At 40.2% G+C, this 144,179-nt stretch overlaps 1 long non-coding RNA gene and 2 pseudogenes across 1 annotated transcript; all 3 read left to right on the top strand.

Moving 5' to 3' along the window:
* Positions 1-70,759: 70,759 nt before the first annotated feature.
* Positions 70,760-82,992, top strand: LOC149126919 (uncharacterized). Its single transcript, XR_016232289.1, has 3 exons — positions 70,760-71,593; positions 74,486-74,581; positions 77,876-82,992. It is a non-coding gene; the product is annotated as an uncharacterized LOC149126919 (long non-coding RNA).
* A 24,946-nt stretch (positions 82,993-107,938) lies between these two features.
* On the top strand, positions 107,939-108,270 carry LOC149126918 (protein preY, mitochondrial pseudogene; annotated as a pseudogene).
* A 90-nt stretch (positions 108,271-108,360) lies between these two features.
* On the top strand, positions 108,361-108,834 carry LOC149126917 (phosphatidylinositol N-acetylglucosaminyltransferase subunit Y-like; annotated as a pseudogene).
* The last annotated feature ends 35,345 nt before the right edge of the window (positions 108,835-144,179 follow it).

Here is a 144,179-nt window from a genome sequence, read left to right as displayed (position 1 = left end):
AGAACAGGTCTTCAAAGAAGGAGGTACCTTTCTCTGAAGGGAGGAGAGACCTTCCACTTTGACTATGACCTTGTCTAAATAAGATAAGAGTTGGTGAACTCAAAAGGCTTCCATAGCCTTGGAAACTCATGACTGGAGCATAGGGAGATTACTGATGCCATAAACAGTAATGTCAATTTGTAAAGTCAACAACAGGAGTCACTGTGCACTTACTCCTCATGTGGGATCTCTGTCCTTAATGCGCTGTACATTGAGATTTAATACTATAACGAGTACTCAAACAGTATTTTTCACTTTGTGTTTCTCTGTGGGTACAAACTGTTGAAATCTTTACCTAATGTATACTAAACTGATCTTCTGTATATATAGAAAATTGAAAATGAATCTTGATATGAATGGAAGGGGAGAGAGAGCGGGAAAGGGGAGGGTTGCAGGTGGGAGGGAAATCATTGGCGGGGGGAGCCAATGTAATCCATAAGCTGTACTTTGGAAATCTATATTCATTAAATAAAAGTTAAAAAAAAGACTTAGTAGTATCTGCCATGAGTTGAATTGTGCACACCGCCACACCCTGACATTCATAAGTTCAATTCCTAACCTTTAGGAGCTCAGAACCTTTGACTGGCAGTTGCACCCTTGCTCTGCAACTCTGTGATGTTCCTTTTTTATTTATTTGCATGCGTTTCATAAATACAACATTAAGAACATAGTAATTCTTCCCATCATACCAGCCTTTTCACCAGCTCTCCTACTCCACTTCCTCTTCTGTTTCTTGTTCCCTGTTCTACTTTTTCACTAAGATATATTTTCATTTAACTTTATATAGAGAAGATTAACTCTATTCTAGGGAAAGAATTCAACACATTATATGAGAAAGAAAAAGGAAAAGAAAAAGACAGGAAGAAAAAAAAAAAACAAACAAACTATTCCTCAACAGTCCAGGCAAGGGCTGTTCAAAGTTATTGCATCTCCAATGTGATTTTGCCCTTTCCCCCCTTCCTCTTTTCCCTTCTCTCCTCCACCTTCTTTCCTTTTAGAAACTTAATTATTTTTAAAGAACCCAAGAATGATACATCTTTTGTGAGGTTTTAGACATAACTCTGAGACATAAGAATATCCTCCACTTAATATACTAGATGAAAGTGATTCTTGAGAACAAGTTTTATTATTAAGTCTCATGATACAACTCTTTGAAGACAGAGGTCCTGCATGGGAAGTTAGTGCACAGTGACTCTTGTTTATTTAACAGTTAATGCTCTTATGTATGATGTCAGTGATTGCCAGAGGCTCTTGACATGAGCTGCCTGGGCCATGGAAGCCTTTTGGATCCACTAACTTGACAAGGGCAAAAGAGAAAAGTGCATCCTTCTTTGGTGGATGCTTATTTCCACTGGAGTCTCATTCACAGAGGTCCGTAATGTAGAATATTTTTGCCATAGCTTTTCATACTGGAAATGCTCCCCTGGGCTTTTCAGCCAGACCAGATGCCTTAAGGGCTGACTTCGAGGTCAGGGTGTTACTTAAAGCAATTGTCATTCTATGAGTCTGCTGTGTGGACTGCTTCCCATGTTGGAGTGTTCACTCCTTTTAATTCTGTCTATTATTATTACCAAACATTTAGTTTTATTAATATGGTCACTTTAACACTTGTTCTTATATATATGGTCACTTTACCACTTAATCCTAACCATTTGATCTATCTTCATAACACTTATGTTGCTATTTTTATCAGCTAACTTAAGGGAATTTGGGACCAGTCCCATGGCAAGTTTTTAAACTGTACCCTTAGAAGTAAGTCCGTGGGAATGTATGCAGGACTATATTGTTTTACAGTTACAAATTTCATGTATTTCACAATTACAACTTTAGGATCTTGGTGATTCTTCTCACCCACACTCCCACCCCCTTCCTCTGCCCATTCTTATTCTCTCTTTTATTAAGAATAAGATCTATTTTCAATTCACTTTATACACATATGCCTTGAATCTTGGGTCCCCCTCTTCCTTCACTTTCTCCCTTTCTCTTTGTAAATCCTCTTCTATTTGCAAATCCTCTATTACTTGCCCTTACAGCACTCATCAAAGTATGTATCAGAGTAGTGCAGTTACATAGCATAGATGTAAGCAGGCAATTTCCATTAAAGTAAGAGCAATGGGCTCCTCCTAATCAGGGAGAGCCTGACTTGCCTTGTGTCTTCAAAAGGGATATTGTGCCCCCACCCCAGCTCCTCCTAGAACCGCGGTTGTGCAGGCCAAGTGCTGGCCCCCAAATTGCTTTGAAAACCGTAAATAATCACACAGCTGGGAATGGGTATTCTTTATCTTTTATTTGTGCATAGTAAGCATTTAGAGATGAAATGAAGCATCCTCCAACTTGCTTTGGTTTCTTCTCTCTCTAATTATCTGGGATCCCCAATTCTTAGCAGGGTATTTGTGAAAAGGGATTGGTCCCTGTCACTTCCTTGTCATTTGGCAGCAGCAGGCTGCATTTGGTCACTTCCCCAGCATGTTTTGTACACTTCTCTAGCCAATGCAGAAGCACTGTCCCCTATTTGCACATCTCTAGGAATGGACCCTAATAGGGCTGCTGCATTAGGTAAATTAAGGGTTAGTTTGCATCATAGTAAATGTGAATAGTGAGCTTGAAATTGTGCAGTGCAGAATGTGCCCAGAGGCACACAATATTCCAGTCCTATATGATTAAGTCACACAAATAATCCCTTTTATCTTGCCATAATCATAGATACAGAATGACTTTGAACCTTCTGAGAGTTAGGGTCATGGAGAGACATTTCCCTGGGTCATTAAAAGAGAAAAAAATTTATGTCTTTCTCATGAGAAAGACCATTCAGAGGGTGATACAGGCTTATGGCTTGATGCTGTGCTCATGACAGAAATGCCTGGCATGTGTGCCAGGGCTTATGCTTGTGTTCTGGATCAAGCCTTGCCTGGAGTACTTGTGCTCAGTCACATTAGCCAATATAGATGCTTAGACAGACAGTTGATTTGAACTTTCTGTTTCAGGCTACAGTGGAGATAAAGGTAAAGGAAAAGGAAGGGGAAGATGTTTCTAGTCTGTAATGCAAAACTAACACAAAAGTGAATCCAAATTTCTTTAGTCCCCCATGGCAACTTGGATTACAGTTTCTCAATGAAATCAGGTCAAATGACAGTTCTCTTTCTCTGTTAACCTATAATACTATTCTGAAGTCTATATATGCAATGGAAATACTGTACATTTGTGAGTGTCCTGCTATGAAAATATATACCACTTTACATATAAAAACTTAAAATATTTCTACCATTGTATGGCTTAATCATAGAACACTTAAATAGAAGTTTGTGATCTAGCCTAGAAATTTAATTTACACTGTATATTTTCATTTCTAACATATTTTGGTTTAATATATCTAGAAATATATTTTTGATGTATCATCTATTTCCCAATTTTTCTTATTAATTCATGGCTAGGAAAACACTACTTTTACAGACAGATAACTGCTTAAATTTGCAAGGAAATGGAAGAGACCTTTAACACAACTCAACATCCTACTACAAATATCAAAAGTTGGATCAACATATGCCCAGAGTTATAAAGATATAATATAATTTTAAAAGTCTTTAGTAACAAAATCCTAAAGGGCCCCCAAATTTTAGTCTTAGCTTTGCTCTATCCCTATACCAGCTGTTTCTACTAAGTACTCAATTATCTGCCGGATGTTTTCAATTCTTTCTGGGACTAAGAAGAGGCCACTGGGACAGTAGCTCAAATGCAACTATCCTTGCCAAATAATGAAACTGGGAAGTAGTTTTGGCTGCTTCATCACTGAAAGCTCTTAAATCCCAGTATGTTTCTCCAGGGTTCTGGGCTCCCCACCTAGCCTCTTTCTTTTGCCTGGTTGTCTTGGGTACTTGGGTTTTGTTCTTGTGTCCTTTCCCAATGTGGAAACTAGCATCTCCCTCTCTCTTGCAAACTTCATTACCTTGTATTCTGTCCTTTATCTTCCTGCACTGACTTGAGATGGATTCCTACAGAGCAAACATCAAGAGCTGTCATCGAATATTCCATGGTTCTGTCATTCTCGCTGAAGACTATCTCTGGTGTTGTTCTTAGATCCTGGAAACTAGAAGGAACGTGATCCTCTCCAGTTTGTATAAGGGTACTTCAACAGGTTTATGGAAAGAGAATTAAAGGATGTTTATTTTGGTAAAAAGGGTTTTTTTTGTTTGCTTGTTTGTTTTTATATGAATTTGTCATAGTATGCATTTCCACTAACTTTTTCAAGACCCTTGTACTTTCTCTGGCTGTGAATTTTAATCCCTGTACCGAGCCTGCTCTTTGTTTTTCCTTTGCCTCACTTTCTAGCTCATTTCCTTCTATATCTTTTTCCACTAGCTCCATTGCCTGAACCTTCTGCATTTGGCACCAAAATAGTTTATTCTAAGCCCTTGCCCCAGGTCTGATGCTGGTGACCAGATGGCAGTTGAGAGATATTAACGACAACATTTATACCCATGAATTGAGAGGCAATACTCTTTACATCATTCCTAAAGTACTCAGTGGTTTTCTCAGTTGGGATAAAATGATATTTTCAAAAATTGTATTGCTTTCTTATTTGGGCAGATTTTAAAATGTGTTTATTAGCTAATGCATTTTTAATACATTTTATCTAAAGAAATATCACTGCCTCTCCAAGTTTTTGCAAATATTTCTTCTTTTTTGTTCTTGTTTTCCTGCATCTTCTTTCTATTTACTCCCCAGCCATCCTATGTACTTAAATTGTATGAAGTTTTATGATTAACTATATTAATGAAACTGACTTTTTATGTTAATTCAAAAAGATGAATGACTAGAGTATTTTAAACTTGTCTCTTAAAAATATATGACTGTATTACAGAGTAGAAAGCTATCATTTTTTTCCTGATGACTAGCAGCATTTCTCTGTTTTTGAAATATCTGACTGGCTGGTGACAGATGTGAGCCTTTGACACAAGCTGGGCCAGACGTTCTTCCCTAAGACTTTTCAAACTAAAGCTGGGAGAGAGAAGCCATGTGATAGGCTTGGATATGTTTTGTCCCCCCAAAATAACTTGTTTCCCAATGTGGTGATGTTAAAAAGTGTGGGGACTTTAGGATATGAAACCTAGTGAGAGATGGTGAGGGCAGTGTCCCTGCAAGGGATTGAGGCGCTTCTTCTGAGATGGTTTTCAAGAAAGGGTTGATCCAAAAGGGTAGGCCTGCTCTTTCTCTGGCTTCTGTCTTACCACATGATCTCTCCTTGCATGGACTCGCACAGCGATGCCATCTACTATGATGTGATACAACCAAGGGGGCCTGGCAGAAACTAGTGCCATGGACTTTCAGCCTCTGAAAATGTGAGTTAATAAAACTCTTTTATTTATTCATTACCCAGCCTCAAGTATTTTTGTTGTAGCAATAGAAAATGGACTAACATACCTCCTCTATTTCGGTTACAACTGCATAACAAAGAATCATGAAATGAAAGTGACTTAAAAGAGTGAGTACTCATGAATCTCACACAGCTGCTGGTCTCCTAGGTGGGTTCAGTGGGGGTTGCTCATGTGCCTTCAGGCTTACAGTGGGCTGATTTCAGCCATAGCAGTTGAGGTATCTCTAGACCACACTGCAGATTTGCACATCTGTTTCAGCTGAGAATATGCAAGGTCACAGAGAACTAGGCTAAGTGGCATATTGTGATTTCTCCACGTATGTCATTGGCCACAGCAAGTCACATGGATAAGCCCAAAAGCAAGGTAGAAGTATATACCACCCACAAAGATCTCTTGGCAAGGGAGTAGCTACTTGGAAAGGTAAAGAATTGGGACCAGTCCTTCAATTTGTCATGGCTCCGCTCCTGCTTGGCCATAGAACTGGTACGAATGAGCTCCTTGTGCAATTGTCTGTCTACAGTAAGAGAAGATGAAGCTAAAATCTGGAGAGAAGCAGAGGGAACAGAGGATGGGAGAAAGTCCTGATAATATTCCAATTTTTATTTTTTTAAGAAATAAATTTTACGTATTTATTTATTTAAAAGGCAGAGAGACACACATAGAGAGAGGGAACTCCCATTCACTGGTTTACCCCATAAATGCCCACAGTTGTCAGAGCTAATCTAGGATGAAGCCAAGAGCTAGGAGTTCAATCCAGGTTTCCTGTGAGGGTGAAAGGGAACCAAGTACTTCAGTCATCACTTCCTGCCTCCCAGGGTCTGCATTAGCAGGAAACTGGAGTTTGGAGCTTGAACCAGGTATTTTTCTCACTTTTAAAAAAATTTATATAAGGTAAAAAAATTTCATTTATTTCATAGATACAGATTTAGGAGCATAGTGATACTTCCCACACTACCTTCCTTCCTGCCCACACTACCACCTTCCCTCTTCATTCCTTTCTTATTCTTTCTTTTAATTTTTAGAATGACATACTTTTGGTTTATTTTATAATCATAAAGTTAATCTTCCATTAAGTAAAAATTCAACAAATTGTAAGAAAAAAAAAAAAACGCTGTTCCTCAACAGTAGAGATAAGGGGTATAAACAATAGTCAGATCTCAAAATGTCAATTTCAGTCATATACATTACATTTTTTTTACTCTATTAGTTACCACAGATCAGGGAAAACATGCTATTTGTCTTTTGGAGTCTGGCTTATTTTACTAAGTATATTGGTTTCTAGTTGCATCCAATTTGTTATAAAAGACTGGATTTCATTCTTTTTTATGGCTGAGTAGAGTTCCATAGTGTATATATACCACATTTTCTTTATCTAGTCATGGTTTATGGACATCTAGGTTGATTCCATATCTTAGCTATTGAGAATTTAGATGCAATAAGCGTGGGAATACAAATAACTCTTTCATATTCTGATTTCATTTCACTTGGGTAAATTCCAAGAAGTGGGATGGCTGGGTCATGTGGTAGATATATTTTCTGATTTATGAGGAATCTCCATAATGTCTTCCATAATGGCTGTACTAGTTTGCATTCCCACTACCAGTGTATTAGGGTACCTTTTCCTCTACATACTCACCATCAATTATTGATTTCTCTTTGTATATGAGAGCCATTTTAACTGGGATGAAGTGAAACATCATTGAGGTTTTGATTTGCATTTCCCTGATGGCTAGTGATCCTGAACACTTCATGTGCCTGTTGGCCATTTAAATGTCATCTTTTGAAAAATGCATGTTCAAGTCCTTTGCCCATTCTTAACTGGATTGATTATTTTGTTGTTGAGTTTCTTGAACTCTTTATCAATTCTGGATATTAATCATTTATCAGTTGTGTAATTTGAAAATTTTTCCTCCCATTCTGTTGGTTGACTCTTCACTTTGTCAAGTGTTTCCTTTGTAGTGCAGAAGTGTCTTAGTTTGATGTAATTCCATTTGTCTATTTTTGCTTTTATGGCTTGTGCTTCTGGGGTCTTTTCCAAGAGGTCTTTGCCTATGCCAGTGTCTTTCAGAGTTTCCCCAGTATTGTCTAGTAATTTGATGGTATGTATCCATAAAGCAATGTTCTTGTGTCAAACTTCTGCATGCACAGATACAATTTTCCCAGCACCATTTGTTGAGTAGACTGTCCTTTCTTGAGGGAGTGATTTTAGCTCCTTTGTTAAAGATTAATTGGTTGTAGATACATGGATTGATTTCTGAGGTTTCTAGTCTGTTCTGTTGGTGTGCAAGTCTATTTTTGTGACAGAACTAGACTGTTTTGATTATAATTGCCCTGCAATATGTCTTAAAATCTGGTATTGTGATGCCTCCAGCTTTATTTTTGTTGTATAGGATTGCTTTAGCTATTTGGAGTCTCTTGTGTTTCCATATAAATTTTAGCATAATCTTTTCTAGATCTGAGAATAATGTCATTGGTATTTTGATTGGAAATGCAGTGATCCTTTAGGTAGTATGGACAATTTAATGATATTGATTCTTCCAATCCATAAACATGGATGATTTTCCCATTTTTTGGTGTCTTCTACTTCTACTTCTTTCTTTAATGTTTTGTAATTTTCATTGTAAAATCTTTCAACTCCTTGCTTAGATATATTCCAAGGTATTTAATGCTTTTGTGGGTATTGTGAATGAAACTGAGTTACAAGTTGTTTCTCAACCATGACATTGTCTGTGTATACAAAGACTATTGATTTTTTTTGTTGATTTTATATCCTGTAATTTTACCAACAATCTTATGATTTCCAATCGTCTCTCTTTTTCTCTCTTTTTTTTGACAGGCAGATTTAGATAGAGAGGGACAGAGAGAAAGGTCTTCCTTCCATTGGTTCACCCCCCAAATGGCCACTACGCCTGGTGTGCTGTGGCTGGCACGCTGTGCCGATCCGAAACCAGGAGCCAGGTGCTTCCTCCTGGTCTCCCATGTGGGTGCAGGGCCTAAGCACTTGGGCCATCCTCCACTGCCTTCCCGGGCCACAGCAGAGAGCTGGACTGGAGCAACCGGGACAGAACCGGCACCCCAACCGGGACTAGAACCTGGAATGCCAGCACCACAGGTAGAAGATTAACCTAGTAAGCCACAGCGCTGGTCTCTCTCTTTTTTAAGATTTATTTATTGTATTTGAAAGGCAGAGTTACAGGGAGGCTGAGAGAGAGAGAGAGAGAGAGCGCTCTTCCATCCATGGTTCACTCCCCAGATGGTCGCAATGGCCAAAGCTGGGCTGATCCGAAGCCAGGAGCCAGGAGCTTCTTGGGCCATCTTCCACTGCTTTCCCGGGCCATAGCAGAGAGCTGAATCAGAAGTGGAGCAACCAGAACTTGAACTGGCACCCATATGGGATGCCGGCACTGTAGGCTGTGGCTTTACCCACTACACCACAGTGCTGACTCTCCAATAGTCTCTTAAGGGAGTCTTTTGGTTCCCCCATATAGAATCATGTCATTTTCAAATATGGATAGTTTGACTTCCTTCTTTTCAATCTGTAACTCTATGATTTTTTTTTTCCTAATGCTCCTGACTAAAACTTCCAGAAATATATTGAATAGCAGTTGTGAAAGTGGGCATCCTTGTCTAGTTCCAGACCTTAGTGGGAATGTTTACAGCTTTTTCCCATTCAATATGATGCTGGATGTGAGTTTGTCATATATTGCCTTGATTGTTCTGATTAATGTTCCTTTTATATCCAATTTGCTTAACGTTTTCATCATGAAAGGATGCTGTACTTTGTCAAATACTTTCTCTGCATCTATTGAGATAATCATATAGTTTTTATTCTTCAATTTGTAAATGTGATGTATCACATTTATTGATTTGCATATATTGGACCATCCCTGCATACCAAGGATAAATCTCACTTGATCCAGGTGAATGATGTTTCTGATTGTTGCATTAAATTGCTAGTAATTTTTTAATAGAGTCATTTATTTATTTGAAAAGAAGAGTTAGAGACAGACAGAGGGAGAGACAGAGAGAAAGGTCTTTCATCCACTGGTTAACTCCCCCAAATGTCTTCCATGCATGGCTGGAGCTGAGCTGAGTGGAAGCTAGGAGCCAGGAGCTTTTTCCGGGTATCTGACGTGGGTGCAGGGGCCCAAGCACTTGGGTCATCTTCCACTGCATCCCCAGGTCATAAACAGACAGCTGGATCAGAAAAGGAGCAGATAGGACACAAACTGGAACCCATATGGTATGTTGGTGCTTGCAGGCAGAGGTTTAGCCTATTAAACCATAACATCATCCCCAGATCGCTAGGATTTTGTTGAGGATTTTTGCATCTATGTTTATCAAGCATATTGGCCTATAATTTTCTTTCTTTGTTGTATCCTTTTCTGGTTTTAGAATTAAGGTGATTCTGGCTTCATAAAAGGAGTTTGGGAGGATTCCCTCTCTTTCAGTTGTTTTGAGTGGTTTGAGAAGAATTGCAGCTTCTTTTTCTTTTAAAGTCTGATGGAGTTCTGCGGTGAAGCCATCCAGTCCTGGGATTTTCTTTTTTGGGAGAATGGGAGAATCATTTTTTTTTTTTTTTTTTTTGGCAGGCAGAGTGGACAGTGAGAGAGAAACAGAGAGAAAGGTCTTCCTTTGCCGTTGGTTCACCCTCCAATGGCCGCTGCAGCTGTTGCGCTGTGGCGGGCACACCGTGCTGATCCGAAGCCAGGAGCCAGGTGCTTCTCCTGGTCTCCCATGTGGGTGCAGGGCCCAAGGACTTGGGCCATCCTCCACTGCACCCCTGAGCCACAGCGGAGAGCTGGACAGGAAGAGGAGCAACTGGGACAGAATCCAGCGCCCGGCACTAGAACCTGGCGTGCCGGTGCTGCAGGCGGAGGATTGGCCTATTGAGCCATAGCACAGGCTATGGAAGAATCTTTATTAGCAATTCAATCTCTGTCTTGGTTATTGGTCTGTTTAGGTTTTCAATGTCTTTATGACTTAATTTTGAAGATTCTGTGTCCAGGAATCTATCCATTTCTTTTAGACTTTCCAATTTGTTGGCATAAAGCTGTTTGTAGTAACTCCTGATGATTCTTTTTATTTCTGTGGTATCCACTGTTATCTTCTTTTTCATCTCTGCATATATTTATTTGGGTTTTCTTCCTCTTTATTTGGTTAGTTGGATCACAGTTCGATCAATTTTGTTTATTTTTTCAACAAACCAGTTCTTCATTTCACTGATATTTTTTGTTATTTTTGTTTTGATTTTTTAATTTATTCTCTAAATTTTAATTATTTCTTTCCTTCTACTAATTTTGGGTTTAGTTTGTTGTTGTTTTCGTAGGTCCATCATTTATTTGATGCCTTTCCAATTTTTTGATGTAGGCACCAGTTGCTATAAACTTTCCTCTTAATACTGTTTTTGCTATATTCAATAAGATTGAAATATTATATTGTCATCTTCATTGTTCCCAAAAATTTTTGATTTCCCTTTTGATTTCTTCTGTGGACCACTGTTTATTGAGGAGCATATTGTTCAGTCTCCATGTGTTTGCATATTTTCTAGATATTCTTGAGTTGTTAATTTCCAGCCTCATTCCATTTTGGTCAGAGAAGATGCATGGTATGATTCAATTTTTTGAGTTTGCTGAGACTTGCTTCTTGGCCTAGCATATGGTCTATTCTAGAGAACATTTCATGTACTGATGAGAAGAATGTGTATTTCTCAACTGTGGGATGATGAAATGCTCTGTTGATATGTTAGATCCATTTGGTCCATAGTGTAGATTAGTTCTGTTGTTTCGTTTTTTGGTTTTCTGTCCAGTTGCTCTAGTAGTGAAATGGATGAAAGTGGATTGTTGAAGTCCCCCATTACTATTGCACTGGAGTCTATGTCTCCCTTTAGTTCCATTAATATTTGTTTTACCTAGGCAGGTACCCTGGCATTGGGTGCATATACATTTATTATAGTCATGCCTTCCTGTTGAATTGATCCATTAATCAACACATCATACCCCTCTTTGTCTCTTGTAATGGTTTTTGTGTTAAAATTTATTTTTTTTATGATATTAGGATGGCTATAGATGCTCATTTTTGCTTTCCATTGGCACAGAGTATCTTTTTCCATCCTTTCACTTTCAGTCTGCTTGTAATTTTGTTGGTGAGATGTGTTTCTTACAGGCAGCAAATCATGGGTCTTCAGCCAGTATGGATCTTTTAATTGGAGATTTTGGCCATTTACATTCAAAATTATTATGGATAACTAAAGATTTGGTCCTACCATTTTTCCATACATATTCCTATTGTTTGCTTTAAATTCCCTTTGTACTTTAACCAGTAGATTTTCTGCTTTCACATTCTTTCATAATTACAACTGTCATTTTCTGTTTCTCTGTGTGGTGCATTCTTAAGAATCATTTGTAAGGCTGGACAAGTGGTGACTAATTCTTTAAATTTCAGTTTGTTTTGGAAGGTCTTTATCTGATCTGGATATGGGATACAGGCATCCCAACCAGTATCTTAACCACTAAGCTAAATTCCCACATTTCCAATTCTTAATAAGGTCTCTGATAATGCTCATATTACCACATTTCATTTGTTTAGTTGATCAGTTTTCTTTATTATGGTGTGGGCTTCTCAGTGTCTCTTGAAACTCCCCTCCCCTTTCTGACACAAATTAGTGTAAATGACATTTCTGTTACTTGCACATATGTGTTACTTGTCACATATGTGTTATTTTCCTGATCAGAGAGCTTGCCTTTATATCAAAAGATGCTTTCTCCATTCCAATGTAACATGCTTTATGTTTAGTTTTGGGAATACAAAAATATTTTCATATTAGCAGTAAACATTAGCCCTTATATTTCACAGGTTATTAGTTTATCACATTAAACTGGATCGCACAATTTTCAAATGAAAACATTGCATAAACATTTTACATAATATGTGTAAATTGGGAAAGGCATATAAAAACACTTAGTACAAAGCTAAATTGTTTATACTGTTAACCTAATAATTTTATTCCTAAGAATTTCCTTCAAAAGGATAACAGAAGGAAATATCCATAAGCAAGAAGTAGCTTAAGCTACTTCATTCATAAGACTAAATAAGGGGAAACATCTAAATTAAGAGATTAATTTAACAAATTATTCCAGTTTATCAGGATGGCATAGTATATAGCCATTATGTTAACTGAGGAAAATTATATAAAATAGTGTGATCTGTTTATGACATAATAAGTGAAATATCAGAATACAAAATAGTACCTACATGGATATCCAAACTATGTATATATGATCACTTCCCATAGACATCCACTCTCTCTATATATAATTCACACAAACACATACAGCTATTTTCTTTTTGTGTATTTTAGAGAATGCTTTATTTTGAATCTACTTGTAATTTTATTGGGGCAGATAGGAGACATTCATCATCTTTGAGTAAAATTACTCTTCAATGAGCCCTTTATATATACAAAGCCAAAATCCTATTCTGTAATCAAGAAGGTTGGGGACAGGCATTCATCTGGTGGTAACGATGCCTGCCTCCCATGTTGGAGTGCTTGGGTTCACACCTCAGCTCTGCTTCCAATTCTAGCTTTCTGCTGAAATAAGTCCTAGGAGATAGGATGTGATGGCTCAAGCAGCTGAGTTGCTGCCATCCACATAGGAGACCTGGATTGAGTTCCTGGCTCCTCTTTGCAGCCTAGTACAGCCTTGGCCCAGCTTTGGCTGTTGGGAAAACTTGAGGAGTGAATCAGCAGATGGGAGCTCTGTCTGTCTCTCCACCTTGAAAAAAAATGAAAAAGAAGCTTGAAGATCACATACTAAACATATCTGAATAAAATGATCAAAGGCTGGATTTTCCGTGGGCAGAATTGCCTGTCTAAAATATGGTGATGATGCTGCCTATGGGTGAGAATATGGTAGGTGAATCCTTCTTTCAGTGAGGAAAAGGGGGGTTGGGGAGTATACTCTGGGGAGGGGAGGCTCATGGTCATAGGTGGTCTGGGGAAGGTCAGGAAGAGGGAAACACTGTGGAGGGGCACAGATGATGGACAAATCTCCAGGTGCAGTGACGATTAATATGCAGTACTGAATATTTCTTTTTCTCACATTATAATTATTCCTGTTAGTTCTTAGTTAGCTAACTTAGTTAACTACCTTAGTTAGTTAGTTAGCCTTCAGTAAATTGTCTTAAATACTTATCCAGGTATTTGCTTATTTTTGGAAATTAAAGCAGGGGTTGCAACTCTCCTTGGATATAAAAAGAGCGTGGCTTGCATGGAGAAGTGATAAGAAAATGAGCAATGATGACCCAAGGAGAAGTCCCTGGTGGCATAGTTCAGGATGAGTTAATTTGTGGATTACATAAGCATCCCATTGGTATGATAGACTCTGTTTCTGCTTGCCATTTTTTTCCCCTCTATCTTTTTTCTATGGAGTAATTTTAGTCTCCTACTCTGCTATACTTAGGGGAGGCCATTTACTTGCTGTGGAAAATGAAAAACATTTCATTTCTGGGCTGAAATATTAAGGACCAGTGCTTTGCTGTTCAGGTCTCTCTCCCTCACTCTTGACCTGAGAAGATGCCAGATAGATGCTGCTCCATCAATCTGGCTCCTAAAGTGAAGATTAGGGATGAAGGTAGGGGTCAAAGCCAAGACCAAATTTCATTTGACATGCTTTGTGGCTTTCATGGTTAACTTTATGTGTCAACTTGATTGGATCCTGGAGTGCACAGGTATTTGGCTGTACTTTATTTTTGGGTGTATGTATCTGTGAGAGTCTTTCTGCATGAGATTAGTATTTTTAGCCAGTGGGTTCAGTAGATTTCTCTGTCCAACTGAATGAGCATCATCTAATCCATTGAAGGCCTGAATAGAACAAAATGTATGGAGAGAGAATTTACCCCTTTTGCCTGAGTATTTGAGCTTCTTCTGCGTCTCCCACGTGGGTGCATTGATCTCTTGCCTTCAGACTGAGACTGGCACTATTAGCTCCCCAAGTCCTCAGGCCTTTGGACTTGGACTTAACTACAATGCCAACATTCCTAGATCTCCAGAGCACAGATGGGACTTCTCAGCCTCCATAACCCAGTCAACCAATTTCTCATAATAAACTTCTATCTCTCTCTTTTATATATAAGATACATATATATAAATATGTATAATTATTTATATATATATATATATATATATATATATATATATATATATATTTCTGTTGGTTCTGTTTCTCCAGAACACCCTTAGGAAAGTAGTAACCCTTTGTGGTTGTAAGCAATAGAGATTTGGGGGTTATTTAATACTGGAGCATAAACTGGCCTGTCCTGATTTATACAATGGAGATTTTTCACAAACCCAAAGGAAGTAGAAAATGGGACACTGAACCTCCCATTGCCATCCATAAGAGGGGTTTTCTGCAGACTGAAGTCTATGAGGCTTCTGGGTTTCTCCTTGACTTACATTTGCAATTGGACTTTTATGTTACTGCCAAGTAATCTGATGACATTCCTCTGAAATATTTTTCTCTCCATATGAATGATATATTTGTTCACTCTCTCACGCTATCACCCAATCTCAACTTTTATCTCTAAAGTTCCCCATAATTTTCCAATGTTAACTATGTATGAGATATTTACCCGGGCTAATTCACTGAGTATGTTGAATGAACTTTGACTTATACACAGTTGTCAAAAAAAAAAAAAAAAAAAAAAAAAAAAAGGCTGGTGCCGCGGCTCACTAGGCTAATCCTCCGCCTGTGGTGCTGGCACCCCGGGTTCTAGTCCCGGTCAGGGTGCTGGTTCTGTCCCAGTTACTCCTCTTCCAGTCCAGCTCTCTGCTGTGGCCCGAGAGTGCAGTGGAGGATGGCCCAAGTGCTTGGGCCCTGCACCCCATGGGAGACCAGGAGAAGCACTTGGCTCCAGGCTTTGGATCAGCACGGCATGCTGGCCGTAGCGGCCATTGGGGGATGAACCAACGGAAAAAGGAAGACCTTTCTCTCTGTCTCTCTCTCACTGTCCACTCTGCCTGTAAGAAAAAAAAAAAGAAAAGAAAAAGAAAAACAGTATTTGAGAAAGTCTGTATCTTAACTGTGCCTCCAATTTTTATCTTAAGAAGCCAACCTGAAAATCATGCTTTTAAATGAAAGAATTTGATTTTAGGCTGTAAATTGAAAAGACATGAAAAACAAAAGCAGGGACGCAGATTAATTAGAAAGGCCTCATTAGTTTCCAATGATGAAGGTGTTGATAGGAATGACCCACTGACAACCAAGGGGTTGCTGCAATGAGATGGGCGCCTGAAGCCTCACTTGACAGGCAGCTTCTGTAAACACTTTATCTCTCACTGTTCGGTCACTTGGTAAATGCAAGTAGAGGAACCAGAGCAATTACCCAGATAATTAAAGAAAAACAAACCTGTATGTGGCAGGTGACTTGAAGAGCCGCCTCTAAATTTTCTAGGCAACCATTTTATTCTTTGCTTCCCCTAGTGTCAGCAGGCATCAGCTCTGGCTCACAAGAGATACTTTAACAATTAAAATGCTCTCAGCTGGTACACTTCACTTCCTAGGAACTCCCTTACTCATCAATCTAGATGCTGAAATAGCTCTGTCAGATATCAGAGCTGTGCTGTTCCTGCTGATTCATGGCAAAATCCCGACACCGTCGTGGAGATGTTAGACTGTGCAATGTTAGAAAGTTCTAGCTGCTCATTTTGGCCTTGTGATTCTTGGTTCTGATGAGCACTGCGCCACTGCACCCTCACGGGTTGGGTGAATCAAATTCCAGTGGTGGTGGAGGCCAGGGAAGAATATTTTCTGTGCCAGTCCTGTATGAGGCAGTAGTTGCAACTTACCTCTAAAAAATTTCTACACGAGGGTACTTAAAACGTTCATGGACAAATGCAGGAATTAAAAGTGTGAATTTATTATTGCAAAGGATTTTTTAAAATCCATAGTGTTTTTAATGATATGTATTTTCCATGTATTAAGCAAAGAAAAACTTTTACAGTAAAATAAACTCTTTTATTTAAAAATGAGAGAGAGAGAAAGAGACACAGAGAGAGAGAGAGAGAAATATGAGTGAACTCCCATGTGCTGGTTCACTTCCCAAGGGGGTGAAGACCAAAACCAGGAGCTCAGAACTCATCCAGGCTTCCCACATGTGTGGCAGGGACCGAATTACTAAACCATCACTGCTACTTCCCAAGGTCTGTATTTGCAGGAAGATTTAGTCAGGAACCACAGCTGAGAGTTGAATTCCATATCTTTTTTTAAGATTTATTTATTTGAAAGGTAGAGTTACAGAGAAAGAGGGAGAGACAGAGAGAAAGAGGAAGATCTTCCATCTATTGGTTCACTCCACAGATGGCTGCAAAATCCAGGAGTGGGCCAGGCCAAGTAGGAGCTAGGAACTCCATCCAGGTCTCCCATGTGGGTGGCTGTGGTCCAAGCATTTATTGCCATCTTTCCTCCCCAGGTGAATTAACAGGGAGCCGGATTAGAAGTGGAGCAGCTGGGACTCAAACTAGTGCTCATATGGGATGCCAGCATTGGAGGTCATGACTCAACCCATTGTACCACGATGCCGACCAGTACATGGGCATCTTAAGTGGTGTCTTAACCCTTAGGCAAATTACCAGACCCTAATCTCATATTTTAATTCTAGTTTCCTCTACTTTTGAAGTACCCTTATAAGGCAGATTCTACTGCCAACACTTTGCATCAAGGCCCACAAAGCTGATGAGTGAGAAAACTAGAGTTCCTACTCAGCTCCATTTAATGTCCATGATTTTCCCACTATTCCTATATATAGGTGCTCCACTACAGATTACCTATACTTTTTCAAAATCTCAATGACTTTTTTCTATCATTAGCTGAATTGGAAGCTGTATATTAAATCAGTGTTTTTCAAACCTAATCTTGCATTAGAATCACTGGTAAGGCTTGTCAGAACAAATGGCTGGCCCCACACCTAGATTATCTCACTTAGTAGGTCTGAGTGCTACTTAAGACTTTTACATTTCTTGGCCGGTGCCATGACTCAATAGGCTAATCCTCCACCTAGCGGCACCGGCACACCGGGTTCTAGTCCTGGTTGGGGCGCCGGATTCTTTCCCGGTTGCCCCTCTTCCAGGCCAGCTCTCTGCTGTGGCCCGGGAAGGCAGTGGAGGATGGCCCAAGTGCTTGGGCCCTGCACCCCATGGGAGACCAGGAGAAGCACCTGGCTCCTGTCTTCGCAGTGCGCCGGCTGCAGTGCGCCAGCCGTGGCGGCCATTGGAGGGTGAACCAACGGCAAAAAGGAAGACCTTTCTCTCTGTCTCTCTCTCTCACTATCCACTCTGTCAAAAAAAAAAAAAAAAGACTTTTACATTTCTAAAAATTTCTCAAATGATGTTGACTCTGGGACCCAAACCTACACAGAGCATTGCTAGTGCATGGGAATGAACTCAGAAAGCTGAATTGAATATAAAATTCAGCCTTGATGGGAGTGAGATCAGTTATCTGCCAAGTAACCAAAGAAAGAATCATTGAGATTGGTAAATCCTGATTAATAATAAAACCAACATATCTAAAGGGAAGATGTTTACCATTTGTGAAAGGTCAGAATAGAAACATTAAATAATGTAGCTAACATCACCACCTATTGGAAAAATTGGGGGACAGCGTTGTAGCACAGTGGTTAAGCTGCCACCTGTGAAGCTAGCATCACATATGGGTGCAAGTTCGAGTCCTGGCTGCTCCACTTTTACGATACAGCTTCCTGCTAATGCTCATGGGAAAGCAGCAGAAGATGACCCAAGTCCTTGGGTCCCTGTGCCCACCTGGGACTCTGATGGAATTCCAGGTTCCTGGCTTCAGCCTGGCTCAGTCCTGGCTGTTGTGGCAATTTAGGCAATGAACCAGGAGCTGAAGACCTTTCCTTTTTGTGTCTCCCTGTCTCTCTGTAACTTTGCCTTTCAAATAAATAAATACTTTTTTTTTTAACTTATTTATTTTTTCCTAAAGAAACCTTTTATTTAAGGAATACAAACTTCATGCATTTCTTAAGTACAACTTTAGGAATAGAAGTGATTCTTCTGCCCATATCTGCCCTCCCACCAATACTTCCACCTCTCCTCCTCCTCTCTCTCCCATTCCCAGTGCCCTTCCCCACTAAGATACGTTTTCAATTAACTTTATACAAAGAAAAACAACTATATATTAAGGAAAGAGTTCAATAATTTGCACACCCACATACACACATGCAAAACTGTTCAACAGTTGAGACAAGGGCTGTTCAAAGTCACTGCATCTCAAAGTTAATTTCACTTTTTTAGAAACTTAATTAATTTTAAGGAATCACCCAAGAATGATACATCTTTTGCAAACACTTAGACATAACTATAACTTATGAGACATAAGAATATCCTCCACTTAATACATTAAAAGAAAGTAAGTCCTTAAGAACAAGTTTTTTTTTTTTTTTTTTTGACAGGCAGTTAGACAGTGAGAGAGAAAGACAGAGACAGGTCTTCCTTTTTCTGTTGGTTCACCCCCTAAGTGTCCGCTAAGGCCGGCACGCTGCGCTGATCCGAAGCCAGGAGCCAGGTGCCTCCTCCTGGTCTCCCATGTGGGTGCAGGGCCCAAGGACTTGGGCCATCCTCCACTGTACTCCCGGGCCACAGCAGAGAGCTGGACTGGAGGAGGAGCAACCGGGACAGAATCCAGCGCCCCAACCAGGACCAGAACTGGGGGTGCCAGCACCACAGGCAGAGGATTAGCCTATTGAGCCGTGGCGCCGGCCTAGAACAAGTTTTGTCATTAATTAAGGAAGCATCTGAAAACAAGCAATGGAGTTGGATACTTAGGCATAACTAAAACTTAGGAGACATAAGAATATCCTCCACTTAATACACTAAAATGAAATAAATCTTTGAGAATAAGTTTTACTGTTAACTCTCATAATACAACACTTTGAGGAAAGAGGTCCTGCATAGGTAGGTATTGCACAGTGACTCCTGTTGTTAATTTAACAATTAACACTCTTATATATGACATCAGTGATCACCCGAGGCTCTTGACATTAGCTGACTAGGCTATGGAAGCCTTTTGAATCCACGAACTCTGTCAGCATTTAGACAAGGCCATCAACAAGGTGGAAGTTCTCTCCTCCCTTCAGAGAAAAGTGCATCCTTCTTTGATGACCACTTCTTTCCACCGGGGTCTCACCCACAGAGATCCTTCATGTAGGACACTTTTTGCCACAGTGTATTGGCTTTCCATGCCTGAAATGCTCTCATGGGCTTTTAAGCTAGACCAGAATGCCTTAGGGCTGATTCTGGAGTCAGAGTGCTACCAAAAGCAATTATCATTCTATAAGTCAGCTGTATGGTCTGCTTCCCATGTTGAAGCATTCACTCCTTTTTAATTCTGTCTATTATTATTATTAGACACGTGAACCTATCTATATGATCACTTTTTTAAAAAAAGATTTTTATTTATTTATTTGACAGGTAGAGTTACAGTGTGAGAGAGAGACAGAGAAAAAGGTCTTCCTTCCATTGGTTCACACCCCAAATGGCTGCTACAGTCAGCACTCGGCGCCGATCCAAAGCCAGGAGCCAGGTGCTTCCTCCTAGTCTCCCACGTGGGTACAGGTGCCCAAGCACCTGGGCCATTCTCCACTGCCCTCCTGGGCCACAGCAGAGAGTTGGACTGGAAAAGGAGCAACTGGGACTAGAACCTGGCACCCATATGGGATACTGGTGCCTCAGGTGGAGGATTAACCAAGTAAGCCATGGTGCTGGCCCCTGTATGATCACTTTAATACTTAAAATGCTATTTTTACCACCCAGCATAAGGGGGTTTGGGGTCCCATAGCAAGTTTTTAAATTGTACCCTTAGAAGTAAGTCTGTTAGGAATGTATGCAGAACTATATAACTTTGCAGTTGCAAATTTCTTATACTTCATAAATACTACTTTAGGAACATGGTGATTCTTCCCACCCTCCCACCCATACTTCCACCTCTCCTCCTTCTTCTCTTCCCACTCTTATTTTTTACTAAGATCTATTTTCAATTAACTTTATACACATATGATTAACTCTGTGTTAAGTAAAGAGTTCAACAAATAATATGAAAAAAAAGAAAACTGTTCCTCAACAGTCAAGAGAAAGGCTGTTCAAGTCGTTGCTTCTTTAAGTTTCAATTTTACTTCTACATATTTCCTTTTAGGTGCTCTATTAACTATCACAGGTCAGTGAGGACAGATGGTATTTGTCACTTTGGGGCTGACTTACTTCACTAAGTATGATGTTTTCCTTTTTTTTTTAACTCATCTATTTTGTTGCAAATGACTGGATTTCATTTTTTTTCACTATATAGTATTCCATGGTGTACACATCCCATAATTTCTTTATCCAGTCTTCTTTTGATGGGCATTTGGGTTGATTCCATGTCTTAGCTATTGCAAATTGAGCTACAATAAACTTGGAGAGTACAGATAACTCTTTAAGATTCTGATTTCATTTTCCTTGGGTAAATTTCCAGGAGTGGGATGGCTAGGTCATGTGGTAGGTCTATATTCTGAGGTATCTCCATATTGTCTTTCACAGTGGCCACACCAGTTTACATAATGACCAACAGTGGATAGGTTACCTTTTTCCCCACATCTTCCCCCAAATTTGTTGTTTTTTCTATATGAACGCTTTTCTAACTGCAGTGAGGTGAAACCTCATCATGGTTTTGATTTGCATTTCTCTAATGGCTAGTGATCTTGAGCATTTTTTCATGTGTCTGTTGGCCATTTGGATTTCCTCTTTTGAAAAATGTCTGTTCAAATCCCTTGCCCATTTCTTCACTGGGTTGTTTATTTTGTTGTTGTTGAGTTTCTTGATCTCTTTATATGTTCTGGTTTTAATCCTTTATCAGTTGTATAGTTTGCAAATAATTTTTCCCATCCTGTCAGTTGCCTCTTCACTTTCCTGAGTGTTTCTATTGCAGTACAGAAGCTTTGCAATTTGATGTATTCCCGTTTGTTAATTTTGGCTTTGATTTCCTGTGCCTCTGGGGTCTTTTCCAAGAACTCTTTGCCTTTGCCAATGTCTTGCAGGGTTTCCCCAATGTTCTCCAATAAATTGATGGTATTGGGTTGTAGATTTAGGTATTTAATCCATTTTGAGTGGATTTTTGTGTGAAGTATAAGGTAGGAATCTTGTTCCATACTTCTGCATATGGAGATCCAGTTTTCCCAGCACCATTTGTTGAAGGCACTAACCTTATGCAAGGGTTGATTTAGGCTCCTTTGTCAAAGACATGTTGGTTATAGATGCTTGGATTGATTTCTTCAAAAAAGAAGGAAGAAGTGATGGAATTGTTAATTTCTATTTTTTTCCTCAAATTTTCTGGACACTAAGCAACTCTGTGAGTGTTGATTTCTTTATTTTGACTTATCTGAAATATTTATTTTGTTTTGATATTTCAGACATCTGAGTTGGTCTAGAGTATAAGTATTTTTTACCACTTTGTTAAATCCCTTTGGATGCCATTCAGATTGACTTCTGCATGATGATGGCCCTGGTGGAGTGTAAAAGAATATCACCCACTATAAAACAATACCTAGTGTTGTTCCTCACACCTGATTTGTGTGTCCCTGGAAACCACTACACTTGCACTAAACTGTCAAACCTGAGGAACACTCTCTAGGACCTGTTACAGTTGTGATTTGTGAAAGGTTTGCCTCAGTTGTGCATCAACCCACTCAAGAAATTAAGTTCTTTAAATGAAAATAATAGAAGATGGCTAACAAATCCATAAGCTATCGAGATGTATATCTTCCTCTCAGTTTCATGAGATGAAATGATTTGAGGGTTTGAATTACAAAGTAGGAATCTTTATACAGTTATTTAGGCACTTACTACTGTCCCCTCTTGTTAGAAACAGGACAGCCAGAATGTCAGATACTCCCCAGTTTCTCGTTGGCTCTTACACCCTCAATGAAGAGCCTCCCAAAGGGCTCTCATTCCTCAGGGCTCTTGGGAAGCCCGTCTGCAAGACTCAGTGGATAGATGTGTGTGTTTGTGAGAAGCCAAGGTGTCTTGGCTTGAACTGTTTGATCTATAAGAGAGGGTATGCTACCGGGGGTACAGAGCACGAAAGAGGCTCTGCAAAAGCCCCAAGAATGCTGTGTATCTCATAACCCTCTCATCACAGTGGATGGCAGCCCTTGTCCTTGTGTCCGCTCTTCCCTATGACCAGCATACTTTCTAAGAACAGGCCCATATTTTGGCTATGTGACCCCACTTAATGCGTCTGGGCCCTTGTTTCCTTTATGAGATAGTTACAAAGATTATGGGCAGAGCTATAGATAGAGCTGAGAGTGATAATTCTCAGCCTTTTCTGAGTGCCTCAGTCAGGTCAGGCTGTTATAACAAAGTACTGTAGATGGAACGTCTTACATCCAACAAAATTTCTCACAGTTCTGGAGGTTGGAAGTTCCAGGTCAGGATGCTGACAGTTCTGGTGAGGACCCTCCTCTGGCTGGACATAGTTGCCTTCTTATTGTGTCCTCATGTAAAAGAGTAGAGAGAGCTGTCTAGGTCTGCTTTTTTTTTTAAATTTATTTAAATTTATTTATTTGAGAGGTAGAGTTACAGACAGTGAGAGGGAGAGACAGAGAGAAAGGTCTTCCGTCCGCTGGTTCACTCCCTAAATGGCCGCAACAGCCGGTGCTGCACCAATCTGAAGCCAAGAACCAGGAGCTTCATCCCGGTCTCCCACATGGGTGCAGGGGCCCAAGGACTTGGGCCATCTTCTAATGGGTCTGCTTTCTAATGGCACTCATCTCAACATGAGAGTTCCAACCTCATTACATAATACCTTCCAATGCCCTCATCTCCAAATACTGTCATGTTGAGGTGTCAGCATACAAATTTTGGGGGCACACAAGCGTTGAGTGAGCCAAAGCAAGTACCTTGTCACTGCCTGATAGTGGGGGTCTGGGCCACACTCTGATTCATGTCACCACCCAAGTGAATAGAGGTGAGGAGGATGGAGAGATTTGACAATGGGGAAGCTCTCCCCTCTTGCTTATTTTGTGATTCAGTCATCACTCTTTCTAAACTTGCTATAATGCGGTACCAAATTTTATTAAATTGTTGGGAAAAGCTGTGAAAGAAAAGTTTCAACCTATTTGCTTAATTTTACTTCTCCTGAAGTCTGAGGAAAGTACATCGTGGAATTTAAATCCTCTGCAGCTGTCACTTTCTAGACTCTCCTGGTTTGTCATTGTGCTTTCGTGACCTCAGGGCCACATCCCCTGCTGCAGAGGGCAGTTCTCCCAATTTCTGCCCGGGAGACATTTGTTCATTTTTTTTTTCTGAGGTGGGAAAATTCTACCTCCTTCCCACAGAGTTTCATACATTTTTAAAATCTATTTGTGAATATTAAAAGATCAGGCAAGTTTAAAATACAGTCAGCTCTTCTTATCCACAGGCTCCACATCAGATTAAAATTATTTTAAACACTGGCTTCTATTCTGAACATGTACAGACATTTTTGTCATCATCACTCCCTAAACAATACAGGGTAATAACTATTTATATAGCATTTGTATTATATTAGGCATTATAAATAATCTGCAGATGATTTAAAAATAGAGGAGGATATGCATAGGTTACATACAAAGCCCATGGCGTTTTATGCAAGAGATTTCAGTATCTGCAGGGGTCCTGGAACCAATTCTCTGAGGATATTGAAGGATGACTCTATCCTCTTCAGTTCCAATATAATTTCTCCTTGAGTGGGAAGAGGGGTGTAATGAGGTGGATCCCTCATTCATAGCCATTTCTTGACTACTCCCTTGTAGGGTGAGATGGACCATGTGTGAATGCTTAGCGATCGTGGACTTTCCAGGCTAGTTCTTTCTTGGGATACATCTAAGATTCTTTCTGAGTCGTTCATGGTAAGGAAAGGGCCTCTTCCCAAGTTTCTGCCCAAGTGTCTAACAGGGGTATCATTTAGCTCAACTTCTTTGAATTACCCTAACTATTGTCACCAGTTACACACCTTGCTGTTGGTGAAGTCTCCCACCCTGGAGATGACCCTCTTTTTTGGGGGTACAATAAGACAGCTGAAGTCCAGTTGTCTTCTGCTGTGTCCAGCATAGCTATGGGGGACTTGGATTCCTGTACACCAAGTAGCAGGAGGGTTGGCTTGCCTACTTCTGGCCTCTCTCTCTACCTCGTAGGTCCTGTCTTCTCAGAGAGGCAGAGGAAATAGGCAAGTCAGCATGTGTGCTCTGTAAGTGGATGTTCCATGGCATCTGGATAGCTTTTCTTGCTGTCAATACCCCAAAGTCTGAGCACTCCCCTTTCTCTTTTGCTTGTGGAAAATATCAAAACTCTTCACTTTCCTCTGATGACTCATGACAAACAATCTCTTCTCTCTTCTCCTTCCTGGTATTATGTTTATATGGGATAGAGGGCACGAGAAACACCTGGGGATGGTTAAAACAATGAAGCTATTTAAGTCCAACCTATTAAAATGTCTTGCAGGAGTCTACAGCTTCTAGCTGTTGGCTGTTCTCTTTAGAATGTAAAGTTCTTGAAGTGTTCTTACCGTTTGTTTTAGGTCTTTCTTATCAGTTATGAGACAACAGAAACAGTACCATCAACATCCTACACTCCATGGCATGTAGGACAAGAGATCCCTATCAGTCACCCTACTCTTTCTTTGAAGAATTAAGCCAAAAGCTTCTAGCATTGAAGTTGTGGAACATCTGTAAAGCAAGCTTGAGCATTCTGCCAAGAGACGGTTTCTCAAGAAAAGCCTGCAGGTTGAACAAAGGCCTGTGGACCTGAGTGTGGACCTGGTCCATGTCACAGATACTATGGTCCTCTAGTGGACATATTTCAAAACTACAGTGGGGAAACAAAAAAGCACAAAAATAGGAGAGAAATTCCCTTATTACAGAACCAGCCATGATATTTTGGTTTATAATGGATTTTTCCTTAAATAGAAGTAACTTGGGAAAAATTCATATCCCACTTTTGTCAGTAAGAGTTTTATGTGCAAAAACTCCATAATTTATTGGATTTCTAACATTAAAAAAGTATATTAAAATTGCCTTTATATTATTTGACCATTTTAGTAAACAATTTACCATACTTGTGTGGCAAATGTGAATTTCTAAAAGCTTTTTCCAGATAGAAAGTGTGAACTCACCATCACAGAAACAGGCTTACCTATTGTGAAACATTCAAGTGGTAAAAACAGGAACGTTAAATATTCCTTCAGTTTTTTTAAATCTTTTTTTTATTTGATAGGTAGAGTCATAGACAGTGAGAGAGAGAGAGAGAGAGAGAGAGAGAGAGAAAGGTCTTCCTTCCGTTGGTTCACTTCCCAAATGGCCGCTACAGCTGGCACTGCGCTGATCCAAAGCCTGGAGCCAGGTGCTTCTCCTGGTCTCCCATGGGGTGCAGGGCCCAAGCACTTGGGCCATCCTCCACTGCCCTCCTGGGCCACAGCAGAGAGCTGGACTGGAAGAGGAGCCACTGGGACTAGAACCAGTGCCCATATGGGATGCCAGCACCTCAGGCAGCGGATTAACCAAGTAAGCCATGGTGCCGGCCCCAGTTTTTTTTTTAAATCTGAAGATGTTATCTGGCAAGGTGCAGGGGCAAATTACTGTAGGAAGTGGTAGAGATAGTGCTTCTGCTCTGCACACCCACCCAGAAACAGCCATGGAGACTCAATGACCATGACCTTTTGATGGGGTCATGGGAGTAATCCTCACATTATCAGGGGGGCTGGCAGATCTCTTACTCAAGTCACAGAGTTAGCATTCTTCTTTTCCCTCTCCATCCTCTTCTCTGCCATGGGTGGTCATGCTGCTCTCTGAGGGGCTCTGACTGCTTCATTGACATAATCCCTTCTGTCTCCTCCAAAATTTATACTGAATTTTATTCCCTAATGCAACTGTATTAAGACATGGGGTCTTCAGGAGATAATTAGGCCTTGAGGGCTCTGCACTCATGGATGGAGTTAGAGCTCTAGTTAAAGGCCTTGATGTGGAGTTCACCCTGGCCATTCCCTCTTGTCCTACTGCCTTCCACCAGGTGGGGATACAGCAAGAGATACCATCCTGTAAGCAAAGAGTTGGGAACCTTACCACATATTGAATCAGCTGATATCTTGAACTTGGAATTCCCAGCTTCCAGAACTGCAAGAAATGCATTTATATTATTCATAGATTACCTGGTCTGTAGTAGTTTTTCTTAACAGCACAAAAGGATGAAAGAACTTTGTGGCAAAATGCCGCATGGATCCTTCCTCCAGTCTACCTAGGCGACTGGTGTGGATCTATGGTTTCACGACTCAGAGCTCCCTGTGGCTCTTCCTTATCAGGAAAAGTGGCCTTCGTCTCTTCAAGGCACCCCTTTTTTGATTCCCTCTTTCAGATTATTGTGCCTTCCCCTAATTTAGCTAAAGTTGATACAAATTAAACAGTGCATGGAAAAATACCACAAAACTATCTCTTAAATAATTTACTTTTGGAAACCACCAGTTAGAGGGTATTTCGCCTCTCTTGGGAGAGTGGGTTCTGTTCAAAATGCATATTTAATAGCCAGTTGTCTTGGACATCATGACAGAATTGGAAACAGACCAACTAGTAAAGCCAAACTATTGCCTATTATCTGAATATCTTCTGGGGCAGTGGTTCCAAACAGGCACACCTTTGGGTCACAATGCAATAGATTAGTTTTATGTGGTTCACAGAGTGATTTTGCAATATGTCTTGCGGTACCTTTAGGTGAAGCATGTGATATCTTGTTCCCACTCTCCTCTCCTGCCTTTGGTTTTAGAATTGGCGGGATTTTTCATTTATGTAATGCTGAATTCCCAAAAATGATCTGCCTGTCTCAGGTCATTTTCCAACCTTTCTTTGTGGACTGACCTCTGTTCAAGATTTCTTAACTCTAATCTGTTTCTTAACACATCCTCACACTTGTTTCCACTTGTATAGGCCCTCATATAAGCGGAATTATATTACGCCTCCCATGGATGCTGGGCCTGTATTTCCATAGATATAGGCACCCTACTCTGAGCCTGAATTATGCTTTCTTTGCAGCTACACATTAAATAATAATCAATCTGTGAATGGGAGAGATGAATATACAAACAATGGCCAGACCATATATATCAACAGAACTCTGACCCACAACCTGCACCAACCTGCTCAGGTAAGCAACTTTATTTCCACTCATCAGTCCAGGAAGCCAGCCTGCTATGAAGTAGACTGATAGGAAGTCAGATTGCTATCTCTGGTGGCAGTCCAGGAAGTCAGTGCTAATTCTGTAATAATTGGTCTCACATGGCTATGGCAGTATTGATAACTAATGGCTTCTATAATTTTTTGTCTTGACTTCCAAATAAGGACCAATCAGAGAATGCCAAATATGCAGTTGCATGCCCAACTTCAAGTTAGCCTGCCTATAGCTTCCACATGTCAATGGCCTTTAATTATGGCATACCTGAAGCCTTCCACTGGATGAAGGTACTGCGCAAAGCTCATAAAAAATAGAATTAAAATTATAAGATTACTTTGGTGCAAACATATTTTTGAAACCCATAAATATTTTTTTCATTAAATACATTTTCTACATCTTATGAAAAAGTTTTTTACACCAAAATGTTTGTACCTTTAATATCATTTTCCTCCCAAATAAGGAACCCTAGTATAGCTTTTCTACTTTCCTGCCTACCTTTTTTTTAAACATATTTTTATTTTTTTTGCAGCCTTTTTTTTTAGCTTTTATTTATTTGACAGGTAGAGTTATAGACAGTGAGAGAGAGACAGAGAGAAAGGTCTTCCTTCCGTTGGTTCACTTCCCAAATGGCTGCTACAGCCAGCCGAAACCAGGAGCCAGGTTCTTCCTCCTAGTCTCCCAAGAGAGGGCAGGGGCCCAGGCACTTGGGCCATCCTCCACTGCCTTCCTGGGCCGCAGCAGAGAACTGGACTGGAAGAGGGGCAACCGGGACTAGAACCCGGCGCCCATATGGGATGCTGGAGCTGCAAGCCGGAGGAATAACCAAGTAAGCCATGGCGCCAGCCCCTTTTCTGCCTACTTTTTTTTTTTTTTTTTTTTTTTTTTGACAGGCAGGCAGAGTGGACAGTGAGAGAGAGAGACAGAGAAAGGTCTTCCTTTGCCGTTGGTTCACCCTCCAATGGCCGCCGCAGCCGGCGCGCTGCGGCCGGCGCACCACGCTGATCCGATGGCAAGAGCCAGGAGCCAGGTGCTTTTCCTGGTCTCCCATGGGGTGCAGGGCCCAAGCACCTGGGCCATCCTCCACTGCACTCCCTGGCCACAGCAGAGAGCTGGCCTGGAAGAGGGGCAGCCGGGACAGAATCCGGCGCCCCGACTGGGACTAGAACCCGGTGTGCCGGCGCCGCTAGGCGGAGGATTAGCCTAGTGAGCCGCGGCGCTGGCCTCTGCCTACCTTTGAATCTCTAGCAAAATGCAAGTGATGGTGGCTGCATCCCTTATTACAACAAGCTTTGAATAAGTAGACCTTGTTTTTCTCCTTGGGTTTGTCTTTGTTTATTTCCACAGAAACAAATTCAAGTCTCACTATGTAGATCACTGTCATAACAATCCAGGCCTTAAGTAAACTGGCAAATACAGCAGAGAATGAAAATTGCCAATCTTTACTATTCTGTAAAAGTTCAAGGAGTGCTCCCTTTAGGATACTTTGAATCTCCTCCATGGGTTACTTTTCCAATTTTTTTCTGTTTCTATAGAAATCAGTAATAAAACAGCCTTCTTTAAAATGCTGAACTTTGTTACTTTCATACAGAAACTTTTGTTGAGGCTTAAGGCAGTTATTTCTGCAAAAGATGGCCTCTGGGTTTATTAATTAAAAAGAATGCAGGGAGTATTTGAAATATTATCATCTGGGTTACTTTTTCCTACATTTATAAATACTCTCCAGTCTCACCATAATTAAGATAATTTGAAAAGAGTTTGAAATATGGTGATAGCTTAAAACTTGAAAATAATTCTTTTTAACATGAATAATTATCCCACTAGTTTTATAACCTAATAAAAATCAAAGTAAAAGAAAAACTCTGGGCATTTTAATTATGTGAAATCATATGTATTCTGGGAAATTAGAAACATTACCCACACATTTCATACTTCAGAATGTTCATTCTGAAAATTTGTTCCTTGGAGATTTTCCAAAGAGAGGACCCCACTGGCCCTTCCCAGTGAATCCAGCAAATAGAAGCCTCTATAGGAGGCATGCCTGTGTTTGGATCCAAATTTAGCAACAGTTTTCTTCATATCTGAACTGAGATGCCAGGTAGAAATCTGCAGTCTTGGAACATGTTTGCTAATTTATCCCTCAAGCAATATAGACTTCTGTCATCCTTTAGACAGAGAGAGGTAGAGAAGAGAATGCCCTAGAAACTCTATTGTATACTCATATATATATATATATATATATATAAATTAAAAAAAATTCATTTGAAAGGCAGACACACTGAGAACGAAAGTGAGAGAGAGAGAGAGAGAGAGAGAAATCTCATTTGCCAGTTCACTTCCAAAATGTCCACAAAAACCAGGGCTGGGCCAGGCTGAAGCCAGGAGCTGTAGACTCAACCCAGGTCTCCCATGTGGGTGGTAGCACCCCAGCCACTCGAGCCATCCTTACTGCCTCCAAGGGTGTGCTTAACAGCAAGCTGGAATTAGGAGTGGAGCTGAGTCTTTAAACAAGACAACCTGGTATGGGATACAGGTGTCTCAAGCAGCATATTAACCACTGTGCCAAACGATGGCCCCCTCTGTTTTATTTTCTCTCTTTTCAGGGATCACATTAGCATTTGCCATAGTTTCACTTACACATGTGGACATTACTCATTGTGATTTAAATATCATAAATCCTTCAGAGAATTCTCCAAATACTATCTTTCACAGCATTTCCATTGGTTGGTGTGTTTTTAAAAAATGGACATGAAAGTGAACCCTTAGAAATTTATTAAATGCAAACCAATTTTATATTAAACTTAATTTGGAAGATGAGAATCCAAAACAATAAGATTTATTTAACACTAATTGTTATTACATGACCTATTCCTTCCTTTAGTATAATTAATTCACATTGACTGTATATCTTTTTTCAACTATTTATCTTTATTTATTTGAAACGCAGAGTGACAGAGAGAGCTGTCTTTAACTACTTGTTCACTTAACAATTGGCAGCCTTGTCTATACTCTTGAGGAACAGTGGTTTTTCAACACTACTTGTTGAATTCTTTATTTGGAGGAGGATAAGCTTGTGATTGTGAAATAAACTGAAAGTATGTCATTGTAAAAATTAAAAGAAAAAAAACAAGAAAGGAAGGAGTGGGGCGGGAAGGAGCATGGGCAGGAGGGAGCATAGGGTGGGCAGTATCACTATGCTCCTAAATCTGTATAAATGACATACATGAAGTTTGTTCATCTAATATAAGTAAAAAATTAAAATAAAAAACAAAACAATCAGCAGCAACATTCAGGTCTGGGCCAGGCTGAAGCCAGAAGCCAGGAACTCAATCTGGGTCTCTCAAGTGGGTGTAGGGGCCCAAGTTCTTAGGTCATCTTTCACTGATTTCCCAGGTGCACTAGCAGGGAACTGGATCAGAAGCTGAGTAGCTGGGTCTCAAACTGGTTCTCATATGGTATGCCAGCATTGTGGGCAGCAGCTTAACCCACTGTACCTAAGTGCCAGCCCCGATGATATATATTTTGGTTTCCTAAATTATTCCCTTTCTCTCTGTGATTGAGAGAATAGATTATACTCATCCCAGTCTAGATTTTTTTGTCTTAATTTTTTTCAACTTTTATTTAATAAATATAAATTTCCAAGGCTGGCGCTGCGGCTCACTAGGCTAATCCTCTGCCTTGCGGCGCCGGCACACCGGGTTCTAGTCCCGGTAGGGGCACCAGATTCTGTCCCGGTTGCCCCTCTTCCAGGCCAGCTCTCTGCTGTGGCCAGGGAGTGCAGTGGAGGATGGCCCAAGTGCTTGGGCCCTGCACCCCATGGGAGACCAGGAGAAGCACCTGGCTCCTGCCATCGGATCAGCGTGGTGCGCCGGCCGCAGCGGGCCAGCCGCAGCGGCCATTGGAGGGTGAACCAACGGCAAAAGGAAGACCTTTCTCTCTGTCTCTCTCTCTCTCTCTCACTGTCCACTCTGCCTGTCCAAAAAAAATATTAATTTCCAAAGTACGACTTTTGAATTATAGCGGCTTTTCCCCCCATAACCTCCCTCCCACCCACAACCATCTCATCTCTCACTTCTTCTCCCATCCCATTCTTCATCAAGATTCATTTTCAAATATCTTTATGTACAGATGATCAACTTAGTGTATATTTTTAAGAATTAAAAAGAGCTGTAGTATTCCCCTACACCTACCTACTCATTAAAGGCACGAATCTTTTCTACTTTTCTCAAGCTTTGCTGTGCACCACAGTCACTTGGAGGAATCACTTCAAGGAGGGGATGCTAGACCCCCTTCCCAGAGTTTCTGATTCTGTAGGTCTGGGATGGGCCCAAGAATTTGCCTATATAATAGCTCCCAGAGGATGCTCAAGTTGAATGTCTCAGGACCACACTTTGAGATCTGCTGCTCTTACCCTGTGTATGCAAGCGAATGGGAATTCCAGTATGTGTCTCTGTGTAGTGGCAGCAGCAGCAGGGGTGCGGTGATATTAGTAGGGGTAGGTTTGACCAGGGCAGAACCTGGGTGTAGAGAAGCTTGCAGGTGTAGATGCTGCAAGAAAGCTGCAGGATGCTTGTGAAAAAGGCACAGAGGTTCTGGAAGTACCCCAGGTCACGAAAGCATGAAGCAGAGAGGAAAGGAGAAAAATTGATGTGTTCCTGACAGCTGGATGCTTTTCCCATTAGAAGTTCTGCAAAACGAAACTCTTAGAGGCTTACAGTGCTCCATAGGGGTTGCTAAATTGCTACATCTCAGCCTCACTTTCAATACTTGGATCTGCACATTGTGCTCAATAGATTATATATTAAAACTCCATGCACTGTTGGCCTAAGCCAGGTAAATATTTGTATATCTCATTGCACATGGATACTATGTACTTATGTTTCCTTGTTCTTCTGCTCTGTCTTAAGAATCCTGAGTGGTTAAACTGCTGGCTATGAAGGAACTAGCTATGAATTTTAATCCCATTATAGTTATTCCCCTGCTTAAAGACTGGGGTGGGTGTGCACTTCAGTAGTGATTGAAGAACGCTGTTTGTTTTTCTGCCAAGCAGTGAAGAAAGCTCTTCACAGGTTGCTGAATGGCTCAAGTTATTATAAATTCTGGAACTGACACTGAAAACAGGCAAATGTCAGTTCAAGAGAATAACAGCACTCATTGATATTTGGATCAGTCTTGTGTAATATAAAATTTCAGGTGATTTAAGCTTCTGAAAGGGCTTTATGAGCCTCTGGTCTCAAGACTCAGATATTAATGGCATCCTGTTTTTTTCATTTCAACTTGATTTTAAATTTTTTTTCAAGGAAATGTTCAGACATATACAGAATTGGAGAGAATAGTACAATAAACTTGAAACTACATTACCCAGTCCCAATAATTATCAATAGCTTACCAATTGTGTTTAATCAATCTCCTATGCCAGGTTACACTAATTTAACCTATAAATATTTCAAAAAGCATCTCCGGCAGATCAAGGTTGCACAATAATATAATATATAAATCAAATGCCATTATCATACCTAATAAAGTCACTATTTTAAAAGCCATCATTCACGTCCATGTTCAAATTTCCTTGTCTCAAACATTTTTTGTATTAGTACCTTTTTTCAAATTAGCATCCAAATATGATCCTTCATTAAATTTGGTTGATATTTCCCTGAAGCCTCTATTCCCACTTATTAGAAAATATTTATTTTGAAAGATAGACAAGAGGGGGAGATAGATGGAGAGAGAGAGAGACAGGGAGAGAGAGAGAGAGAGAGAAACCTTCCGTCTATTGAGTCACTCCCCAAATGCCTGCAAAAGCTTGAGTTGGGCCAGACCAAAGCTGGGATCCAGGATCTCAATTTGAGTCTTCTACTTGTTTGACATGGATCCAAGCACTTGAACCATAATCTGCTGTCTCCCAAGTGCATGAGCAGGGAGCTAGATCAGAAGCAGAAAAGCTAGGACTCAAATTGGCATTCTGATATGGAATATGGGTGTCCCAAGCTGTAGCTTAACCCACTGTGCTGCAACACTCACCCCTCTGTTCCTACTTAACAAATTCTCTTCTCTCTTTTATTTTAAGCCATCTGTTTGTTGAAGAGGTGAGTTGCTTGCTGAATTTCCCACATCCCAGATTTGTTCAATTGTGTTTGTTTGGTATTGTTTAGTTTCTTTTTCTACTACATATTTCTTGTTAAATGTTGTAAGCCTAGAAACTTGACTAAAGTTAGGTTCCCTTTTTATGGGAGGCATAAGTACTTCATAGTCAGTGTTGGGTATTTGCTGTTGTATCACTTCAACAGTGCAGAATGTCCTGTTTTTGGATTGATCCATGGGTTTAGATGTTGTCAGCATGATCCATCCATTGTCACATTTCCCATTAACCAACATCAATGATAATTTTCTATGTCTGTTATTTCACTGGGGCTTGCAAAATGTTTTTTTTCTCTAATTCAATCATGCTTTCTGAACTAGTTGGAATTATTTTACAGGGCATAACTTTCCTTGACATATATCTGGATAACCTGAAGCATATTCTATAAAGGAGAGCCAAGATAAAGGAAAGCCAAGATTCTTTACCTAAATTTATCCAATTTCAGAGTAATGAGACCAGTGGCATTCAAAGGTGACAGATATGGCTTTGTCAAAATCCATTATAAACTTAAATATTTCATGTATTTCTATATTTAATGTGTTAACTTATTAAGAATTTTATGTAATTATATGTATATAGATTTAAGAATTTTAAGTTTGTAATATATGTTACATGTTTCAGTCAGTGGATTTCAGTTGAATCATGCATTATAATGGATACTCAGTTTCTCCACCTCAATTTTTTTTTAAAGATTTGTTTATTTATTTTAGGGGATAGTGACACAGCTGGAGAGACAGAGGGAGAGAGTGAAAGTGTGAGAAAGAGAGACAGATCTTCCATTTGTTGGTTTACTCCCCAAATGGCCACTTTTAATGATCAGGGCTGGGCCAGACCAAAGTCAGGAGCCTGGAACTCTATCCAGTTCTCCCACATGGATAGCAGCAGCCCAAGGGTTTAGGTCATCCTCCATGGTTTTCCAAGGCACATTAGCAGGGAGCTGGATTGGAAGCTGAGCAGCAGGACTTGAACCGGTGGTCTAATATTGGATGCTGCTGTCACAGGCTGCAGCCTAACCTGCTACTCCACCTCAATTTTAATAAGATTGCTCTTTATAACTACTTTGCTACTATTCTAGTTAATTTTTTTAAAACATTATTGTATTTAGGACTAAAAGGTACACTTAATGTGGAAACTTCTGAGAGCAAGGACCCACATAAAGATGAAGATGAAAATCACCTGTATTCTCTCCACTGAAAAATCTCTCTTTTTACAAATGTTATTGAATTCCTTCTATCCTTTTACTCTTGCACACACCATTAAATATTCCATGGTCCCTTATTATAATCACTCCCCAGAAGTACTGTCAGCTCTCCTCATCTTCCTTATGTGTGCCCAGCAGCGCTTTCTCCTCCTCCACTCTGCACCTGCTTTCATGCTAGCAGAAATGATTTCTTTGGACTGTTCCCTTCACTTGGTGATCTAAAGCTTGGATATGCACCCACTGGGACCAAGAAACTTCTCTCCTGCTTTCCAGTGCTACTCCTTATGCTGTCCCCAAAGCTTATACCCCCTTTTAGCATCATGTTGCTGTTGACCTATCCTCATGCTCCAGTGAAACAAAGACCTTCAAAGGATAACTAATGCAAATGTCACAAAACCAACCCTCACCTGTAGCTGTCACCTTCACCTTCTCCCATCTCACAGTGGAGGGCACTTTCTTCCTCCTAGCAAATTCCAGTTCCTCTCCTTCTTCTCGTCATCCAGTGTTCTTTAACCTTTAAAAACACTTCACTTTGTTACTCTCTATCACTCCTCTTATAAACTTACCTCTGTCTTCTGCTTTATCATTTCTGTAAATGCGTTCCAATTTCTCAACCCTATCTTAAAGTACTACCACCAAGAAACACCATTGCTCCCTTGGTTCCATGTCTTCCTGAAGGTAACACCCATTTCTCTATTTCCTTGCACTGCCAAACTTCTCCAAAGTCATTAACTGTATTGTTTCTACTTCTTTAACTCTTCTTCAATTTATTCTAGCATGGCTTCTTCTAAGCACCATTGCATTTACATTTCTTATCTCAAGATCACTGGCAATCCACACAGCCCCATGCAATATATACTTCTCTATCTTCATTTTCACCCATCCAGCATCTGGAGGAATTGGGCCTTCTCTGCTTGAAATATTCTTCTCTTGGCTGTCAGTAGGCTATTGTTCCTTCGATTTCCAAACTCACTGACTTCTCCTATCAGTTTCCTTTTCTGTCTAGCTGTTATTCATTTCATTTCCTTTGGTCTAAGTCCTGAGTCCTTTTCTTTTCTCCTTTTCTCCTTTCTTTTTGAGTGATCCCATCAATTCTCAGCTTTAAAAATATCAATATGGCTCAAGACTCTGGAGTTTATACCTGCAACCCAGGTATACTTGACAGGTCAACCTGGATTACTTAGTCATCCCAAATCAGATGTCCAAGATAGAACTTCTCATTTTTCCTATACAAATCAATCCATCCTCCTTCTGTCCTATCTCAGTAAATAGTACCATTATGCTCCAGGAATCTAAGAGTCAATCCTGATTTTTTCAACAACACTTATATTTTATCTCAGGCATCAGCAACTCTATTTGATTCTACTTCCTAAAATATCTTGACTCTGCATCTAACTTTCTTCTTTCTTCATGGGTAACACCCTGGCCATGGCCCATTCTTCATCTGGCTTACGTCAGTGCCTCTTCGATAGGTTTCTTGATTTCATACTTGCTCTTCTACAATCCATTTTCCACATGTAAGCAAGAGTGATCATCTTCTACTAGAACATAAATTAAACTTTACTTTAAAACCTTTAGTGGCTTTTCATTATACTCTCAATAAATCCAAACTCCTTCAGAACTGGAAGGCTCCACAGATCTTTGTGATCTATCTCCTTCCTCTACAACTTCAGGATGTTCTATTCCTTCACTATATGAGTCACTCTTTGTCAGATACACTCAGGTCTTTTGTGCCTTAAGGTGTTCATACATGCTCTTCCCTCTACTTAAAATACTTGTCTCCTCACTGTTGCCATGTGCGAACTTGTTATCCATTGGAAATTAGCTTAAATATTATCATTATGATGCTTTTTCAGGCCAGTTTAACTAAAGTAAGTCTTTTTCTCATTATGTTCTATTTCATCTCCTTGATGATTATGCTCATAGTCATTTTTACACTTTCTAAATATTTATATACATGTTTGTTTCTGTCTCCCACTTCCACACTGATTGTAATCTTCACAAGAGTAGAAAACATCTTGTCGGCTTTTGAATCCCTGAGGTCAGCTTGGTTTCTGGCACATAGTTGTTACTCAGAAAATATTTACTGTATTAGCAAAAGAATTGTTATGATTGGTTTTCAGTAGGTCATATTATTTATGAAAGCATTTTCTGATTCCTTGCTGATTTACTGTGCCCAGCTAGGCTTTCAAAATACACTATTGAATAAGACAACATATCCTTGTTTATATCTCTCAGAAGGTACGTATGTGATGTAGGCACATATAATATAAGCAATTTTGTACAATATAATTCAAACTTAAATAATATGATTAGTAATATAGAAGAAATATACTATACTTTTAAATGGAATAAAAGGGACACTTGTGGAGGATAGTAATTGTTTTAACTTCTTATTTGACGTTTTGGCTATTTTCAATTTCCAGTGTTCTATACATCCTTATAGATGTGTAACACATTTAATCTATATCTATTTCCTAGAATGCATTTTTAGGAAGGACTTGCTGAGTCAAGAGTCATAGAATAATTTTAATATTTTTGACTTTCATAGCCAAATTGCTTTTTCTACCCATATTGAATGGCAGCTCCTGTTTCAAGTATTTTTGCCATCATTTATATTCTGGTCTTTGAAAATTTGATATTTTATATGAGAAAAATAATCTCATTTTAACTTTAACAGCATTGATTCTTAGTGAAGTAAAAAATTTTCTTAAACCTTTGTTTTCCATTTAGTGTTTAGTTTCTAGGTTCCTTACTTATGTTCTTAACCTATTCTTATATTGAGATATTCATCTTTTTTATTTATAAATTTTTATATGTTATATAAATAATCATTAGCATTTATGGTCAAAATATGTTTTCCCAGATTTCTAAATATTTTTGTTTTATCATCTTTATGTTTTTTATGTTGAAGGATTATGCATTTAATCTTTTTAAAATCAAATTATTTAATTTAAAATTCTTGGAGTATATCATAAGGCTATAAAAATCAATAATTTACTTCTAGCACGATTTCTTCTCATTTTTTTCATGGTTAAAAATTCATTTTGGTATAAAAAGTAAAGTGGAAACATAGGTTTATTTGGATTTCCAAAGAGTTTGCTTTCCAGATCTAACTACTTCCTTCCTGATCTAACTACTACAATTATTTGAAAGCAGAAATGTTTTCTCCATGTTTAGCTTGTCCAAGATCAATAGGCATCCTGAATGTTCTTTATTCATTTACTATCCTCCCATGTCAGGTATGTTGGCATAAATATTACAGATGAGGAACTAAGCATGCAGTGACAACTTCTGGAAAGTGTTCTTAGAGAGGTCAGGACTGTGCATCCTTCTCCTTTTTGCTAAGTAGCATACAGACATGAGATTCTGAGACAAGGATCACACTCTAGAATACTGGTGCAGAAATTTGGACATATCCTGGTCTGTGATGACTCTGTGGAATGACTAAGCCTGACAAGACTGATAAAGAAACAAAGTCATATGTTTAAAAACCACACTTCAATTTATCCTAATTAATTCAGCAAACTGTGTTATAATTTGTATCTTTTACTCTGTTTTGAACCATATTTTCTTTGCATCATTTATCTCATTTTTGGAAATGGTATATCGTCTTCAGGGCCTCCTAGTGATTTCCCTTAAGTTTTAAAGATATGTTCTTTAGCATATTTTCTTTAGTTATCAAGAAAATCCAACTATTTTCCCTCCTCCTAACATGATAAATTTATTACAACTTTGTGCCTGTCCCTTTCCTTTGTAGACTTTTCTAATAAATGTAATTCTTCTTAAATTATGTTGAAATTTTTTACTTTTTTCATTTTCAAACTTGTTTTTTTTATCATTTGTATCAGCTTGTAGTAAGACAATTAGTTAGGCTAACTTCACCATTGAGATGATTTCAGTTCTTGATACAATTTTTCTTTCTCTTTCTTTTTTGTTTCTCTTGCTTCCTTCCCTCCTTCCTATTTCAGATTTATTTATTTATTTGAAAGATGGAGTTACACAGAGAGAGAGGCAGAGACAGAGAGACAGGTCTTCCATCTGCTGGTTCACTTCCCAAATGGCTGCAATGGCCAGGGCTGTGCCAGACCAAAGCCAGGAGCCAGGAGCTTCTTCTGGGTCTCCCTTGTGATTGCAAGGACCCAAGCACTTGGGCCATCTTCCACTACTTTCCCAGGTGTGTTAGCAGAGAGCTGGATAGCAATTGGAACAGTCAGGACTTGAACTGGTGCCATATGGGATGCTGGCACTGCAGGTAGCAGCTTAACCCACTGTGCCATAACATGGGCCCTCATACCATTTACTTTTTAATACAACTGAGATTTGTGATTCTCATTTTCCTTTTCTTTTGCTCTGTGGAGAGACATCTCAGGTTATTTTTTCCAAGAAGAGTGTTATAAGACTTTTTGTAAGAATTTGGATTTAAGAATGTTTTTCTTGGGGCTGGCGCTATGGTGTAGCGGGTTAAGCCACCATTTGCAGCACCAGCATCCCATATGGGTGCCGGTTCAAGTTCAGGCTACTCTACTTCTGATCTAGCTCCCTGCTAATGTGTCTAGGAAAGCAGAAGAGGATGGTCCAAGTACTTGGGCCCCTGTACCCATGTGGGAGTCCTGGAAGAAACTCCTTGCTCCTGGTTTTGGACCAGCTCAGCTCTGACTGTTGCTGTCATTTGGGTAGCGAGTCAATAAATAGATCTCTGTCTCTCTCTCTCTCTCTCTCTGATTCTCTCTCTGTCACTCTGTCTCTGTAACTGCCTTTCAAATAAATAATTAAAAAAATGTTCTTCTTATTGCTTGAAAATTCTTAAGTTCCCAATTTTTCTTCTTAAAACTCTGTAGACTTTTTCTCTCTATGTGAAGTTTAATATATAGAAGTATAAGATCATCTTGACTTTGTTTCTCCATAGTGACCAGGTTTTGTTTAAATTAATGTTTATAAAAGGTTATTTTTGTCTTTGTAGATATAAAAAGTTCCTGAATATTCTATGCATAATTTATGTATTCATCTACTTATTTTATAGATAGTGAGTCCTTTTGCTTACATACTTAGGACTTTTTCAGTTCAGCAACATTTTCTTTTATCATAATTTTGATTACTGTTTTGCTTGTAATTATCTTAGTGCTCCCTTAAGAAAGACATTAAATTATTTAATTGGTTTTCCAAACTCTCCATCAAGATCATCATTTACTCATACTAGCATTTTTGCCTTTTTCTGCTCTTGTAAGAGGCTCTGAAATTTGCCCATTGTAAGAGACATTGAATGTGTCAGCGTGATGTCTGCTTCTTACTTGCTCCTTTTTTCTGCTACTAACCTTTATGTGTTGCTGTTCCATCACTTCCCTGGGCTCATTAGGTGCCTTTGAAGAGAAGAGTGCCATTATTTTAAAATCTGTTTCAGATTTAGCTTAATTTCATCTTTTTTCTCTTCTTCAGTTCACCTTAACCTATTTGCTCTTAGTGGACCTTTGCAAAAGCTAGGCCTTCTTATGATTTATTTAAGGGCCCCAGTTTCTTAGAACTTTATTCTGGTCCTTTCAGTAAATGAGTTTCAGAGATGAGCTCTGTTTCTGAGTCAGTAGCTGTTCTCTCCCTTTCTCTTATTCTGGTCTATTGTATGTGCAGGGCTCCAGACTCATGCTGTTCCCTTCCTTACTCAGAAAGCAGAACACTCGCCAGATTTGGTGTCTCCCATGGATAAGGGGAAAGGATGCCTTTTTTCTTCTCAGATACACAGTGGAAATCATGTCCTCCAGGGTAGCCCCTATCCCAAGGGTCAGGAAAGCTCAATGACATGGTGCTGGAGAGGATGTTCTCCTACTCTTACTGCTGACCTTCTGAGAGTAGAATGCTAAAAATTACATTATAATTCTCCAGCATGTTTTGTTACCAGAATCCTCATTCCTTCTGTCCTGCTCCACAGTGCTTTAACTGTTGGAATAATAGCTACCAGGATAGACAGATTCCTTTCTGCTAGTCCTTGTGACTCTCTGTTTCTTGGGGAGTTGCAAACTTTGAAATGATTAGGGAATGATGATGGGGATGAACATTTTGATCACCTCAAAGTATTGTGCCTCTTCAGTAGAGAAGCAATCACTCCTCCCACCTTCAACCCCTGGTTATTATCAGCCAAGGACAGATTAATAGGGACATCCATATTGCATTCACCTTATTTAGACAAACTGTGTAGATGACAGAGTGCTTTCTGTAATTCCTGACTTTGATGGTTAGAAATTCTGACAGTAAGTTCTTGTTGATCTTGGGTAGTAGTGGAGACAGTGTAATATTTACCTGTTCTATATTTTATGAACAGATAGAAGAGAGGGGCTCCAAGAGTCCCACCATGAAGTAATATCAAAGAAGTGTGGGGAGCAATCCGGACTGGACTAAGTTACTCGAATTAGGACTTATTCTATGCATCTGCTCTCCCACAATATGGCGCTGGGAGAGAAGTAAACAGCTTCCGCACAGCTGCCTCCAGTTCAACCAATTAACTGTAGGACTTGCTCCTGATTGGAGAGCAGCGTACTCAGCCGAGTTGGGATTGGCGGAGGAGGACTATAAAGGAGGAGAGAGACGGCATGCACGGGGAACATCTATGGGGAACATCTAGCTGAAGGAACACCCGTGCAGCCCCCGAGAGACCCGGCCGGCGGTGTGCCGCTCCCCTGCGGAAGTGGGGAATGCGGCCAGGGGGAACTGCCCTTCCACGGAGGTGGAAGGGAGAGTAGCCAACCCGGGAAGAACCAGCAGCAAACCCGGGGAGGGCCGAGCAGACGAAAGAACAGCGCAGGGCCCTGTGTTGCTCCTCCACGAAGAGGGGGAGCGACATAATGGTGCCGTGACTCGGATAGGAAACCTAGCTCGGATAGGAAACCTAGCTCGGATAGGAAACTTAGGACGGATATGAAACTTAGGAGGGAAGAAACGGGAAGAACTGGGAAATTACCGGAGAGAGAGACTAGCAAACAGCCTAGGGAAAAGCCGGACGAAAAAGGAGCCGGAAGAAGCTATTGAAAGCCTAGGCATAGACTCGGATACGGACTACGGGGGGAAGCTGGGAGAAATCTCTAAGGTTGAAAGCGAAAGTGAAAGCTAGAACAAACAGACTCAGACGCGGACTGTGGGGAGAGGCCAGGAGAAATGAGGGAGGAATATTGTTGGAAGAAAACTTAGGGAAACATACCGGGTAGAGAAAAGTGTTAGGGAAATTGAAGCCGCGGGGGGCAGGCCGAGGCGGAAACGGAAGCCACTTTGGGGTTCTCAAGTTAGCCCGGGAATAGGGGGCGAAAAGTTGAAGCCAGAAGCTGAAACGTGAGCCAGGTTGGGATCCGTCTGATTAGCCCGGGGAGCAAAGGACGGGAAGCCAGATCGTGGGGCGGAGACGTACGCTGGGTTGAATTCGCCAGGCTAGCCCGGGGAACTTAGATTGAATCCTAGTGGCGGAGACGCAAGCTACGCTGTGTTACTCGCGGAAGCCGCCGCGTGCAGAGAGAGCACGGGGCGTGAATAGATAGGGAACGCTGGCGTAGGCCGTGGTTCAGACGCGAAAGGGTTAAGCGTGGAGACCGCGAAGCCGAGCCGCGCAAAGCCGGGAAGCTGCGCAGATGAGAGAGGCGCGCGGGCTGAAGCGGCGCAGAGCCGGGAACCCGCCGGCGGGGCGAGGTGCCGGAAAGCCGCGGGGATAAGAGAAACAGAAGTTTGGAAGTGAAGTAAAAGAGAAATGGGAATGCTGGAAGATAGAAGTGAAATGGGAGAGGTAGGAATGCCCGGAGATAGAGAAATAGAGAAAAATAAGGCCTCCCCTCAACATGCCAATTAGAAGGCTTGGATTCGGTCTGCCTGATTTAAGGCGGTAAGCGCCAGCAAAGCTCGACCAGAGTATGAGCTGCAGGTCACCGAAGATAGGCACGAACCAACACTAATAAGTCTCCCCCACAATAAGGCAATGAGAAGGCTTGGATTCGGTTTGCCTGATAGGTTTTGTAAGCCCCTGCGGGCAGAGCAGAGCATGCGCTGCAGGGCACCGAACACAGGCATGCATCAGCGCCTAAAAACCTCCTCACAATGGCGAAGAGAGGACCCGGATTCGGTTTTCCTGATTGATAGGACTTGTAAGAGCCTGTGGCAACTCTAGCAAGTAGAGCAGAGTGTGTTCCGCGGGACACCGAAGACAGGCGCGTATCAACGCTAAAAAATAAAAAGAAAGGGGGATCTGTGGGGAGCAATCCGGACTGGACTAAGTTACTCGAATTAGGACTTATTCTATGCATCTGCTCTCCCACAATATGGCGCTGGGAGAGAAGTAAACAGCTTCCGCACAGCTGCCTCCAGTTCAACCAATTAACTGTAGGACTTGCTCCTGATTGGAGAGCAGCGTACTCAGCCGAGTTGGGATTGGCGGAGGAGGACTATAAAGGAGGAGAGAGACGGCATGCACGGGGAACATCTATGGGGAACATCTAGCTGAAGGAACACCCGTGCAGCCCCCGAGAGACCCGGCCGGCGGTGTGCCGCTCCCCTGCGGAAGTGGGGAATGCGGCCAGGGGGAACTGCCCTTCCACGGAGGTGGAAGGGAGAGTAGCCAACCCGGGAAGAACCAGCAGCAAACCCGGGGAGGGCCGAGCAGACGAAAGAACAGCGCAGGGCCCTGTGTTGCTCCTCCACGAAGAGGGGGAGCGACAAAGAAGGAGTAATGTTGATTGTCCTGACTTGATAAATACATGTGGCATGCATGCACTGAAATGTTTCACTGTAGCCAATAAATATGAACAATTACTAATAAAAATTCTCAAAAAAAACATTTTAGCAAGTACTTGAGTGCTTCATAGTGTTAATATATTCCAAATAAGAAATGCCCAGCCAGCGCCGCGGCTCAATAGGCTAATCCTTCGCCTAGCGGTGCCGGCACACCAGGTTCTAGTCCCGGTCGGGGCACCGGATTCTGTCCTGGTTGCCCCTCTTCCAGGCCAGCTCTCTGCTATGGCCCGGGAGTGCAGTGGAGGATGGCCCAAGTACTTGGGCCCTGCACCCCATGGGAGACCAGGAGAAGCACCTGGCTCCTGCCTTCAGATCAGCGTGGTGCGCTGGCCACAGTGCACCGGCTGCGGCGGCCATTGGAGGGTGAACCAACAGCAAAGGAAGACCTTTCTCTCTGTCTCTCTCTCTCTCTCTCACTGTCCACTCTGCCTGTCAAAAAAAAAAAAAAAAAAAAAATTCCCTCTGATATCACTTCTGGGATAACAGATATGCATGTGTAATTAATATTTTTAGATGTTCATGATTTACCAGGTACATGCTCATTGCTTGATAAATATGATCTTATTTAATCTTAATAAAGACCAAATGAAGTCAATGTTATATAATCTCTGTATATGGATGAGGCAGTAGTTTGGAGACTCAACTAATCTGCCTAAAGTCGCTGAGTTGGAGGCCATGGGGTCAGCTTTTTGGCCCCATGTACATGACCCCAAGTAAATAAATGTTCCTCAAATCTAGATGCCGGGAAGATATGAAGGAGTTTCTAGTAACTACATGCTCTTTAATTTTGAGAAGGAGTGGGGTATTCCTCATTATTATATTTTAAAGGGTTTATTGTTTTGCAACTTTCCTACTTATGCCCTATCCTCTTTTAAGGAAGAAAAGAAAGCTTTCCATAACCATCATATTATTGCACAATTCTTTAATCTTAAAATTTGCTGCATTCTATGATCTGGGAAGCAACCACCGATGCACCAATGCTCATTTTCCTCCACTTCATTTCCATTCCATCCATCTGTGAGTGAAGTGATTCAGCACTTTCAAATGCCAATTTCTTCTTTTAAATCTTCTCTTGTAAGAAAACAATGTCCCTGCCTCTTAGTGACATAAATCCTAGTGATCCCTTCTTGGGAAAGTCTATTCAAACATTAAAATATGGACTTTGGTCTGATAACAGCTTCATAAGGATAGACTAGAATGTAAATTTAAATTTTGACTTACTTTTTGAGTCAGCTGTTTTCCCCCTATTTCTTAATTAGAGGGTTGATAAATCAAAATAAATAAAATAAAGTGGAGTGCAATTGCTGGATGATGAGGTAGTTTAATATATCTTCAGGGGCCACCACAGTGTGGGCCCAGGCTCCACCTGTAGCACCAGAATCCCTTATCAGTGCTGGTTGGAGTCATAGCTGCTGTGCTCTGAATCCAGCTCTCTGCTTTGGCCTGGGAAGGCAGTGGAGGATGGCCCCCAGTGCTTGGGCCCCTGCATCCATGTGGGAGACCTGGAAGAAGCTCCTGGCTCCTGGCTTCAGATTGGCTCAGCTCTGGCCATTACAGCCATCTGGGGAGTGAACCAGCAGATGAAAGACCTTTCTGTGTCTCCCTCTCTCTTTCTGTAACTCTACCTTTCAAATAAATAAATAAAATCTTAAAAAAAATTCATCTTCATTAATGGGCAGAAGAACCACCTCTAAGTGCAAAAAGAGAGGGATGGACATTCCTTCAATGCCTGATCCGTGCCAGGTGCTGTCTTAGATACTTGACCAGCTGGATGAATGTGAGCACTCTGCTAAGCCAGAGCCAGGGACTGCTAACTCAGTCTAATCCTTACTCATGGTAGAATTCCTCTAGCAGTGTGTTATCTACTGCTTTTCAATTCTTGAATTCTACTTCCCACGGCAGCTCCTGACGTGGTTAATAATTCTAATTGTCAGGAAGTTTTTGTTTATATAATCTAACTCCATGTGATTTCCACTCATGATTTCTGTTGCTATCATTTACATCCAAGCAGAGGGTGATGAGTCATCTTCACCAAGACCATCTTCCAAGTATAGAAAAGTTGTCTGTCAAGTAACCCTCAAGACTCTTCCAGCTCAAATTGTATCAAGATGATTTTAGGTTTATAGTTATTGTGATTTGAGACTGCATGGCCACATGGAGGGCTCCCACAACACTCTTTCACTCATTTTTCCCTGGGGATATACATTAAGTGTGCATTGTTGAGATCATTTAATAGCTCCTTCTTTCTAAATAAATACTTCTTCAGGCATAATGGTGTACCTAGTATTATTATCTATAAAATTTTTACCACTAAGGTGTTTATAAATTACCTATGCGTTATCTATGTGAGGGTAACGCAAAAAGTTCTGGAAAATGGAATTAAAAATAAATTTAAGTTGGCACAAATTTTTAAAGATCTATGCATAGTTTTAAAAAAAATTTTATTTATATGAAGGAAACAAATTTCACATATTTCATATATACAGTTTTAAGGGAATAATGATACTTTCCAGCCTACCCTCCCTCCCTCACACCCACATTCCCTCCTCCTTAATTTCTTAGTTTTCTTTTAATTTTTGCAATGAAGTATTTTCAATTTACTTTATCTTCACAAGCTTAAACCTCCACTAAATAAAGAATTCAACAATAAAAAGTAGAAAAACCATTATTCCTCAAGAGTGTAGACAAAGGCTACAAACAATAATCAAATCTCAAAATGTCAATTTCATTCATATACATTACATTTGTGTCCTGTATATTGGTTAGAACATATCAGGGAAAACATATTTTTCTTTTTAGGTCTGTCTTATTTCACCAAGCATAATGGTCTCCAGTTTCATCTATTTTGTTGTAAAAGATAGGATTTCCTTCTTTTTTAAGGCTGAGTAGTCTTTCATCATGCATACATATCACAATTTCTTTATTTAGTCATGAGTTGTATATGCAAGATTCAGGGGAAAAATCAGAGGTCTCAGGCTTTTGTGATGCAGCATGGCAGAATTTGAAGCATTTATATTTTTTCCAAATAGCTATTTCCTCTGCTTATTGTTTGCATAACCTTGAAAAAATTGTTGAACCTCCCTGAAACCCAATTAACTCATGTATAATAGGGTTATTAATGTTCATTTTGTTATTCTTATATAAGATCTCAGTTTATGGGCAGTCTGGGGAATGCCTGCCCATGCTAGCTTATTACCTGCCATGTCATGCCATGCAATCTCAGCTCATTCACTCAAGCATTCACTAGGTTAGGAGTAGGCCAACTTTTTCAGTAGAGTCAGTAGTATATATTGTAGGCTCCATGGGCTAAGAAGACATGTCCTCAACTTTTTGCACACCTATTCTTAGTGAAAGGCTAATGGTAATTTTTATAATTTACTGCTAAAGAAGAAAAAGCCATTCTTAACTCACAGGCCATGTAAAAACTGGCAGGTCAAGGGAGGGCATTGTTGCACAGTGGGTTAAAGCATGCTTGGGATAGCCACATCTAGTGTTGAGTCCCGGCTACTCTGTTTCCAATCCAGCTTCCTGCTAGTGCACCTAAGAGGCAGCCGGTTGGCCAGAGTACTTGAATTCCTGCCACCCATGTGGGAAAATAAGATGTAGTTCTTGGCTCTTTGGCTTCAGCCTGGTCCATTCCTGTCTGTTGAGGGCACGTGGGGCATGAACCAGCAGATGGAAGATCAATTTCTATCTCTCCCCCACATTCAAATAAATAAATAAATAAGTAAAAACAAGCAGGCCTGCCTGTTTTTCCCCTCCTATTATTAAGTAGGTTTTTCTCCTTTCTCAAGTGTCCAACTGCTTTTTAATTTTACTGTCTCTTCATAATAACATCATTTCATCTTTAATTGAGAAAATAGAAGTAATCAGAAAACACTTCACCACAGCTCCCTCTGTCACGCCTCCCGTCAACTGCCCACATTCTTTTCCTTGTTTCTGGTCATAGCCAAGAACTCTCTAGGCTCCTGACACAGCCAGCACCTCTGTTTGTGCATCATATCCCATTGCCTCTCACTTGCTTAGGAAAAGTACTGCAACCAAGCACTCTCCCCTATTCATTTATTCCCCATTTCTTTCAGCAAAACTCCATGAATGAATCAAACCTGCAGGAAAACTCCAATTTCACTCTTCCTATTCTTCACCATTTCCCTGTCAACTTCAGCAATGACCTCCAGGTACTGCAAGGACCCGCTGTTAGTCATCATCTGGACTGATTTATCAGGAGAATTTGCCGCAAGGTCATTTCTTTCTCCCTAAAGCCCTTTCTTCACTTGCCTTCAGGAATAACAGGCTTTATGGGTTTCCTTCATCATTGCTGCTTCTTTCAGATACTTTGCTGATTCCTCCATACCTCCACTACTTCTTATTGTTGGAGAGTCCTGTGGATTAGTTCTTGAATCTCTATTTTGTTCTATATTTACTCTCTTCATGATCTTATACAATCTCACAGCTCTAAGTACCATCTATGTATTGATTAATCCCTTATGTTTATTTCCAGCTTGTCCCATTCCCTAACTGAAGATTCATACTATGCACATCACTGCTTTGAGGCTTCTTAAACTCCTTGTGTCCACAACTGAGCTGCTGATATTTACTCAGCAACAAAATTGACATCTCTCAGAATCTTTCTCAATGATGGAAATTACAACTCTATTCTTTCAGCCACTCTAACTAAAATCCTACCTTTATCCTTTAAAAAAATTTTTAATTAACTCTAGGAGATATGAGTTAACCATGTCCATGTAAAGTGCAATTCAATGAGTTTTGTGAGATGCATACATCCATAAAACTACTGCCACAATCAAATTAGAGAACATTTATTTCTCCCTCTGTCACCCTTCCCTCCCTCTGCATCTGTCCTCAGGATATCACTCATCTGCTTTTTGCTATTAGAGAACTAGTTTACATTTTCTAGAATCTGTTATAAATGCTATTATACAGTATGTATACTTCTCTGTGTCTTTTATTTAGAATAACTAGCTTAATATTCATTCATGTGTATAGCTTTACTAACTTCTCCTTATTGTGATTATTATTCTATTATATGGACACACCATAATTTGTTTATGCATTCACTATATGATGGGCATTTGTGTTTCTCTCAGTCTTGAGCTCTTATGAATAAAACTGTCATGGGTATTAGAAGTCTTTGTGCTCATAAAGCATTTAATTTCATTTTTCTTCAATAAATCACCTAGGAGTAGAATGTCTGGGTAATATGACGGGTGTATTGTGTAATTTTTAAAGAAACTGTCCACATGGTTTCCCAAGGCAAATGAACCATTTTGCCTTCCAATCAGCAGTATATAATAGTTCAGTTCCTCTACTTCCTTGACTGGCTGTTTTATCACTTCATATCTGACATCCTATCCATTACAAAATCCTGTTGTGGGGTGGGTGTTGTGGCCCAGAGGGTTTAGTCACTTCTTTGGATGCCTACATCCCATATCAGGGTGCTGGTTCAAGTCCTAGCATCAGCTACTGTTTTCCTATTTGTTTTCTTTTTTTAAAAAAAATTTATTTGTTTATTTGAATGTAAGAGTTACAGAGAGGGAGAGGCAGAGAGAGAGAGAGAGAGAGAAAGAGAGAGAGAGAGAGATAGAGAGATATCTTCCACCTACTGGTTCACCTCCCAAATGGCTGCAACAACCAGGTATGGGCTGAAACCCAGTAGCCAGGAGCTTCCTCCAGGTCTCCCACATAAGTGCAGGGGCCCGAGCTCTTGGACCATCTTCTGCTGCTTTCCCAGGCACATTAACAGAGATTTGAATCAGAAGTGGAACAGCTAGGACTCGAATTGGTGCCAATATAGAATGCTGGTGCTGCAGGCGATAACTTTGCCCACTACACCACAGCACTGGTCTCATTTTTTAAAATTCGATTTTTTTCACAGCTCCTGATTTTCTGAACCAGCTTACTGCTAATGCACCTGGGAAGGCATTGGATTATGGCTCAAGTACTTTGGTTCAAGCCACCCATGTGAAAGACCTGTAAGTTCTGGGTTCTTGGTTGCATCCTGCCTAACCCCTGACTGTTGAGGATATTTGGGGAGTGAAAAAGCAGATGGAAGATTCCTGCCTCTGCCTCTCCCTCTATCACTCTGCTATTCAAATAAATAAGTATATAAGTAAATAAATATTTTTAAAAAACCCTATTGCTTAGCCCTTCAAAATTAGTTTAGAACTTTAATTCTTCTCCCACAATTTCTACCATTTTGGTCCAAGTCATCTTCATTTTTCCACTGGACTTTTGTGATAGCTTTAAACTTATACTTTGTTCCGCTTCAGTGTATTCTCAACACAGTAGATGAATCAATCCTGCAAAGCCATAAGCGTTTTCTACTCCACTGTTGAAAACCCTCAAAACTTCCCATCTCAGAACAAATGCCAAGGTAATTACAGTGGTATATCTGGCCCTCTCTGCTCCTCACCACCATTTTCTTTCTACCTTCCCTGTACTCTTCTCCTCCCTTCCCAATCTCCATGGTATTTCTTGAACGTATCAAGGATGCTCCCAGCTCATGGCCTTTGCAGAGGTTGTTCTCTGGCTCTCTTCCTTGCCAGATCATTGCACATTGTCTACCTCCTCATTCATTTCATTTCTTTACACTGATGATGCTTTCTCCATGAGGTTGTTCTTGATGTTATGTTTTAAATATTGCTCATCTCCTTATTCCATTTTCCTACCTTATTTTTCACCATCAAATCATTAACCTTTGTTAATTGATACATATTCATTGATCTTTTACTATGTGTCAGTAGTCCATTTTAGGCATTAGATGAAACAGTAATAATCTCCAGCATTATGGAATTTACACGTATTTTAGTAATTTCTCTTGCTTTTCAATTGTCTTCTGTCTGGTAGAATTAAAGCTGTATGATCACAAGGATTTTGTCTGTTTTGTTCAGTGCTGTATTCCTTGTGCCTAGAAGAATGCCTGGCAAATACTACATTCTCAACAAATACCAGTTGCTGTCTTATTTTCCTCCAAATAAAAAAGCAACCCCTGCTCCAAGCTTCATTAATTTGGAATTGTTTCCTGTAGTGGATGCCTTTGGGCCTTAAGGGAGGCTGTAGCCTGTGAAAGCTGAAGACATCATTGAACTGTTAATTAAAAATTGGAACAAATTCAATTCTGTGATTTTTCCAAGAAAGGGATTTTAAGTGTTGAAGTGGTGTTAATCTAACTGTCTGAGTACTTATCAAGAAAGTCCTAGTCCTCCATAGGGTGTCTTCTAAAATGTTTGGGTAAGAGGCAGCTGCTTGAGTGCAGAGAGATGAGGCCACTGTTTCTTCAGTTGCCCCTTCACAGGGGATATGTTTTTTAAGACCAACATTCAGAGTGGTGTTCTCCAAGTCTGTCTTTTTTTTTTTTTTTTTTTTTTTTTTTTTTGACAGGCAGAGTGGATAGAGAGAGAGACAGAGAGAAAGGTCTTCATTTTTGCCGTTGGTTCACCCTCCAATGGCCACCATGGCCGGTGCATCGCGCTGATCCAAAGCCAGGAGCCAGGTGCCTCTCCTGGTCTCCCATGCAGGTACAGGGCCCAAGGACTTGGGCCATCCTCCACTGCACTCCTGGGCCACAGCAGAGAGCTGGCCTGGAAGAAGGGCAACCGGGACAGAATCTGGCGCCCTGACCGGGACTAGAACCAGGTGTGCCGGTGCCGCAGGTGGAGGATTAGCCTGTTGAGCCGCAGCGCCAGCCTCCAAGTCTGTCTTTTGACCCACTTGCTTTAGCATTGATAAACTTGAACCACTGAATCAAAATCTTTGGAGGTAGGATTCTAAAATCTTCATTCTTCACAAACCCCTGACATGGTGGGTTAGAATTTGGAATTTTCCATCATTTGTTTCATAGGGAATGGGTTCCTCAGAGATTGTAATGAGATGTCCAGGTGAGCTTAAAAGATATGATTAAAGCATGGGTAGTATTTTTGACTGTGCCTTGGTTACAAAATGCGTTTTATTCCCTCCTCCCAAATGAAGTCTCAGCTCACTTTAGAATTGCTTTAGAATGTCATGCTATTTGGCAATAAAGTCATTGAAGGTTTTCTTAGCTAAGGTGAGGTCTTATTGGAGTAATGTGAGCCCCAGTCTCATAGGACTGATGTTTTGTGAAAAGAGCTCTGTGTGAAGAGAGAAGACATAGGGATAGTGCAGTGTGAAAATGGAGGATTGCAGTGTTACACCCACAAGCCGAGGAACACCAAGATTGCCAGAAAATCATCAGTAGCTAGGAAGAGGCAAGGAAGAATTTTCCTACAGATTTCAAGGGGAAAATGGCTTTGGTGGCACCTTGATCTTGGATGTTTAGCCTCCAGAATTGTGAGACAATAAATTTCTGTTGTTTCAAGTCATCTATTTGTGGTGCTTTGTTATGAGGAGCTAGGGACCCAACAGAGCCTTTTTCATTCAGGTTTTGCAAGCAACCAATATTGTTATTATTGAGATGGGAATATAGAGGAAAGAAGAGGCAAGAGCAAGAGCTTTAGGGATTTCTTAAATTCAGGGAAGCTTAAATATAGACTTGAAATTTCTCTAGAGGAAAGACAAATAGAACTATGGGAGAACAAGGGAATCTAAATCTTTCACACCCACATGAAAGATGATATATTACAGAAATGGCATTGTTAAATCAGTGAGAAAGAGGTGTACCAGATAATATATAGGAGTGGAAAGCTGGCTATTGACATACAAGAATAAAATCAAACCTCTATTTCCTATACTGCTATTAATCACTTCAATTGCACTTAAGGTTTTTACATAGGCTAATTGCAAGTTCACTCTTTCCTATGAGTTGGCATTATTATTGTTATGCCTATTTTCCACATTAATAAAGTGAGGCAGGCTATAAATTGGCAAAAATGAGTTGTGAATCCAGGTAGTCTGCCTGCTGAGTCCATGCCTGTAATCACTGTCATGTTACTTTGTACCTCATATAGAAATCAAAATTTTTTATATAAGGGGAAATGGAATTTAAAGGTAAAAATAAACTATTTCTCAAAGTCAACTTTTTTAAGCAATTATACCAGGATTTAATCCATTCTAAAGGAGCTTAGAGTCCTGGGAATTTAACCCTGTCAATGCAGTCTTTTGACATCATTAACTAGAGAAAAATGGGTACCCTTTAAAGATTTTTTTAAAGATTAGGAAACAAGAGAATTTAGGAGAATACACAAGGATACTGATACTTAATGATTTTTCCACCTAAATATTGCAAAATTGACCTTGTTTGTTGAGAGTAATAGGCAAAAGCATTGTGGTGGTGGAGGACTCTCTGGCGAAGATTTCCTGAATATTCTACTAGAGCTCTTTGGCCATCCAGAAAACAAAAACAAAATACCTTTATCATCCCCCAAAGTTATCATCAAGTCCTTTGCTCTTAACTGGTTCACTTTTGCTTTGACTGGACCACTTCCACCTAATGGTAGCTATTGCTTTGCTTTGATTGTTCTTCAGGATCATATTGGTGAAGTCATGTTTCATATGTTATTTCAATTCTTCTTGAGTCAACTTGTTTAAAATTTCCATTTAAAATTCTGCTCTTGCCTGCAGCTGACCTGGACACAAAAGTTTTGTAAACTTTCCTCAATTTTAATTTTTCAGTCACAGTTGTATAAACAGAACCATTAAAAATGTGTCTTTACCTTTCCAAATCCATAAAACACAATGTAAAAATTGCCTAGGGTCATATATATAGATAAATAATAAAATGAAAAAAAATATAGAACAAGTTACAAAGAAATGCTTAGCAAAGGTAAATATTCAGGACAATGGTTTTCCTTGGAAGTGAAACAGAGGATATGCAGTCATTCTATAACATCCTCTACGACTGGTTAGTAAGACATTATTTTCTAAAGTAAGTAGTGAGTACAGGCACACTTGCATTATTCTTCATTTCATTTTCTCTTTATAATGTTGCAAAATACATTTTTTGAAAAGGAAAGCAATTGTCTGGCAGCCACTGAAGGTTGGGAAAGGAAGCATTTCTTCTGAATATCAGGTGTTGGGGCTGCAGGTTAGAAGAGGCAGAGTGTGGCCGTAGTCTGCTCCCTTTGGCTTTCCTTTAGCCTCTTTTCCTACCCCACAGCATTGTTGGGACGACGGAAGTTTTATAAGCATCTCTTCTGAGATCCAGGATCTTCCTGCTCCTGTTCTCAAGTTCACTTTTCCTCCTGGTTTGGAAAGGCTCCTGGTTGGCTACTAAAGCTCCTTTTCAGAATGATTACTTCTTTTCGTAGAGTCATTGTGCTTTCTTTTTCTTTTTGCTAAAAGATTTATTTTATTTATTTGAAAAGGAGAGAGAGAGAGAGAGAGAGAGAGAGAAAGAGAGAGAGGAAGACCTTCCATCCACTGGTTCATTCCCCAAATGCCCACAATGGCTGGAGCTGAATCGATCTGGAGCCAGGAGCTTCTTTTGGGTCTCCCACATGGGTGCAAGGGCCTAAGCACTTGGGACATCTTTTTCTGATTTCCCAGGTGCTTGACAGAGATCTGGATCATAAGTGGAGCAGTTGGGACTTGTACTGGTGCCCATATGGGATGCCAGTGCAGCAGGTGGTGGCTTAACCCGCTATGCCACAGTGCCAACCCCCACTGTGTTTTCTAGTCTTTTGTGTTTACTAACTCATTTTTCATTCAATGATTCTTTCAATGTTCCTTTTATTAATTTATTTTGGTGCACACTTCTCTCACAAATAAAGTGTGATTGACATTGAGCCAATATTCTCCCTCCATACAACTAAGGGGTCTTCTAAGCAAATAATAAATAAGAATCAATGAGGTTGGTGTTTGGTGTCTCTAGGGTGGCTTATAGCATACCTCTGGGAATTGATTTGGTCTCAACCAAAAGGAATGGCTGCAAAGAAGGAGGTGTTTTTCACCCAGGTTAGTAAACAGTCTTGCTATTGCTTACGTTCTTACATATACCAATGTTAATAGAAAATATCACCTTGATTTCAGTGTTGTCACTTAATATTTTGCTGCTGTGAGTTTTTCCCAGATATCTTACTAAGATGTATAAAAGAAAGCTGAGTGAAGAATACTAGTTTTGGTATCATTTCAATGATGCTATCCTCTAACTAGCGTTTTGTGTTTAAGACTCATTAAATCATGAAGAAGAACCAAGGAGGAGGAATGCAAGGAAGCCTATCACTTCTTTGTTTATACAAATTCATAAGGATCTAACCTAGAAAAGTCTTTCAAAAACCGATAGCATACTTTCTGTACCCTGAAAATCTGTTGTTCATAAAAATCATTATTTTGGTCAGAGTGACACGGAAACGCTTCCTCAGGAATTGACTTTATTTACTATCAATAAATATTTATTTACTATTTGTTGTGAATTTTATGGTCAATTGTTTGTCTTTTAAATATATTCTCTCTCCTGATGAAATTAAATTTGGATGCTGAAGATTTGAAATATTTTAATAATATTATTAAAAATTAAAATGTTTCTAAAGTGGTAAAAGGAGGGGTGTATTAGCTGCATGTGATAGGATTTTGGTAATAGGAAAAGTCATAATATGAGTTTAGTATTTCTTTTTTTGTCCCCAGGGACATTTCTCTATAAAATTGTATTTACAATGAATGGAGCATGGAGTAGGGGGACAGACACTTGCCCCTTTAAACCTATGTCTTGTGGATTTAAAAAAATACATCAGACACTTTTTAAAGCCTTTGTTTGGTTGTCAAAATCCTGTGATCCTGGAATGATAAATTTTATCACTTGGATATGAATCTTTTAAGAGGGATCAAACACTTTACCAGCTATATGACAGAATTCCATCTGTACACAATTTGCACCATGCAGTCATCTGAAACATTAGGATTTTTCTATAATATTACTTACTCCTTAAAACCATATTTATTTTCCTTGATGAGGTGCATTTGCTTACTTAGCAAAGAGGGGGTGAAAAGGTCTTTGTTAGATTCTAAAGTGCAGTCTGCAAAAGTAGACATGCCAGTTTTGCTCCTGCTTTGTATTAATATGTAAAAAAATGCCTGCCACAGAATGGTTGCTCATTAACTACTGAAAGAATGAGTTAATGAATGAGTAAATGAAAGATTGAGTATGGATCATTAACTATTATGTTTCTCATATTTATTCTCCTAAAATTTTAAAGTATCATTTTTCAATAACTGGGATTGCTGAGAGAAATAGGAAGCCAAGTGGGAAATGACTGAAAAACAGGAAAGACAGAAACAGCTGGAAGCACAGGCAGGTCAGATGCTTTAATCATCTTCCATTTTATATACACAAGATTAAAGAGTCCCTCTGAGTTTTGATTAAGGATGCACAGTTATAAGATTAAATATTGGTGAGTCAAATTAGAAAAGGTTTAACTCCAGGCTCAGGATTCATCAAAGCCCTCCCTGCCACTCTCTCCCTCACATTAAGCTGTCTTTACAACATGGGATTAGAGCAAACCATCGAAGATTTTGTGTCCCCAGGCTCTCTGTTACCTTTTCCATACAGCTGTCCTCATTCAGATCACAAACAATTCTCTTGTCAAGAATCAAAGCTCATTTCCCCTGGATGTTCCTGTTTATAACCATGACTGAATTCATTCTAGTGCTTCTACACGTATTTATTTATTTTGGTGACCTGTAGGGTCCTATATCAGGTACAACATGCACTCTTGTCTTATGCATTGTCACGAAACATATTAAAACTTAGTACACTTGTCTATTTTAGAAAACACCTCCTTAATCATTCCAGCAATTATGCAAACACTCCCACAGGGCCAACTATAAAAATGTCTTTTCCTTCCTGAGAATCTTGCCTCTGTCTCCTTGGAAGCCACACCAAAGAGATGTGGGCAGAACATGCAATTAATAACTTGACTGAGGAGAGGTTAATATGGTCGTCAGGCATCTGAGAAATAAAACTGTCATTGCTTTATCAAAGGCTGTAATTCAGGCCAAGCTTGCATAGTAACAACACAACACAACACAACACAACACAACACAACACAAGAATTAAAAAAAAAATAAAGAAAGGACCCAGGTAAGGGAAACGTGGATCTTAACTCTAGAGTGAACCCCAAGTTCTACAAATATATTTTATTGACTGATAAAGAATGAGATCCATTGCCTATTGAATATGTCATTTGTTGTAAGAAAATTAAAAAGTCCAGGAAAACCATTGAGACTTTTTTATTTGAGTTTCAATAACTTGTCAACACCCTAAGAGCAATGAATTTTTGGAGAGCCACCTTTTTATGTACCACCAATGCCTTTAGGAGTCAGAGTCAAGTTTAATCATTTAGATTGTCCTTTCCCCTATATTGGATGAATCATAGATTTGAGACTCTCATGGTCATTTAAAAAAGCCTGCACTACCTTCTGCTATTCTTTATTTTTTTGCCTTGCTAAAGACGATTAAGAAAAATGTTAGGAACTAGACTTTGGGTGAGGTCCAAATGTATGAAAGGGAACTCATAATTGAACTTTGATATACAATCTCATAACAATGGAAATTTCAGCAATAAAGACAGTAGGACTCTATTTAGTGGTAACCTAGACTGTTTAAGGAGTAATGGACATGGGAAATCTATATTTTCCATATAAATGATAGCCAAACATGGCTGTTGATAGTTGAGTGCTTTGAGTTCCTTTGTCATTGCGATAGAATTTTCAATGGGAATCTCCTGGGACATGATGGGAGGCTCTCTGGGAAACGACTGAGTTGGCTCTCTAAAACTTTAAGATTGGAATATTTTTCTTCCATGGGAAAGAATTGAAGTATCGAGAGGTGAGAATTGGTAGGGAGTGTCTTTAGGATCAAGTAGGAATGCTGGGTTTATTTTTTGGACCACAGAATCCATGAAAAATTTCGGATAGAGAGAAATTGGATAGAAGTGATGTCTAAGGACTATGAATCTGGTAACTGGGTACAAAACAACTTGGAAAATTTCTGGAAATGAGGCCAGTCAGTTCAGATTTTATTTTATTTTAATAAACTATACCTGAGAACATGGAGTACTTGGATTGTGGAATGAGCTGAACTTGAAGGGGAAAGAAATAAGGAATGATTTTCTTTTTCTTCATCTATTATATTTAAATACGCTGACAGATTCCCTTTTCTTATCCATGGATGGAATCAGGGAAAGAGGTGGTAGCTTTCTTATTCATTATACTTGTTGGACAGTCCTATTTTGTTAAAATTCATTGCCAAGTATTAAACTATCCAGTCAAAATAAAAATTTTAATCTCATGGACAATCTTAAATTTCTTTCCTTCCATCAGTTCATATACCACAAATTGTCTAGGAAAGAGCTATGCTCTTTTGATATGCTGTTCTGTTCTCTGTTGGTGATACTGTACCCAGTGGAGAGTCTGCCTGCCCTGTTCTTGCAGGAGGTTGAGAGGGCGTGGCACACCATGCCTCCCAGGAAGGACCCCACAGCCTGACTGCTAGCAGGCGGCAGGAGCCCCAGGCACTTTTCCCCACCCCCAAACCCTGTTAAAGGGCCCTGTAATTGCCAATCAGGTCAACAGCTCACAGATGTGGCCCAGCCCATTAGAACCACCTGGAAAGCTATCCCAGCTATGTGACTTTCAAACTGATTGGAGAGGCATATTGGCACCAGTGTCAGTTGAGTCCTATAGAATTAGTATTGCCTTGAATTAGTTACGCCCCTTCTGCCTGTCCTTTAAAAGTAGACGTGGCTGTGAATAAAGACAGACATGTTCACCGAAGCCTGGTCCCAGTGCTTCCTGTGGGAAGAAACCGTCGTCCGCTCTCCCCAGCAGTGCAGACTTTGCCGGAAGAGTGCGTACTTCTCTTTCGCTTACCTCCTGCTACTCGTTTCTTCAGGCTTGGGGCATAGGAAAGCAAGGGCTACAGTGAAAGGGAGAAACGCATTTTTACCTATTTCATGTTATTTCTAGATTTTCCTTGGCTGTTGATGATTCATTTTTTAGGCCTTTTTAATGGTTCATTTTCTGTTAGTGTAAATGAAATACCCGAGGCAGACTAACGTTATAAGGTGCAGAAGTTTATTTAGTTCACAGTTCTGAAGATTTAAGGGCATGGCAGCAACATGAGCTCAGCCCTTGTGAGGGCCCTCCTGGCTGCCTCACAGCATGGTAGATCACAATATGGTGAGAGCATGTGTGAGAACCGGAGATCAGGTTGCAAAACGAGAAGCCAGAGAGTGATTCAAGGGTAGAGCTCATTTTTTTTCCTTTTTTTCTCTTCCTCCCTTCCTCCCTACCTCCCTGCAGAGTTAGACAGTGAGAGAGAGAGACAGATAGAAAGGGCTTCCTTTGGTTGGTTCACCCCACAAATGGCTGTTACAGCCAGCGCACTGCGCCGATCCGAAGCCAGGAGCTAGGTGCTTCCTCCTGGTCTCCCACGAGGGTACAGGGCCCAAGGACTTGGGCCATCCTCCACTGCCTTCCCGAGCCACAGCAGAGAGCTGGACTGGAAGAGGAGCAACCGGGACTAGAACCCCGGGGTACTGGCACCGCAGGCAGATTAGCCTAGTGAGCCATGGTGCCGGCCTTTTTTTTTTTTTTCCTTAAAGAATTTATTTATTTGAAAGAGTTACAGAGGGGTAGAGACAGAGAGGTCTTTTATCTGTTGGTTCACTCCCCAGATGGCCACAAAGGCTGGAGCTGAGCTGATCTGAAGCCAGGAGTCAGGAACTTCTTCCGGGTCTCCCATGTGGGTGCAGGGGCCCAAGGACTTGGGCCATCTTCTACTGCTTTCCCAGGCCATAGCAGAGAGCTGGATCGGAAGAGGAACAGCTGGGACTCTAACCTGCTGAGCCACAGCACCAGCCCCTAGAGCTCATTCTTAGAACAGCTCACTCTTAGGCCGGCGCCGTGGCTCAATAGGCTAATCCTCCGCCTAGCGGTGCCGGCACACCGGGTTCTAGTCCCGGTCGGGGCGCTGGATTCTGTCCCGGTTGCCCCTCTTCCAGGCCAGCTCTCCGCTGAGGCCAGGGAGTGCAGTGGAGGATGGCCCAAGTACTTGGGCCCTGCATCCCATGGGAGACCAGGAGAAGTACCTGGCTCCTGCCATCGGATCAGCGTGGTGTGCTGGCCGCAATGCGCCGGCCGTGTTGGCCATTGGAGGGTGAACCAACGGCAAAGGAAGACCTTTCTCTCTGTCTCTCTCTCTCTCACTGTCCACTCTGCCTGTCAAAAAAAAAAAAAAAGAACAGCTCACTCTTACAAGAGCTCAGGGTTCCCATGTCAGCTACCTTAGTACCTTTAGAGAGAAGCTCCCTCAAGGACCTCCCACTAGACCTCTCCTCATAAAGGTCCCACATCACCTCCCAACACCACTACCCTGGGGACCAAGCTTCTAACATATGAACCCTTGGTGACAAGCCACAGCAGCCTCCAAATGCTGGCTCATTCATGGTTACTGTGTGTTTGTGGTTTTTTTTTTGTGTGTCCTCTGTGGATTCTGCCTGGCATGGTAGGTGATGCAATATACAACAGGACTCTTTTACCTCTCTCTATCATCTTTTGCTCTATGATCTACTAAATAGCCCATCAAATCCCATCAAGGTGACTGAAGCTTAGCTATCTTCCAGTGTTTACTAAGCCCACAGGAAAGACATGGCTCCTAGCAATTCCAAACTCAGACTTTATGTATTGCTCCTATCCTTCCTCCAATTTGCAGCCCCATAGTCTACATTCTCTAGTGGGAGGCAAGCGCCAATCTCAGCACTCAGATATACCCTGGAGCTCTGGTTCGTCCATGCCAGGCTCTCCAGAGGACAATTACAACATATTCTTCTTTACTGTGCTAAGAATCTTGACAGCTTGTGAAATCTCCAGACGGGGATTGAAATAAATTTTGAGCTGCATTGTATGCCCACCCCCCCCAAATTCATGTGTTGAAGTCCTAACCCCTGTAACCACAAAATGTTGGCTGTGTTTGGAGACAGAATCCTTAAAAGAAGTAATTAAGATAAAATGATATCATTAGAGTAGACCTATTCCAAAATGATGGTATCCTTCCAAGAAGGGGGATTAGGGCACACATGCATGGAAAGAGCATGGGAATGGGCCAGGCACTGTGCTGCAGCAGATAAGGCTGCCGCCTGCAGTGCCAGCATCCCATATGGGCGCCGGTTTGATTCCCAGCTGCTCCACTTCCGATCCAGCTCTCTGCTATGGCCTGGGAAAGCAGTGGAAGATGGCCCAAGTCCTTGGGTCCCTGCACCCACAGGAGAGACCCAGAAGAAGCTCCTGGCTCCAGGCTCCTGGCTTTGGATTGGCGTGGCTTCGGCCGTTGTGGCCATCTGGGGAGTGAACCAGTGGATGGAAAACCTAGGTCTCTCTCTACCTCTGCTTCTCTGTAACTCTGCCTTTCAAATAAATAAACAAATTAAAAAAAAAAAAAGAAAAGAAAGAGCATGGGAAGACACAGAGAGAAGATAGCATCTGTATGCCAAGGAGAGGGGCCTCAGAATGAAATCAATCCTGTTGACATTTTAACTTTGGAATTCTAGGCTCCAGAATTGTGAAAAAATCAATTTCTGTTGTTTAAGCCACGCTAGTGTGTGTTTTGTTAGGGCTACTCAGGCAAATCAGTACAGATACTCATTTCCATTTGGTGCAGGCACTGTCACTTCTCCCAGTTGGGAAGTGGCGGGCAGTTTCTTGGTTGCACCCTTTAGGATACTCACTCTACTCGGCTTTGGAGTTTCCCTTGAACATCTGAGACCATGAGAGACATTCTGTTCCACAGCTTCTTTGAGAAGACCCAAATATGGAATGGTAAACATTCTTGTGGTGCACCATGTCTTAGGTTCTCAGCTGCTCCATGCAGCTTCCAACATCCTTCACCAAGTTGTGCCAGGAGGTCTCCTGAGTTGCTTTCCCTAAACTGCAAAAGGCTGCTTAGCATTGTTCAGGTGCAGTCCAGGAACCCAGGGGAGTCAGTACCTTCAAAAACAACCTTCAGTCACTGTGAATAACACCTCAGCCTCCCACTGACTGCAGTCACATTTCTGAGGAGCACTCTGCACTGTTTCTCAAAGTGTCCCTTGTGAAACTGAGCCACAGTTACCCGCAGTGTTAATCCAATTCATTAATACACCATTTCTTGCACACTCTCCCTTCTTGTCTCATATTTTGCAGTCCTTTTTGTCTGTTTGGAGGAATTAAATTCCTATTAAACTACTTGGACTTGATTTTTTTTTTTTTTTTGACAGGCAGAGTGGAGTGGACAGTGAGAGAGAGAGAGAGACAGAGAGAAAGGTCTTCCTTTTGCCGTTGGTTCACCCTCCAATGGCCGCCGTGGCCGGCGCGCTGAAGCCAGCGCACTGCGCTGATCTGAAGCCAGGAGCCAGGTGCTTCTCCTGGTCTCCCATGCAGGTGCAGGGCCCGAGGACTTGGGCCATTCTCCAATGCACTCCCGGGCCACAGCAGAGAGCTAGACAGGAAGAGGAGCGACCGTGACAGAATCTGGCTCCCCGACCGGGAATAGAACCCTGTGTGCCGGCGCCACAGGCAGAGGATTAGTCTATTGAGCCGTGGCACTGGCCTGAGTTGGCTTCTTGAGGAATCCAAACTAAGACAAGTGGTGCTTTGACTGGCATAGCTCTTTGCAATGAGTTTGTGTATATTTGTTTTATCCTTCCAACTAAGATAATCACATTTGTGTCTCTCTCTATTTCTGATGCAATACTGCATAGGACTTTTTTTTGTGACTATCAGTTAGTTTAAGGGAATTTTCTTTCTTTGAACTTCTGTGTATTTTTCTCTTTTGCATTCCTGTTATTCAAGTTTTTAAAACTGAGATGAAACTAAACACTTATTTGATTTTCAACTCAGTGCTTACTGCTTTTGATTGTGAGCCTATCTTCAAATTACAATTTGGATGGCATTTGACTTAAAGAAATCAGAATTATTTTAGTAAAGAATGTGAAATCAATGCCTTTTTGATGAATAGAGTCTTTACATCTGAATAATAAATAGGCTGTTCTTTGTTTTCATAAATAGCTGGGGGAAATCACAAACCCCTGTTATCTCTTGTCATTAAACTCATCCTGGAGATGTGTGGCTTCTAGTTCAGAAATACTTACAAAAAGCAAGCTCATAGATGTAGACTGTCCAAAGAGAAAGATAAAGTATAAATAAAAAGTGGATGAATAATTTATCTGTTATAGGAACAGCAAGGAAGCTCACAGGGGAAGCATGCAGAGGAGCACACCTTCACACTAATGCCCAAGTATGACACTCCAATAAAGACCTTGACGTTCATGTTTATCTCACGTTAATCTGCCAGTTACCACAGGGTCAGTCTTCTTCTAGTGGCCATAATGGATGATTTATATTAAGCATGACAAGTATCTTTCTCATCGTTACCTTAATGTGTTGAGAAATACACCAAAGCAAATCAACACCATAGTTTTAATAGCTATAAAATTAATGTGTCTGTTTTAAATGTTATAGCCATGATATTTGGCACTCATTAATTTTTGGTCTGTATTAGTTTTTTTTTTATTTTATGAATTTAATTGAGAGGCAGAGTTATAGACAGTGAGAAGGAGAGACAGAGGGAAAGGTCTTCGTTCTGCTGGTTCACTCCCTAATTAGCCGCAACAGCCAGAGCTGTGCCAATCTGCAGCCAGGAGCCAGGAGCTTTTTCTGGGTCTCCCACATGGGTGCAGGGGCCCAAGTACTTGGGCCATCTTCTACTGCTTTCCCAGGCTATCACAGAGAGCCGGATTGGAAGAGGAGCAGCCAGGACTAGAACCGGCGCCCATATGGGATGCCAGCGCTACAGGCAGAGGATTGACCTACTGTGCTACAGTGCTGGCCCCATGTATTAGATTTAAAAAAACGATTCACACAACTAGAGCCCTTATAATTAAAGTGAGATTTTGTTTGATTTTTAAAAATTGACACAGCAATTATATTTATTTATGGGATAAGGTATGATATTTCAACGCATGTATACAAAATGTAATGATCAGGTCAGATAATTGTCATTGCTATCAATTAAAACATTCATTTTATTGTGATGAAAACATTAAAAATCCTCTCTAATAGTTAATTTGAAATAGACAATTAATTATTGCCAGCCATAGATACTCTATTAGGCTGTAAAAAACTCAAGATTATTCCTTTCATCCAACTGTACTCTTGGACTCATTAACCATCCCTTCTCCATCCTTCTCCTCCGCCCTTCCCAGGCTTTGATAACCACTGTTATACTCTTTGAAGTCACATGTTTCAGCTTTCACATGTACCTGACTTTTATTTGGGGAAATGACTGGTCCGCTTGCGGGATTACTTTCTTCTCTGCAGTTTCCTTCCAAGAACAGGCTCTCGAGCTCATTGATTTTAACAGAGTACAAATAACGTAATACTGTTAAAGGACTGTCCTGGTGAACCAAAGGAAATAGAACTTGGAGCTTACTATCTAATTAATTATGTCCATTTTTAGAAGTTATGCAAAATATAGAAAAGAAACAGAAAATTTAAATCCTTCTACTTAGGCATGATTATTCATGCACTAAAGAACTTTTTTTTTAAACCAGCCAATTTTGGGGGTAGTTTGTAAGCATGTATGATTTGTCTGTATGTATATTCAGCATCCTGCTTATAATATGAATATTTTCTTATGTTATTTAATATTCTTTTAGATTTTTTATTTGAAATAATGTTTTAATTCATAATGAGTAGAGAATTCTCATGTACCCTTTACCCAGTTTCTCCCAATAGTACCATCTTACAAAACTATGATAGAGTATCAAAGCCAGGAAATTGACATCAATAGAATGTGTACTTATGTAATATTTGTATTGATTTGTGTAAACACTATCAAAATTAAGATTAAAAACTATTCCATCATCACAAAGCTCTCATTCATAACTGCCTGTTTGTAGTCATGTTTGTCCCTTTGTCTCTAACCTTTCCTCACCTCTGGCAACTACTAATTTGTTTTTAGCTCTACAATATTGTCATTTTGAGAATTACAAATAAATCTAATAATTTCTTTATTAGACTTTTTGATATTGGATTTTTCTACTCATTATAATGTTCTTGACAGCCATCTGAACTGCTGCAAGTATCTGTGGGTTCATCCTCATCATGCTGAATAGTATTCCATGGTACGTATCACAGTTTGCTTAATCATTACCTATTGAAGGACACCTGAATAGTTTTGCTGTTACCAATAAAGTTTCTTTGAACATTGTGTACCAGGTTTTCCGTGAAGTTCTTTCTTTCTGTACTAAGTTTTCAAGAATGTGACTGTTGGGTTGTAGAGCATATATATTTAATTGTGTTTTCAAAAGAAACTAATGAGGTTAAGAAACTACCTAGTTACATGGCACAAAAGTGGCTGTAGCATTTTGCTTTCCCACCAGCCGGGTATGAGAACTCTAGTTTCTCTGCATCCTCACCAGCATTTGGTGTTGCCACTGTTTTTTATTTTAGCTGTTTTGATAGTCTTCTAATTTTATATATTTTTATTTTTAACTTAGCTGTTTCAATAGTCTTACAATATTGTTTTACATATATTGGCATTTATTCAAGAATTCCATAGGTAAATTTTTTTCAATGCCACCATAACCAATAGTCATTATTACATATTAAATGATCTTTCTTCAACAGTTCTATTTTCACTGTACTCACTCATGGAGCAATTAAGTTATCAGGGAAAATAGCCTATGGGTTGTCTCCTTGTTTACTTAGAAATAAGCCATCTATATTTTGCCTTTGTTGTATTTAGTCTCTGCCAGATATGGATGCACTGGGGGAAGAGGGAAGGAGGGAGGGAGGGAGGGAGACAGAGAGACAGAGAGAGAAAGAGAGTGTATTGATTTAAAATGGGAGAATACGATTACTGTTCACAGACCCAGGCTAGGAGATGGTTGTATTGGCTGTTTTGCCCAGTGCTTGTGACCTGGAGGTACCTTCCAATTTTGCAAGCCAGGATGGATGTTGTTTTGCAAGCCAGGTGGGTGTTGTTTCAACATACACATTCTTCACTGCCTCACACAGAGGATGACTGAGGAATCTGCCTTTGCCTTTCGTGAAGCCCCAGCTCTTTGTGCTTGCTTTCATTGCCAACTGCAGAGGGCTTTGGAGAGGATGACCACAAGCCCAGAGATGCAGGAGGAGGTGGGTTTATGTGGGTGGTTAATGCAGTTACATTACAGGAGCTTCTCTGAAAGAACAAAGTGCTATCCATGTAGGTGAAGAAAAGATTGCCTGAGAGCTTTCCTTAATGTATTAGGCACGAGTAGGTCGATAGCTGTATTTGCAAAGCCCCCTTCCTTCCTAGGAAAAAACAAGTTTCCCCAAACCTGAAAGTTAATGGCACAGCAGTCAATTTAAAAATGGATATCAGACCTGAAGAAAATGTGATGCCCATTAAATTGTAGGGGCTGCAAAAGAGGGGCCCATAATTAGCACATAAGTCTGTTGGCTGCGACAGCATGCGGTCCTGGGAAGATGGATTCACCAGCACGGTGCTGAACGCTGCGGCTGGGCTGAGCAGGTTCACCTCCTGTCACCGTCACTGCAACTAATCCTCCTGGCACATGGGGTCTTAATATATGACTTCACCAAGGCTAAATTCAAGACTTTATAACACCATAAATTGCTGTGAGAGGGTCTTTCTAATTGACTACTTAGTAACAGCATTATTGATGATGAGCTGAATTTTTAGCAATCAATTGCCAATTAGTAACAGAGAGGAAAATGATGTAGACAATGTCCAGGTTGCAGAAAAAGCTATGGGAAAAGGATAAAAGCTACTTGATAAGAAACCAACTGAAAGCCAAGTAAGACGTGAAAGAAAAGCAAATCAGCTCTAGGCAAACCTCTTAGGTGGGGAATAGGAGGCCCTGGAAATGCACTAATGCCAGCATGAAGTGGGTAATCCTAACTAGTTGTTCTTTACTTCTGCTACTTGGATAAAACCAAATGTCTTCACAGGTCTGACTGGCACTTACTCACCTTTAAAAAAAATTAATGCATCTTATTTGCTAGAGCAGTTTTAAGTTTACAGAAAATTGATTGTATAATACAGAGTTCCCAATCACCTTCTCCTTTTGCCCCCATTTGCCCTGTTATTAAATTTTGTCTATTGTGCTATACTTGTCACAACTGATGAGAAAACATTGATATATGGTTATGAACTAAAACTCACGGGGCTGGCACTGTGGTGTAGTGGGTAAAGCCGCCGCCTGCAGTGCCGACATCCCATATGGCATTGGTTCGAGTCCTGGCTGCTCCACTTCCAATCTAGCTCTCTGCTCTGGCCTGGGAAAACAGTGGAGGATGACCCAAGTCCTTGGGCCCCTGCACTCATTTGGGAGGCCCAGAGGAATCTTCTGGCTCCTGGCTTTGGATTGGCACAACTTCAGACATTGCAGCCAACCGGGGAGTGAACCAGTGGATGGAAGACCTCTCTCTCTCTCTCTGTGTGTGTGTGTGTGTGTGAGTGTGTGTTTCCTTCTCTCTCTGTGTAACTCTGACTTTCAAGTAAATAAATAAATCTTAAAAAAAATCACAGTTCACATCAGGGTTCTTTGTGTTGTACAGTTCTACCAGGGTATAATGACATGGATCTACTACAGACTATTATACAGAATTGTTTTACAACCTTAAAAATCCTCATGTCCTTGGAACCACAGATTTTCCTGTCTGTAGACTTTTATCTTTTTAGAAACATTATACAGGTGGAATCATATGATAAACAGTATTTTCAGACAGAATTTCTTTTGCTTAGCAAAATGCATTTAAATTTCTTTTATGTGTTTCCATAGCTGGGTAGCATAATTTTTTAAATTAATTAATTTGATCATTAGTTATTAGCTACATCCTTGTGTCAGGTGCTGTCCAAGTTCAGAAATGCAAAGACAAATAAAAACTGCTTTGCTCGTGTGAAGTGCACATGGGAACCAGTGGGGAGAGATGATTAAAATAGAGGTCACGCCATGCAGATGGAAGAAGTAGAGCACGAAGTGAAGACAGTGAACTGCATTAGGTGATGGCTCCAAGCAGCAAAAACAAAGGATTCTAGCACGATGGAGAAGGCAAGCTTTGAACGTGAACTGGGCTGCCTTCCAATTTTGCAAGCCAGGATGGAGAAAAAAAGTGTGTAAATAAACAACAAGCAGTATAGAAATTAAGATATTAATATATTACAAGTGAGCAAGAAAGTAAGGCAGAAGAGAATAAGGCAGAAAATATTTTTAGTTGCAGTTGTTCTGCATGAATGCTTGTGATGAGCATTTTACATTATTTTCTTTCATAAGATAGGAGAATTTTTCCTGGTGCTCCAAACAAAGTTAATTCCTTCCCCTTGAGTAATGTGAGTTTAGATATGGATCTTTTCCTACTGAGAATCACAGAATTCTATATGTGGAAGGAACCTTGCTGGAAATGTAGCCTAGCTCATTTATTTTATAGATGGGGGATTAATGGCTGAAAAATTAAGTGTTTCTCTTTGCTGTTTAGGGCAGTGCAGAGCGGGGAAGTAGGTGTTCCAATTCTTATTCCAGTGGCCCTTCCCTCACTGCTTTTCTAAATGCAGAGAAAAAAAATGAGCAATGATATTGCTCAAGAGCAGTTTATGAAACAGTTCAAAGAAGAGAATGAGAGGTGAGTATGCATCTTGCTCAACCCAGAGGAAAGTCCACAAAGTGTGAAAACCCCGATGATGGCTGCCCTAAGGGTCTGTGAATGAAAGGGGAGATAAGAAGAGTGGAGTTGAGAAGAGAAGAAATGGAACCAAAATAAGAAAGGAACAGAGGGGAGGAAAGGAGAGAAAGAGCTCAAGGACACTTGTAGGATTTTAATATACATATATATAGTTAAATAACTTAACTGACATATGATTGTACATTTTTATGGGGTACAGTATGATATTTCAATAAATGAATACAATGTGTAATGACCAGATCAAGGTAACTGGTGTATCTACCACCTTAAACACATTTCTTTGTGTTAGGAGCATTCAAAATTCTGTCTGTAGACTATTTGGAAATATATAATTCATTGCTAACTGTAATTCCTGCTTTATACAACATTAGAAGTCATCCGTCTTACCCACCTGCATCCCTGTACCTGTTAATCATCCCTGCCTCACCCCTCCCCACCTGCTCTTAGCCTCTGGTAACCACTATTCTACTTTGTATTTCTATGAGATCAACTCTCAGCTTCCACACATAAGTGAGAACATGACTCATGGTATTTGATCTTTTACTTTGAAAAGAATGTTGCCAAGTCTGTTGGGTCAAAAAAATCAGTACTAGACAACTTAAAAATTCCAGACAGCCTGGGGCATCTAGAAAGAACATGAATTCAAGGAAGGAAGTCAAATTCCTGTTATCATCTTCTGAGACTCTCCAGTAGGAGGTCATGATTCTGAGGTCAACACACTCTCACAGACTTTCCTGATTTGAGCCTTGTTATTCCAGTTTTCTGCATCGTCCTAGCATGTTCAGACCTTTGCCTGGGAGACAGGCTGAAGCTCACCGGCCGTTGCTGGGTGTGGTTTGCACCCTGTGGGCTGACTGCTCTAACAGGAGGCTGACTGTGACCACACAGGGTTAAGATCTGTCTTTCTTACTCTTTCACTTCTCTTCTTCTCTCCCTGGCCCCTCCATTACCTCCCCTTTCTACACTCTTTGTTTTGCTTTTTAGCTGTGTAGTAAGATTATCTAAAGCCCTCTTAAATTGTTTTATGACTTAAACTCCAATGGTTTAAATTGCTGTATTTGCCCACTTTGTGTCAATGTACCAAAATACTTGGGTTTAGGTAACTTATAAAAATGTTTATTTAGCTCAAGGTTCTGTAAGGTTCTGAGAGAATGCCATCAGTGTCTTTGCTGGGGCCCTCTGGCTACATCACAACATAGTAAAGCAGAAAGGGAAATGGCCACGTGCAAAAAGGGGTGAGTAGGTGGGGTCCCTTTGCTTTATCATAACCCACTCTCACGAGAACTCACATACTCCTTTGGGACCCAACAGATTCCTCAGAACCAGCACTCCTTTATGTGCATAAGAGTGGAGCCAGGTGACCTAATTACCTTCCTCTGCTTCCTGTCTTTTAAAGGTTGTGCCACATCAGTTTCCAATACACTTTTGGAAGACAAGTCATGTCCTAGCCATAGCCATTGCTTTGCATATTTTCTTCCTTTATTCCAGAAACATAGAGGTTTTTGTCCATTCTGGGAATGACGAATAGTGGCGTAGGGGTGCTGGTAACAGAGAAAAGGAACTTCTGAAAAACTGAAACGTGGTCCTGTTGTTCTCTCTGCATGCTCTAATGACGTAAATGGACCATGGCCCATGAACTCCTCCTGTGTAGCAGCATGAATGTGGAGAGGGATGAAGGCAAAGTAGTAAATGCTGGTACTCTCCTAACTCATTACATTTTGGTGCTTGTTTTTATAGACAATTTCCAGTAAGTTTGTATACATATAACTTAACTAACAATACCTTGCAACTTTACTTTCAACAACAGCTCACGTACAACCAGTACTGTGCTGCTTTCTCTTGGATTAAGGAAGTGGTTCTCAAAGTTTCAATGACATCAAACACCATGAGGGGAGGTTATGAAAATATACATTTCAGAGACTCCCTCCCCTGCAGAGGTTTTGATTTAGCAGGAGTGGGAGGGGCATGAGAATTTACAGTTCTGTTTCTAACAAATTCCCGAATGATGCTCACACTGCTTGTCAGGGAACCATGCTTGCAGAACTAGTAATCTATGAAGTAATGACTTTGGAAGAATTCTGCAGAAATAAAAATACATCAGAGATGCATTACACTTCAGGGATATGGCTGTACAACATAAACACCCAATAACTGGACATCTGACACCTTAGCATAAATGTGATGCTATTCATTTCCAATAAGAAGATAACTGGTTTGGATGTAGGTGGGATGGTCATATGCCTTGGATTATGCTGGATATGTAAATTTCTAAGCAACTTTACTCCTTTCAATCATATGCATAGTTTAACAGAATTTAATATTTCTAGTCTCATGGGAGACTTCATTTAAATATGCTCACAGAATGATAAAAAAAATTCTATTGTTAGGCCATAGGTCCCAGTGTTTGCTTCAAGGAACATCATCACTGTAGCATTGAAGTAAAATTTAAGTAAAGGAAGCGGGTGAGGAAGTTCCATAGCAGGAAGCCCCCAGACAGGCATGGGAAGGATGCAGTGTGAGAGTGGTCGTCTTCAGCCAGGGAAGTAGGATCAGCAGGGTGGGAAGATCTTCATGGTCCCAGCCAACACGTTGTGCGCAGGTGGAATTTCTTCCACATCAGCCCTGCTTTAAAAGGCTTTCCAACTGGTTAAACTAGGCCCACCCAGGTTTTCCCTGCTAAGCTCCTTTAATTAAACCAACTCAGTAGGGACTTTCATTCAATCTGCACAATCCTTGTAGAGCAACACTCAGATCAGTGTTTGAGTTAATAAGTGAGAACTATCACTTAGCCAGGTTGATCCATCAGGAAAGCCAGGTGGGAGAGTATGGGTCTGCTGAGAGCGAGAGTGTCTTGAAAAGTTCTAGGAGGGTTTTGAGGGCCAGGAAGCCATCTTTCCCCGCCTTTCAGCTCTGTATTCAGGAGTCGTCTCCTAATAGACTGAGAAAAAGAGGGGGAGAAGTCCTTAATAATGTTTTCTGCAAATGTGTGAAAGCTGGATGTGAGGAGAAAAAGCTGCTTGCAGCAACCAGGAGATGACTCACCTTTAAACAGAAAATCAGTTGCCTCCAGCAAAGCGGAATTGCAATGCTGTCCTGGACGGCAGTTTGCCCTGACAACTTTCTCAGCAGCCTGGTGGGGACTTTTCTCTCTCAGTCGTCAGTAATGCAGACTTGGTCTCAGACAGCAGGTAGGAGTGAGACTCTCCATTGGGAAGCTGCCTGCCCTTTGGTCTGTGAGCACTGATGAATGTTGGCCAGGTGGTTCACAGTGTCTTTCCACGTATCATAAAAACGACTGTTTCTGAGGGACGTTCTGTGGGCTATTAATCAAAGATCCAGACATGATTTAAAATTCTATGATTGTCAGGGAATCAATCATGTGGCATTGTCAGGTAAACTCCTGAGAACGTGGAGCACCATTTAATTCCCACCTCAGAAAGTCAGAAATTAACGTGGCATTCACGGCAGCCAGAGTGGATAATTGTGTGTTCTGTAAGAGTCCACCACAAGAGCCCATCACGAGTGGAGTGGTTTACAGATAAACACTATTATCAAAAGACAGGAGAACATGCTGCTTACATAAAGTATCCCTTTCAGAGGAAACTGCACGAAGAGGGGTGGAGACCAGAAGAAAAGCACAAATTATGGCATGCGTGAGGGAATGTAACCCAGCAGGGTTAGAGTCGTGGGAAAGCACACCATTTTATCTCCTCTTTCAAAGTCTTCTTTCTTGGTCTCTTATATGATAGCCTCCTAAGACTATTTTGATGTTCTCTAGGTGCCCAAAGATCCATCTCAAGCCTTACCTCTCAAGGGTTTGCTGCGGTTGACGTTTTCCTTCCAACTTTCTTTTAAAGTTTACCCTCCTAGGCAGGCATGTAGTACAGAGGTTAAAACTGCCCTTTGAGACTCCTGCATCGCATATTGGAGTGCCTCATTAGAGTGTGGGAGCCTCTGCTCCGGATCCAGCTTCCTGCCTAACGCACACCCTAGGAGGCAGCGTTTAATGACTCAAGTACTTGGGTTCTTGCCACTCACTTGAGAGACCTGGATGGAATTCTTGATTCCTGGTTTTGGCCTGGCTTAGCCTTGTCTGTTGTGGGCATTTGAGGAGTAAGCCGGCAGGTAGAAAACAATCTATCTCTATCTACCTGCCTTTCAAATAAAATGAAAAGAAATAAAATAAGAAACTAAACACCTTATGAATAATACTTTAAAAATCTATTTTAATTTTTTGAGTTCTGAGAGATGCTCTGATAACAATATTGGTACTGAGTTTTGGAATTTGATGGTAGATCATATAATATAATGCCAAGTTATTCCTGGTTTGATATAGAAATTTGGCTATTTCCCCTCACTCCCCTATTTCTTTCCAGCTGAGGAAGGAAGGGATATGGATAGCTCCCTCCATGTCCTGGGAAAGAAAACTGATTTATTTGGCTGCTTGTGCTGGATTTTGATAGACATCCCTAAATAGATGAATAGTTGTACACCTGAGTTTCATTCCCATTACATTTATCACTGGGAAGTAGCTTAAAGGTCTATTTTCCAATATGTAAAAAAAGTTACTAAAACCAAGACTCATAAAAGTTATGTGAATTTCCCAGGATCACATTATCTTGAGGATTTTGGTATATAGGAGAACTGAGATCACAGAAGTGAATAGTTCCTGTGGGCTTCCACGCAGTGTGGCACGTGACTGGTGATACTAACAGCCTGTGGCCTTTTCTGTCACACATGAAATCACATAAGCATTCAGCTACTATTTGTGCCTCAATAGACTTGCTTTGTTGAGTATTACAAAGAGTAGTTGCACTAGTACAGGGATAGAAAAATAGAATGCAGTGTTTTCAACGTGCAATGCCTCCCAATTCTATCACCTTTTGAAATTACCGAGGGCTAAATGTTTGGTACTTAGATCAGTGGAATTCTTCTGAACTGTATAATCTGGGATAAATCACTTAGTGTCTCTGAGTACGGGGTTACTTATAAAATGGACAGGTTAAATTAGATCCCCTTTCAACACTGAAGTTCTATAATGATCATGGTTGAGGGAAAAACATCAATGGGAAATAGGATCTAAGTTGGATGGTTTGTTTTTGTTTGGAAACTGACAATGATTCTGACAGAATCATTAGCATCCCTGAAAGATCAATTATCCCGCGACTTATTTATGCACAAGCAAAGGCCTGCTTAGTCACTCCGGACAAATATGGTTGTTATCTTCAAGTGATATTATTGCCAAGGAAACCACACTTTTGGTCTTTTCGGAGACACTTTAATCATGCTAATGGAGCTTATAATTCCACACCAAATCATGATTAATAAGATAAAGTGTACAGGCTCAGAGAAAGGAATCTGTAGCCAATCCACACATTGCTGAGACGCCTGATGCAGGAGGGTATATTTTCTCAGAAAATCCATCCTTGTAAATGATACTGATGTCATCCTGAAGCTTTCCTGCTGGCTAATCTTCAAGAGAGCTAGCTCCCCCATCCCTCAGATATGCAGCCCTCTTTCTGTTTCAGCTGTAGTTGTTTATATTCTGCCCAGCCATCTCCCCAGGCTCCTCCTAGGCATATATTTTCCTTACATTTCCTCCTGCTGCCTTTGAGGCAAGCTTCACAACTCTCTTTTATTGTTATTTGTTTATATTGCCAAGGACTAAGGGAAAAATATGTGGTTTGGCAAAAGTTACAAATCTCAGAGAAAGAGTCTCAAAATATTCCAACACTGTTGGCCCTGGACTTCTCTGAACAGTAAGAGGACTACAGACACATGTTGGCAGCCTCCTTGCAGACTTCCGTGGATATTCCTGACATCTCATGGTGGTGCTTTGCTGGGCCCATGTCGGGCAGTAAGGCAGCATGCTCATAAGAACTGGTCAATCTAGGGTCCACTAGGTCTGGAATGTTGGTCCCCAGACTGTTCTGGTCTTGCTGTCCTGTTTTCTTCATTAACATTTAGGATAATTTTTTTTTTTATTGTTCTTTAGTCCAAATGGCATGTCCATAGGCGAGGAGGCTTTTATAATATTCTTATGCTTTGGTTAATGTTCAGGTTCTTGTTTCCTCTCTTAGTCTTGAATCTTGGAGGTGCCAAGTTCTTTCATATTGGTTCCCAGTTCCACTCCTTGGTTCAGCTGAAAACTTCCCTACAGGTCATCTGAACTTCAGGTGAGTGGCTCTGTTCAGCGCTGTGTTGAATGGTGTTTAACAACCAGTTCTTAGAAAGGAAGAAAAATCTGATTCATAACCTTATCCATTTACATGGTGTAAATATTCCATGTGGCTGATGTCAGATCCCCTACATGACTCCACTAACTTGGAATTGGGAGATGTATGTGACTGGCACTTGCTAGCTGACTCCAGTATCCCAATAATCTGTTCTCTAATTTATGGCATACAGTAGTGTGACATGGTACAAGGAGAAAACAGCTTTATCCTTACTCATCACTGCTTTCTTTAACAAACAAACAAACAAACAAACAAAAAAACAATGTGTGTGTGTATGTTTCCCCCCACCCTGGAAGAAATCACAGGCAGATCTCTAAACTGCTCTGGTAACTTTGGTATTAAAAATACCCACTTGGGGATGGCATTGTGGCATAGAACGTTAAGCCATGACCTGTAGTGCCAGAATCCCATATGGGCACTGGTTGGATTCCTGGCTGCTCTACTTCTAATCCAATTCCCTGCTAATGCACCTAGGGAAGCAGCAGAAGATTTTCAAGTACCTGGGCCCCTGAATCCATGTGGGAGACCAGAAGAAGTTGCTTACTTCTGGCTTCAGCCTGACACAGCCCTAGCCATTAAGGCCATTTGGGGAGTGAACCAGTGGATGGAAGATCTCTCTCTCTCTTTCCCCAAATAAACCCTTTATTTAATGAGTACAAATTTCATAAATATAATTTTAGGAATATAGTGATTTTTCCCATCATACCCGCCTTTCCACACCCATTCCCACCCCACCTCCTCCCTCTCCCTCTCCCTCTCCCATTCCCATTCCCATTCCCATTCCCATTCCCATTCCCATTCCCATTCCCATTATCTATTAAGAAAAAACAAATAAAAAACAGTTCCTTGAGAGTCAGGACAAGGGCTATTCAAGTCATTGCTTCTCAAAAGTGTCAATTTCACTTCTACAGATTTCCTTTTAAGTGCTTTTTTAGTTATCACAGGTCAGGGAGAATATATGGTATTTGTCTATTAAGCATCAAGTTTTCCAGATTTATCCATTTTGCTGCAGATTACTGGATTTTTTTTCTTTTTCTTTTTCTTTTTACCACTGTGTAGTATTCCATAGTGTATATATGCCATAATTTCTTTATCTAGTCTTCAGCTGATGGACATTTAGTGTCACTCCCCCTCTTCACGGAGGAACGACACAGGACCCTGCGCTGTTCTTTTGTCTGCTCGGCCCTTCCCGGGTTTGCTGCTGGTTCTTCCCGGGTTGGCTGCCGTCCTTCCACCTCCGTGGAAGGGCGGTGCCCCCTGCCACTTTCCCCACTTCCGCGGGGGAGCAGCACACCGCCGGCCGGCTCTCTCGGGGGCTGCTCAGATGTTATCCGGATGTTCCCCTTAGATGTTCCTGGTGCATGTTGTCTCTCTCCTCCTTTATAGTCCTCTTCCACCAATCCCAACTCTGCTACCCACACGCCAAGTACGCTGCTCTCCTCCAATCAGGAGCAGGATCAGCTCCTGCAGGTTATTGGTCGAACTGGAGGCAGCTGTGTAAAAGTTCTTTACTCCTCTCCCAGCGCCATATTGTGGGAAAGCAGATGCATAGAATAAGTCTTAATTCCAGTAACTTAGTCTAGTCTGAGTTGCTCCCCACAATTTAGGTTGATTCATGTCTTAGCTATTGTGAATTAAGCTTCAATAAACATGGGGATGAGATAACTCTTTTATTTGCTGATTCCATTTCCTTTGGGTAAATTCCAAGGAGTGGGATGGCTGGGTTGAATGGTAGGGTTATATTCAGGTTTCTGAGGAATCTCCAGACTGACTTCCATAGTGGTCTTACCAGTTTGCATTCCCACCAACAGTGGGTTAGTGTCCCTTTTTCCCCACATGCTCGCCAACATCTGTTGTTAGTTGATTTCTGTATATAAGCCATTCTAACTGGGGTGAGGTGAAACCTCATTATGGTTTTGATTTGCATTTCCCTGATGGCTAGTGATCCTGAGCATTTGTTCATGTGTCTGTTGGCCATTTGGATTTCCTCTTTTGAAAAGTGTCTATTGAGGTCCTTGGCCCATCTCTTAAGTGGGTTGTTTATTTTGATGTTGTGGAGTTTCTTGATCTCTTTGTAGATTCTGGTTATTAATCCTTTATCAGTTGCATAGTTGCATTCTGTTGGTTGCCTCTTCACTTTCCTGTTTCTTTTTTTTTTTTTTTTTATTTGACAGGTAGAGTTATAGACAGAGAGAGAAAGAGAGAGAGAAAGAGAGAGAGAGAGAGAGAGAGAGAGTCTTCCTTCAGTTGGTTCACTCCCCAAATGGCCACTACAGCCGGCACTGTTCCCATCCAAAGCCAGAAGTCAGGGGCTTCTTCCTGGTCTCCCATGCGGGTGCAGGGGCCCAAGGAGTTGGGCCATCCTCCACTGCCCTCCTGGGCCACAGCAAATAGCTGGACTGGAAGAGGAACAGCCGGGACTAGAACCCGGCACCCATATGGGATGCCAGTGCTGCAGGCATAGGATTAACCAAGTGAGCCATGGTGCCGGCCCCTCCTGAGTGTTTCTTTGGCTTCTCAATTTGGTGTAATCCCATTTGTTAATTTTGGCTTTGAGAAGCTTACAAGACAAAGCACAGGAAAGTAGACAGACCAAACACAAAAAGAAATTAGAAAACTATAAAACACTGATAGGAATCTATAGGATACTATCAAATGATCCAACATAATGGTTCTAGGAGCTCTTGAAGGTGTGGAAAGAGAGAAAAGTTAGAAGGCCTTTTTGTGAAATAATAAAACTTCCCCAATTTGGAGAAAGGGAGGTCCAAGTACAGGAAGCACACAGAACTCCCAACAGACATGATCAGAAAAGAGTTTCACCACAACAAATTGTAATCAAACCCTCCACAGTAAAACACAAAGAGAGAGAAAAACACCAGATTACTATCAGAGGATCTCTAATTAGACTCACAGCAGACTTCTCATTAAAAACCCTACAGGCTAGGAGAGAATGGTGAGATATAGTCCAAGTCTTAAGAGAAAAAGAATATCCTGCAAAGCTCTCATTTATGAAAGAAGGTGAAATAAAGACCTTCCATGACAAATAGAGACTGAAAGAATTTATCACCACCCATCCAGCCCTGCAGAAGATGCTTAAAAATGTGCTGCACACAGAAACACAGAAGAGTGGCCAGGGAGCTCTGTTCAGTGCTCCAGGGTGAAAGGCTTATCTGAGGTGACACACCCAGGCATGGCATGGTAAACCTGTTTGTTTTTGTTTTTGTTTTAAATCAGAGCGAAGGTTTCTTCTTGTCTATTGGCATTGACTAAGCGGAGCTCCTCTCCTTGAAGGACACCAATGTCTGGGTGCTAACTCCAGAGAGTATATTATTCATTTGCTCTGTGACAAGGACCACGCAAAGGATCTGTGCAGTACTCAGTGTAAGCTCGGATTCCCAGCAATGTCCTTCGCCAGGTATCTGGGGAGCCCTGATTATATGGAGCCTTCCACAGTGACTGCCCAATGTCCCAGCGACACCCTGAGTCCTCCCATGAAGCCTCAGTGTTTTCACAGTCCCGGCACACAAGCCTCCCACATTCAAGAGCACCCAGCCCCTATCTCTTCTCTACTTGGCTGGTTGCTGGGTGCAGATATGAGCTGGCACAGCTGTTAGGTATGTCCAAAATGGCACCTGCTCTCTGTCAGCTTGTTACAGGATGCCTTTGCAGGATGATTGGTGGGTACACTATCCCCCATGGGGCTCCAAGCTGAATTCCCTCTAGACTCTTCCTGCAGCTTTTTTTGCCAGTGGCTTGGGATGCTGCAGTCTGGTCTCACCTCACTCTCCAACACTGGTATGAAGGCTCTTGGCTGCTGGGGTCCTAAGTTGTATGCATCTTTGCCCTCCACATAGGTCCACTGTGTTCCTCCAATTCATGTAGAATTTCCTCTACTATTTTTGTGCTAACTCATCTCTGAGACTGCACTCTTTCCACATTTTCAAATTATCTTCTCCTAGACTCAGGCAGCAAGCTCCCTCCCTACTCTGCCATCTTAATCCAATCTCTGCTTCTCTCTCTCTGTAACTATACCTTTTAACTAAATAGATGTATGTTTTTAAAAAGTCCACTCAAGTCTAAAACACAATTGCTCATTTAAGTTGAAACACCTTCCCTACTCCAGTTGAATTACCCTAGTCTGTAGCCTACTACCGGGCAGAACACTGTTTACCAGTTACAAATGCCAGGGCTCCCACTACATTGTGGATAGCAATGATCATCACAATCTCAACTACCAGGGATAGAAGTCTGCTCCCTATATCTTGGCATTGGAACTTCCAAGGAAAATACAGCACAGGCAAGCACTGAGTGAAATGACTATTTTACCCACATGGAGAATAAACAGGATAACACCCAATCTAGTAGTTAAGTCCCACATGGCTAATGGGTCCTCTTAGTAGCTGACGTAGGGCATGAGACCTGCATGTCTCCCTGTTGTGCTGTGGCAGAAGACCCTGACCTTCATTCACACTGTGGAGTCTGATACTGAAACCTGGGGGTGTGCCAGAATGCCATTGACCTACACACTTCAGATAAACAAAGGAGCGTAAATAGGTTAAAACTGGAAGTTACCTCACACAATGTAGCAAGCCTGGCACAAGCTATTTAGGCTCTTCACCTCTTAGTAAGGAATTATTCCAGGTCTGTGACTCCTTTTATGGGCTGGGCATTGAGACTGCCCTTTTCATCACTAGTTAAGATGGTATATTTAGTGATTTTTTTTTTTTTACTTTACAATGATGCAAAAATGATAGATATGCAACACTTCAAATTATGATTTTTGACCTTCTCCCAAGTAGTGATATGTGTGGGACACTCACTCTAGCAACACTGGGCAGCCACAGTAGGCTGAGGTGCCCAGTGATCATGAGGGGAATTAGCCGACTCCTTACAGTCTGCTGTGTTGGTGAGCTGGGATGTTTGGAAGGTTAGGGTCATTCAATGCATTTTCGACATACATCATTTTCATGTTATAATGGAACATATTGGGATGAGCCCTATTGAAAGCCATGGAGCATCTGTATTTCCTTACCTTGCTCTTTTACTCTTCTACCCCAGCCCCTGCAGCCTCTGGTTTCTCCAGTGGTGGAGGGTGTGGGTGAGTGGGAGAGTGGGACTTGTTTCTCTGCAACAGCTGTGGGGTAGGGAGAGAAGGTGTCCCTAGCTGCTTCTTTGTCTTATAGGACACTTGCAGCTTCCTTGGAAGTCCTTTCCTAAGGTCCTCCAATTCCAGGTTTCTGGCAAAGAGGTTCCTCTTCCAGCTGGCTCTTTCTTGTTCCCATTCAGAGCCTAGATTTGTCAGCCCGTATCTAGATTGTTTATTCACTCTTCTTCTACTAGACTCTAGACATACCACTGACTACCAATGTGCCAACTATCAATAAGAGCCTGCTTTTTGGACTGCCACCCATCAGGCTGCTACTGGTAGTCTCTCCTGTTTGGACTTTCTGTCAATGAAGCTGGTATCCTTAAGTTTAAGGGACACATGTCCTCTAACTGGTTCCTTTCAAACCATCTTCTCTTCACTATAGGTGGGAGGGGAAATGCCACAGCACAGAATATCTAAAGCATTCCTCAGTCTCCAACCTTTTATCCTCCTCATGAGAGTCAACTTTTAAAATTTCTTTTCCCTTTGAACTAATAATTCCATTTCTGGGAATGAATCCCAGAGAACTAACCTTCAATAATGAAATGCTTTCTGCTCAAAGGTATTCTTTTAATCTCCTTTTAGATTTCTCTGATACAATCTATAGGAGGGTGACCAGTGAAAGCTGTTAAAACTGGTGTGAAGTCACACCTTTGCAAATCTTTTGTAAATGTCACTTTATGATTATGAGGGTAAATGATAGAGACTCTCATTCAGGATCTCAGGTGAAAATGTGGAACACGAGGGGTTTCATTTTAATATCCTGCTACATATCCTTTCCTGAATCTCACCGAAGATGTGTTTATTAAGCCTGTATATCTAACATTCTTCTGTCTGACTAGATCAATTCTCTTCTATGTCTTTGTATATTAATACAATTATTTTCTAGCAGCAGCCTTTTGCAGTATTACAAATGTTTACAATATATACCTTCTTTGTACAAACAATCCCACCTTTATAGAAATTTTGGCCCATATACTAGGGTTACTAGAATATTTAATTTTTTAATTTTTAAAAATTAGATGTGATATTAATGTTATTAGAGTTAATTTTGACACAGTATATTATTACCTTATATGTTTTATGTGTGTTGCAATTTACAATAAGGTGGGATTGCATTTTCAAAGCCTCCCACACACTGCAAATTTTCACATCTAACACATCATAAGTATGTCAATCAGTTATAATGATTGAAGTGCTCAAGGAAGTCTTTGCAACTGTACTTTTGAGTTCAAGAATTCATTTATAGGGTCCAGCTCTTGATGCAACTGGTTAAGTTGCCACCTGTGGCACTGCATCCCGCTTTGATGCTGGATTGAGTCCTGTATGCTCTGTTTGAATTCAGCTCCCTGCTAATGAATCTGGGAAAGCAGAGGAAAATTACACAATTACTTGGCCCTCTGAGACTTATGTGAGAGACCCAGATGGAATTCCAGGCTCGTGGCTTCAGCTTAGCTAAGTCCTGGCCATTGTAGTCACTTGGAGAGTGAACCTCTGGATGGAAGATCACTCTCTGTCTCTCTCTGATTCTCTCTCTCTCTCTGTAACTCTGCCTTTCAAATAAGTAAATAAATCTTTTGAAAAAGACAATTTATGATTCCATAAATGGCATTTTACATGCAATTTCACAAAAGGGTTTCATTTTAAGTACTCTTTACCTATGGAACTTGTAAATTACAAAATAATCTTTTATTTTATATCAAGACACTTCATGTCTTATGGCAACATTACCAGTATTATTTAGAATAAACTCCTTTTGGAAAACATTTAAAAAATTCTGTTCCATTAAATTAATTAGGGTGTAACCTCAGGATTATGTATCTACTAATCTTGAATGGCTAACCAATATAGTGAACTATTATAAGCAAAATGAAGGGATGGCAGTATTATATATTTAAATATACTGGATTATATTATTTAAATGTATTTATATAACATTTTATTTATATATGGTCTATGGAGTATATGATAATATATAATATGTGAGAAATTAATGAAAAACAATGAAGCTTTATAAGAGGGTAAATAAAAAGACTGAATATAAGGTAAAATATTTCATTAGCTTTTCTTTGTAACTCTACAAATTATCTGGATTATATAATACAATTAAATAAGGGTAAATAAGCATGAACAACAAATCTCAAGTTATTAATAACCTTATGATAATAACTGAATAGGGTCCACATTAAAAAGCTGTGACATTACCAAATGATCCACAATAAATGCTTTTAAAGACTTAATTACTTATTATTATTTTTTAAATATTTATACATTCATTCAAAAGTCAGAGTTAGAGAGGGAGAGATGGAAAGAGAGAGAGAGATTTCTTCCATCTGCTGGTTCACTCCCCAGATAGCTGCAATAGCCAGGGTTGGGCCAGGCTGCAGCCGGTAGCTAGGCTCTTCATCTAGGCATCCCTCATGTGTGGCAGGGGCCCAAACACTTGGGCCATCTTCCACTGCTTTTCCCAAGCCATTAGCAGGGAGCTGGATAGAAGTGGAGCTGCAGGGACTCAAACCAGTACTCACATGAGATGCTGGCATTGCAGGTGGTGACTTTTATCCGCTACACCACAGTGTGAGCCTGAAAAGATATATTTATTTATTTTGAAAGAGTTACAGAGATAGGGAGAGACAGAGAGAGAGAGAGATCTTACATCTGCTGGTTCACTCTCCAGGTATCAACAATGGGCAGCACTAGGACAGCCTGAAGCCAGGAGCCAGGAGCTTCATTTGGGTCTTCCACATGTGTGGCAGGAACCCAAATACTTGAGCCATCTTCTGCTGCTTTTCCAACATGCATTAGCAGGAAACTGGATTGGAGGTAGAGCAGCTGGTACTCAAGCTGGCACCCATATGGATGCTGGTGTTGCAGGTGTTGGCTTTACTCGCTATGCCACAATGCTGCCCCCATAAAATAAAATTTTAGCAAATACAAAATATATTTTATATAATTTGTTAGCAATTATAAAATGTTTAACTCATCTCTATTTTTCATTTCAATATGTTTCTTCAAAGTTTAGATGGGATTCTTTTGAAAATAAGTTTTTGTTTTTAAATTGAATGGGGAAAAGTTGGAAGCATTCTTGGAACCAGACAAAGATGCCCATTCTCACCACTGCTATTCAATACAGTCCTGGAAGTTTTAGCCAGAGCTATTAGGCAAAACAAAACAAAACAAACAAACAAACAAAAACCAAAAAAAACCCCAGAGATACAAACTGGAAAGGAGGAAGTCAAACTATCCCTATTTTCAGATGACATGATTCTCTATATAGGGGTACCAAATGACTCCATTAAGAAACTATTGGGGCCGGTGCTGTGGCTCAATAGGCTAATCCTCCGCCTGCGGCACCTGCACACCAGGTTCTAGTCCTGGTCGGGGCGCCGGATTCTGTCCCAGTTGCCCCTCTTCCAGGCCAGCTCTCTGCTGTGGCCCGGGAGTGCAGTGGAGGATGGCCCAAGTGCTTGGGCCTTGCACCTGCATGGGAGACCAGGAGAAGCACCTGGCTCCTGCCATCGGATCAGCTTGGTGTGCCGCAGCGTCCATTGGAGGGTGAACCAACAGCAAAAGGAAGACCTTTCTCTCTGTCTCTCTCTCTCACTGTCCACTCTGCCTGTCAAAAACAAAACAAAACAAAACAAAAAAAAACAAAAAAAAACAAAAACAAAACAAAAAAACAAAACAAAAAAAAACTATTGGAACCTATAAGGGTTTGGTAAAGTGGCAGGATATAAAATTAACACAGAAAGATCAAGCACAGAAAGACCTTGTCTTTGCATGCACAGACAATGCCATGGCCGGGAAAGAACTTCTAAGATTGATCTTATTCACAATAGCTAAAAAAAAGTTAATACCTTGGAATAAATTTAACCAAGGAGGTTGAAAATCTCTACAGTGAAAATTTAAAACACTAAACAAAGAAAAAGAAAAATACACATAAAAAAGTGGAAAAATCTTCCATGTTTATGGATTGGAAGAATTAGAATCATCAAAATTTCCATACTACCAAAAGTAATTTACAGATTCAACATGATCACAATCAAAATACCAATGCTATTCTTCTCAGATTTAGAAAAAAATGATGATAAAATTCATATGGAAACACAAGAGATCCTGAATAGCTAAAACCATCTTATACAACTACAATAACAACAACAACAACAACAAACAGCTGGAGGCATCACACTACCAGATTTTAAGACATGCAAGGCAGTTATAATCAAAACAGCCTGGTACTGGCACAAAAATAGACATATAGAACAATGGAACAGAATAGAAACTCCTGAAATCAACCCACACAGCTACAACCAACTTATCTTTGACAGAAGTGTGAAAATCATTTCCTGGAGCAAGGACAGTCTCTTCTACAAACGGTTCTGGGAAAACTGGATCCCTGGGTACAGAAGTATGAAACAAGACCCCTACCTTACACCTTATAGAAAAATTCATTCAGAATGGATCAAAGACCTAAATCTATGACCTGATATCATAAAATTACTAGAGAACTTTGAGAAAATTGCAAGATATTGGCATAGGCAAATACTTCTTGGAGAAGATGTGAGAAGCACAGGCAATCAAAGCCAAATGGGATTATATTAAGCTGAAATGCTTCTGTACTGCCAAAGAAATACTCAGAAAAGTGAAGAAACAACCAACAGAATGGGAGAAAATATTTACAAACTATAAAACTGATAAAGGAATAATATCCATAATCTATAAAGAGCTCAAGATACTCAACAACAACAGAACAAACAATCTAGTTAAGAAATGAGTGAAGGACTTGAACAGGTATTATTCAAGAGAGGGAATTCAAATGGCCAAAAGACACATGAAAAAATGTTCAGGATCACTTGCCATCACGGAAATACAAATCAAAACCACAATGAGGTTTCACCTCACTCCAGTTAGAATGGCTCTCATACAGAAATCAACAAACAACAAATGTTGGTGAGGATCTGTTGAAAAAACTGATCTTCTGTATATAAAGAGAATCGAAAATGAATCTTGATGTGAATGGAAGGGGAGAGGGAGTGGGAAAGGGGAGGGTTGCGGGTGGGAGGGATGTTATGGGGGGGAAGCCATTGTAATCCATAAGCTGTACTTTGGAAATTTATATTCATTAAATAAAAGTAAAAAAAAAAAGGTACCCTCATGCACTATTGGTGGGAAAGTAAACTGGTGCAGCCATTGTAGAAGAAAGTATGGCAATACCTCAGAAATTTGAAAATAGATCTACCATATGACGCATCAATCTCACTCCTGGGGATTTACTCAAAGGAGATGAAATCAGCATATGAAAGAGTTGTCTGTACCTCCATCTTTATAGTAGCTCAATTCACAATAGCTAAGACTGGAATCAACCCAAATGCTGGTCAACTGAGGACTGGATATAGAAATTATGGGATATATACATCATGGAATACTACATAGTCTTAAAAAAAACAACAAAATCTGGTCATTTGCAACAAAATGGACAAAACTGGAAACCATTATATTTAGTGAAATAAGCCAGTCCCAAAGGTACAAATACCATATGTTTTTCCTGACTTGTGATAACTAATAGAGCACCTAAAAGGCAATCCATAGAAGTAAAATGGACACTTCAAGAAGCTATAACCTTGAACAGCCCTTGTCTTGACTGTCGAGGAACAGGATTTTTTTTGTTTTATTTATTTATTTTTTAAATACTATCTGTTGAACTCTACTCAACATAGAGATATGTATATAAAGTTAATTGAAAATAGTAAAAAATAAAGTGGGAATAAGAGAGGGAAGAGGAATGCCAGTGGGAGTGGGGGTGGGAGTGTGAGCACAGTGAGAAGTATCACCATGTTCCTAACATTGTAAATTAAAAATGTATGAAGTTTGTAACTGTAAAACTGTATAGTTCTGCATACATTCCTACAGACTTACTTCTAAGGGTACAGTTTAAAAGCTTGGCATGGAACCGCAAATCCCCTTATACTGGGTGGTAATAATAGCATTTTAAGTGTTAAAGTGAGCTTATTGATTGGATTAAGTGTTAAAGTGACTGTGTAAATAGGATTAAGTGTTTGGTAATAATAATAAATAGAATTAAAAAGGAGTAAATTTTCCAACCTGGGAAGCACGCAGCAGACTCAGAATGACAATCATGTAAGTAACAGTATGACCTCAGAATCAGCCCTTAATGCTTCCTAGACTTGCTGAAAAACCCAAATGAGAGCATTTCAGGCATGGAAAGCCAAGACACTGTGGCAAAAAGTATCTTACATGAAGGGACTCTGTGGGTGAGATCCCAGTGGAAAGAAGTGGTCATCAAAGAAGGATGCACTTTTCTCTGAAGGGAGGAGAGAAATTCCACTTTGTTTATGGCCTTGTCTAAATTATGATAGAGTTTGTGGATTCAAAAGACTTCCAGAGCCTGGCCAGCTCATGTCAAGAGCTTCAGGTGATCACTGATGTCATACATTAGAGTATTAATTGTTAAAATAATAACAGGAGTCACTGTACACTTATTTCCCATGCAGGACCTCTATCCTCAATGAGTTGGATTATGAGTTAGTAATAAAAACTGTTGTCAAAGATCTACTCCTTTTTAGTGTATTAAGTGGAGGATATTCTTGTGTCTCATAAGCTATAGTTATGTACAAGTGCTTGCAAAAGATGTATCATTCTTGGGTTCTTCTTCAAAGTTAATTAAGTTTCTCAAAAATATATGTAAATTAAAATCAGAAATGTTTATTTTTATTAAAATGTATCTTTTTCCTTATTGTAAAAATAATCCTTGCAGTGTTCAATTGCACAGTAGGGTAATAATAGTTAATAATAAGATATTGTATTTTTCTGAAGAGCTAGAAGAAACACTTTTGAATGTTCACACTACAAAGACATCTTGAATATATGAAGCAATGGATGCTAATTATCTTAATTTGATCATTAAAATCTATGCATGTATTGAAATATTGCATTGTACTCCATAAATATGTATAATTATTGCTTGTCTATAAAATAGAAAAATCTAATAAAAGAAAAGAAGAAGATTAATTATGTAAAGTTATGTAAAAGCAAAAAGGGTAAATGAAATCAAATTCCTTTTGGATATATGAAAAATGAAAATCAATTCACCAAGTAATAACACTGATATGGTTTTGCTCAGCAGGAGTATGATTGATTTTTTTCACCTCTTTTTTCTGCTATTTTCCATAGTGAGCCTGTATTACTTTTAGAATGGACAAAATGAGAAACTTTTAAAAAGTAGTACACCCACACAGAATGATATCCTTCTACTCATTTACATAATTGTGTGATTTTATTAAGCAGAAATCCATTAGCACAAAACCCACTTCCTATTCCAGTGTGTCACTTCAGGCAGTTATTAAGAATCCTTCCCACCTAAACAGTATAAACCTATTTGTTTAAATCTGCAGCCTAAGTTAAAAGGTGGGGTAAGTGCTAACATTTCTTTTTTAAGAAGGAACATCAATTTCAGTACAGATTCTCTACCTGGAACTGAAAATGTCACTGGGAAATTGTAGTCTTTAACCTAAAAGCTTAAAATCTAAATTATATGGATGAATCAGTTTAGATTCATGAATAATATGAAAAGGTCTTTTAATCATAAAAAGCCTGGACAATGAAATGAATTACTTTGAGGCTGGCTATTTCTGTAGAAGATCAAATATTTTTCCCTTTAGAAATATTTTAAAGAGGGAGTGTTGCCACTGGAAATCATCCCAACAGTGTGGGAAAAAATAGAGCTATAAATAGGATGAAGAAACAAGTGAGCAATTAAGAAATGCAGGAACAACTGAAGGCATCAACAGAGCCTAGGAAAACAGCAGCAGTGGATTTAAAAACACATTCTGCATATGTGCTCCAAAGACCTGTGGAAGCAGAGAGAAGAGCAACTTCATAATGTATGGGCTCATGTGATTTCCCAGATATCTACTTCTGGGTCCTGCAAAAGAAGTTTATAAATCAGGGCTTTTGAAACAAATACTCTTTTGCTATCATTTCAAACATAAAAACATGAATAGTTATTAGAGTAAGAATTAATCTTAAAAGTTCTCAGATTCTAATAATGTATCCTAAAATATGTTTTTCACAACTGCTACTGAATACCTATGCATTATTAGACATTGTCATAGCAAAGAGCACTACTGTTAAGATACTTTTAATGAGTTAACCTAAAAACACAAAGGAGAGGGCCAAAAAAGCCAAATAGTCCAATAGCAAGAATGTTGAAACTAGTTGTCCTTTAGTTTTTTTCAAAGAACTTTTATATGCAACATCTACAAAATTTGACTCTACATCTTCGATGTACAGAGGAAAGTGATTATTCTTCTTATAGCTCATCTCTCCTTTCTCTTGAGAGCACATTTACTGGGTAGTGGGAGAAAATGATCTACATGTGCAAGCTGGCAAAAGCTTAGGCCACTCTCTTGAGTTGGGTCTCAGGTGAGTCTTTTCTGAAAAAGCCAAAGACTAAGTTCTAAAGAGAGCCTTACTCATCCTTGTTGCAATGGAGGAGGACTTATTTGAGCCGACCCTTAATTCTGCTCTGGATGCTAGGTTCCAGTTTTTGGCAAGATTTCCCTCTTCCTTCATTTTCTTTAACACTGTCCCTTCCTCAGATGGCCAGATTTGTGGCTGGAGAACTTCCAAACCCAGGGTAGAGAAATGGCTTGGCATTACAAAGCATGTTTGAATTATTTCCTTAAATTTTCATGTGTATGTGCATGTGAGTTCACGTGTGGGCATATATGTTTTGTGGGAATAAGCAAGATGGAGAGAGAACAGGTAGTAAAATCTATATACTGTCTATGATGTATTAGGTATGTGTGAGTATTGTTGTCACATTTATTTCTTCCCACAGGAAGTTATTATGATTATGTGTTAACCAATCAAGAAAGCGAGGCTGATATGTGATCCTGGAAACAGAACTCATGTATATTTGACTTCAAAGTTTATGTTCATTCCATTGTCTTTTGGAAGTGGTAATAATGGGAAAAGTAATTTTTATGACCCTGGATGTTCAATTGATAATGTTGTCATCCAAAACAGTTGTATTAGTTTATAATGTTACAATGTTTTGCCTAAAAGTTCTAATGTGATCCTGATTAAATTTGTGAGCTATTACAAAAAATGTTTTGCAGTTTGTGTGTGCATGCTGATATTTCAAGTTTTTTTCAATTTGAAAATCTTTGATGTTTATTACTATTTTAAAATTTAATGCTGTATTACCATTGTAATTCATATACATTTTTAAAAGTTTCATATATTTCTTCTTCTTTTTTATTTGAAAGGGAAGGAGAGAAAGAGTGATTGAGTATGATCTTCCGTGTGACCTTCCACCTTCTGGTTCACTCCACAAACCCTGGCAACAGGGCAAGAGCTGGGGCTTGGCAAAACTAGAATAATCAGACTAGACATGGATCTGGTTCTCCCACACTGGTGTCAGGGACCCATAAACTTCAGCTATCATCTGGAACATCCTGGGATGCACGTTAACAGGAAGCTGGATTGGAAGTATAGTAGCTGGGACTTCAACCAAGCACTTTGATATGGCATTAGGGTGTCCCAGATAGTGAGTTAGAGTTACTGAGCCAAAAGCCTGCCCCATTCTTTAAAATTTCAAGCATATATTGTATGTTACAGAAAATAACAATTGGGAATATTTGATATCAAATGCTCTTTCTTTTTTTCCCCAGAAACTTTTTATTTAATGTATACAAACTTCATGCATTTCATAAATACTACTTTAGGAACATAGCGATTCTTCTCACCATGCCTCCCCTCGCACCCACTTTCCCACCATTCTTCACCCTCTCTCTCCTATTCTCATTCTTATTTTTAACTAAAATCTATTTTCAATTAACTTTATGCACAGAAGGGTAACTCAATACTAAGTAAAATGTCCAAAAAATAGTTTAAAAAAAAGACTGTTCCTCAACAGTTTTTTTATTTCTCTTTTGATATCTTCTATGATGTTCAGTCTCCATGTATTTATATATGTTCTAGAGATTCTTGAGTTGTCGATTTCCTGTTTCATTCCATTGTGGTCAGAGAATATGCATGATATAATTTTGATTTCTTTTAATTTTCTGAGACTTGCTTTATGGCCTAGTATGTGGTCAATCCTAGAGAAAGTTCTGTGCATTCGTGAGAAGAATGTGTATGCTGCAACTGTAGGTTGAAAAGTTCTATAGCTATCCATTAAGTCCATTTGGTCTATGGTGTCGATTATTGTTTCCTTGCTGATTTTCTTATCTGGTTGATCTTTCCATTGCTGAAAGTGGGGTATTGAAGTCCCCCATTACTATTGCATGCGAGTCTATGTCTCTCTTTAGATCCATTAACATTTCTTTTGAATAGCCAGGTGCCTTGTAATTAGCTTCATATATGTTTGTAATAGTGACATATTCCTATTGACCTGAAACCTTAATCATTACATAGTGCTCACTTTGTCTTTTTTAACAGTTTTTGTGTTAAAGTCTATTTTGTCTGATATTAGGGTGGCTACAACAGCCCATTTTTGGTTTCTGTTAGCCTGGAATATCTTTTCCCATCCTTTTACTTTCATTTGGCATGTATCTTTGTTGGTGAGATGTGTTTCTTGTAGGAAGCAAATAGATGGGTTTTGTTTTTTAATCCATTCAGCCAGTCTGTGTCTTTTAACTGGAAAGTTACGGCCATTTACATTCATGGTGACTATTGATAGGTAACGACTTTGTCCTGCCATTTTTCCTTAAATATTCCTATTTTTACTTTGGATTTCCTTTGTACTTCTACTGAGAGATTTCCTTCCTTTAATTTCTTCTGTAGTGATGACCATGTTTCTGTGTGTAGCACATCTTTAAGCATCTTTTGTAAGGCTGAATGGATGGTGACAAATTCTTTCAATTTTTGTTTGTTATGGACGGTATTTATTTCACCTTCATTTATAAATGAAATGTTTATAGCATACAGAGTTCTGGGTTGAGAGCTTTTTTTTCCCTTAAGACTTGGAATATATCTTGCCATTGTCTTCTAGCCTGTAGGGTTTCTGATGAGAAGTCTACTTGAGTCTAATTGGAGAGCCTGTGAAAGTAAACTGGTGTTTCTCTCATTCACATTTTAGAATCTTCTCTTAATTTTTACTGTGATTAGTTTGACTACAATGTGTCATGGTGAAGATATTTTCTGGACATGTCTTTTAGGAGTTTTATGTGCTTCCTGTACTTGGATCTCCCTTTCTTTCTCCAAATTAAGGAGAAATTATTTCTTTAAATAATTATTTCATTAAAAAGGCCTTCTAATCCATTCTCTCTTTCTATGCCTTCAAGAAATCCTAAGACCTGTATGTAGGGTTGTTTGATAGTATCCCATGAATCCCTAACACTGTTTTTTAGTTTTCTAATTTTTTTTTTTGGTCTGATTATAAACTTTCTAGAGATTTGTCTTCTAACTCAGATATTCTTTCTTCTGCCTCACCGGATCTGTTATTAAGGCTTTCCAGGCCAGTGCCACTGGTCACTTGGGTAATCCTCCACCTGCGGTGCCAGCACCCCGGGTTCTAGTCCCGGTTGGGGCACTGGATTCTGTCCCGGTTGCTCCTCTCCCAGTCCAGCTCTCTGCTGTGGCCCGGGAAGGCAGTGGAGGATGGCCCAAGTGTTTGGGCCCTGCACCCGCGTGGGAGACCAGAAGGAAGCACCTGGCTCCTGGCTTCGGATCAGCATGGTGTGCTGGCCGTGGCGGCCATTTGGGGGGTGAACCAACAGAAAAGGAGGACCTTTCTCTCTTTCCCTCTCTCTCTCACTAACGCTGCCTGTCAAAAAAAAAAAATAAAATAAAAAAGAAAAGAAAATAAAAGGCTTTCTATTGCATTTTTTATTTGATCTATTGAATTTTTCATTTCCAATATTTCATTTTGATTTCTCTTTAAAATCTCAATTTCATGAGAAAAATGTACATTCATGTCATGTATGCATTTCTTTAATCCATGGATTTGCTTCTGATTACCTCTAAGTTATCCTACTGTGGCAGGATTTATGAACCCAGACAAGACACCAAGGCCTCTTAGCAGGAAGTAGTCTTTTGTTATGCTGGCATAAGGCCCAGGTAAAGTTTCTTATCCAAAATCCTGAGCCCTGAACAAAGACGGATTTTCCAGTATATGTGTTTTACCCTCTTTTCCTTCCTTATATTGTTACCTGTATCCATTTGATTGGATATTCTAATGTTACATGGTAGCCATAGGATTGATACAATATTGAATGTTCAAATGTAGTTACTGAAGATTTTTTTTAACACCCATACTGAGCCATAAACTGTCAAGATTTAACATCATTGCTCTGAACTAACCAGCAGAACCTGAAATGGTTAAATATAAGCAGATAAGGGCTACATTTGAAGCATTCATAGGCAAGCAGATGACAACTACATTTCATTCCCAGGACAGGTGCTTCCCTTTTTCTTTTTTCTGACCTTGGGAAGGCCTCTACCACATCTTTAGTCATGTCAGTTAGAAGCAAGTTTAATTAAAAGACAGAGGCCTCTGCCACACTGCAATCAATTTTTTTAATTCCATTTCTGGCATTTCTTTAATCTCTTCATTTTCACATTCTACTATTGAAGTGTTGTTGTGTTCCTTTTGAGGCATCATGTTGTCTTCCTTGTTCTTGTTTCTGAATTACTACATTTATTTTTAGGCATTTGTGGAGATATTGTACTTTTTCCTGTGATGGCTTTTGTCTTTGGATGAGGCATCTGTGGGTTAGTGGAATGTCTGCTCTTTCAGTAATACCCTGAGGTGTGTGCTGGCTGTGGCCAGGCAGCTCTTGGTCGATGATCCAGGGTGAGGGGAGTGTCCAAGGTGACACCCAAATTTGGTGTGGTAAAACTCTTTTAGTGAGAGGGGAGGTTTAATCTGCTCTGTTGGCGTAGTCTCACACTCACCTACTCTCCTCTAAGGAGACCAATGCGTGGTCGCTAGCCCCAGGGGGTATAATAGCCATTCGTGCTGCCACAAGAACCACACAAAGGATCTTTGCATTTGTTGGTTTGAGCACAGATCCCGCAGCAATGACCCCCACCAGGAATAAAGGAACTCCAAGCATGTGGAGCCACCTACAGTGACTACCCAAAGGCCCAGCCACACACTGCACCCTCCCATACAGCTACAGTGTTATTTTTTTTTAAGATTTGTTTATTTATTTAAAAGGCAAAGTTACAGAGAGGCAGAGGCAGAGAGAAAGAGGTCTTCCATCTGCTGTTATTCCCCAGATTACCCAGATTACCTCAATGGCTGGAGCTGATCCACAGCCAGGAGCTTCTTCCAGGTCTCCCACATGGGTGCAGGGGCCCAAGCACTTGGGCCATCCTCCACTGTTTTCCCAGGCCTTAGCAGAGAGCTGGACTGGAAGTGGAACAGCCAGGACTGGGACCAGGGCCCCTATGGTATGATGGCATGGCAGATGGCAGCTTTACCCGCTACACCACAGCACCAGCCCCATCCACAGTGTTTTCACGGTTCCCAGCACACAAGGCTCCCAGGGTCATGAACACTGAGTCCCCTAACAATTCTCCCAGCCAGACTCAGGCATCTCCTCTCGGCCGGTTGCTAGGCCTGCAGACATGAGCTGGCACAGCTGTTATGTATGTCAAAAAATGGAGCCTGTCCCCTCTGCGCTCGTTATAGGACTCTGGTGCCGGGTGGTTGGAGAGAGAAAAGTGCCTCCTTTATTTTTTCTCTAGATTGGCAGAAATATGGTCCCCCACAGAGCTCTAAGCTGGACTCATGCCAGGCTCTTCCTGCAGCTTTATCACCAGTGGCTCGGGCTGCTGCAGTCTGGTCTCACCTCACTCTCCAAAGCTGGTTCTGGGGCTCTCGGCTGCTGGGGTCCTCAGCTGTGTGTGTCCACACCCTCCACATAGATCCACAATGTCCCTCTAATTTGCATGGAGTTTCCTCTGACATTTTCTCCCTAACTCCTCCCCGAGATTGCACACACACACTCTCTCTCTCTCTCTCTTTTTTTTAAAACTATCTTCCCCTGGAAGATACTGGAGCAGTGAACAGTAAGCTACCTCCCTATACCACCATATTTTCAAATGCTCTTTCTTTTTCAGTTGAGTTTCTAAAACAAAAATTATATTTTATGGTATAAATTGGTTAATATTTACTTGGTACTATTACTTGGTACTTTCAGATTCAGAAATTTATGCTTCTGTAGATCTAGCTGATAACTTAATTTTTCTAATTTTATGAACTTGTTAATAATAATTCTTTTATCAGTCTTGAATTTATTTTAGTGGATGATAGAAAGTAGAGATCTAAATTAATTTTTAATTGGCATCCATTATCAACATAATTTATTAATTATATTTCTTTTAATCACAGTTTTAGAAGTTTACTTTATTAAAATGTGTTTCATGTAAAAGTGATGTAATTTCTGATTTCTCTATCTTGCACTATTTTCTTTTTTTTTTACATAAGAACTAAACCACTTTTATGATTATTGTTTTTCAGTGTTTTAATGTATAATAAAATGTAATGCTCCTGAAATAATACTTTCCATTTTGTATTTTACACACCTGCGATACTTATTTTTTAAATTTCTGTAATATTCCAGTTATTCTAAATATCTTTACAAAATCAGTTTTAGGAATATTTTGTTATCTTCCCACTCCTCCATATTCAAAATTTTTATATTTATCTTTGGGAAAATATTAATTTCCATCCATATCTAAATTATAACTCTCCATTTACTATATTTTCCTTTATATTTCCTACTTAACATTTCTTATTATAAAAACTATGTAGCTTCTCATTAAGTTTTTTCATGACTATTTTCCACTTTTATTATTGAGAATAGATCTCTTTTATTATTATACGTTTACTACCTTTTACAGAATACAAAACTATGAACTTTTTGGATATCCTATCTTTTCATTTCACTAGGTTATTTTATTATTTCTAATTGGCAATTTATCTCTAATAGCAGATTCGTTTGGCTCTTTTAGTTATGCAATTATTCCAAATGTGCATAATGAGTTTCACTCTCAAAATTATTTTTAGCTTATTTGCATATTGATAATATTTATTATTCTAATTATATTACAAAAGCAATTGGCAATAAGATATCAATTAATTTGCCTTTTCTGCCCAATTTTCTTTCATAATTGTTCACTTTGAATTTTTGGAAGCTCTGTTTGGCAGATAAGCAGAATATAGACTTTGACCAGTCCCAATACATTCGATAAAAATGGCCACCTGTTTACAAGGAAAGCTAATTTGTTAGTCAAGCAGTCATAAACAAATCCTGGGGGTCAGTTCATGCTAGACTGGAGCTATAAGGTCCAGGGCTGTTGAATGTAGACCACACACATACACACACACACACACACACATCACAAAAACCAATCCAAGGGAACATCCAACCCCAGAGACACTTGATACCGCCCAGCTTTTTGTGGGGAGCAGGTTTTAGGTTTTAGATTCTACTGTAATAAATCATCATTTTTCTTATCTCTCTCTAGTGGGTTTCTGTTACAACCAAAAGTTTTCTGATGAAAGCAATATGGATGACAGATATCCTTATAATTTTCAGGTATTCAAAGTGAAAGAACATTTCAACTTTTGATTTGGTATAAAATCATAATATGATTAGTCCTTTTATTACTTTTAGGATATTTGATAGGGGTATTACATTTTATTAGACATATGTGAGGCATCTGTTGAAATCATCTCATGCATTTTATTTAATCTATATGTTGAATGTTATATATAGTCAAATATATTAAACTATCAGCTCATTAATTACTGGCTTGATTAACTTGTCACAGCACACAATGGTGAATATGGAAAATAGCTAAAAATGTACAGATGATGTCTTTCTGACTTTTTCCTATAGAAACACTACAAGCTTATTGAGAAAGATTTATACATACATTTCTATATAACTAAATAAATATAACATATGTATTTTTTAGTGTTAATGAGTAGCATAATGGCCCCTTTGATGGCTCCATCTCATCCCAAGGCCCTGATTCTCAATTTCCCTTTTATCAAATCTGGTATTTTCATATTTTAGAAGTATATTTTGGATTCATATCTGCCTATAGCATGGGTGGGTAGGGTGCTAATGGAAGGTTCTTTCCCTACCCTCATGTTCAGTCTGACTGCTAAGGCAGTAGGATTAGACACCCCTAGTAACATGAAGAATACGATCCTATGACTCACCCATCTTTGCAAAACATGGTACTTATAACATATATGTTCCGTGGATTTTTACTCATTTGATATTTTTTTCTTTTCTAATTTTTTAAAATAAACACTTTCTAACATACAGGAAAGTTGATAAAACCAGTACAATGGATTTAATGCTTAATACCACTTCTCTACTATGGCTTTTTCATTCTCAATTTTTAACATTGGCCTCACCAATTAAATGTTCAGATTTATACTGCTGTTAATGAGCTTGTGGATGCTTTTATTCCCTTATTTATTTTATGCCTGATGCTTTTGTATGTGAAAAAATGTCTTGGCTGGAGAGTATTCTCTTGGGAGAGCATTTTCTTTTCCTTTGAACTTAATAGAAGCCATTCCAATATCATGTGGCATTCATCAGTCTGGTGGATACATCTCAAGTCAGCATGACTTTTTCTTTCTTGGTGATTTGCATCACTTTCCTGGACGCCCGTGAAATCTTTTATTCTTGATGTTTCATGGTTAGTAGATGGGTCTCAGTGTGGAGGGTCCTCTATCACATTTGATGCACTCTTTCCCTCCTGCATAGCAGTGTTCTTTGAATTTAGGATGTATTTTTCCATGTATTGTAGCTTTATATGTATAATATATGTGTATATTTTTTCAGTTCCATTTGTTGGATTTGCTGTCTTAGGGGTGCCAGTGTTTCTTAGGATGGATTATCTTTGTTCTCCGTGTGATGTAGTTCCTCTCTAAATGCCTTTGTCATTTTTATCTGTATTCACTGTCTTTATTTGCAACTTCCCATATGTCAATAATTTGCTACTTAGCCATGTCTATACAGGTCTTCCTAATTCTAATATTTTTCAGTGCATAAATCATGTCAATTCATGCCCCAGTTTATTTCTTTAGCTATACAACCTCTCTTTTCATCTGATTCTATCTTTTTATCATTTTACTCTATCTATTTAATAATATGGTTGTCTTATAGCATAACATAGAGTAGTTTTTCCTTCTGGGTTTGGCTTTACCTCTTTGATATTCTGCTGCTTGTACTATTTCTGCCCTTGTCATTGCCACATGTTTGCATGGTTGCCATGCTATTTCCCTTCATCTCACACATGCTTTAGCGGTTCTGTTCTGGCATCCTGATTTGTTATGGAGTTGATGACTTCCCAAACCTGATCCAAGCTCCAGTTTGAAGACCAAGAGGAAAATAAAGGATAAGAAAGGTCACCTGGAGAGCTCTCCTTTTGGATACACAGAATCTTCTGTGCCTTCGAGATTTTGGTTAACATACATGTGCAATACGCCTAGCTAGGAAGCATATCATTTCAGTTAACATACAGGTTCACTACCATAAGCCAGCAGGTGTTACCATTTTAGTTAACATACATGTTCAGTACCTCTAGCCAAGAGGCATGTCATTTTGGTTAACGTACGTGTTAAATACCCCTAGCCTGGTGGCATATCTTATTTACACAGGGATGCGGAAAGAGAACTGCATTTCAGCCTGTTCTTCAGTACAGGAGACAGCTCTGGAGCTTTCATTTCCAACAGTTACTGACATTGTCTTTTTTGTCCACAAAGCCCGCCTCATTCCAAGAGCCGCTCTGTTACTCTTCTATTAAAAGAGGGGGAAAGATAGGAATGCTATTCATTCTGCTGCTGGTCAGGTTTGGGGGTAAAAAGAATTTCAGGACTTTGTAAACTCAATGACAATCTTTCTGAGATTCAGTAGTGTCCAGTGGGAGGGGAGTGGTTAGACTTGTAGTGTGCTGTGTCTCACCTTCCACTACAGGATGCCCTGTGCCCTGTAACTCTCCTATTATTTTTAAAAGATGTGCATCCTGAAAAACAAATACTGTGTTCTCCCTTATATGTGGGAGCTAAAATTAAAGAAATTAGGTGTATCAGTTTAGCTGAAAATACATTGTCTTGTCAACCTTTGTTTTAAGTATTTGTCAAACAAATTGATAGGATTACATACTACTGTAATACTAATGATTTTGTGGCTATTTCAAAATACACTTTATGAGTGACACTGAACATCTTTACATTTGATTATTTTGTATAGCCATTGCCGGTTTTCCTGATGGACGACTGTCTTTTTTACTGTTTTTTGTTGTTGTTGTTGTTGAACTCTTTATTTAGTAGAGTCATTAAGCTTTTGATTGTAATATACATGAAAAAATGTTATCTCAATTTTTTAAAAAATGTACATCCCTAGTTAATTCTTTTTCTTTTCATTTGTTGTTGTAATGCTTTTTCTCACTTGCTTGGATTCTAGTGAGAGAAGTTCTGTACTGTGGCTTAAATTTGTTGCATTAATCCTGAGACCCTGCTATACATGTCACTGAGGCTGCTGTGAAGAGAGATCAGCATGCCCACATGGTAGAGGGACAAACCAGCCCCAGGGCTGTTAGGGGATGTGCACATGGAGGTTTAAATTAGTAAGTGGAAGGTCCATAAATCAAGCTATTCCTTTCCATTCCAGATCATTGCTTTTTTATGCTACAGTCCCTAAACACAAACTTAGCTAGTTTATTAATTAAACAACCATATATGCACATACATTATGTGTATTATATATTTATATATAATATGTATGTGTATACTGTGCCTGATGTATTTTGAAAATTATAAGATGACATTTCTTTTGGAAAAGAACCACATACTTGCCTCTCTTAGCTCAATAGACACATTCACAAACAGTTGTGTATAAAATTGAGTATCCTAGATGCAATAATATTCAAAAAGCACAATTTTGATCACTTTTTTAAACAACTACATAAGGTGAGCGCATTGTGGTGAAACAGGTTAAACTGTCCCTTTTATCAGATTGTTTGAGATCCAGTCCCATGTCCATTTCCAATCCAACTTCCTGGTAATGCACACTCTGAGAGGCAGCAGGTAATAGCCCAAGTGCTTGGATCACTGCCATTCATATGAGCCTGATGGAGTTCTTGCTCCCTGGCTTGAGCCTGGCCTAATCCTGACTTTTGTGGGTATCTAGGAAGTGAACAAGTGGATGGGAGATCTCACCCTCTCCCTCTCTTTCACATAAAATAAAAATAAATAAACTTTAAAAAATAATAAAACCACTGTGCAAAATAGCCCCAAAATTAAAGAAGGTTTTCATAGTTTGATGTTTAAAATACATTTTTTTAAAACAGTGGGTATACCCACATTAGAAGTTAACAGGAGACTTTGCAAGCCCTCCCAGGAAGGGATTTACATTTGATTAGATTTCATCTTGCTGTGATGGTTTATGGGAAGCTGAAGATCAGGGAAATGGACTTGATAATATAGTGATGTGTTCTAGGTCTACAATTCCTATAGAAAGTCTATTTCTCAAGCTTTCAGATTTTCACTTCTCAGGGCAGCACTGTTTTTTGCTTTACATTTATTCACTTATCTCATGTGGATTCTAGCTCAAAAACTCTACCAAGAAAAACAGTCTTCCAAATACAGGGCACTTGACCAGCTGACAATTGTGCCCAGTGTTGATGGAGTGCCTCCTGTTTCACGCAGTGGGATGCCACGCGGAGTGCAATCTGCTTTCACTGCTGGCAGCCCATGGTGATCATTCTGCATTACAGATCTACTCTTACTCCCCTGAAGTCATTTGCTACAGACATTTATGTGTTTGTCTCCCACTTTTACTGGGCACTGGGGCATTTATTTGAAGGAATACAAGACTTAATGTCTTTATTTTTATACTTTTTGCCAAAGCTAAGAAGTTTTATTTTTGCTTCTTTTCTTGATCTGCACTCAGCTGTTGCTAGGTTTAATATTAGAACATCTTGTATGAGTGACAAACTTATGTGTATACTCATTGCTTTAATCTTCTACTTCAGTGGTTCTTATACTGTACTGCACACAAACATTGCCTAGAATGCTTGTTAAAATATAGAAAGAACCCACTCTTAGAAATTCAGATTCGAAACTATGAGGGTGGGATTTAGGAATCTGTATTTTAACAGACCCCCAATCTCTTACCCACTGATCACCCCTCCCCAATTCTATCTTAGGTTGTCTTTCAACCATACTTTTAGAAACCCCACTTTAGATCATTTAATAGTTGTAATTTTGTTGATCAAGGATGCTTCCCCAGTCTGGTTGTCAGAAATGTAGCTATATTTCATGTTTCACCATAACCCTATTGGATACAACACTTGGAATAAAATGAAGTTCTAGGTGGGGCATTTGGCTTAGGAGTTAAAATGCTTTTTGGGATGCCTGTATCACTTATTGGAGTGTCTGTGTTCCAGTTCTGGACCTGCTCCCAATTCTAGATTCCTGCTATGTGTAACAGGAGATGGTTCAAGGAGTTGAGTCCCTGCTACCCATGTGGAAGACCTGGATTGAGTTCCTGGCTCTTGGCTTCAATCTGGCACTGACTGTTATGGGTGTTTGGGGGAATTAATCACAGGCCTGCCTTCTCTATTGACAATATCTGCAAGAAACAATCCCCTTCTCCTCTGTTTTCAAAGGAATATTATCAATCATAATTCTCTAGTGTTCACATTTGTCCATTTAATATTTCTCTGGATAGATCTGGGAGCCAGATCTCTTTTCCATAGTTTCAGCTAATGGTAGTTTGGCAATTTTCTAAAGAAATTCATTATTAGAAATTTATTCTGGAGGGAGCCCATGTTTTGCTAACTCTGTTGGTTGCTTTGACCTCTGTTGTAGAGCTTGACTTATTAATGCTATTTGGAAGTGCTGAGAAACATTGCTCCGCATATTTATCAGGAGATTCATACCACGCATCCCCACAATTTAGTGTACAGAGCTTCTGAATGATTTTCATTCCTGGACATATTAGCCTCACTTCTTATTGATAGATGTATAATTGTCTCTGCACTGTAGAAGATTATTCATATTTTTTACTTCTGCCTTCCTTAAGTAGAAATGAATATTAAGGAAACCTGAAAAAAGAGTAGAAAGCATGCAAGCATTTCTTTTCTAAGTCAGCCGTTAAAACCCCTTTGGAATGGGGTTTAGATTGCAAGGCATTTGAATAACCTGCATTTATTAATTTCAGGAAATAAGTGGGAGACTAGGAAAGGATGACCATATAATCAACATAAGATAATCTAGGGGCCTAACAAAGAAGATGATGTTATATTTTTCAGAAGGAGGCTGCTGTTTAATTGACAGGCTTAGGTGCCCACATTCATCTGCAATGTTGAATCCATTTTCTAATGAGTGTTGTCATCCCTGAACTTCCTTTGTGTTACTATTCTTGCTCAAATTTCAGAGTTGTCATCTATGCTTCAGGGAAAGGTGATATTTCACTTGCCTCATTCAATAAAGGCAAGAAGGGCATGAATGATGATTCCAAATGTCTAATAGTAATATTATATCCTTTATTAAGTGTGCTTAGAAATAAGTGTAATATTCTACTTTTCTTCACAGTCATCAGATACATAAAATCCCATGAGTCTTGGTAAATTATTAAGTGAACATAAAGTTGTGAACATGAAGTTGTGCTGATTTTCACCACAGTTGATAGTTTCTAAAAGCACAAAAAATAGTGTTGTTTATGGGCACACGTATGTTAACCTCATTGTATGTGCATATATATGCATTTCCGTCCTCATATATTTATTTTATAGTCCTCCTGAGCATATTTACAAAAAACTATCTATGCCAAAAGATCCTATTTTTGGCTTTTTAAAAATCAGTTATTTTTTTGACAGGTAGAGTTATAGACAGTGAGAGAGAGAGACAGAGAGAAAGGTCTTCCTTCCGTTGGTTCACTCCCAAATGGCCACTACAGCTGGCACTGCATCAATCTGAAGCCAGGAGCCAGGTGCTTCTTCCTGGTCTCCCATGTGGGTGCAGGGGCCCAAGCACCTGGGCCATCCTCCACTGCCTTTCCGGGCCACAGCAGAGAGCTGGACTGGAAGAGGAGCAACTGGGACTAGAACCTGATGCCCGTATGGGATGACGACGCCGCAGGCGGAGGATTAACCAAGTGAGCCGCGGCACTGGTCCCCCCAAAAATCAGTTCTTTCCTTAAATTTTTAATTTCATTTATTCCTCCCCCACATGATAATGGTATGGAAAACAAGGGCTTTGGCAGACTCATAGAATGGCAGATGTCCTAAATAGCACTCTGGCCTCAGAATCAGCCCTAAAGGCATTCGGATCTGGCTGAAGAGCCCATGAGAGTATTTCAGGCATGGAAAGCCAAGACACTCTGGCAAAAGATCTCTGTGAGTGAGATCCCAGTGGAAAGAACAGGTCTTCAAAGAAGGAGGTACCTTTCTCTGAAGGGAGGAGAGAACCTCCACTTTGACTATGACCTTGTCTAAACAAGATAAGAGTCAGAGAGCTCAGAGGGCTTCCATAGCCTTGGAAACTCATGACTGGAGCATAGGGAGATTACTGATGCCATAGACAGGAGTGTCAATTGGTAAAGTCAACAACAGGAGTCACTGTGCACTTACTCCTCATGTAGGATCTCTGTCCTTAGTGTGCTGTGCATTGAGATTTAATGCTATAACGAGTACTCAAACAATATATTTCACTTTGTGTTTCTATGGAGGTGCAAACTGTTGAAATCTTTACTTAATGCATACTAAACTGATCCTCTGTAAAAAAAAAAAAAAAAAAAAAAAGAAATTATCAACTCCCAACTTGACTCTCACTGGGATTAAACATGACAACAGGTCTGATCTGATTTCATCATCATTTAAAAAAATCATCTATTATTTTTCACTTTTTGTTTCTGTGTGGGAGCAAACTGTTGAAATCCTTACTTAATGTATACTAAGCTGATCTGTATATTAAGATAATCGAAAATGAATCTTGATGTGAATGGAAGGGGAGAGGGAGTGGGAAAGGGGAGGGTTGTGGGTGGGAGGGACGGTATGGGGGGGAAGCCATTGTAATCCATAAATCGTACTTTGGAAATTTATATTCATTATATAGAAGTTAAAAAAAAAAGAATGGGATGGGAGAGGGAGTAAGAGGTGGGACAGGAGTGGGGGTGGGAGGGCAGGTATGGGCTGAAGAACCACTATATTCCAAAAGCTGTACCTATGAAATTTATATTTATTAATAAAAGCTTTCTTAAAAATAAAAAAAAACAAGGGCTTTGGGAGAAATCTAGTTGCCTTTAATAAACCACGTGGCAGTTAGTCATTCTGATGAGCTTGTGAGTAATTACAAAGTGAGTGTTGCTTCTTGTTTCCATTCATAATAGTGATCAATGAAGCAGTAAAGTTGAACACTTTTACTTTAAAAATCCACCCAAAAGTGCTTTATTGCAGCATTTTACAAATCAATAATAAATCAGGGATTATATCTGAGCATCTACCTCATTTAATTTAATTTTTAATTGTATGTTACATATAGACAAATAGAAAATAAAACTAGTGTTTAAGCAAAGTTAGATGATCAAAAATATGATGCAATTTAATGGGCATAAACACAAACATGAAAACAAAACCTCTTACTGTCACACATAATAGCTTAAATTCTACTAGTAGGAATTTATTATAAATAATTCCTTAAAAAAATCTTCAAGTTGTCCTGGGTAAATTACAATATCAATCTGTTCACCAGCAACCATTTATCGAAGGTTTATTATACTTTATTTCTCTTATCTTCTGTTTTTCTTAATAAAACATATGTATTTGTTTATGAGAGAGATACAGAGAGACAGAGAAAAATCACCTTTGGCTGGTTCACCTCCCAAATGTCATGTCTACACTGGTCAGGACTGGGCCATGGTGAAAGCCCAAGCCAGAAGCCAGGAACTCTAAGCATGTCTCCCCTCTAGGTCACAGGAACACCATCGCCTGAGCTATCACCACTGCCCCCCCATGTTTTGCATCAGCAAGAAGGTGAAGTTGGGAAAAAAATTGAGCCCAGGCACTCTGATGTGGGACATGAGCATATTAACTGCCAGGCTAAATGTTCATCCCTTCTGTTATCCTCTTGAGTTGATACTTTACTTGGTTTACTCTGTGGCCCTTCAGTTCTTGTGTGTGATAACAGCCATGTTTCTTTAAGCTATTCTGTGACCAGTGGGACAGAGAGATTGTGCTCAGTTAGTCAGTGGGCACAAGAAAGTGAGTTTCATCCAAAAACTAGGTTCTTTGATGGCATGTGAGGAAGAGATAAAGGGCTACATTTAAAGTAGAGCAATTACCATGTTGTATATAAACATGTCCTCTTGATTATGTATGTCTGATGCCATGTAGAAAGCAGTAAGTTCTCATGCAGCAATTTGGTAGGGATGAGATACCCAAGGGGAGTTCCAAGCCAGTTGTAGACTCTGAATTCTAACTTTCAGGAAATAATGTGGCCAAGAAAAAAGAAAGATTACAACCGTGAAAAAATTGATCTTTCTCATTCAAACCATTACTCCAAATAGATCAGTACTACACGGTGTTCCATAGAGTGACAGGGGGATAAATGCTAGGTAGAAATAATTGGTTCTTGCAAAAGTTTTATGAGACAGAGACAGTACGACAAACACTAAGGCTACCTTTCAGGAACAGTGATCTTCAAATGCTTTGCATGGTATTTAAGGCCAATGTGGAGAAAATAATAGCTCCTATCCTGTTGATGCATAGTTAAAGCTAAAAACTTTTTAAAAAATGAGATTTTTATGGTCAATGTATTTTTGTCACTCTACTTTGAACCAGTGTGATTCCTTACAAAATGCATCAACATGATTTTCAAACACTACATGGGAATGAAAGAAAAGTCATTTTGAACTTAAGTATATATATTTTCATGTAGCTTGTAAAGTCAAGGTAGTCTTTATACTTTCAACTTCTAATATAAAGAGACATTATGTTTAAAGCACTTCAGGTGGAAACAAAGTATGGTTCCTGCAGAACACAGGAATAGATGCGCTTTTCCTTCTTTTTCATGCTATGTAAAAATTTGGATTATAAAAGTTTTCCATACAAGGGCTATTTTTTTTCCTGAATGCACACAGAGATCTGCAGGAGATGTGACATCAGAATGTTTTGTTGGGAAGCTGGTTTCATGGCACAGTGGGTTCAGCTGCCACCTGTGATGCAGGCATCCCATGTCAGAGTACCAGTTCAAGTCCTGGCCGTCTCACTTCCAGTCCAGCTCAGTGCTAATGTACCTGGGAAAGTAGCATAAAGTGGCCCAAGTGCTTGGCCCCTCCACCCATGTGGGAGACCTGGAAGGAGTTCCTGGATCCTGGTTTCAGCCTGGACCAGCCCTGGTTGTTGCAGCCATTTGGGGATTGAACCAGTGGATGGAAGACCTCTTTACTCCTCCCTCTCTCTGTCATTCTCCCATTCAAATAAATAAAATAAATCTTTCAATAAAAAGTTTTGTAGAATGTTGGCCACTTGGCACAATGGTTAAATACCCTGCTTGGGACACCCTCATCTTGTATCAGAGTGTCAGGTTTGAGTCCCAGCTATATGGCCTTTTTTTTTAAAGATTTATTTTATTTATTTGGAAGAAAATGTTACACAGAGAGATAGACAGAGACAGAGAGAAGGGGAGAGAGAGAGAGAGAGAGAGAGAGGTCTTCCATCCACTGGTTCACTCCCCAAATGGCTGCAACAGCCAGAGCTGAGTCGATGTATTTGGGCAGTCCTCCACTGCTTTCCCAGGCACATTAGCAGAGAGCTGGATGGGAAGTTGAATAGCCAGGACACGAACCGGTGCCCATATGGGATGCTGGGACTGCAGGCCAGGGCTTTAACCCACTGAGCCACAGCACTAGCCCCTATATGGTTTCTGATCCAGCTTTTTTTTTTTTTTTTTTTTTTTACAGGCAGAGTGGACAGTGAGAGAGAGAGAGAGAGAAAGGTCTTCCTTTGCCGTTGGTTCACCCTCCAATGGCTGCCATGGCCAGCGCGCTGCGGCCAGCGCACCGCGCTGATCTGATGGCAAGAGCCAGGTGCTTCTCCTGGTCTCCCATGGGATGCAGGGCCCAAGCACTTGGGCCATCCTCCACTGCACTCCCGGGCCATAGCAGAGAGCTGGCCTGGAAGAGGGGCAACCGGGACAGAATCCGGCACCCTGACCGGGATTAGAACCCCGTGTGCCAGCGCTGCTAGGCCGAGGATTAGCCTATTGAGCCACGGCGCTGGCCCCAGCTTCGTTCTAATGTGCACACCGAAAGCCAGTAGAAAATGGCTCAAGCTCTTTGGTTTCTGCCATCCAGGTGGGAGTTCCTGGCTCCTGGCTTCAGCCTGGCTTAGCCCTGGATATTATGAACATTTGGGAAGTGAAAGAGCAGATGGAAGATTCTCTCTCTTTCTCTGCTTTTCAAAAAAAAAATGAATATTAAGTGTAAATGTTTTGGGGCTGGCGCTGTGGTAAAGCCGATGCCTGCAAAGCCTGCATCCCATATGGGTGCTGGTTCGGGTTCTGGCTGCTCCTCTTCCGATCCAGCTCTCTGCTATGGCCTGGGAAAGCAGTGGAAGATGGCCTCAGTCCTTGGGCCCCTGCACCCACGTGGGAGACACAGAGGAAGCTCTTGACTCCTGGCTTCGGATTAGCACAGCTTCAACCATTGCGGCTCTCTGGGGGAGTGAACCAGCAGACAAGAGGTCTCTCTATCTCTCTCTCTCTGCCTCTGCTTCTCTGTAACTCTGCCTTTCAAATAAATAAATAAATATTTAAAAATAAATAAATGTCTGTTGACTGTCCTTGCAGAGGTCCCACGAAGACCACTTCCTTCATGGCTGTAGACCTATTTTGACTTGGATCTGGAATGCCGTTGCTGTTCTGTGGAAGGAGCAAAGCAGGTGTTTCCTTTCATGTGCCTTTCTCACTGTTCACGAACTAGCTCATGGCAGAACAGAACTCCAGTCCTAGCTGTGACGCCCAGGGAGTGTTCCTAGGGCTCTCAGTGAATGGTGAGGAAACTGACGTTTGACTGTGGCACCCAAAGAATCCACTGTGCACCATTTCATTCTAAACCCCAACAACCTCTTCATGGTTCATGCTCTTATGTTCTCATTTATTAGGCAAACATTATATGTTAACCTATTTTACCTTAGGGTAGCATTTATTAAAGGTAAGGTTCTGAAATGAGATGAGATGGATTTTATATATACCAGTGCGTTTTTTGATGATTTAGACAATATTATTTATGTATTTTATTGTGGGATGACAAATTGTTCCTTATGTATAAGCTTTCAAGATAGAAGCAGATGGGGAGATATGTGGATTTTAATATTTTACTGAAATGACTTGTTTTGGTAGGTGCTTTGGCCTATGTGACCTTGCCTTGAGACCTCTAACTATGGAATGTCACGGTCTGCTCCTCTCTGGATGCTTCATGCATAACTTAAGTTCCTTGATAGGATTTTGTGCATCAGCACTCATTATTAAGAAATGTAGGTTCTTCTGTGTGCTTCATGCTAGTTGCCCAGGGGTGGGAAATGTCTGGTTCCAGAAATCATGTGGTCTGTCCCTGCCAAGGCAACCACAAGTGAGACTCAAAATTCAATAAATCCATGGCATACTAAATTTTAAGTTGATAATTTTGTACAGCTCACAAATGATATGTATATCCAAATGGCCCTTGTCACAAAAAGGGTTTCCTACCTTTGCTTTTAGACAAATCACATTATTTACCTGCTGTCTACATCTATAAAATGAAGATGATGATGACAAGTGTGATGATGGAAACCTAATATAAGCACTTATATGACAGGTAGTGTTTTAAGTGCTTACAACATTGAACACATTTAATCTTGGCAATATTGTAATATTGTAACAAAATGAGTTTTTCTCATTTTACAGTTGAGGAAACTAAGATACAAAAAAAGCTAAATATATTTTGTTAAGTTCACTTTGCAAAGACAAGGTTAAAATCACTCAACCTGATCCCAGGGCTCCAACTCTTCCTCGCAAGAGTGGCTAATATCTCTTAAGAGTATAAGATTCTATTTTGGATGCTGCGGGTCTGGCGGAGAGTGCACAAGGTGCGGTCACCCATAGCCCGGCCATGCTTAGCGGAGTTCGCGGCTGGTTTGCTTCAGCGCTACAGGAGTCTCAGGTCGCCCGTGGATGCCTGCAGGTGCTAAGGTCATGCAGAACTCTGCAGATCAGAACAGGAAGGCCAGGGGCAGCCACCTAGCGCCTTGGACCCCGTACTGCCGGATTTCCTGGTGAGCCCCCTGATCAGGAAGCTGCTCAGATACAAAACGTCAACAAATGAATTGATGACTGAAGAGTTGGGAATAGCCTATCCAATCATTGAGGGGATTCTTAATTATTCCACAGGCAGCAAAGATAGCCCATCAAAGTAAGAAGCAAGAAGAAATGGAACAAGACTAGATCATAATTTTTAAAAACCACAACAGCTAAAGGTTCCTGATACCAGATCCCTTTTAAAAGAACATGGCAGGTAGTAAGTGGGGGAAGGGAATGTTTCTGTCTCTTCCTAGCTTCCTGTCCACATTCCACTGATTTCTCTAGTAGGCCTTTTCTACTAGGCTTCAGTGGAAGAAGACTTGCCACAGGGCTGCACCAGCACCACCAGCCTCTGCTTCTACAGTCTCCTTCCAAAGGTGACCATATGTTCTTCCACCTTTGGACCTGGATGGGTATTAGACTCTCCAGGCATACCTAAGGCCATCAGAGCCAAGATGGTGTATTAGATTCATGATGTATCTTGGACATCCCTCTCTGAATGTTCAGCTAGGTGGAAATGCTTTGGAGACCCATTTCCATTTCTTTTGCAGGGAACGTGCTTTGCCTCTCTTCCCAGGATTGGGCCCATGAGAGGCTGAGGCTGCAGAAACTTCTTTTACTTCCTCTAGTTCTGACAGCCCATGGATTTTGAAGGTTAAGACACAACTGCTGTGTCAGAAGGACCGTTTTAACAAGTGTCTTGTTGGAGATTGCCCCCTGCCCAGTCATCATCCGATGATGACTTATCCTATTCATCTAAATGTTAGCCATTTGTGATTTTCTTTGTTGAGCTGTTGGTAAATTCACATGGTAGGGATGACTGAAATAATCACAAAGGACCTTTGTTGGTGTAGTTATAGAGAAATGCATTCAAACTAGTGTGATATGAAACTGTACATAAAATGGAAATTTCATGTACTTAACAAAATTCTGAGTTTGTAAAATTACCTTCCTTTCTTTGGTATCAAATGGTTATACTACAACTAATAAAATAAGGTGATACTTTCCCATGAAAAGATTCTATTTTATTTTACTTTTTAAAGATTTATTTATGTATGTATTTGAAAGAGGAGAGTGAGAGAGGGAGGGAGGAAGAAAGGGAGGGGAGAGGGAGAGAGAGAGAAAGAGAGGGAGACTGAGAGAGAGATCTTCCATCCACTGGTTCACTTTCCAAATGTCCACAAAGCCAGGCTGTAGCCAGGAGCCTGAAAAGCCATCTGGAGCTCCCATATGGGTGACAGCAACCCCAGTACTTGAGCCATCATCTATTGCTTTCCAAGCACAGTAGCAGGGAGTTGTATTAGCCAAGTGAGCCAAGTGAGCCACAGCACGGGACCCAGGGAGTTATATTAGAAGGGCAGTTGCTGGCACTGGAACCAGCACTCTGATATAGGGTGCCAGTGTCCTGCTCACTGAGCCACAACACCTGTCTATAGGATTCTGTTTTAAAAGAAACTTTAAGTTGTTAACAAATATTGGATATGTAGTTCTTGAACAAAATTCAACAGTTTATGTTTCAAAAATAGGTACCTATTTTTAGAAAAAGAGGCACAGATTGGTTCCTCCTCATACAGGGCACCAAAGTGTTGGGAAAGAGGCAAACAGAGAGGAGGCAGAATACAAACTCACAGCCAGGCCATATTTATTCAGAGAAAATAAACCCATGGAGGTTGACCAGCTGCCATCATGCTCACAGACCAAACATGTGGCAGAGGCCAAGACACAAGTAGACTGTGCCCTTTTATATCTTAGGTGGGCTAGGGATCGGGATGGGGGTGCAGTGGGTGGAAATGAGCTTCTCCATACCAGGTCTTCAGCTTTGACCTGCTGGCTTCCAAATCTGGGGAAGAATGCAGGGTGTGGGGTGGGGAACAATATAGGGCATGAGATGGAATGATCTCTTGAAAGAAGGAAGGGGTAACAAGAAACCTAAAATGGCTGAGGCTTATATTCTTGTTCCATCACCTACTATTTTCAGTGTAACACCAGGCATCAATCTGCTCAAGCAGCTCTCAAAATTCTAATAGCTAAGTGATGCCTCCTTATGGAAATGAATAATTATAGCCTGTTGTTAACCACTGAGAAGTATTCTATGTAATCATTTTCTCTCTAATTGCTGTTGGTGTCACAAACAGAATTTTATCTAAGAAGATGGGGAAAATAACAACAAAAATATGTCAGGAAAATCAACTTATAAAAACATTGATGATATCTAAAATTGCCACATAGTTTTGGAACTGTTTTCTTTGCTTTATAGAGTTGATCTTGCCCATCCTTATTATTTATAGATTTTTTGTTGATATGATCTTGTCTGTTCTTATGTTACCTCTCCTGTGAGACATGTAATCTGGTCTTCAGTTGTGTGTGAGCTCTCCCCACCAGTAGTCTCAGTGTCCCGAGATCCCTGTCTCTTCAGTGACTCACAGAATTGAATGTTCCCCTCTGCATAGTGAAAAAGGGATGGGCAAGTTGTTCACATGTGAAGTGTCCTCCCATAGGTAAGGAGGACCCAAGCTCATTCAGTGAAAGTCTTAGTGACAGCCTGGTCTACTTACTAGAAGCTGAAACTTTCTTTTAATGCCTGGGGGATAAATGAGAAAGCCATTCATTGAAACAATTATTTTCATGTTGTTATTCGTGGTGGCATCTGTGAGAGCTCCTTGGGAGGATATACATATCTTATGCACACTCCTTCAGTGAATTATCAACTTCACTCCACCCAGAAGTTGACAGCTAGGAACTTGAGGACTATCTAAGAAACATTTGTAATTTCATACTTATAATGATGTTGCATGTAAATGTACATATTTCAACCATATAATAAAAATTAAACCCAGAAGCCAAAGAAGTCTTTATTAATTTGTCTAGAAAGAGAGGCCAGGAACACAAAAAGGACGAATTTATTTTGAAAATTTCTAAGTGGGCAGTGACCACCTTGGAATCCCATATTTAAGAGCACGTCTTTGAAATGCGATATACAGCATTTGTAGGCCTTGTTTCATAACATCTGCAACCATAATTAGAGAGAAAAAATTATAACCAATGACCATAAACCCAATAAACTTGCTACATCATTCCCTGTGTGCAGGGTGTAAGAATGACAAGGTTAGAGTTAATACCAACAGGGAAAGAACTTAACTGTGGAGGAACAGTGTTTTTGTTTGTGTTTTTTTTTCTTCATAGTATTTGTTGAACTCTTTACTTAGTGTAGGGTTAATGTTATGAGTATTAAGTTAACTGAAAATAGATCTTTGTAAAAAATAAGAATGGGAATAGGAGTGGGAAGAGGAACAAGGGTGGGAGAGCGGGCAGGAGGGAGGATAGAGTGGGAAGAATTGCTATTTCCTAAATTTGTGTATATGAAATGCATGAAGCTTGTGTTCCTTAAATAAAATTAAACAAAAAAGAACTTGAGTCTGTTCAAAAAGGTATATGGACCAAGACCTGTGTGTTGAGATCTGTGTTGTCCAATATAGGAGTCTCTGGTTACATTTGAATACTTGAATTTAAATGAATTAAAATGATAAATAATTCAACATTTCATTTCTCCTTCATACAATAGCCAGCAGTTCAAACGGCTAGTAGACACCATGGTGGAAAGGGCAGATATACAGGCTATTCTTTTATCAGAAGTTCTTTTAAGCAGGACTTACAGAGGCAGGGCTTTCACTGTTAGAAAGTGAGCAATTTCTAACTGACTAAAAAGGAAGGTATCACCTGGGATGGGGGACATTGGTTAGTTGGATAAAGGGTCAATGATAAAAATTTGGATGAGGATGCAAGAAGATCCAGCGCGATCTGGGGTATTGCTCTTTCCTGCTTAATTGTTGATCAAAAGCTGGCAGAAAGCAATATTTTTGTAGGGAAAGGGATTACAGCTTTGACTGCTGTTCTTTTGCCTTCAAATGAAAAACCCTTCTTGACTCCAACGTGAAGCTGAAAGTTGTGATTTCTCTCTTTGTCTTCTGAATTCTATTTTACGATGCTATCTCTTACTCCAGAAATTCCCATATCTAGCTTCCCTGAAAAAAAGGCTCTGGTGCTACAAAGACCCCTCCAAAAATTCTAGTGCTATGTTGCTCAGACGTTTTGCCTGAAAGGATCCTTTGTAGAATCCTCTATCAGCTCCTAGCCAAGTGTCCTTTGCAGAGACAGTATCTCCCTGAGGATGTCTTCTATTCTGGATTCAGAGGCCTGGAATTGTCCTTACAGCACACAATGCACATAGAGGTGATGATATGAATATATGAGTGGTAGGTTAAATTATGGAAAGGAAGATGTGGGGTGGATTTCTAGAAAGTGTAAGTGGTTCATAGGATTTTTTTTTAACTTTTATTTAATGAATATAAATTTCCAAAGTACGGCTTATGGATTACAATGGCTTCCCCCCCATAACGTTCCTCCCACCCGCAACCCTCCCCTTTCCCACTCCCTCTCCCCTTCCATTCACATCAAGATTCATTTTCAATTCTCTTTATATACAGAAGATCAGTTTAGCATACATTAAGTAAAGATTTCAACAGTTTGCTCCCACACAGAAACATAAAGTGAAAAATAATAGATGATTTTTTAAATGATGATGAAATCAGATCAGACCTATTGTCATGTTTAATCCCAGCGAGAGTCAAGTTGGGAATTGCTAATTTCTTCTTTTTTTTTTTTAACAGATGATCAGTTTAGTATACATTAAGTAAAGATTTCAACAGTTTGCACCCCCATAGAAACACAAAGTGAAATATACTGTTTGAGTACTCGTTATAGCATTAAGCCTCAATGTACAGCACATTAGGATTTTTGCCCCAGCAAGTTTTTAATCAGAAAAATTAAAAACTCATTGGACATCTCCTAGTCAATTTCAAACATGCTGTAAATAGACCCCTTTCATTTTCATTGACCATGGCTGTCTACCTCAATAGGTATGTCCAAATGCGTATCCTTGGAGCCTGTGAATGTGACCACTTTGGAAAGAGTCTTGGCAGATAAAATTAAGAATCTTAAGAGGGGCCGGCGCCGCGGCTCACTAGGCTAATCCTCCGCCTAGCGGCGCCGGCACACCGGGTTCTAGTCCCGGTCGGGGCGCCGGATTCTGTCCCGGTTGCCCCTCTTCCAGGCCAGCCCTCTGCTGTGGCCAGGGAGTGCAGTGGAGGATGGCCCAGGTGCTTGGGCCCTGCACCCCATGGGAGACCAGGAAAAGCACCTGGCTCCTGGCTCCTGCCATCGGATCAGCGCGGTGCGCCGGCAGCAGCGCGCCGGCCGCGGCGGCCATTGGAGGGTGAACCAACTGCAAAGGAAGACCTTTCTCTCTGTCTCTCTCTCTCTCACTGTCCACTCTGCCTGTCAAAAAAAAAAAAAAAAAAAAAAAAAAAAAAAAAAAAAAGAATCTTAAGAGGAAGTTGTCTAGAATTACCCGAGTGCACCTTAAAACCCACGATAAGTGTCCTTATAATAGAAGAAAAAACACCAGCCACATAGGTAAAAAGATTTGAAGATGATGGTAGGGTTTGGTGTCATATGGCCATGAGACAAGGAAACCAGCAGCAATCAGAAACTGGCAAAGGATGCATTTCCCCCTCAGAGCCCCCAAGGAGAGCACAGCCCTTCCAACACATTGGTTTTAGATTTCTGACTCTGCTTTTTGGCTTCCTGACTGAGGGAATAAATTTCTGTTGTTTTAAGCCACCAAATTTATGGTAATTTGCTCTGGCAGCCACGGGAAGCTAATACCACCATCTCCTCTGATATCAGCCACTGTTAGAGCGATCAATTTAAGGCCTAAGCACTATTCGAAGCATAAAGTCCAATTTCCCTAGGAGCGCTTCCAAGGACCCCTTAATCTGCTTTCTGCCTCTATTTCTCACTGCTTAGCTCTCTGATACCGCCAGCACATTTGATTAGATCATCTCCCTAGACGTGCTGCCTGTTTTAACACAGTGCTTCTTTCATCTTGAGGTTCTCTTCATGGGGTTTTCCCATCCACTGTAATTGTTGGTCATCTTTTGAAATCCTGCTCATTGTTCCTGTCCTGCTTGGGCATGCCAACTGACATTACTCATCACTTCTTTTTTCTCTGTTGAATATGTACACCATGGCACAGTGCTTTCTTACATCTATCTGTTAAACAATTTTTCATTACTTTTTAATAGGCTATATATTTATATGGTTCAAAAATACACAATGATGGAGTGTGTTATGGAGGAGTCTAGCTCCATCCTCATTCATCTTGTTTTCTTCTATTCTCTATAGAAAAACATTTAAAATTGTGTTTTAAAAATTTTATTGTTTCATTACACAAATATATACATTTTTATTTTATTTTTAAAAATATATTTTATGGATTTAATTGAGAGGTGGGGGAGAGAGAGATAGAGAGAGAGAGAAAGAGAGAGAGAAAGAGGAGAGGAGAGATATCTTATCTTGCATCGTGGATAATTTCCCGAATACATGAAATGGACATAGCTGGGCTGAGATTGAAACTGGGTACTAGGAACTCAATCCAGGTCTTCCGTGTGGGTGGCAAGAACCCAATTACTGAAAACACCACCTGCTGTCTCCTAGTATCTGCATTAACAGGCAGCTGGAGTCAGGAGCTGAAAAAACGTATTTAACTTGATATTACAATATGGCACATGGGTTTCTTAATCAGTGTCTTAACCAATAGATCAAATGCTACTCTCAAACATTTTTTTCTTTATCAGAGGTAATATACTATATATAGTTCTAAACTTTACTTTTTTCCTATTCAATAACCTATCCTAGAGATTTTTTCCATATTAATCCATGAAGATCTTCCTCATTCCTTCTTTTAATGAATATAGCAGTCTTTTTTTTTTTTAAATTTACTTATTTGAAAGGAAGAGTTACAGATAAGCAGAAGCAGAGAGAGAGAGAGAGAGAGAGAGAGAGATATCTTCCATTTGCTGGTTCACTCTCCAAATGGCCACAACTGCTGGAGTTGGGCTGATCTGAAGCCAGGAGCCAGGAGCTTCTTCTGAGTCTAACATGTGGGTGCAGGGGCCCAAGGACTTGGACCATCTCCTGCTGTTTTCCTAGCTACATTAGCAGGGAGCTGGATCAGAAGTGGAGCAGCCAGAACTCAAACTGGTACCCATATGGGATGTTGGCACTGTAGGCAGCCACTTTATTCACTATGCCACAGTGCCAGCCCCGTCCACAGACCTTTGAGTAGATGAATTTAGATTGTTTAGCTAATCGTTAATTGTATTGGATCATTCAGTTGTTTCTGTTCTTTGCTATTTGAAATAATGCTTTAATGAAAAATTTTGTACCCATGTCATTTTGTATGTGTACAAGTGTGGGATATATTTCCAGAAGTGGGACTGCTAAACCAAAGGGCATATTTCATTCATTCCTGTAGGTTGCCTACAGCTCCCAGGCAGTGACCTTTCCACAGACAGTTCTTATCGCAGCAGCTCCTTCCTCAGGGCCAGCAGGAGAGACTGTTACTGCGTAGAGTCTGAAGTAACACAGTCATGGCATTGAGCATCATCTCAGCACATTTGCCACATAACACAGTCTAATCAAGAGAGTAGACATCACCACATTTTCCATGTTCTGTTTGTTAGAAGCAAGTCACAGGTCCAGGCTATACTCAAGGGGAGGGAATTATACAGGGCCTAGGGATAGAACTCATGGGATCAGAATCAAATTCTGCTGTCACTGTAAGATCTATAGTTTTAACTTGGAAATCTTTTATTATGAGTATTTTTTATTATGAGTATTTTTATGTGTTTGATGGCCATTTTTGTTTTTATTTGAGAGCTGCGCATTCATATTCCTTATCCGTAGTTCAATAAAGTTTTTCTTGTTTTTAATTCTAAATTTCTAGGAGTGCTTTCCACATCAGTGAGTGTGACTCCTTGATTATGACATGAATTGTAAATATTTTCCTTTGGTTCATCATTATGCTGTTTTTGAATGCAAAATTTATGAATTTTATGTAGTTGACCTTATCAGTCTTCTCTTTTGATTTCTTATTTTTGAGTCATAGCTGACAGCTATAAAGGTTTCATGCTAAGTCTGTAAAAGAATTAAATCATGTTACAATATTCTTTGCATCTAAATCCTAAATCCGCTTAGAATTTTTCTTTGAATAAAATGTGATGCATAAATCTAAGAGTATCATTTTTCAGATAGCTATTTGTGTCAACATTATACATTAAAATTCATCTTCATTACCACAAATTTGATTACTACTTTTATCGTAAATTTCTGGAATTTATCTTCTCTCTGTTAGTGTATTATGTTATGTCTCAGTATCATACTGTTTTAATCATAGAAGTTTTACAATGTATTTATTACTTACAAGGCTTTTCTATTTCAGAATTTCCTGGTTTATTTTTTTTTATTTTCCTGGTTTATTATGTAGTTCAAGAACAACATTTTTGTTTAATATTCTTCTTGTGACTGTCAAATTTATGAATTAGCTCAAGGAGAATTGGCATCTTTATCACATTAGGTTTTCTGATCTGCAAACCTGGTAGGGCTTTCCATTTATTCCATTCTTTTTCTGTGTCTCTCAGATATATATCCATTTTTTCTTATTTTACTTTTGTATATTCTTTGTTAGATTTATTAATGGGTATTTTATTCCTTTCAGGATTATTTTTGCTGCCATTATAATTGAAATGTTTTCCTTCATATCTTCTGAGTATTGTTTGTATACACGAAAACTTCTGCTTCCTCTGGATTTTATATGTACTTTCATTACCAGTTGGAATATTTTTATTGGGTATCTATACATGATGGGCTTCTGTGCTAGCACTGCGTTCAGCATGTGCAGAATAGTCATGGTCCTTGCCCCCAGCGATCTAATGGCCTAGTACAGGAGGCAGAAAGCAAACATGTAAGCAAAGAAGCTAATGTATAGTTACTACTTGAAAAAAAATGCTATGAAGAAAATGAGTGTTTAGCAATACAGAATAATTATTTATCTTTTCTATCTAATTACAGGATCTTTGAGAGTTGATTATTTCTCTATATGTGTCTGGGTCCCTGGAGCCTAGCACAATGCCAGGAAACAAAGCTATCTAACACTTACTGAACTGCAATTATAGATGACACTTTGAAATTAGGGTCAATAATGTTTTTAGTCTTTTAGCTGTGATCACCATGCAATACAGATTTTTCAACCAATTTCATATTGTAAATATTGTGTTTTTGCTAATATTAAATCTTTTTGAGAAAGTGTTCCTTTATTTTTTGTTTGCAAAAGCAATTCAAACTTATAATATATAACAGAGATACACCTGTTATTTACATTTTAATGAACACTAGTTTTTTTTTCCTATTCACCTATTTTTCTAGTGATTGATGCTATGGTGTGTATCCTGTTTTATATCCTGATTTTCTTAGTCTAGTTTTTCTTTTTTTTTAAATTTTTTATTTAGTAAATATAAATTTTCAAAGTACAGTTAATGTATTACAATGGCTCCCCCCCCATAATTTCCCTCCCACTCACACCCCGCCCATTTCCCGCTCCCTCTCCCATTCCATTCACATCAAGATTCATTTTCAATTATCTTTATATACAGAAGATCAATTCAGTATATATTAAGTAAAGATTTCATTAGTTTCCACCCACACAAAAACAAAAAGTGTAAAATACTGTTTCAGTACTAGTTATAGCATTACTTCACATTGGACAACACACTAAGGACAGATCCCACATGAGAAGTAGGTACACAGTGACTCCTGTTGTTGACTTAACAATTTGACACTCTTGTTTATGGCATCAGTAATCTCCCTAGGCTCTAGTCATGACTTGCCAAGGCAATGGAAGCCTTTTGAGTTTGCCGACTTCAATCTTATTCCAACAGGGTCATAGTCAAAGTGGAAGTTCTCTCATCCCTTCAGAGAAAGGTACCTCCTTCTTTGATGGCCCCATTCTTTCCACTGGGATCTCACTTGCAGAGATCTTCCATTTAGGTCTTTTTTTTCCCCCCAGGGTGTCTTGGCTTTCCATGCCTAAAATACTCTCATGGGCTCTTCAGCCAGATACGAATGCCTTAAGGGCTGATTCTGAGGCCAGAGTGCTATTTAGGACATCTGCCATTCTATGAGTCTACTGTGTATCCCGCTTCCCATGGTGGATCCTTCTCTCCCTTTTTGATTCTAGCAGACACTAGACTTGTTTGTGTGATCCCTTTGACTCTTAGACCTATCAGTGTGATCAATTGTGAACTGAAATTGATCAGTTGGACTAGTGAGATGGCATTGGTACATGCCACCTTGATGGGATTGTATTGGGATCCCCTGGCATGATTCTAACTCCACCATTTGGGTCAAGTCCGATTGAGCATGTCCCAAATTGTACATCTCCTCCCTCTGGTCTTCCTTTTCCTTTGGTTCACCCTCCAATGGCTGCCACGGCTGGCGCGCTGCAGCCAGCGCACCACGCTAATCCGAAGGCAGGAGCCAGGTGCTTTTCCTGGTCTCCCATGGGGTGCAGGGCCCAAGGACCTGGGCCATCCTCCACTGCACTCCCTGGCCACAGCAGAGGGCTGGCCTGGAAGAGGGGCAACCGGGACAGAATCTGGTGCCCCAACTGGGACTAGAACCTGGTGTGCCGGCGCTGCTAGGTGGAGGATTAGCCTATTGAGCTGTGGCGCCGGCCTGTAAATATTGTTTTTATTACTATATTACCACATTACTTGCCCAAAGATTTGTTTGAAAAAATGACCTTTACAATTATAGTTTCCATTCAATGTGTCTTTGCATGTCTCAGCTCCATGAGCAGGGTGGGGTTTCAGTCCTGAGCATGAGTGTTTTTGAAAAGAGGTCAGCTGGAAGGCTTAATCACTTTGTAAAATTTTGACTGAGGTGTCAAAATGAAACTTAGGATATTGAGCCTAGCTGGAGCTTATATGTGTTCCAATCCGTGTAAAGATTTACATCTTTAATAACAGTAGGAAAGCAAGAGAATATCACACTGGAGAAAATTCTATTTATATGTATAGGCTTTTCATTGTTTCATTTTCCATCTTCAAATGTTAATAAAAGGTAAGTAAAGAATTTAGGGCTTATTCTGCTTTTATTTATTTATAGCCCAGGTAGCTCTGGAAAGAATTTAGATCAGCTCACAGGAATATATAAAATGGAGTAAAGTTACACACATTGGAAAAAGAGGAGAAGGAACTGGGCACACAGCAAAGTGATATGATAGACATATGATAGACTTGCTAGGACCAGGCTCAAGGTTTGGCTTTTATCTATTAGAAAATATTGAGCATTAACATAATTTACCTTCAATTAAGATTTTTTACAAAGTACTAATAATGACAAAATACACTCTGTGCTTACTCTGAAGTATAATTTTAAGCTTTTAAAATGTATTATTTAATTTAATCTTATCAATAATCTGATGAGATGGTTTCCAATACTATTTTATTTTACAAAAGAACAGCTATTGCTAATATTGCGATAAGAAGGAAAATTATTCAAGCACTCTTACAAAGATGATGCTGTGCAATCTAATGAGCAGCATTCTCCATGATATCTGTACAATGAGTACTGCAATGAATTCCACCTGCCTTTGCTATCACCTCTTGATCTAATGATCTCATGCTGAGTTCCAAATGATTATACAAGATGGTCAGTGCAATAAACAGCTCTGTGGGTACAGCTTAATTCTGGGTTAGATTTCAGAGTATTTGGAAGAATATTATTCTTTGAATATCCTTAAGGAAATTCTTTAAAAATGTTGCATCTTCTAATTAAGTGATAGGTAGAAATAGGAAATGATAACTTGGATATGGATTCATACTTTGAAGTAAAAACTAAGGACAAACTCTGCTAATATCTAAGTCAGGCAGCTCTTGACCTATAAGCATTAATAGTAACTTTCCTTTCCTTTCCCATTAATGACTGTCCCTCATGGGTGAACTAAGATGTATTAGTTAGATTTTGAAATGCTATCTTGAGACATAAGTCCCTGGCCTCCAATGACTTTGCACAAATACACACACACACACACACACCACAACCTTGATTATCCTCATATGAGGTCTAGTTTGTGTCTGACTGCTCTCGTCCATCATGTAGTCACACCACATGGGAAAATCATCTCTAAGGTCAAGGCAGCAGGGAAAAAGAACAACCCTGGAGAAGGCACATCCATTCTTACCTTTTCCAAATGGGATTTGGCACATTGTTTCTGCTCATGTTCTACTGATCAGAGTTGGTCACCTGACAGCACTTTGACTCGTGGATTTGGGGAATGTGAAGAAGCACATGGCTACTGAGAGAACATTGACCATCTGTGCCACATTAGGAATAAATGTGCTCTTTCTCTACTGGAATGTCTCTCCTCCTACACATTCTCCTTCTTCTTTCCCCTTCTGACCTCTTGTGTCATGCAACTCTATCCTTCTCATACCAAACTCTACCTCTTCAATCAAATTGATTTTGACTAGAGGCTCTGTCTTTAAGAATGGGCAAAGAGGCAGAAAAGAAGGGAAGGGGGGAAAAAGGCAGGGGCATCCTCATAACTTACCACTTTTCATTTCTTTCTTTTTTTTTTTTTTAGACAGGCAGATTTAGACAAAGAGAGAGAGACAGAGAGAAAGGTCTTCCTATTTGTTGGTTCACCCTCCAAATGGCCGGTGCGGCCGGCGTGCTGCGCCCATTCGAAGCCTGGAGCCAGGTGCTTCCTCCTGGTCTCCCATGCAGAAGCAGGGCCCAAGGACCTGGGCCATCCTCCACTGCACTCCTGGGCCACAGCAGAGAGCTGGCCTGGAAGAGGGGCAATTGGGACAGAATCCGGCGCCCCAACCGGGATTAGAACCCGGGGTGCTGGCGCCACCACTTTTCATTTCATGGTTTCCTTCTCAATCTTTTTTTTTTTTTTTAATTTTTTTGACAGGCAGAGTGGACAGTGAGAGAGAGAGAGAGACAGAGAGAAAGGTCTTCCTTTGCCGTTGGTTCACCCTCCAATGGCCGCCGCGGCCAGCGCGCTGCGGCCAGTGCACCGCGCTGATCCGATGGCAGGAGCCAGGAGCCAGGTGCTTTTCCTGGTCTCCCATGGGGTGCAGGGCCCAAGCACCTGGGCCATCCTCCACTGCACTCCCTGGCCACAGCAGAGAGCTGGCCTGGAAGAGGGGCAACCGGGACAGAATCCGGCGCCCCAACTGGGACTAGAATCCGGTGTGCTGGCGCCGGTAGGCGGAGGATTAGCCTAGTGAGCCGCGGCGCTGGCCCCTTCTCAATCTTTTACATCCCAGCATTGGCTGGTGGCTGAAAGTGAGAAGGAGATGGAAGAGTGGAGAAAGAATCTATTCCAGGCCGGCGCTGCGGCTCAACAGGCTAATCCTCCACCTGTGGTGCCGGCACACTGGGTTCTAGTCCCGGTCGGGGCGCCGGATTCTGTCCCGGTTGCTCCTCTTCCAGTCCAGCTCTCTGCTGTGGCCCGGGGGGTGCAGTGGAGGATGGCCCAAGTGCTTGGGCCGTGCACCTGCTTGGGAGACCAGGAGAAGCACCTGGCTCCTGGCTTCGGATCAGCGTGGTGCACCAGCTTCAGTGGACATTGCAGGGGTGAACCAACGGAAAAAAAGGAAGACCTTTCTCTCTGTCTCTCACTGTCCACTCTGCCTGTCAAAAAAAAAATAAATAAAAACATTAAAAAAAAAGAATCCATTCTGCCTCCTAAGGGACCCTATGCTTTCTCTCCCATTGACTCACTTTCCCCTTTATTTAATAAGTGCTTATCTTATTAAGACATTTCAACATGCTCGGTGAGCTTGGAATTCAAGTATGCATATGGTCACTGTGCACCAAGGGCTCTTAGGCACTGGTGAGTGCTAATAGATAGAGTGAAAATTAGAAGTTTAAAAAAAAGGTGAATTCAAAAGATGAGTGATTGTTTGAGCAGAATACTCAGCGCTTCCACCCAGCATGAGGAGAGTAAGAGTGGAGTTGGCCTTGGCAGGGATGAGTTGGAAGGCAAGCAAGAAAGGGCAGAGGGAGATGTAGCAGGTACAAATTCGTTCTTACCTTTTTCCTGAGTCTTTGCCCATTTATCTCCTACCCTAAAACACAAATCCTAACTCTTATTCTGAACCTTACAACCTTGCCATAATGTCTTTCTTCAGATTCCTGGTGCCTGCACATGAGTAGACTAAACAATGTTGCTGCTTGGGGTTTGAAGCTACAGGAGATGTGTCTGCACAGCTAGCACCTAAATTTGGAGCATGATCTGATCCTATTTTTGATACAAAGAGTGAGAAAATACTATACTATTACATGTGTAGAACACTTTGAATGCTTCATGATGTAATCATAACTTTTAATAAAATCTGCAGACTTATTTATCTTTTATTACATTATTTAGTTACTTGGTGGAGATAAAGAAGAGGTGATTAAATTCCAGGCTGTGGTTTACCTACTCTGCCGCTCTTTCTATCCTATAGATTCCATAATTCTGTGAGAATATGTAACCTAAATTCTAAGCAAGTTATTTCAAAATGAGCCTTTGGAACACAGGTTGATCACTAACAGAAGGATGGCCTGTGATGTGACAAGTTTTGATTCCTTCAATCTCTCTTCATTAGTTCCCCAGCATATCTTACTCTGTGATTATTTTTCCTGTCATTTCTGCATATTAATATCAAATTATTCCTTAACCCCCAAATTGCTTCTTATTGATTATAAGCAGCTCTGAATCTTCATTGGCTATTTCATTAGATAAATATATCTTCAACAAGGTAGTATGTACTTCTCAATGCGTGACTAGAGAATATTTTATTAATTTGCTTCGTAGTCATTGCAATCACACACATTAAAATGTTTAACTGATTCTTTTCCCCTAATGAAATGAGAAATGGTTGTTAATTTTTTATCATGCCCCTGAATAAACTATGCCGTTCGTAATGGATGCACAGGAATTAATCTCAAACAGAAATCAGTAGTGACATGCAAAGAGGATTATGTGTTTCTTACAGCATTTTATCAAGAGATACATATTCCTGAAGATAATTTACATTTGCATTCAATTGCTTTTGTGTTCTCTGCCACAAAATTTGATACTTAAAGAAAAACTTGCACATCACTTGGGTGTAAGAGTATTGCTAGAATAGGATTTACAGAGATCATTAAAATGATCCCCTGCTTTCTTCCAAACAAATGGGAATTCATCCTCTATTTCATCCATTAAAGGACATGGGCTGCACAAGATCTTTTGATAACTAATTTTAATATCTAACAACATCTTCTATAAGATCTCCTTGAAAACAATGAAACTGAAATGCCTTTTGCCATTCTTCCCCATTTCAAACCTTAAGGAACAAGATAAAAAATTGGTTACAATGCTTTGTAAAATCATGATTCTGTATTTTTACATTTTATTTTGTGATTTTTAAAAAAATTATTATTTATTTGAAAGTCAAAATGACATGGAGAAAGGGAGAGACACAGAGAGATTTTCCACCCCAAGTCTTTTATTAAGCTCTTCAAACTAAGGTTGCCTTTTATTTACTTTTAAGTTTCATAATAATGATCCCTTATCATTTCTTCAAGTTTGGTAGCTAGGGCAAAATGAATTGTTTTATGCATTTAGGAAAGGTGGTATTCAAATAGAAGAATGTAGACCTTGAGTAACGGACATTTTTAAAACATTGTCTTGTTGAAGGGGACTTCTGTGTTTGGGGGAAGACTGCTCCTGGAGACTGTTAATGAGTGCTGTTAAGGGCAGGAGGGTGAGGAATTGGTCCAGAAAAGAGACAAAAAGCAAATGGACTGATGGGGCTAAAGTTAAACAAACGTATTTCAAAATCAGCGTCATTCGGAAGGGGAAGTGGACTTCATACAAAGATGAAACCATTTTGACCCTTCTGAGAACAGAGAAGTGTGTGGAGGCAGAGAGCGGAACTGCAAGCAGGCTGCCGATGAATGACCCATCTCTTGGATGAGCTCAGGGGAAGATAGGTGCAATGGGGCTCTTGAGAAAACTATAATGAGCAGAATTTATGGTGGTGTGCAAGGCTGAGGTCATTTATTAGTAAATAATAGGGATAGTGAGGTAATGAGCTGATCACTGTTCTATAATCAATCAGAAGCAGGGACTCTGTGTGTAATTCTCCTGGGGGATTGTTAGAAGCAGAACACTGCTAAGGCCAGACACTGGCACACTGGGGGCCCATTACTTGCTTTCAGGGCACAGATATTCTATTTTTGTACACACAGAAGTTCTGTTTATTATAGAAGTGGGCAAGAATGACTGAGTGATCCTGTCTTTCTCTCGTGGTCTGATTTATAAATACAGCACATTTATGAGTGGAACCTTGTCTGACTGCAAATATTTGGGAGAAGCTAATGAGATTGTACATTATTCTTTTATCAAACATATTGATGAACATGATGCATACTATAAGTGGGCTCCTACTTAAGTTTATAATAGAACCACAAATATGTGTAGGGGGATCAATGTACAGAGATACAACAGGAGGCTTACAGGAGGATGGTGGGCTTGATTTTGCCAGCACATTAAGAAATGGTATAAAATGGTATAAAATCATCACATTTTCCCCTAACCCTTTAGCCTCAACATTTAACAGATTTCTTGTACTTTGTTCATAGTAGTTGTTTTTAGACAAAATTAAGCACACAGTTAAATAGTTTGCATCAAATAAAGGACAGATTGAGACTATGTGCTACTTTCTCCTTATTGAAGTAGACATAGGGAAAGTGAGTCTCATCTTTTGTTAAAAACCTATGCTTTTGTCTTTACTGTTGAAACTCCTCTCCTACATATTATGTTTTGTATTCCATTCATCATATAACATATGCTATAAAATCAGGTTCCAGACACCCTGACAATCTCATTAGTTTAGATAAAGTGGCACTGTTGGTAGAACTGACCTGTTATTGGGCAGGCAGGGCGCTGGGTTCTTGCTGATCAGTAGAAAGTTAGAGAGTCCCTGTTTGTCTTTTAAAACTTTATCGGTACACAGGGCATGCATGAGAGTGAAGGTTAAGTGCAAGTCCTGTGCAAAATAATCAGAAACTGCCAATATATGAATCTTCAGCCCTAGCAAAACTAGATTACCCATGATCCAATGTGATAATAAAAATAAACTCTCAAGTCTTTTTTTTTTTCCCTTTAGTGGTCTTTGCAAGGAAGGAGCCAAAAAAGTTTACCTTCTCTATTATTATTATTATTAATTATTAATTTATTTGACATTTATTTATTTATTTGAAAGACCAGCCCCTATTATTAGTGTTATAATTTGGCACTTTGCTATATTTTACCCTTCTTTCCAACATCTAAATCCCATCAGGTATGTTATGAGGTACCATTGATAACTTAGCATCTCTTTTCTGTCAGGTAGAAACATCTGCTTTCAAGGTAATTTTAAGGTTAAGTCTTTGCTCTGTTTTCCAGGAGGAGTCAAGGTGGACTTGGGGATGCTGAGAAGAGTGGGCAGATTTACCACCGAACAGTGTGGCCTGGATGAGTATTTCTTTATCTTCATGAAAGATGGGGTTTGCACATCCTTGGTTTATTAGTTGTGTGCACATCATTGCTTTTTCCAATGTGTACAAGAATGTGTTCTTACCATGAAAATAACTATATTTGCTAACAAATTTGGGAGTTAGCTAGATTTAACCATTCCATAGTGTATACATACTTTAAAGCATCATGTTGTACATGATAAAAATATACAATGCCATCTGCCAATTCAATAAGCATTAAAAATAAATGAAATGAAACTATTAAAAATAGAAATCTGTAGACTAAGGATGGTGAAATAATAGGGTAGAAACAATCTACACCCTTACTGAGCTGCTGTCCCCCCACGGAGCCACCTATGTCTAAATGAATTGTTATGGGTGACAACAACACATTCCTATTAATCAGATTTTCAGCTACTTGCAGGGGAATGAATTCTTACACACATTTGAAAGAAGAAGCAAGCTGCTCTGATGAGCAGCACAGCGAGGTGACTTTAATTAATGATGATATATTGTATTCTTGGAAAATGTGAAGACTGGACAGTCTGATTCCACTGGCTGCTAAATCTTTCCCGTATTTGTTGTAAGACACCAGCTGGCCTGCTGTGGAATCTAGAGGAGACTGAAAGATAAGAAGGGGAAGAAGGGGAGAGAAATCCTTCCATGGCTCTCTCTTCTTTCATCAAGGAGGAAACATCTTTCCAAAACAACTTTCTCAGGGCTGGCGCTGTGGCGCAGCGGATTAACACCCTGGCCTGAAGTGCCGGCATCCCATATGGGCACCGATTCTAGTCCAGGCTGCTCCTCTTCTGATCCAGCTCTCTGCTGTGGCTTGGGGTAGCAGTAGAGGATGGCCCAGGTCCTTGGGCCCCTGCACTCATGTGGGAGACCCGGAAGAAGCTCCTGGCTCCTGCTTCGGATTGGCACAGCTCCGGCCATTGCGGCCATTTGAGAAGTGAACCAGTGGATGGAAGACCTCTCTCTCTCTCTCTCTCTCTCTCTCTCTCTCTTTCTCTCTCTCTTTCTGTATAACTCTTTCAAATAAATAAATAAATCTTTAAAAAATACAACTTTCTCATTTCAATGCTTAGAATAGTATGACATTGCCACTCCTTCATGCAAACTGCAAGAGAGACTGGAGAAGGGAGTTTGTGGACAAAGTGATGAATATCTAATATCCCACAACTATACTTGGATCAAAATACCACTTTGTACTCCCCAACTATATAGATGGTCCCTGATTTATGATGGGTTCTCCTTAAAACAGATGATGCAAAAGTGATATACCTTCTGTAGAAACTGAACTTTTAAGACGCTGGATTTTGATTTTTTTTTCCCTGGGCTAGCTATATGCAGTCTAAGCCCCTATTTTGAAGCTGGTGGGTAGCAGTGGCTGCAGCTCCTAACCAGCACTGTGATCATCAGGAGAAACAAGTGACATTGCACACAGCCCTTCACTTGTGGAGGTTACACTTGGGGTTTTTTTGACTTTGTGAAGGCATGAAAATGGTATGCATTTGGGAGAAGCCACAAATTAACATCCATTAGCTGTCTATTAATAATGAGTGCCCACGCAGACATTCTGCGTTTCACTCTCATTACAGTGTCCAATAAATTTTATGAGATATTTAACACTTCATTATAAGAAAGCCTTTGTGTTTGATGATTTTACCCAACTGTAGGCTAATGTAGGAGTGCTGAGCACATTTAAGGAAGGCAAGGCTAAGCTACAATGTTCAGGAGGTTAGATGTACTCAATGAACGTTTAAATTTCTTATTTGTTTTTGTTTATTTGAATCAGAATGACAGAGAGCAAGAAAGAGTAAGAGCAAGAGAGAAAGCATGAGTGTGTCATAGAGAAAGCAGGATAAGGGGAGAGAGGGAGGGAGGGAGGGAGGGAGAAATAGAGAGAGAATCTTCCATCTGGAGGTTCACTTTCCAGATACCCTCAACATCTAGGTCTGGGCCAGGATGGAACAAGAGCCTGGAACTCCACCCAGGTATCCCACATGGGTGGCAGGGACTCAAGTACTTGAGCCATCATCTGTTGCATCTTAGGGTGGCATTAGCAGGGCGCTGGATTAGAAGTGAAGTAGACACACCGGAAGGAGGCACACTGATATGGGAAGCAACTGTCCCAAGCAGTGACTTCGCCTGCAGTGTCACAATACCTACCCCTTCAATGCAATTTTTATTTATGGCATTTTCAACTTTATGGTGGGTTTATTGAGATGTAACCCCATCATAAGTCAAGAAGGATCAGCATTCAAGTTTTTGACAAAAATACAACTTAAAAAATTTTTAAAAATTAGTTTTGTATATTATTAAAGTACCAGTTAATTTATATATATTGAAAAACACGCACAGCCATGACAAGTGCTACCAACTGTGCTGGTTCCCATGTGGGCATCAGTGGGTCCTCACACCTGCAGTGCTGCTGGGCAGAGGAGTGCTTTGCTCCTGCCAGTAATCGCCAGATCCCCACGTGCTGCCACAGCTGCCGCGTTCCAGGGGGCTTGTTGCTGTGGTTGTGTTCACTCTATTGTGTTGTCTCAGACAAGTTGGCAGTTGTGCTTCTCAACTAATGTCCTGGGACTTCCCTGAGGCCACCAAGATAAGAAATGTTAGAATACCCCTGTATGGGCATTTAGGGAGGGATTTAACCTATGGAGTAGACTTTGGTGAACAAAAGTTGAAAATCCATGAACAGGTTCTTCTCCTTCCCTTTCGGGTACAGGGCACGACTGTTCTGGCTTCTGAGGCCGTGGTGAAGACGCCTGTGAGATCCAGCCATCAGTCATGCTGGCTCCTACACAGCAGCCAACTTGGACACTTCCCCCGTGTTTGCTGCATTTCTTCTCCATCTTTCACTGCTTGATTTGTTTCTTCAGTTCTGCTTCCTGCGACTATACTCCTCAAGAAAACAGTAGCACATAAATTCTTGCCTCAGTCTACATTTAATGAAGAGTCTAACTTCATTTTTGTGTTTGCTGACATCATTTAAGCCCCATTCTTCCTTCTGGCTATGAGCAAGAACTATCAATAGCCCCACTCCCTAGCCATCATAAAAATCCCAAGCAAATCTCCTTTTCTGGCTCTCATACATCACTTTCAGATCTGTTTGGAGGCTGCCTTATTCTTTATGCCCTAGTCTTAAAGATTTTGGGAGTATTTTTCATTTGTCATCTGTAGACTAAGAAATTCTCCTAAGGTCTTGTCCAAGAAGGATTTCTAGAGAGGTAAAAAGATCTCAGCAAAGAAGAGTCGTAGATATTGATACATCCAGCCTGGATGAGAAAGAACAAAGACATAGTCACCCAGTATATTAGTCAACTCAGGCTGCCATAACCAAACACCACCAAATGGGGGGGGGCGGGGGTTAAACAATAGACACTTATTTCTCACAGCTCTGGAGACTGGAAATATGGGAATAGGATGCCAGCAGGGTGAGTTATGATGAGGGCTCCCTTGTTGACCTGCAGATGGCTTTCTTCATATGTGTTCTCCTATGGCCTTGCCTTGGTGCTGGCACAGAGAAAGTGAGCTTTGGGGGTCTTCTTATGAGGGCATAGATTCCATCATGGGGTCCTCATCCTTATGATAACATTTAACCCTAAATGCCTCCCGATGCTCCCATATCCAAATACCATTACCTTGGGATTATGGCTAAAACATATGCTTTCCAGGAAGACTAAAGTCTGAGCAAAAGGAGAACTCCTTTGTGGCACAGTCTCAACCTCAACAAAATCACCCAGGAGAGAGTCTGCTAAGTGTGTTAGAGTGTTCCTGCTTCCTCTTCTTTCATGGAATCTCAATTGTTTGAGGACCAGTCAAGAACTGGAAAGAAGAAGCTAGAAGGAAGGAGGAAGAATTATAAATGCTAAGGTAGGAAGGAAAGAATACAGCTCCTTCCTCCCCAGTAGCCAGCTTCCTGCTGGATTCTGGCTCAAGCAGGGTTCTACTCATCTTTTAATGCCAGGTTGAAGTTCTGACCAGAACATGAAATGAACTATTCTAATTATTAATTTGTGACAATGTTTTACGTAACCAGAGGGTGTTGGACTACCTTAATAGACAGTGGAGAAATGAAAATAAAGTGATGTTTTAGGAGACATGTCTAAGTTAATTCTCAGCTTTACTTGCCTCCCAACCCGGTTTTCAAGGGGCAACATTTTGTCACAATGATTGTTTGATAGGTGTAGTGATGAAACAATTCCATGATTTCTAGATTTGAGAATTTTCACGGGAAGTTTTGGATGAGGGGGAGTCTTAGGAATTAGAACATTTGAAGTAGCTGTAATGCCTGTAGTGGCCGCATGGTGGCAGCCATCCACGGACGCCGAGTCCAGTGCACTACCACTGGATATCCTGGGATTCTGGGACAAGGATAGGGTTTGTCCTGTGAAACAGAAGTATCCACTCCTGCTTTTGATGCAAGCTTTATTTCTGCTGACACTGTTCATTTTTTTAAATTTATTTTTTATTTTTTTGACAGGCAGAGTGGACAGTGAGAGAGAGAGAGAGAGAGAGAGAGAGAAAGGTCTTCCTTTTTTTCCGTTGTTCACCCTCCAATGGCTGCTGCAGCCGGCACACTGTGCTAATCTGAAGCCAGGAGCCAGGTGCTTCTCCTGGGCTCCCATGCAGGTGCAGGGCCCAAGCACTTGGGCCATCCTCCACTGCACTCCCGGGCCACAGCAGAGAGCTGGACTGGAAGAGGAGCAACTGGGACAGAATCCGGTGCCCCGACTGGGACTAGAACCCGATGTGCCAACGCCGCAGGTGGAGGATTAGCCTATTGAGCCATGGCGCCAGACGACACTGTTCTGGATGTGAGCCCTCATTGGCTCCGTGAGGCCAACTTTTGTCATGTTTTCTATCATATATTTAATTCTGTTTATGTTAAAGTACTTTGGAATTTCTGTTGGTTCTGGTGGTTTTTTTCCTTTTCTTCTTTTGTTTCATTTAAATACTGATAAACACATTGAAAATGAAAATCGTTTTTACTTTTCCCTATAAAAATTCTCCCCAGTAATGCAAGCTTTCTAAAAACCCTCACACACACGAGACAGAACATGCTTTCTGACCACCCCTGAGCCTTCATTATTCACATTCACATTGTCCTTAGTAGGATGAGATTTCTCCCAATTTGTATCAGATGGTGTAAATTTTTTGGGAAAGGGAGAATAAGCTTGCTTCATTAAAATCTGCCTCCAAATAATTTTTTCTAATTAGTCCATTCCTGTAATATCAAGATTTTATTCATGAGGATCTAGTGGCAGGCAGATTTGTTTTGAAAAAGTTGATTTGAAGGATCAGCATTGTGGCATAGTGGGTAAAGTTGCTGCCTGCAATGCCAGCATCCCATATGGATATTGGTTCATGTCTTGGCTGCTCCACTTCTGATCCAGCCCCCTGCTAATGTCCTCAGAGAAACAGCAGAAGATGGCCCACATGTTTGGGCCTCTGAACCCATGTGGGAGACGTGGATGAAGCTGCTGGCTCCTGGCTTTGGCCTGGCCCAGTGATGGTTGTTGTAGCATCTGGGGAGTAAACCAGCAGATAGAAGTTCTCTCTCTCTCTCTGTCTCTGTCTCTGCCTCTTTCTCTGTAACACTTTCAAAATAAATCAATAAATCTTTTAAAAAATTGATTTTTCAAACCAATTCTCCTTCTGTGGTTCTTTAGAAATGAAAGTAAGATATTGGCAAGGGTGGAGCAGTGGAGATTTAGAAAACCCCAGGCTTGAGTGAGCAAGTTTCTAATGCTGCACGCAATGTGACGGCACTTGCTATGCATCCTTAGGTACAACAGCATTTAGATTTGTTGTGAATTTTAGATGAAATCATTCACTCAGGCCACGAATACTGCATATGGGGCAGGTGCTGTGCTGGGCCAACCGCTTGCCATGATGAGAGCCCCAGCAGAAACGGTCCCTGAGCTCTAGCCCACTGGTCAGGTTGTTGGACAAGTGTGACTTCAGAAAGCAGATCAAAGGAAGGAATGTGGAAGACTAGGCTGAGGGAAGGGCTCAGGAGGGAGAGACCATGTAGAAATGTGGCAAACAACTCACAACAGTGCCTGCTCTGGGCAGTGTGGCTGGGTCTCTCTGTGTGAGAAGTTAGACACAAAGTGAAATCTGAAGGAGGAGCTGACATTAACTGGGGAAGGCCCGTGGGGTGGGGAGGGAAGAGTGCCTGTGGGCAGGAGAGCATGCCACACATACAGGTGGGAATGAGGATGCTGTGTCCTAGGTAGGCCAGGAAGGTTCTGCAAGTTGGAGCACATGGAGTCAGAAGCCAGAGAGGACAGGTTGACCCTCAGCCATGGCACAGGTCGGAAGCTGTTGGTGATGCAGATGACTGGTGTGTTTAGACATAGAGAATGACCCTCTGGCTGTAGCAGTGGAGTGCCCTAGTGAAGGAATACTCAGGATGCCACCAGAGTGTTACCAAATTCTTTTCTTCCTTTGTAGAATTTTATCAAAGCTTGTTCAAGGTTAATTGCAGACTCTCAAATTTTTCTACCTTATGAATCTTGTATTAGTCAGCTTTTCATTACTATAGCAAAATACCTGAGGCAGGCTGCTTTATAAGGAAGAGAGACTTACTTTGATTCACAGTTCTAGAGGTTCAAAGTCCAAACAGAATGATTCAGGCTTTGAAGAGCTCCCCCACCCCCAGGGCTGAATCCCATCACCGTGGGTGCATGTGTGTCTCTTTCTGTCCATGTGGTCTCTCTTCCTCCTTCTAATGCTGCCATGAATCAGTCATGGGAGCTGCACCCTAACCATCTGATGTAAACACTTTCCAAAGATCCCTTTTTTAAGCACTGTGGTTGGATTAAATTTTCACTTTCTTCATACCATTAACAAAAGACTTTTAGGATTAAATTCCTGCATGAATTCAGGGGGTGCCAGTCATGTTCAAATTTACCTGATCATTTCCAGAGTTATCATAAAGAGTGTATAAGTGTTTCAGTAAAATGATGCAATGTATCAGCAGTGCTAATCCTGGCATGAGACAGGAGAGCTTAGATGAGAGAACAGAAGTCCAAGAGAAAGCAACCAGATGCAAGAAGCAAGGAAGATCTAAAATGAACTGAACTCTATGGAGAACTGGTAGGAGAGGAGATACAGAGAAGAGACTGCCCTGCATCATTCTCGCTTGGGTGACACTGTTTGCTGGTGTCTTTCCCAAGTGAAAGAACAAGGGTTGAAGACAAATTCATGGTTAAAACCTGACCAGGCTGCCTACATGAAGGGATAGAGAAAATTTGAGTTCTCTCCAGATAAGAGCAGTGGAAGAAGAGAAGGACAAAGTAGTTTAGGGTGTTAGCAAGCCCCATAAAAGCCATGTTCTGAGAATGATGAGTTGCAGTCACTTAGGGGCTTAAGGATGGTTCTGTCCCTTCCCTGGCCTGCTTCCTCTATTAATTTTTTCCTCTCTTCCTTTACCCTTTATTTTTTCATTTCTTCCTTCTTTTGCAGGATTTTATCTAAACTTATTCAAGCTCAATTGTAGAAATTCTCTATCTTATGAATCTTGGTTATCTTTTCCAGAATTTTTAGGAAATGTTTTTACATATTTTGGTAAAATTGAATTTTTTTTTCTGAAAGAGAAGCTACCTGGACCAGCTGGTATCTAGCAAAAAATTAAAATTATTTTTATTTTAATTCTGTACTTTTGTGTTTTGCATCGTATAGCTATACATAGTTAATCTGGAGTATGCCTTTGAGTAAGTTGGCTAACCTTCCTTTGTGTCAATTTTCTAATTTGTAAAACTGGTTAATAATCTGGTGATTTAAAATCATGTCTTTATAATGGGTTGTTTTGAACCGGAAGTAAGGTTAAAACTTATAAGGTGCATGATAAGCATTCAATAAATATTTGTGTTATTAGAAACTATTACTATGGAGTAGGCAAAAATAACAGGTGGTGAGACCCACAGATAGAGCTAGAACTTAAAGTGGTAGAGGTTGAAACTGTGATTAAGTTACCCATGAGCTGAAGGGAGGTTTCCTAGAATTCAGGATGGCGGTTGCGTGACATGCAGTAAGGTTTCCTAGAGCAGTGACTGGAGACCTGTAGGGGTGGGAGTTCGTGCTTGTATGTCAAGGTGAAAAAATAAACGTCCTTTTGTCTGTGTGAATGGTCCTGTAAGTGACAAGAAGCATGTTGACACAGCTTAATAATAACAACAATAAGGACTGATGATGATTACTTTGTAGTGCTTACTAGGTGGAGTGAGGCATTTGCTATCCTTGCGCATATTTTATCTCATTAAACCCCATATAAGTCCGATCAGGTGATCCATTTTTGTTTCCCTCTGAGCAATGAGAATACTGAGGTTATATAACTCATTGAAGGTTACAATGATCGTTAAGTTGTGAAATGGGTTGAGATCCAGACATTCCAGCCTCTGAGCTGGACTAACACAAACAACTTCCATTTCTCCAGTTATCACACTTCCACTCCTATGATTTTTCCAAATGTCCACATTTTTTTTTAAATATAGTCTTTGCTTTCTTTACCTGGAAAGAGGAGAGTCTAATCTGCTAGGATTTATGTTAGTTGAAACAATCCTTAAAGACACACCTAATTCTCAGTGTTCATAATTTTATCAGTGAAAAAATAGATGAATTCACAGAAATTGCTAACGATGGAGGGGATAAACACAGTTGTGCAATCGAATCACTGTCTTTCATGGCCTGCCACTGCCAGCAGGCAAGACATCCAAATGAAGAAAGAAAGAACACTCAAATTCCTACCTCTATGATTTTGAAATTTATTTATTTATTCATCCAATACAAACTTATTAAGTACCTACTATGGTTCTGTGCTTTGTTATCTCAGAATCCCTATTTTTAAGATCTTGTATTTTTAAGATCATGTAGGAGGCATGTAGGACAAAGGCTACTAAAGTATCCTGACAACAGAGGACTTTCATAGAATATAAAAAAAAATTGTAAGAGTAGGGAGAACCCATACCTGGTGACATATGCTTAAAGCAAAAATGAATGAGTTAGGGCCGATGCTGTAGCATAGCGGGTAAAACCGCCACCTGCAATGCTGGCATCCCATGTGGGCACCAGTTTGAGTCCTGGCTGCTCCACTTCCAATCCAGCTCTCTGCTATGGCCTGGGAAAGCAGTAGAAGATGGCCCAAGTCCTTGGGCCCCTGCACCCTCATGGGAGACCTGGAAGAAGCTCCTAGCTCCTGGCTTCAAATAGGCGCAGCTTCAGATGTTGCGGCCAACTGGGGAGTGAACCAGTGGATGGAAGACTTCTCTCTTTCTAACTCTCTCTCTGCCTCTCCTTCTCTCTGTGTGTAACTCTTTCAAATAAAATAAATAAATCTTTAAAAAAATGAATGAGTCAACAGTGATGAGAAATATGAGAAGATGCAAGTAGATTTCGGGGGCACACTATAAACAGTAAAAATAGATGAACTGATCTCTAGCTGAGAAGAATAAAGAGAAGGACAATTTTGAGAAGAAAAATAGAGTTAGTGAGAGTCCTAACTATATTGGATTGGAGTTCAAGGCTGGAATTTTCTCTCTTTGGTCTCATCAGACATACCAGATGTAGAAGAACTAAATATAACACCTAGGAGCTGGGCAGAATTACTGACAAGAGTAATCAGTAGATGGACGCAAAGGGATGGAAGGTTATGGACTTCTTACAACCATAGACAGTGTTCTATTGACAGTTTCTAGCTCTTCTTTGATTTTGTATTGACAATTGTTGTCCTTTTTATTGATTCTTCTTATAACTGCAGTGTGCCACAAGAAATGTCAGGAGAGGGAAAGATGTCCAGAAATGGGCAACTGAAGGAGATCTGGTTTGGGATGTTATAGCCTTACATTAGTCAGCAAGAAGGAACTCATATACAGCTTCCACTTAAGTAGGCAAGTAGACATATTGTTAAAGCCTAGAATTCTTCTACATTGAACTTTAATTTATTCTGATCCTTTGGCAATAGGAGTTTGTGTTTTATCGTTTTCCAGGTCTTTGTCTTGCACTCACCTACATTTCTAAAAATGGGAGTGCTAACGAGCAGTATTTTGGTTTTCTTGCCCCAGTCTTTTTCCAAGATGAATCTTCAGAGTCATTTCATGTAGACTGTGTAAAAGGAGCCTGGTTGATAATGAGACAACTGTCCTAATTAACTAAGCCCTAAGACGTAATTATCTCAGCCCACAGAGTGGGCTACCTTTGCCCTCATTTGAAGGACCTGGCAGATGGTAGGTTCTGGGAGGTTTCATGCTGATTTTCTTTGAAGTTTAAGATAGAATGTCTGTTGAAAGCAAAGAATTAACTTTTGTGTGTGTTTCTCTGCAGTGGCCTTCAGAACAGTGGCTAACTGAGGCAGGAGAAGGCTCCGTGTTTGAGGAGGTGGCATACACATCAATGACTTGGCCCGTAGACTCACTTGACTACTTGACGCTGCTGAAGTTCACAGTCCCACCACTTTGTCCTCACAGGAATTGGGTATTTTCTTCAGGGAGATTGCTGCTCACTGGCTTCTGTGCTCTCAACACCTTCCATGTCTTCCTGTCAATTTCCGCTCTCGAATGACCTTGGATCTACTCATTGTTGACTGTTCGATGAGACTCAGAGAAAACATTATGTAAAATAAAAGATCTCATCCTCTGGAAAGAATAATATTTACCATCCCAACAGAACAAAAGACCCCAGACACATCTGTTATCAATCCTTCTAATGTGTCTGATATCTTTTTTTTTAAAGAGTTATTTATTTATCTGAAAGTCAGAGTTACACAGAGAGAGGAGACACAGAGAGAGAGAGAGGGAGAAAGGTCTTCCATCCTATGGTTCACTCCCCAGATGGCCACAATGCCTGGGACTGTGCCGATCTGAAGCCAGGAGCCAGGAGCCAGGAGCTTCTTCCAGGTCTCCCGCGTGGTTGCAGGGGCCCAAGGACTTGGGCCATTTTCTGCTGCCATAGCAGAGAGCTGGACAGGAAGTGGAGCAGCCGGGTATGGGATGCTGGCGCTTCAGGCCAGGGCGTTAACCTACTGCGCCACACAGCGCCGACCCCTCTGATATCTGTTTGTAACATCCTTCAAATAAGCATATACACAGAATAAAATAAAGCAGTCTGTTTTTAAGGCAGGCGTTTGGTAAATTGTCAAATAAATAAAATAAAGTAGCTTTAATAATCTTCTGGAATAAATTGATTTTCTTTCCCCTTGGCAAGCAACTATGTGTACAGCTACCTATGTTTGGAATGGTGGCCACTTGGCAGGTCACTGGCTCCAGGGGCCAGCATTATTGTCTCTGAAAACCATTTTCTTGAACTGACATATAAGAAGGAAAATGTAAGAGAAGCTTCAAAGCTAGTATAATGAGGATGACCTAGTTGGGAAAAAGTGCTAAAGTATCTCTAGTGTAAAACCTTTTTAATTCTCACCAACGATAAGACAAGTCATTTGGAGTTCTGAGTACTTCCAATTAGCATTGAGAGACTGATTAAAAAATCAGGCCCACTGCATGGCAGAGTGTGCTTTAGCTTTTTATTTTGATAAGTAGTTTTAAGTATTTATTATAATAATCCACAGACTATGTACTAGTGGGCTGCAGTATGTCTTTTAACTTCCATAAAGGCTTGTGAAAATGAGACCTCATTGCAAGTACTTGCAGTTAAATCTTGGTTGGGAAGTAAAATGAGGCCACTTTTTTGATCACAATGATCATGTTTTCCGATTAATGAAGTGAAAAATAGATCATTTTACTATATGGGAATTACAATACCCTGTACAGAACACTACACACAAAAGACATTAATTGCTATTAACAGCCTTGATGTCTATCCTGAAGCATCACATTTAATTGCTTTCTGCAGTTACTTTATTCATTGGTTTGGACTTTTCTTCCATTATGAAAGAACAGCTCCTCGATGCTATGGCTGCTTCTTCTCAAATCAAAACTAGAGCTTGATTTTTCCAGTGTTGCTGCTTGTGCTGTCTTGTTTTGTGATATTAAAATCTCACTCATTATTTACTCCTTTTTGTTCCTTTCTTTATAGCTCACAGCAGGCTGGATTTTTGGTGGTAAGATAACATGCTAGTGTGTTGCTGGTTTTGCCTGATTATCATCACTCCAGCTAATTTTATTTAACCTATCACCATGGCACTGACTGAGTACAGCTTGTGGATGAAGTTGCTATGTGATAGGTGCTAAAGAACTCCTCAGTGGATGGTAACCTTCTATTAATAATCTAAGTTGTAGGCCTAAGCAGGACAAGCATGAAGTGTATATATATATATATATATATATAGTATATATGCATAGATTTCAAACTTTCAGCACCAAAATAAACTAGTCTTGAATTCCATTTTCCATGGACTTTTCAAAGTTTCCTCATACAAAAGCCTTCACACTCAATGTTATTATTTTCTTGTTCAGGATAACAGGATAGTTAAACTAAATGAGACTATTCTGGACACCACAAGATAATAAAGGACATTCTACTATTCCACTTAGCTATCAAGATCCTTACCAGAATTTTTGAATTCTTTTAAATTTCCCTGTACTCTGAAGCACTGGAGGGCTGGCTTTACTAACATATTTTTGTGGAACATTTCTGGGAATAATGTTGAAGTCTTTAGTCTTAACTGCATCTTTGACTTGTTTATTTATTTATGTTTTTGAAAGTCAGAGCAACACAGGAGGGAGAGGGGGAGAGAGAAAGAGAGAAAGAGAAAGAGGAGGGAAGAAGGAAAAAGGAGGAGAGGAGAGAAAAGTGGGGAGAGAGAGAGGAGGGAGAGAGGAGAGAAAAGAGAGAAGAAAGGAGAGAAAAGGGAGGGAGGGAGGGAGGGAGGGAGAGAGAGAAAGATAGAGAGAGAGAGAGAGAGAGAGAGAGAGAGAGATGCCTGCAGTAGCCAGGGCTGGGTTACATAAAAGCCAGAAACCTAAAACTCCATCCAAGTTTCTCAGCAATAGGACAGGAACTTAAGTACTTGAGCCATCACCTGCTGCTTCCCAGGATGGGCGTTAGTAGGAAGCTGGATCAGAAACAGTGTAGTTGGGACTCAAATCAGGTACTTTTAAAGGTATTCAGGCTTCCCTAGTGGTGTCTTAAGTACAGTGCCACAATGTGTGCACCAACAAATGCCTGACTATGAATTGCTTTTTTTGTTTCTTTTTTTAAAAGATTTATTTTATTTGTTTTAAAGTCAGAGTTACACACACAGAGAGAGAGAGAGAGAGAGAGAGAGAGAGAGAAAGAGAGAGATATCTTCCATCTGTTGGTTCACTCCTTAAGTTGCCACAATAGTCAGGGCTGAGCCAGGCAGAGGCCAGGAGCCAGGAGACCCACATGGGTGACAAGGGCCCAAGCACTTATACCATCTTCTGCTGATTTTCCTGGGTCATTAGCAGGGAGCTGGATTGGAAGTAAAGCAGCCGTGACTTGAACCAGTGCCATATAGGATGCCAGGGTTGCAGGTGCAGCTTAATCTCTATGCCACAGTGCCAGCCCTGCTCCTTGGGTTCAAGTGTCTCAGTCTTGCACAAGCCCCTCTTCATTATCTAGGGCTTCTAGAACAACTTCTGGTGTCCCTCTACTCAGGCCTGCCATACTCCACTTTCAGATTTTCATGGCGCTTCATCTTTGAAGACCTTACCAAACATAACTCAGCCCTCTGTGTTCTCCAGGGATTTCCAGAGTCAGACTCATGCTATCCACACATTCCTAAAGACATTAATAGTATCATGCAAAACCTGCCAGTGGCATCCCAGCAAACCTTTCACTTTGCCTCTCCTCTGATGGATTCCCAATCTGTCCTATAGCTCTTCTGGAGTTCTAGAGAGATTTAATCTAAGAAATGGTCTTCGTTCCTACGACTTCTTCCCCAGACCCTTCTGCTCCTGCCAGGTAAACATGACTGTCCCATGCACAAGCATGAGTCATGTCTCTGAGACCCCATCTGGAAAGCCCAAAGAGAGTCTAGCCTGAGCCTTACCTCTTTTCCACCAGGGTCTCTGACTCTCCTGGGCAGAATACTTTCTAGTCTGAAAATCCAACCAACCTACATTGCAGAACCCCAGAGAAGGATGACGCAAAAAAGACTTCAAGAAGTCTTTTATTCTTCTTTAGGATCTGTACTGATGACATTTTCCTCTGGCTGCTCTTTAGATACCCAAAGTGCAAATTACTTAAGTCATGCTTTATGCTTTGAATAGGTATATTAGTAAGAGAAAATGTTACCTGTCTGAATGGGTCTTCTAACTGACCTTCAGCAAGTTTTGTGATGTGATTTATTTTTCCTCCGTCACATGGACACTTTATACTCTTTGGCAGTTTCTACTGACTCTGTCCTGGGACTCACTGCCTGAAGAACTTGGCTAACTGGATATTCAGTGCTGTTCTTGGATATGGAATAGAACAAGGAAGACCTGACCCTTGCCTCATTAGAACAGGACTCTAATAAGCTAAGCTCAGTGGCCACAGGATAAGGGCATCTACATTTATATTACATATAAATGTCTATAAGCATATATATGATATATATTTTATATAAAATCACACAAATATCTATATTAATGTGTATATGTGCACTGAAATTTGCAAAGAAGTGGAATGGAAGAGCAAATACATATCTTGATGAATGAACCCGAATTTTAAGTGGTTCCTCATTATATATTTGCTGATGACATACAATTTTCCTTCCTAAAGTACAGTGTGTAAACCTCTGGGCAGGAAAGAACTGTGAATTATTATTTTCTTTCCAATCTACATAAATAAGAGATTCTAAAACTGTGCTTTTATCAGTTTAGCATGCAAATGGTCACTGGAGATAGTATTGCTAGAGATCTAGAATATTTATTTAATAGCAACTGCTGCGGGACACATGCTCTTTGAGTTCAGCAGGCCAGAATCTTTTCACCCTTACCACCCCCTCCCTTTCAAGGCTCATTTCTTGACTAGAAAACCTTCAGCCCTGGACTCTTGCAAAGGATTTATTTTAATTATAAGAAATTTCAAATCTCTCTCCTGCTTCTTCTAGGGGCTCTATAGAAATTTTGAAATACTCCATCCGGACTAGTGGTTATAGGTACAAATTTATGCATTATAATCAGGATATCTTTTAATTTTTCCATGGTAATATCAGCAGTATAGATTTTTTATAAAAATGTATGCAGCAGGCCCTTGCTTTGCTATTGGTAGAGTTTTAAGTTCCAATTCTGTTATTTTTTTTAATTAAAAAAATTTTTTTTGACAGGCAGAGTGGACAGTGAGAAAGAGAGAGACAGGGAGAAAGGTATTCCTTTACCGTTGGTTCACCCTCCCATGGCTGCTGTGGCCAGTGCTGATCCAAAGCCAGGAGCCAGGTGCTTCTCCTGGTCTCCCATGCAGTTGCAGGGCCCAAGCACTTGGGCCATCCTCCACAGCACTCCTGGGCCACAACAGAGAGCTGGACTGGAAGAGGAGCAACCGGAACAGAATCTGGCGCCTTGACTGGGACTAGAACCTAGGGTACTGGTGCCGCAGGCGGAGGATTAGCCTAGTGAGCCGCGGCACCAGCCCCAGTTCTGTTATTGTAGCACCTTCTTTCTTGAATAATATACAAAGGGAGAAAAGCTTTAATAGTTTTTCTTATCTCTAGAATCTATTCTCCTCTCACCAATAAAACCTAGCCGGAACGCTGTCTCATTCAATGACCTTTCCTTATGTTGGCTCTCTGTTAGAAGAAAATGTGTAGACAAGCTAATAGACAATTTACTTTTTATTTACAAAATAATTCATTTGCTTAACACAGGACAGAGTGGTAGCTGAGGTGATTAGCAGGCAGGATGGGTAGAGCTTGGAACATTATTCAATGCCTAAGTGAAGGTCACATTCCCTGTGCTAGTTTAAGTGTGCATGCAAATGATGGCAATTGCCTTGGTCTTTCACTCTCTCACACACAAAACGACGTTGTTAAATATGATAATTAGTCAGCTGGGAAAGTGAAAGTTTCCTGCAAAAAATATTGAAACATTTAAAATACATATTGCTATGGAAAAAGGGTCCACTATTATTCAGTCAAGTAGTATTTAACTAGAGACAAAATTAAGGTGATTGTGAAGCCCGATGCAAATGGAAATCAGGTTGAAATTCTTGATTATTAATAAGAAGAATGAAGGACCCATTGATTTAACTCCTAAATTATCCAAAGAAGAGCTTTCAGGTTTCAACAGGAAAATAAAAAATTAAAAAAGAAATTAGATTGATGGCAACATGTTTATTTCAGTGAAAGAATGTTTTAATAACAGTGAGCCAGGAGGGAGGGAAGTGGTTGGAATTTTAACCATCAGCATGGTTGCTTTATTTAATCACAATAATGAATCTTTCTCTTTGTCAACATATGGCCAGTCATCTTCAAGTTATCTTAATGATATCAGGCAGAGTGTGCAGTTGTTCCGTGCTTGATAACAATCAAACTGATTTAATCCTGAATGCCAGTAGTGACAGAGAGAATAATTTAATGACAGAAATCTGGGTGATTTTAAGGTGCAAAAGGCTGAAATAATGCTTTATGGGCACATTATTGCTCATATGAGTTACATATAAAAAGTTTAATGGGGGCTGGTGCCGTGGCACAGTGGGTTAATCCTCTGCCTGTGGTGCTGGCATCCCATGTGGGTGCTAGTTCTAGTCCTGGCTGCTCCTCTTCCCATCTAGCTCTCTGCTGTGGCCTGGGAAAGCAGTGGAGGATGGCCCGAGTCCTTGGGTCCTTGTACCCACGTGGGAGACCAGGAAGAAGCACCTGGCTCCTGGCTTCGGATCAGCGCAGCTCCGGCCGTTGCGGCCTTGTGGAGTGAACCAATGAAGGAAGACCTTTCTCTCTCTCTCTCTCCCCCTCACTGTCTCTAGTTCTACCTCTCAAGTAAATAAATAAAATCTTTAAAAAGTTTAATGAAGAGAACTGTGTTTAAGTTAATCCTGTGGAATCAGTTCCTATTAACTCTCCTCACTAAAAAGTGTACAAACTTCTGTATGAGAGTTAATTTTTTTCTATCAATGTATTGGTGAAAGTGAACTCCTGCACAATAACTAGTACCACCGCCAAACACACAAACGTCTAAAATCCACCAGCCAAAGGCCAGCAAATGAAAATCAAGTCTCAAACATCTCACAGATAACAACAAAGCTGTTTGAAAACTAGGGATTCGAATAAATGAATCTGTAGGAATTGGGTTTTATACACTTATCAAGAACTTATCATTAGACTCTCAGCAATCTGAGGACAGACTTGCTTTACTTTTCCCTTCTGCCATATCCAGAGCCTGGCAGAGCACCTTTCCTAAGACACAGGTAAAGGAAGACAGAAATGATCGCCTGCTTGCATGACGGAGGGCGTTCTGGGAGGACCCTGGGGTTGGAGACGCATCTTGCAAAGAGCCTTCGTGTTTTTCTGTGAGCGGGATGTGATTTGAAGGAAACAGAAATCATGATAGTGTTTCCTTTACAGGGTTTATAAAGAATACATATAAAGCCCTTACATTCATTCCTGGCACATGATAGAAGCCATGTAAGTATTGGTTATTACTCTTTTATGATATTGAAGGGAAAAAATAACCTGAGTGAAATTAGTATCCCGAAGGCATTTAGAAAGAGACTATGTGACGTTCTCATCACTCCATCAAGGAAATGGTACCTGTCTATTGTCTTCTGGATTTCATGGGACCTAAGAGGGTACTTTTGTCTTGAAAGGCTCTTTTCTTCATAAAAATAAAATAAATATTATGTTTTATCATTGTGTTGGTGTAGAGATGAACATAATTGAGACTAAATTTATTATCATGTATTGTTACTATGCTTGTAGTTTTTCTTCTGACATAAAATTGATGTTAAAACTATTTATTATAAAATTAAAATATTTTTGTGGACATCTCAAAGTTTTGTGGGCCCTAGCTATTGTCTACTCTATTTACTGGGTAACAGGAACCTGGGGCCTGTGGTACAGCTGGGAGTGAGGTCACTGGAGAAAAAGATAGACCAGGGCATGGTTCTCATTGTATGTAATAACTTAGAACTTGGGCCCCAAGTTCAATCCTAGGCTCTACCACTTACCATCTTTGTGACTTTGCAATATTTACTTAATTTCTCTGAACTTTAATTTTCCACATGTAAAATGGGATAAAAGCAATAATACAAATTGATTGAGTTATTAGTAAGGATTAAAATGAGGATAACAATGAAGTGCTTTATCATAGTTCTGGTACCCAACAAGCATATAACAGCTGTGAGATATATTATTTTTATTTCTGTGCTTTAAGCATCAGCGTCTCTTCCCCACTCTACTCTTATTTCAGTTGTTTTTTAGTAATTTCCAAAATTCTGTGAGTTTGGGAGGGTGACCCGGGTTTTTCATTCCTTAACAATGTTTAAAAATTCAAACCAATTGTCTACTTAGGATCTCTCTTTAGAAGGCTTACCTACAAGCAAAACTTGGCTCACTTCAAACATGATTCACTATCTTCCCTTCTCCTTTCTCACTTCACAAACTGCTCTTTTTCCAGTTGTTCTAGTCACAGGGAATGGTCATACCATCCTTCCACTTGTCAAACAGTGAATGTTAGCCT

The sequence above is a fragment of the Oryctolagus cuniculus genome, chromosome 4, assembly GCF_051225735.1.
Source record: "Oryctolagus cuniculus isolate XC-2025 breed Fujian yellow rabbit chromosome 4, ASM5122573v1, whole genome shotgun sequence".
In the NCBI taxonomy this organism is placed as follows: Eukaryota; Metazoa; Chordata; class Mammalia; order Lagomorpha; family Leporidae; genus Oryctolagus; species Oryctolagus cuniculus.
This window is presented reverse-complemented; position numbering and strand designations above follow the sequence as displayed.